This window comes from Stenella coeruleoalba (assembly GCF_951394435.1).
Source record: "Stenella coeruleoalba genome assembly, chromosome: 5".
Classification (NCBI taxonomy): Eukaryota; Metazoa; Chordata; class Mammalia; order Artiodactyla; family Delphinidae; genus Stenella; species Stenella coeruleoalba.
Genome location: NC_137150.1, coordinates 108,843,851 through 108,988,029, shown reverse-complemented (window position 1 = coordinate 108,988,029; position 144,179 = coordinate 108,843,851).

Genomic DNA, 144,179 nt, shown 5'->3' with positions numbered 1-144,179 from the left:
TTGTTTAGTACAGTTTTAAATTCACAGGAAAATAGAGAAAATAGTAGAGTTTCCATAAACAGAAAATCCAGTGTATCTTATTATTAACATCTTACTTTAGTAAATTTGTTACAATTAATGAACTGGTATTCATACATTATTTTTAAAGTTCACAGTTTAGATTTCCTTAGCTTTTTCCCAATTTTCTTTTTCTGTTTTAGAATCCTATTCAAGATACAATATTACATGTAGTTTAGTTTAGTCATGTTTCCTTAGGCTTCTCTTGAACAGTTTTTCAGAATTTCCTTGTTTTTATGACCTTGACAGTACTTATTGCTATTTTTCAGGATGATCCATTATTTGAATTTGTCTGGAAATTTTCTCATGATAAGACTAGGTTGTGGGTTATTGGAAGGAAGATCAGAGACGTAAAGTATCATCTCCTTATGTCGTATCAATGTACATAATGTCAACATGATTTATGACTATTGATGTTGACCTTGATTGCCTGGCTGAGGTAGCATTTGCCAAGGTTCTCCACTGTAAAGTTACCCTCACCTTTCCATATTGTGCTTTCTTTGAAGAAATTAATTGTCTTCAGCTCACACTTAAGAAGTGAGGAGTTATGCTACTTCCTTGAGGGCAGATTATCTATATAAATTATTTGGAATTCCTCCCTATGGAAAATTTGCCTCTTCTCCCTCATTTATTAATTTGTTTAATCATTACTTATATCTTTGTGGGCTCATAGGTATTTATGTTTGTATTGGTTATAATCCATTACTACTTTTTTTTCATTGTTCATATTGTTCCAGCTTTGACCACTGGGAGCTTTCAGTTAGATCCTGTGCTACTTAGATATACTCCCATTATTGTGTGTTATTGTATGAATGTATGTGTGTTGGGGTTTTTGTTTGTTTGTTTTTAGTTACTTCTTGATTTTCTGGCATTATAAGATGTCCAGGCTCATCTTGTATATTTCTTACATCAGTCCTAGAATCAACCATTTCTTCGAGGATCCTGGTTCCTTTCATTGCTGAATGTTATCAAAGACCAAGATTTGGTTGCTAGGTGTGATCATTGCTACTGATTATGTGTTCCCTTTAGGTCTCTCAGCTGATAGAGTGAGGAAATATGTGTGTATACTAACCTGTGTATGTTTATATATCTATAAATATTTTTATATGCAACCTTCTATATCTATATTAAGCTAAACATGAATTCTTATTGATGTATGCCTCCAACACTAATACACTACTACATGGATCATTCTAGCCTACTACCTTTATTTATCTATAAATTCCCACAGCAACACTGAGAACCTGGTTCCTCTAATCTACCATTCATTTACTTGAGTCTGAACTTCCAGTACACTTATGTATCTGTAACATGATTGTCAACCATTTCCTCTGTGGAAAACAATTTTATCTACTAGAGTACAGTGCTTGTGGGCTACTCCTATTACCTTTGTTCTTAGTGACATCACTTGTTTCCAGATGAATGAGGCTCTGATAAAATCTGTTCCTCTGAAAAATAGAGCTTTGTTGTGGATAACACTCTGGGTGTATTTTAAAATGGTTTCCCTACCCCTTCCAGAAATATGAGGATTGTTTTCGGGACTCATCACCATGAGAATCTGATGGGGTTCCTGGAGATAGGACTCATGAATAGGTGGAGGTCCTCCTAACACTGAGGCCCCCAGGATTTTCTCATTCTCACAGTAGTTCAGACTCAGCCTTCAGCAAATTGTTAAAATTAACATTTAAGTGTTCTTACATTTAAGCTACTTCAGCTACTTCCTCTCCAGGTAAGCAGATCTCAGTTGTGATTCTCCATATTCACCTGACACTCCAGATTTTGGCGTGGCTCTTTGACAGTTTGATGGATCCAAGTAAAGTAGTTGATTTATAGTTTGTTAGCTTTTCTTTTGTTGTTGTAAGGACAGGAGTGATGATTTTCCAGCTGACTTTACATGTTGCAGCTGAAACTAGAAGTTCTTATGCAATATTAAGGAAGCACCTGGACTAAACTTTCCTGACTAATGCAGATAAGCCATTTTCCATCCCTAAAAAAAGCCATCTGAGAATGTTATGAATTCAATTATTGTTCAGACTTACCAGCTATCTCCTCAGGCCAAAAATTAGAATCAGAGTTTATTCATTTTACATGTGTAATAGTGAGATAAAACATGTGATGGTAATAATTCCAGAGGTAGATGTACTAACAAAATGAGTAAAAGCTGAAAAAAATAGAGAAGACTGGGGAAAACTAAAAAGCTGTTGCAAATACCAAAAAGTCATGATAGTGTATCAACTTTTAGTGAAGGGACTCACAGTCTTACACATCTGTTATGTAGACCCTGCAGTGATTTATATATTTCCACAGAAGGTAATTGAGATCTACAATAATATGCTCAACTCATGAAAATACAAAAACACAAAACTATTTCTAATACATGAAATGTAATAAAACAGGGTTGTGTCCAATGTATTTTAGAGCAACCCCCATACTTAATACATTTAACAGATAAAAACCAATTGGGACTTAAATCAGTCAGCTTCTATTGTCTGGAAAATCAGTTAACTAGAATACCTGAGTCCACCAGTGTTCTCAGTAGGGGGACCATTTCTTCATATTTTATCTATGAACTCTCTGGTATAATGTATAATTGTAGCAAGAAACAGCCATATTAAAATAAATCTTTTTTCTTACCCAGGTAATACTATTATGGATAATTATCTACCAAATATATTGACTAAAATAATCAAATTAGAATTGGTTAATAGTTGCCTTACTTCTTTTCAGTGAGAGTGAAAAGGGGGCACTGGAATATTCCCTGATGATAGATTTTCTTTTAGTTACATGGAAAACTATTTGATTGTTAGTGACAGAACCATCCTTTACTCTATGAAAGTGACGGAACAACAAATGCTCACATTGTGACTGTATCTTGTAGGTATCTGTTGTCTGTCTGAATTAAGGACTGGGAATATTTTCTAAAATAATGAATGTTTCAAGATGGGGAGATATTGTATGTCCAGTGGGATATTGTGTATGTTGTCCAGTAATCACAACTAAAGCACAGTACTGAGGATAAATGTCTTGAAGGGCCCTTTTTCAAAAAAAGCCACCAACAATTGGAGTCAGTCACCCTCTTACAGGCCTTATTGAGAGTTGACAGAAATAGCCCTATTATTAGCCAGATCCCTAAGCTCTCCCCAGGAAATAAGAAGTGAAAACAAACCATGTGGTTGTTTTTTGTAGAATGTTGATATCACACAATATATATTATTCCCTTCTCTTGTGTGTGTTTTTCGTTGTTGTTGTTTTTGTTTTTCTATCCAAAGCCAAGTGATGGAGGATCCAAGAACATCATTTGAAGAAATTAGAAAGGCCTGGAGAAAAGATAGTAGGGTTGTCAGATAAAATACAGAAAACCTAGTTAAATATAGCTTTCAGATAAACAACAAAATTTTTGTAATGCAAAACTGTCCTATGCAATGTTTGGGACATGCTTACAATAAAAAATAGTTATTATTCATCTAAAATTCAGGTTTACCTGGGCATCCTCATTTTAATTGGCTGAACATGGCAAACTGAATATGGTAACCCGAATGATAGGCATCTTGTTTCCTGGCTGGCTACTTGCTTAGTGACAGAACATTCAGTTTTATTCTGACACTGCCACCTGGCTTAAGCATGATTAGAAAAAACTTTAAAAATACATTATGGGAGGATCAGACTGTGGTATGGTGTTGCGGTACCTCAATAAACCAGTCCCATGTTTTTGAGATTTTTGTGATAAGCTAAGTTGTCTTCCCACAAAAACTGGATGCCTGCCGAAAGATTTCAAAGAGTAGAACTATCTCAGAGCAGGACTTCTAAAACGCAGTGTGCCAAAGAATCCCCTGGAAATCTTGATAAAAAAAAACAGAATATGTTTCAGAAGGTCTAGGATAGCACCTGAAATGCTACATGTCATATGAATTCCAAGTTATTGCCCAGGCTGAAGTCCCACTTACCAAATTTTACGTAGCACTGCAGATGAGTGTTACCTAGAGTCCACAGGCTGACTCTCAAAATTTCACTTACAAAAACTTGGTCTTGTCAATGACCTTAGAGAGTTTGGTGATCTAGAAATACTAACTTAAGTTTAATTTAGCAAACAAGACTGGTATAAGAATCCAGAATGCTCTGCTATTGACCACCCTCTTTCTCAATAATAAACTGAAACCTCACAAAATATGTCAATTAAATCTCATTTATGGTGTCTTTTCTTAAATCGCTACCAACATGCTCTGCATTAAGCTTTTTGTTAATTTTTATTAATGATCAACTATCAAAATTGCTTTGGAAACAAAGTTTTAGCAGTAACATTAATCAATAGGATTAAAATACCTTCCTTTTAAGGGTAAGATGGGACAACGTGAGAGAGTGGCATGGAGTTATATATACTACCAAATGTAAAATAGATAGCTAGTGGGAAGCAGCCACGTAGCACAGGGAGATCAGTGCAGTGCTTTTTGACCACCTAGAGGGGTGGGATAAGGAGGGTAGGAGGGAGACGCAAGAGGGAGGAGATATGGGGATATATGTATATGTATAGCTGATTCACTTTGTTATAAAGCAGAAACTAACACATCATAGTAAAGAAATTATACTCCAATAAAGATGTTAAAAAAAAAAACTTCCTGTTATACCTTAAAAGCTAAAGGTAATCACTAGCATGTATTTTAATATTACTTTCAATTTAAGACATAATCTTGAGACCAAATTTGTGTTGTTGTTGGTATTACTATTTTGCCTTTAAAGATAAGCTCAAAAACTCTTTAAAAATATGTTAAGTAGTTTCTTAATGGTCTCTAGTACATGTATTTTATCTTATATTAAAAAATTTGAAATTGAGTCATGTATTAGAAATTCCATTTTTTCTTTCCTCTATCAAGTTTTAAAAAGGTAAAAGTTACTATTATGGTGGAAAATATCATTTCCATCATGCCAAAATGAATTACTATCTATGTAATGTCATAAAGAAATTTGAGGTTTCATATAATGTTCAAAGAACTGATGAATTTCCTTTTCATTATAGGTGTCAAAGCATTGCTACTTGCCCTGACCATATTCCAATTCCTGATCCACAAGTCTTGCTTCTGCAATAGAAAGGTTTTGTACCATAAAGTCATCAACTGCCACCTCTTCACTCCCAGCCACAGCTAATTGAACTAGAGGGAAGCCCTGACGTATCATCTAGACACCTCATTGCCACCTGACAAGTAAAGGTACGTTGAGACAATCAGATTCTCTAATTCAGAAATTTAAATTTAAAATCTAAGAAAGAATCGTCTATTTTAGAAGAGGAGAAAATAATATATATAAACGCATGATTGGGCAGACTACGATATGTCATTTAGAAGACAAACTAATGGGAGAGCAGAGCCTGTGAGAAAGCAGCATAAGTCAATTTATAGTGTGATGAATAAAGCAGACATATACATTGTCAGTAGAAACATATTATCTGCAAAGAACTAGAGCAAAGATTGGTGACCTTCTCCCTCTAGGGTGCCTTGAGCCAGTGTGAATCTAGAACTGCCCTGCTCCAGCTTCCCTTTGGCCTACCTTATTATGTATTCTATTTTCATAAATCTTCATGGAAAAACTGTCATAGCTTCACATGTATCATTACAATATCTTCCTACTTGATTTAGTTTGTCTGCTCTCTGTGCTTTGCAACCAAAAATGTTCTATCTAAACTTTATCTTTAAACATGCAATAGCTTAGATAATGGCCCCAAGAAAAATTTGTCCATGGAAACTGTGCATGTGAACTTATTTGGGAAAAGGGTCTTTGCAGATGAATGAAGTTAAAGATCTCAAGATGAGATCAACCTACATTGTCCTGGTGGACCCCAAATCCAATGACAGGTGTTTTTATGAGAGACAGAAATGAAGAGACAGACACAGGAGAAGGGCATGTGGAGACAGAGGCAGAGCTTAGAGTGATACACCTGCAAGAAATGTTTTGAGTCAACCAGAACCTGGAAGAGGCACGAAATATTCTTCCCTAGAGCCTTTGAAGGAGTGCAGCCCTGCTGACAACTTAAGTTTGAACTTCTGGTCCAGAACCATGAGACAAACCAAAATTGTGACAGTTTGTTACAGTAACTGTAGGAAATTCACACAAAAACTAAGAAATGTTTTCCTCCATACGAAGTGAGGGGCAGAGGTTTTCATCAAATATGATTTGAATATATAAACCTTGCCTCTATTTTCTTAAATAGAATATTGTGGTTGTAATTTAGACTATTTTCTTAACTCTGGATAAAACTTTACTTTTGTATTTTGCAAAGATAATGATTTGCCTGGGACTGTAGATGTTGATAGAGCTTTTGGTCCCTACACCAAGTGGCCCTAGGTTGCTAGATTTTCTTGAATTATTATTTCTCCTTTATGGCAAATGTTTTTAGTCTATTTATCTACTCTCTAACTGTTATAATTTTATTTTTCACTTGTTAAACAATATTCTAACAAAAATTATTCATTTAGGAATTTATTTATTATGCATAAATAGTGTTTATCTTTTATAGAATTGCAGTTCTTTCAAAAGCTACTACAGGTACTAGAACAAAAAATCTGTGATATTTTAAAAGTGATTTTTGGATTTGTTTTGTTTTGTTTGAAGCAAGGCATTAAACATTGTCTTGTCCATAAAGTTTTGACCAAGTTATTTAGCATCTCATTACCTCATTTTCCTTTTTGTAAAGTGGAGATAGGGTTAACTACTTCATAGATGTGTAAGAATTAAATTAATAATATATGTGAGCACTTTGATCCATGTAGTTTTATATTAAACACCAGAAGTATTGTCTAGTATTAACCATTCAAACCTGCTATTATTTATAACTATTAATAATTAGTTATTACTAATTTTTGTTGTGTATATTTAGCAGTACTTCCATCTCTTAAAACATTTACTTGTAGTAGAAACAACATAATTGTATTTTATATCTATCTCTCTATCTTTCTATCTATCTCCATATATTTTTTTAAAGTATGAGTACACAGACTCAGATTACTGACCAAATGGGAGCAGAGTTTCTTCTAGTTGCCTAAATTTTTGTGCTTGCTTTTATAGTACATATATTTATTTCTGAGTCATTTTTATATAGCCTATTCAAAACTAAGCTTGTTAATTCCCCCAACATCCTTCCTTTGATGCACATGGACAAAAGCGTAACTAGATTGCATCTTCCCCAAACTCAAATACAGAATTTATCTTCAATTCTTCTTCTTCCCTTAAAATGATATCCAATTTGTTAACAATTCTTTCAATTCCAACTCCAAACCCCACACTTTTAGACCCAATCCTACTTCTATTTCTATAGTTCACATCTTATTTCCTACGGCTTGAGATATGGAGAAAGCCATCTAATTTGCCTCCTCTAGAGTGTATGTGTATGAGACTAAAGAAAAATGGCATAAATGTATTTCTAACTTGGTGCATGATAAACTTTAAAAGATAGAAGCTCTTGCTGTCTGTCACCTCTAATGTCCCATAAAAGCTGCCATCCATTGATTCTGAAAAACCTAAGAGTGATTAACAATTATGACACAAGGAAGGCTATAAAAAAATCAACTCTACTCTCTGCAACTCTTATTTCAAGTATTATTCCAGCCACTAGCATCACTCAAGTTTCTGGTACAGGTCCCAGACCAAGCAGGCCCTTCCCTCTTTTCAGGTATTAGGATCTTAGAACTTTTTCTCACATTAAGATTATATTACATGTAAAGATAAAGTCCTAGAATTTCTAAGTTTCAGCGATAATTGGGGTAAAATAGGATTTTATGAGAAAAGAATGCATTTAAGAAGAATTTTAAATATTATTTCTAAGCTTCACTGATACAAAGATGGAAAATTCATAGTGATAAAGATAATATATTTCAACAGGCTGTCTCTATATCATTTATACATGTATTAATTACATACACACACACGTACACAATCATATTGCTTACGCAGAGCAGTATGAAATACTTGTTCCTGTTAGAGCTTTTGTGCCTTCCCAATATCCTTTGGCAGAGAATGGATTTTAGCAAGATAATCACCAACATTATATCATGAAAGACTACTAGGACTGGCAAGATAAATGTATTGTCTTTGGGTAGTCACTGTAAAGAATGTAATCCAGTTACCTATCCAAACTGCCTGTAACAGGATTAACAATGATACTCTAAAAGGTGAGAGTAAAGGAAGCACAAAAGGATGCCCAGGGAAAAGAAATTTCAGAGGCCTCATGTGAGACTCTTTCTGTGAAGTGAAAGGTGTTATTTCATCATTTTCAGAACTTCCTCACAAGCAGGCACTTATTTTCCTTGCTTCGACACTATTAGATAGAGTGAATATCCTTGGCAACCACACCCAAACATTTTAGCCAGAAGAGGCAAGAGGGATCTACTCTGTCTCTAGAGATTCCTCTGTAATGTTGAGAGAAAACTGAGAGAGCTGAAGCTATCAGGAAATAGGCTTGGGCTCCAGGATCAAGGCAGCTGGGCCAACAGACACAACAGTCTCAATTCATGCCTGTTACCAAAACTACTCCAACAAAACACCACCTGGCAACTCAAGGACTTTCTCTTGGTCTTGGATCACAACAAAGATAGACTAGGAACAAAGATGAGTGTTTTTGTTGGTATGAAAGACTGATCCAAAATGGAAAGGCTACCTTCGCATTTCAACCACACAGAATTAATAGTAGAAAAATGTCACTACCAGGAAAACACTACATACACACAAATATTTAGCCAATCTCCATAGCAAGAAATAAAAACCTCAGGTGAAAGAAACAAAAAGGTTAGCTCCAAGTCATACGGTAGGGGAGAATTGAAGTCAGCAGGCACACAGAACTGACAAACATTTAACTATGACCTCAGGGTTATAGGTCATTGGGAGTACAGAAAGCAGTCCCAGTTGCTCAGGGAGTTAGAACAGAGTCCCTTTATAAAGCAGGGAACTGTAAAAAGTTGTATAGTCAATCAGTGGACCTAGAAAACTCTATGACTGTGTCTGGGAATATATCACAGAAGTATGCCGCCTAGCTGGGCCATGAGAAGAAAACACCTCTTGCTAGAAATCTGACCCACATAACTATGCTGTTTGCAATGAATGGTTTGAATTTTAAATGCCTGTGGATGGTAAAGCCTAGTATGCAAGCTCACATGGTTTTGGTTCCCATTGTTACCACCAGAGTAGTTGTGCCAGTTGTGTTCAGGAAGGACTTGACTGCACTTGGCTTCAGCTTTGTTAGATGCCTCTTACTTTTGGCTCTGGGGTTTGTCTAGATAGAACACCTGTGAGAACCTAATTCAAGCATTCCGACTCATTCGTTAGCCTGGACATTCCAGGGAATTGACACTATAAGGGACAACCATTGACCAACTGAGAGGAAAAGCTGATGTATAAATACTCTTTTGTGTTTCTTGTAAGCAAGTTTGCCAGATTTAGCAAACAAAAATACCAGAAACCAATTAAATTTAATATAAAAAGGAAATTTTGCTATAAATAAATCCCATGTAATATTTGGGATTTATTTTAAATTGTTGTTTATCTGAAATTCAAACTTACCTGAGTGTTCTGTATTTTGTCTCCCAATCCTGCTTGAGAGAAAAATTCTAAGATGCATTCTTCTCAGAGTATCCCCTGTGGGAGAAGAGCCCTGGTTGCCTACAGCAGTGACCAGCTGATAGCCCATCTTTCAATTGGCTTCCCTTCTTTCTTGTTTTATGCTAGCCAGTTTCTCATTCCTCTACCTAGCTATCAGTTCTCAAAGTACAGCAACAACACACAGAGCTTGTTTACTTTGAGAGAAACCATAAAATGTAACTATAGAAAGGACACCCTCAGGATGGCATTCTAAGACCAGATAGTTCACTGGGAAACAACAACTGAGGGTTTATATGCCCCTAAAATTTGTATGCTGATAACCTAATGCCCAAGGTGATGCCTTTGGGAAGTGATTAGGTCATGAAGGCAGAAACCTCATGAATGGGATTAGTGCCATTATATCAATAAAAGAGGCCCCAGAGAGATCCCTCTCACCTCTGTCATGTTAGGATATAAGATGTCTGCAACCTGGAAGAGAGCACTCATCTGACAATACCTGCAGCTTGATCTCAGACTTCCAGCCTCCAGAACTATGAGAAATAAATTTCCATTCCTTATAAGCCACCCAACCTATGGCATTTTATTACAGCAACCTGAATGGACTAAAACAGTGATAATTCCTAGCATCCAATAGTAGTAGAGTTATCAATATTTTCACATATGATGGATTGGGATGAGGTACTGAGGAAAATGGGTACTGAGTTATGCAGTATCTCTCCAAGGACTGTTTATTTAGTTAACTACTGTCAATGGATTGAAAACCCAATGTTTGTTAATGGCCTTGAAATAGAAAAAACAAATGAACAAACAAAACCACAGCCAAATCTTACAGAATGCTGTGGGAGATATTTGTGTCTTTATCTTTAATTGTTTTTGTTATTGCTGTTTGTGGTGTAAGGCAGTATTGAAGTTAAATATTATCACATAAGGAGAACCAATTCATCATTTCATTTATTGAAAAATTTGTCATTACTTCACTGGTCTGTAGTGTCATCTCTGTCATATGTTGTTTTCATATCCCTGGGTGTCTGTAACTGGGCTTTTAAATCTGTTCTATTCTACTTATTTTTTCCTAAACCAACACCATGGTATTTTAATTATTATAGCTTAATACTAAATCTTTCAGCTGGTAAAGAAAGTGAGTGTTCCATGTTGTTCTTCAAGAGAGAATATTTGATATTCTCTCCTAAAAACCAAACAAACAAAGAAAACAAAAAAAAACTTTAGATTTTGTCTGTGATTGCATTGAATCTATAGATCAGTTTGGAAAGAATTTTATCTTCATGATATTATACTTTACAGTACATAAACATGTTGTGTTTGTCTATATAATTAGGTCTTTTTAAATGTTTCTTAATAAAGTTTTATGATTTTTCCCATAGAGAATTCCTGCATACATTGTGAGATTTCTTTCCAGATAATTCATATTTTCTATAATATTGTAAATAGTATCTTTCAAAATTTCATTTGTTAACTGCTTATTACTCATAGGTGTAGAAAATAAATAGATATCTATATTGATTTTGTATCCAGCATCCTTGACAAACTTTCTTATTATTTTAATAATTTACAGACCTTTGGATTTTTCTCTGAACACAATCATATCATCTGCAAATAATGACAGTTTTATTTATTTCCTGCTTTTCTTATACTTCCAATTTTATTTTCTTGCTTTACTTTACTGCTTTGAATTTCCAGTGAAGTTCTAAACAGAAGTAGTGGAAGTAGCCCTTCTTGTTGCACTACTGATTCTTTCAATGATCCATCACAAGTATGATGTTTGCTGTAAGTTTTCCATAAATACTCTTATCCAGATAATTTTCTCTTCTAAATTCTCTGTGGATTTTTATCTTAAATATATTGAATTTATCTAACTCTTTCCTGATGCTATCAATATGATAATTTGAATCTGCTAATTCATTGAATTACAGTAATTGATTGTTTTTCAAATTTAAGTCACCTTGTAGTCAATAGAGTTAAAATGCCAAATTTCTTTAAATAGGACTATAGGTTAAATGCAATTCTAATTAAAATTCCAGAGGCATGTTGAAGAAATTGGCAAGATGCTTAAAAGGTGCATATAGGAATATACTTCTTCCTGCCTCCCTCATCTCTAAGCAATAGATTAATTTGTTCTTCTAGAGCATTATATAAATGAAATCTTATGTGTGTACTCTTTTTTGTCTGAATTCTTCCACTCGGCATAGTTATTTTGAGATTCATCCTTGTTGTTTTGTATAAACTTAGTTCATTTATTTTTTTTTTAACTTAATAAACTTTATTTTTTAGAGTAGTTTTAGGTTCACAGTAAAACTGAGCAGCTGCATTGCACAGGGAGATCAGCTCGGTGCTTTTTGACCACCTAGATGGGTGGGATAGGGATGGTGGGAGGGAGATGCAAGAGGGAGGGTATATAGGTATAAAGGTATACATATAGCTGATTCACTTTGTGATACAGCAGAAACTAACACAACAATGTAAAGCAATTATACTGCAATAAAGATGTTAAAAAAACAATAACAGCAACAAGCTGTTATTCTTGAAAGTATACAAGAAAGTACACAGAGTTCCCATATCCCCTTCCATATATTCCTAGTCCAACAGATGCACAGTATCCCTCACTATTGATATCCCTCACTATTGATACATTTGTTATAACTGACGAACCTATATTGATACATCTTTATCACACAAAGTCCATAGTTTATATTAAGGTTCACTCTTTTTTTTTTTTTTTTTTTTTTTGCGGTACGCGGGTCTCTCACTGTTGTGGCCTCTCCCGTTGCAGAGCACAGGCTCAGGACGTGCAGGCTCAGTGGCCATGGCTCACGGGCCTAGCTGCTCCACGGCATGTGGGATCTTCCCGGACCAGGGCATGAACCTGTGCCCCCTGCATCGGCAGGTGGACTCTCAACCACTGCACCACCAGGGAAGCCCCACTCTTGGTTTTTTATATGCTCTGGGTTTGGACAAATGTATAATGACATGCGTTCACCACTGATACAGAATAGTTTCACTGTCTTAAAAATCCTATGTACTCTGACAGTTAATCTTTTTCTCCCCCTTAACCCCTAGCAACCACTGATTCTTTTATTGCTTCTATAGTTTTGCCTTTTCCAAAATGTCATATAGTTGGAATCATGAGGTACATACCATTTTCAAATTGGTTTCTCTGACTTAGTAACATGCACTTAAGGTTCCTCCATGTCTTTTTATGACTTGATAGCTCATTTCTTTTAGTGCTGAATAATATTCCACTGTCTTGATGTATCACAATTTATTTATCCATTCACCTACTGAAGGATATGTTGGTCACTTTCAAGTTTTGACAATAAAGCTGCTATAAACATCCATGGGGCAGGTTTTCATGTGTATATGTTTCCAATTCATTTGGATAGATACCAATGATCATGATTGTATGGTAAGAGTATGTTTAGTTTTGTCAGAAACTACCAATCTGTCTAACAAAGTGGCAGTACCTTTTGCATTAACACCATCGGAGAATGAGGGTTCCTGTTAGTTCAAATCCTTGACAGCACTTGATGTTGTCAGTGTTTTTGGATTTTAGCCTTTCTAATAGCTGTTCAGTGGTATCTAATTGTTTTAATTTGTGATTCCCTAATAACATAATTTACTTGTCTTCTATATATCTTCTTTGGAGAGAAGTCCACTCATATTCTTTTATTTCTTAATCAGGTTTGTTGTTTCCTTATTGTTGAGTTTTAAGAGTTCTTTATATGTTTTGGACACCAGTCTTTTTTTTTTTTTAATGTTTATTTATTTATTTATTATTAGTCATCCTTTTTTTTTTTTTTTACATCTTAATTGGAGTATAATTGCTTTACAATGGTGTGTTAGTTTCTGCTTTTTAACAAAGTGAATCAGTTATACATACGCATATGTTCCCATATCTCTTTCCTCTTGCATCTCCGTCCCTCCCACCCTCCCTATCCCACCCCTCTAGGTGGTCACAAAGTACGAAGCTGATCTCCCTGTGCTATGTGGCTGCTTCCCACTAGTTATCTATTTTACATTTGGTAGTGTATATATTGGACACCAGTCTTTTATCAGCCATGTCTTTTGCAAATATCTTCTCCCAATCTATGATTTGTCTTTATTCACTTGGCATTGTCTTTTGCAAAGCAGAAGTTTTTAATTTTTATCAAGTCTAGCTTATCAATTATTTCTTTCATGGTACATTTGGTATTGTACTTAAAAAGTCATTGCCATACTCAAGGTCATATAAATATTTTATCATTGCCATACTCAAGGTCATATAAATATTTTATCCAAAGTTATCTTCTAGGAGTTTTATAGTTTTGCATTTTATATTTAGGTCTATGATCCATCTTGAGTTACTTTTTGTGAGGGGTATAATATCTGTATCTAGATTTTTTTTTTCTTTTTGTATGTCTGGTAGTTCCAACATAATTTGTTGAAGAGACTATCTTTTCTCCATTATGTTTCCTTTCCTCTCACATCTAGGTCTCTGATTCATTTTGAGTCACTTTTTGTATGTTGTATAAGGTAGGGGTGCAAATTCATTATTTTGCATGTGGATTATTTCTTTTTGCCTCTTAATTTTTTTATCTGAAATATTGTCTAAAATTAGTCTATCAGAATTTCTTCTTATGGAGATTTCTTTGTGGAGAAATCTCAGGTTTTCTTGACAAATTTTCTATTTTGCTTTACCTCATGAAAGGTACTTTTCTGGAGGTTGACAGTTAATTCATTTTTGAGTACTTAAATTTTTTTACTCACTTTTTTGTTGATCTTGAGAATTAGTTGTCAGTCTGCTTGTGTCTCCTTTGAAGATAATCTATCTTTTTTTCTTGCCTGCTCTCAAGATTGGTGTTTTTATTAGCCATGGAAAAACTCAGCCATTATCATTTCAAGTATTAATTCTTTCCTCATAGTCTCTCTCATTTTTTGGAATGTCCATTAAAACTATTCTCTATTTTTTTGTTCTCCACTTTTTTCTGATGTAAACTCTAGTGTAAATATTCTTCTTCAACTCCATCTAACCCCTCATTAAATCCAACTTCTGAATGTTTAATTTTTAAAATTGTATTTTTCATTTATAGAAGGTCTATTTGATTCTTTGTCCTTCTACTATTGCCTTTTATCCTTTTAGATTCCTTATTGATATTATGAAGTTTTCATATTGTTTCTTTTGCCATATTCAATGTAATAGTTTAGAAGATGTGTCTGATAATCATAATATCTAAAGTCTTTCCCTATAATGTTTCTGCTTATTTTGATTCCTGGCACTTTGTTACCATGTATGATATGTTATTTTTTGTTGTACTGCACTTATTACCTTTGAACAATAATTTGAAACCTATGTCAGAAGTACTTTGCTTTAGAGTGGATTTTTACTTGCTTCTACCAAGAAACCCAATTCATTTGGGTCTTCAACCAAGCTCACAGCTTAAGGTCACCTGTACCCCCCTGGTGAGGAAAATCAAAACTGCTAATATAAGACAAAGCCAGTTATTTCTACAGCATCTCACAATCTTTTTTCCTTTCCTTTTATGGCCTTTGTTTTTCTCAGTGACAAGGCAAATTTATGTTTGGGTGTCAGAGATCAGGTTTCCTTCTCTTTTATCATTACCTTGAGAATATACATTAAGATCCCATTTTAATATGTTGTAGCCTTCTATTAAACTCACCTCTTTGGGAAGTTGCATAGTCTTTATTCCACCTCCTTTTCTTGTGTATGCATCATATCAAGCTCAAGACAGCCTGTTCAACAGGTGCTCTCAAGACAAAAGCATTTAACTAATTATTCAGGTCTTTTCATACAATCTCGATGCTTATACTTTTCTTATTTTTTGACAAATAGTTTCTTTATATCCTGCATTTCTTAAATATTCTTAAATAATTTAGAAAAACTTTATCCAGCATTTCTCATTGTTTTCAGTAGAAGAGGTGGCTCAAATACTCTAGCCTTTTGTTTCTGGTAATAGAGGCTCTTCCTCTATGATACTTAATGCTGGAGAAGATCCTCATTGCTTACTAATCTTACTTTTTGGTGTTAGTATTAAGGATGAAGACTTGAAGAACTTTACCTAATGATCTTCAGTGAAATGAGGGTCAATCTTTATTTGTTGATGGCTCTAACAGCTTGCTATAGGAGCACAAAGACAAACACTCTGTGATTTCAGCTAGATTGACACAGGAAGAATCTCTACAGTAGACTCATGCTCTAGGCAATAAGTAGATATATGTTAGTGGGTTATTGAAAGTAAGCACAATATCTATTTTCAGTATATAAAGTCCAGCTATACATAGCTGATAAGATATTGCATTGCACAACCTTTCCCTTAGAGAACTAAAGGGAAAAATAGAACCTACCTAACCACTAGATAACAAAAGGATTAGCAAACCATGTTTAGTGGAGAGAGCAAGTGGGCTGGGATGAACACAATGACAATGTTCTCAAGTTTATTGGAATTTGGTTCACTTGTGCTATTATACTGGATGGAGTATCAGTGTTTTTCCCGTAACGTTAATCAGAAGACTTCAGATTTTACAAGGTAATGAAATGAGGGTAAGAGTGTGGATAGAATATTGGTGTCCAGAGACCACAGAACACTACTTATGCAGAAACAACTGGAGATTCCATTAGATTCACTGTCACCAAAAACCAACTGTGTCCACAGAAGTCACACCTATATAGCTAAAAATGGTCTTGTGTGGAGAACACAGTAATATAATACTCCTGACTTCTGTATTCAAAAAGAAGGTAGGAAGCATCACTCTCCTTTGCTATGGTTTGAATTATTCCACCAAAGAGATAGTGTGGTGAAAAAAAAAAATTTATACTCTTTTCCTTAGCACCTTCAGTTCTGGTGGGAAGGAGACTGCTTCTTTAATAATGTAGGATTTGTGATCAATATTAGCAAGTGAAAAGTTGGTTATTCTTATAGACATTCCAGACTGAAACAATGAAATAGTCCACCACTGCCCTCCAAAACTGGAAAATAGAATAGGTTTGATCTCTCCATGGTCTGAATAGGTGAGAGAATAAAGAAGAAGTAATTTAGGCAGAGCATGGAAAAGTAGAAAAGGAATTGGGAGGGAGACCAAGGATTTCCATGGTTTCATGGTTGATTCTCAGTACATGTTGTTTTTTTTTCAGGTCATAAGTTATACCTGCATCAGCATACCCTGTCAGTGACTCTAGGGCCTCATGGCATGCCTATATTTATCTAACAACAATATATAAAATTATTGTTTTGAAATGTTTTTGTTTTTCCTAAGGCATGCTATAAAAATGAAATATATTTCAGGCTATTCTTCATATTTGATGATTATTTTAAAAGTGAGACACTCCTAGGATATTAAATATATTTTTAAAAGACAATCTAAACACAAATTAATTCATTTATTATAAACATATTCACTATAATATATATTTGATATAAATGTCAGAAAGGAAAAGAAATTAACTACTATCAAGTTCAGGAGAGTTGACATGAGGAAAACATTCTGATACTCAGAAAAGTAGTTTCTCAAACCTAAATTACCTCTAATTCCTAACAAAATTAGGTAACTCATTTCATCTTGTTTAGTCATTTAATTATCTGATGAAAATAAGTCAAGGAGCACGGCTCAATCAAAGAAAAGAAAGATTTCGTTTTCATCTTACAGTGAGGCATACAGCTTAGTTGTAAACAATAAAATGTTTTAAGCCATATGCTACTTATGGTTTTATTTTAAACTGGAAATTAGCATGTGCTAATTAGAGTGTGGGCTGCATATCAAACTATACTACTTGATTGCAAACATGCTTAGATAAGAACCTACATTGAATCCTAGTAGAAAAAAACTGTCCTGTAATTGTCAGAAAACCAAATAAGTAATTCACCTTAATAATATTTTAATATATCACATGCCTACTTCACAAATCACTTAATCATATTTTATGTAAACTTTTTGTGATAACACTTATATGTGACAAAAGTGACTTGTGTACCAATATCATATATTTTTTCCATATTCACCAGCCCTTAAATTTTTAGCACAAATTTATTTTGGGTTTCTCAATGCTATCTTCACATAATTTCATGAAAACAAAGCATAGGAGTCTAGTTCTAATCTTAAGGCAGGTATTGTGATGTTTTGGCTCACCTTCTAACCACTTACAAAATTAGGCTACACCATTCACTATTTATTTTGCTGAAGTTATATACTGACATGGGTTTGTCTTTGTATGAAAGAAAAACATTTTTGAGAACAGTATATTAATATGGTAAGTGTATCTCAAATGGGTGTCATGTAATAGTAACACTCTTGTTTACTTCTGGAAAATTAAAATTTTAATACACAACTTTAAGTGGTAGCAGAAAAACACAGATAATTTTGTTTACTTAATAATTTCACTTACAAATTGAAGTCTACTAATAGTACAGTGATATTACTACTATTTTCAACAGTTGTATATTTTTTCCTGCATTGTGGAAAAAAAAATCCTAAATATAAAAGGTAAAATTAAACATACATTGCAGAATTAAAGATAACAAATATGAGAGGAATACTTAGAGAAAAAATCCATTTTAATAAACAGCATTTTTTGTTAATGTTAAGGGAGAATATTTTAAATTACTATGAAAACTTTAGGCTTTCTAATAAGAAAGGCAAAGAGCAGAAAAAGAGTCCAGAGAGATAATTTAACCTGGCTTTAAAAATGGAATAAGCCTTTAAATGACTTAATTTCTTTACCCTTTTGCACTCCTTATTTCTATATGCATTTTCATACATCTCATTTCTTTTTACTGCTCCAATTCTTTGAACCTTAGAAGTAAGTTATAAAAGGAGTAAGGGTACAAGTATGGTACAGGAATATTGGATTGAATGAAGAAAGGGATTCCTAGTGAAATGGAGTTGGTTACCTGGCCTTATTTTCAGAAAGAAATCTTTCAGATTTCTTACTCCCAATATTTTCAGAAAGATTTCTTCCTTTTCTTCTCCCTTTCATAACTGTCTTCAGCCGCCACTCCTGTAAAATATCCTGCTCAGTAAAAATTTCTTTAATCTCAGTATGTTTTGATGTCATTGCTGCTTTCTCATAATTGTGTTTGTAAATATGGTGGATTAGTTCAATAAACTTATTTTTTTTAGCATACAATATTATGTTTCTTTATGAGTTCAAATTAGTTTAGGATATAGAAATAAGGTTAATCATCTAATTCAGGAAATACCACATTCTTTTTAACTATGTCTCTTGTCATTGGCTAACAATTAACTAAAAATGGACTTACACAACACATTATTAGTTTTGTACCCAAAAGAGCTTGCAAGGAAATACATGTTTTTTCAGTGATGAATGGGAAGCAGTGCTTGTTATTCTGCCAAGTGTTTACCATGTCATTTGCTGGAAAGCCAAGTGTTGACGTTGATCTTAATTGGTCCCCATAAAATGCTATATCTTCTTGACATACAATTGAGTTATGGCCATCACCAATCATCAGCACTCTAAATATTGATGTAACATTGCTTTGCATTGGAGTTTAAAATTAAAGTAAATATGCAAGACGTGAAGTAGAAGCAGTACAAGCCAGATTTAAGTTACTAAAGAATTCTGTGCCTGAGAACAAATTTGACATACAGAATTGAGTGACATCTTTCTTTAAAATTCTAAGAATAGTTATTATATTTCCAAGGCTAAAAAGCAGTTTCCTATGGTTCTAAGCTAGTAAATTTCTATGGTGAACACTAAGGAATTATGGAAGCAGATACTATTAAGTTAATGATGACAAATACATTCTAATTTTTAGCACTTATCTTTAAGTAAGTTAGTGACCCTATAGATTGTGTTTTATTATTTCTAATAGCATTTACCTGTAGGAAAAAGATGAGTTTTTACAGAACATCTTATAGGAAAAACAACAACAACAACAACAACAACAGGAGGAGAGAAAAAAATCTATGTAGCATCTCTCTCTCCTAAATAATAGGTGATTATCTGTTAAGTCACTTTTGCTCCCAAAGATACATTGAAATTGGGAGCCTATAAATATACTCTGAGGTGTCTTAGCAGACTTGTTTATTGTACCAAGAAAATATCCCAAGCAAAACCTTCAACCTGAGAAAGACGGGATAGAAACTTCTGGGAGAAAATGACCAGTTTATTCTCCAACTCTTTGTTCTTCTCTATAATCAATATAGTTTAAAATTTTAAAAAATCAATACTTTTTCTTTATAAAGCATATTTTATAGAGAGTATAGGATTTCATAACAATGAGACCTAATGACTTTTAACTGAACTGAACTCTCATGCTTACGCTTATTTAATCCTTATGATACCTGTTATTATGCCTGTAGTTCATAGAAAACATATTCTTCATTTAGGTTAATAAGCTTTTCCGAAATCACAGATTTAATAAATATTGAAGCTAAATTTCAAACCCAAGGCAACTGAACATAAAATTCTGTACTCATTACCATGTTGTCAGTCACCCAAGATCTTATATAATAGTGCAACTCCATCATTCTACAGAAATAAATACCATTTACACTAAAGCACTGCATTGCATTCCATCAAAAAAAAAAAAAAGGCTGCTCAAATACATTGGCAAATATATAGGTTTTTTTTCTTATTTAAGGAAAAATTATCTTGCCTAAGGTCACACAGCAAGCGACTGGCAAAACTTAAAAGAGAATATAAAAGTAATTTAAACATATCTAACAGTGAATATTATAATTTATAATACACACTATTTAAATATATCTCTCCTGCTGGGGGCATTTGATTAAAAAAAGACAAGGGGAAGTGTAATCAAATTATCTAGTTAAACTACCTTGCCCTACAGAGTGTATAGATTTAATAATCTAATAGCAGGTCCTGTGGTAAAATATGACCTATGATTTTTATAATGGAAAACCATTGCTGTTTTATTTTATGCTCTTCAGTTAAAAAGGCAAAAGTTGAAACAGAAATACAAAGTAAATAGGATCAATATAATTGCCTACTGATATTTCTGTAAAAGTCATTCATTAGTTTTTTTAAGATATCACTCATGAATCTTTCAGAATAGAACAATACCCTTATGTTCCTATCAGAGGAAATGGTTAACCCTTGACCTATAGGATTTTACTGTAGCCCAACAACAACTAGCAGAGAATCTGGCAGACAATAAGTAGTAATATATTTATAAATAGAGTTTTACTTTATTTAATGTGTTCAGTTTATTTATTTGTTGTCTCAGGTGATATATAAACAGTATTTGCTTGACAGCATCTGATTTTTGTGTATCATTAGATATGAAGAAACTGTCCTTTTAATAGTTTTCTTTTCTCTATTGCCCTGGAATATGGAGAAACAATGAACCCTATTTTTCCTCTAGAATTCTTCAGACTGCTTATTTTGCATTCATGAAACTCTTTTCTTGTGTTCTACAGGTAATTCTACCTCTCTATTACTTCCCATTCTCTAAACACTCTTATGTTTTGGTTTTAGTCTGATAACACTCAACAGTGTTATCAGACTAAATGTCTAATGCTATCACTTTTAAATGTTAAATATTTTGTATGTCATTTTCTTCATATTAAAAAAGGATATATCACACTGAAAAATTCTAAACATTTAATAAAATTTTGTCTACACTGGAGAAATATGACACATCAGGTTAGTTAAAAAGAAGTCAAGTTAAAAAAAAAAAAGAAGTCAAGTTAAATAACATCCTTACCACCTTGGTAAAATTGAAAATTATTTGCTGTATATGTACTAATAATATTCTTCAAATGAACTCACTTAAATGGTGGTAAATCGAAGATGTCACATAAATAAGTTCCTCATTTTTATCCTTAGCAAAATCAACACTGGAAGAGTAGTAAATTAAAGATGTCACAGAATTATTTTCCTTGTTTCTATCTTTACCAAGAGCAACACTGGAAACCACATTATAATCTGTTCCCAAGCAATCAGAGTTTAGGCAAAGTACATAGCTTGAGAAAAGGAGTCTTGGGACAAAAGAAATGATTCCTCACAGAGGCAGACATGACATGGAGTTAACAGAGCTCAAGCTTCAGTTGTGTTTACAGGATCATATGTTGCTAACAAATATCTGGCAAAAATACATTGGCAAAATTTGCAATGTATGATACTTTTGGATCGTTTTCTTAAAAAGTACTCTGAAATTGTACAAAATCTAGCCCCCCAAATTCTGGTTCCACACTTGATTCCTTAACATATAATCTGGAATATGAAAATAACATGTTCCAGTAATATAGCAACAACATCATACACTCTCAGCCATGTACAAGGCATTAAAGCTCATCCATTCAACCTCACAATAAAATGATTTGAAATCCTTAAATTATGTCACTATTTAAACTACTAATGCAGTGCACTTTGGTGCTTTTTCAATAATATCCTTGCCTTTCCTCTTAAATTGACAATTAAAAAAAGATTTTAAGTAAAATTTGTTAAAGTATAAATAAAATAAAATAAAATGCTTCCATATTTGAGTATATTCCCATGATTTTTGACTAATTTATATTGGGTTGGCCAAAAAGTTCGTTCTGGTTTTTCTGTAACACCTTAAGGAAAAAAATGAACAAATTTTTGGCCAGCACAATATACTGGTGTAACCACGTTTACATTCAAGATATGGAGGAGAACCACTAACACCATGAGAACATGAGAACTTAGCTAATATGCTCCCCAGAGAAACAGGTGAAAATTGTTTTTAAAGTCTCTGGAAATGGCCCTAAAGGCATGCAACAAATGAAGAAAAATTCATTCCAGAAAATCTACTAAAACTCAGGAGGAACTGTAAGAGTCTGTGTTATCTAAACCAAGAGTGCCCTCTCCCGCCCTCTAAAATTGACTATGATGATGATTGCTCATATCTGTGAATATACTAAAAAACATTGGATTATACACTTCAAATGTGTGAATTGTAAGAGATGTAAACTATAACTTAATAATGCTGTTATATAAATGATATGGAATATCTCCAGAAATAGTTCCATGGGTCACACACTCACTTTGCCCCAGGCAATCACTGATCTTTCTTACATTACAGACTGGATTTGTGCTTTCTTGAATGGCATATACATCACATCGTAGTGGATGCACTCTTTTGTTTCCAGCTTCTTTTGTTCAGTATAATGTGTTTGAGATTCATCCATATCATGTACATTGCCAGTCTGTTTCTTTTTTGTTGGTGAACAGTAGTAGTACATTGATGGGTATGCCACATTTGTTTATCCATTTTCTTGTTGAAGAACATTTGGATTGGTTTTAGTTTGGGATTTTATAAATAAACCCCTGAACAGATGTATGTAAGACTATGATAAGTTTACTTGTCAATACAATATAATACAATAACAGTAACTATTTGCTATTTACTTTACCTACTATGCAGGCATTGTTTTAATCTCTTTATATGTACTAATTCATATAAACCTCACACAACCTGGAGCACAAAATCCAAATAGGAATGATTTGAAATATGCATTTAACATACATCTATACAATAAAGTTATAAGATATTTTAATAATTTATCTATTGTTGTAATTTTTATCCCTATTTTGTACCTGGGGATTCTGGAACACAGTTCCTTCACAGAATTGCTTGGTATTATACATAGATTACTATAGTATAAACACATACTGAAATTTCAAGATGATATAGTATAACCTAATATTGGTTGTTATTGAGAACAGAAATCTAAATCTTTTCTTTACACGAAATGATCATTGGAGAAACAAGACGTTTTTAAAATGTGAGGACAAATTTTATTTATATTTGTGAAACTGGAAGATAAATTTTGATTCTTTCATTGTTATCTCTTCTGGAGCTTGATTAATTAATCATCCCTCTCTCTTTTGTATCTACAATCTGCCCTCCACTAATTCCTCCTTCTCCATTACTCATATACTCAAGAAACTTTCACTCTCAACAACAATAACGGTAACAACAATAGTAAAAATAACAAACCTTACATTTGTCTCTACATCAATATACAAAGAACTATCTTTTTTTTTAAACTTTTACTGTTAAATTTCAAAAAAGATCATATACTTTGCTTTCTTCATCTTTCAATTGCTGATGTACAATACCTACCACTATGATTCTAATGAGAGTACTCTAAAGGGCTCACCAATACTCTCCTTAATTACCATCCACTTCTTGGTTCTCTGCATATGCAAAAACTCTTAAGAGTTCTGTTTCTAACATTCATCTCTTCTCTCTAGATTCCCTAGATAATTATATCCATTCCCAAAATGCTATGTTATTATTATACACAAAATTTTGCCAAATATATTGTTAGATGCCTACTTTAGGAAACAGACTGTATTTTCATCTGCCTACTTGCATCTCCCCCTAAACGTATAGCTGGTCATTCAAACTCAGTGCATCAAAATACTAATTTCTTCCATCTAGCCCGCTCCTCAGTCAAGCATTATTAATGACGACGATGATGATGATGATGATGATGATGATGATGCAGTTGCTGATTGACAAAGATTCAAAACAGACCTGTGATTCCTTCTCTATCTCCTCTTTAATTAGAAGTGTTATCATATATCCATTTGCTAAGTCTTGAATATTTCTCTAGTCCTTGCCTTTTCCTTTTTTCCCTCAGTTGTTTGCTTATTAATGCCCTGTCTTTATTGTTCCTGAAATAATACCTTTTAATTGATTTTCACACAACTACCCTTTTCCCCTCTCTGCTCAATTCTCTAGACATCCACTAAATTATTATTAAAACCAAACCTGACTTTGTCACATTTATTGGTAAAATGGTTTACAATTGCCTTTGGAATAAAAAGGCAGAATATGAGGCACCCCATCATCTAGAGTTAACCTACATTTATAACTTCTTATCCCATGATTTATCCAGTCACACAAAGTTATAGACCACACAATATGGTACCAGGCCTTCAATAACACTGACGATGCATATATTTCCCATTCATGAGCACTTTTATACCTCTTGTAATACAGATGAAGGGCTACTTAGAAAAAAAATTCTATTATCTGACACAAGATAGACGTTCAACAAATAACTGCTGATGTGGGAAGATTAAATTTAGAACCATATTTTCTATAAATCTCTGGCAGCCATGAAGATGTATTGCACAGAATTCTCTTCTAGAGATAACTTGCCAGGATTTCCCTGGTGGTCCAGTGGTTAAGACTCTGCACTTCCACTACAGGGGGCATGGGTTTGATCCCTGGTCGGGGAACTAAGATGCCACATGCCGCATGGTGTGGCAAAAAAAAAAAAAAAAAGAGAGAGAGATAACCTGCTACATAGAGTGCAGTTAGCCAACAGTCTTCAGCTGTAGTACTTTGTGGATTCACCACAGCATTTGACGTGGAGCCACCCTTTCCCCAGTTTCCACTGAAAGATTGTACACAGCAGAGGTTCTAGTGCTGGGCCATTTTTTCCCATCACAAGACACTCACTCATGGACAATCTTTGCACTGGAGCAAACTATTATGGTGGTTAGGGTTTTTATCAGAGCTTCACTCAAGTCTGAAGCTCTTCCTATCCAATTTTCCTTTTCTCCCCCTCTACTTCACAGAGGTCAGATCTTCATCACAGTCTGAAGTTCTCTCTGACAACTCTTGCCCTTTCTACTCACTAACTCTTCACTGATGTTATCCTCAATAAATCTCTTGCACTTCTAACTTAACTCCTTCTTGGTAATTACTTCATTGAGGTCCCAGACTAACACAAAAGCCTTTTTTACAAATCAAACAGTCCTCATACTCATAGAATTTTGTGCATAATGCTATTCTTTTTCCAAATTATATTCTAAATATTTATGTTGTTCTTTTCACTAGAATGCAAACTATGTCATTGGCACAATAAATAAATATTCATTAAATGAATTTATTTATCCATTCATGGTTTGAAATTTTTCATGAAATTTGTTATCTATATATATATATATATATTGTGTGTGTATGTGTGTGTGTGAGTGTGAGTGCACACACACACACACACACCTCAACCTGATTAAAATCATATTTAAATTCTCATTCAGGGAAATTTTCTGAAACATCTGCCATTTACATATTCCAAATATAATAAATATTACATGGATTGCGTTTTGAGTATGCTGCAGTACTCATTGAAATTTAGTAATTTGGGCTGAATATAATTCTCCCATCTCTTCATTTTCAAGTCAGAGGATAATCATGACTATTCCTTTGAACCACACAGAGAACAAATATACTGACATTAACAAAGTTAAAAATGAACTCAAGAAGTGTTAAAAATTAGAAGATAGCTGTAGTGTAGCTTTATACTCTTGACCAATCTAATTGATTATACTAAATAACCATGAAGAGAACCTGGGCAATTTTATTAATGGAACATGAGTCATACTGGAAACAACTGAGAAGAAGCTAGACTAATAACATATAAGCTTGGAAAGTGATGTGATTTCAATAAAGTTGTATTTTTAATATGACTGCTCTTTACACAACAGACTACTTTCCAAAAGTCAAATTCTAAACTTAAAACACATATATATTAAATTAATGGGCTAACTTTTATAATTCCTAAAATAAATTCTTATTTAACTAAATTAATTCCAAATTATAATACAATCAATCAGCTAAGAATAACAATATTCACTTCAAAAGACCACCTACATTTGAAAATGTATAATTCATTTGCATTTTAATTTCTCAGCTTAAATCTTAAATAAATGTTATTCAAATTTACTCTCACTGTGTCTTATTTACATAATCACGACAGACAAAAAGATATCACATTGTTGCTGTGTGATTTGCTATTACTTCTGACAGTAGCTGTGAAATTTGTTACCACATTTTAGCTAAAAAAATCTGTGAATCTGCTAATATTTTTCAATATATCAATACAATTTTTACATGACCAATGTTTTTCAAGAAGCAGAAGTAATAAGGACAAAGTTATAGATACATCTTATATCCTTATTAAGCTTACAAACTAATTGAAATAATAAAGTTTTGTATCAAATAAAAAGAACATAACAAAAATGGAAGCAATCTATTCTCAAACTGAATATGATCTACATCTACAAATGCTTTATTCATAAAGAAAACGTGTGACCTCTGGAAACATACAATAACTAAGTGTTCTAGATGAAGACTTTACAGATAGAATTAATAGAAATTAAAAGGAAATGATAGAAACTAGGATGAAAATAAGAATTATTATAATACTATGTCTGGGAATAAGGGGAAAAATATACACAAGTAATCAAAAGTGTAATTAAAAGCATGGGGCATCAATATATAGAATTATATTTATAAGAATAAAAATGGGACAGAATTAAGAGGTAAATGAAAAACTTGGAGAAAAAGGTGTATAGCAAGGTTAACATATACTTTAAAAGATACATTTAGAAATCAAGAAGAATGGGACTTCCCTGGTGGTGCAGTGGGTAAGACTCCACGCTCCCAATGCAGGGAGCTGGGGTTCAATCCCTGGTCAGGGAAGTAGATCCCACATGCCTGCCGCAACTAAGAGTTTGCATGCCGCAAGTAAGACTTTGCATGCTGCAACTAAGAAGTCCTCATGCTGCAACTAAGAAGTCCACAGGCCACAACTAAGAAATCCTCAGCGAAGATCCCACATGCCACAACTAAGACCCAGAACAGCCAAAATATAAATAAATAAATAAATAAATAAATAAACAGACTTTATAAGATATATTATTTTAAAAAAAGAAATCAAGAAAAATATCAACTCTCTAATAGCAAAAACCATAAATAAAGCATTCACAGAAAAAGTACAAATTGAGAGTAAAATATGCTAAATATTCAGCTTTACTAGTGTTGGTAAAAAGAATAATTGCTCTAGCCAAAGATGCCCACATTGTCATCTCTGGGACCTGTGAACATGTTGTGTTACAGGGTGAAAAGTGATGGAATTTGCCACCCCAAAATATGCCACTTTGGCATAAAGATTATTTTGAGCTAAAGATACTTAGAGAGCAGCAGGTGCAAGAAGGTTCTCTGACCTCTCCTTTGTTTTCCTGAAAGCAGAAGATAAAATTCTTGTGAGAAAGATACTCTCTTTGTATCAGAAAGAAAGACAGATTCTTATCACCAGAGATGGGGAGTCGAGGCCCACAATATTCTGTACAAACACACGTTGTTAAAATAACTTTTATCTTGCTTTAATCTCCCCATATATTTAATTACTTTTCCGCAATTGCCTCTCTTTGTTCAATCTAATATGTTATATGAACACTTGGGTTTTGCCACTTTTTGAGTCTTCATTTCCTTATGAAGGCCCCCATGTCATGTAAAACTTATATTAAATAAATTTGCATGCTTTTCTCCTGTTAAATTATATTACGTCAAGTTAATTCTCAGGTCCAGCCAAAGATGCTAAGAGAGTAGGAGTACCTTTTTGCCTCCCTTGCAATGGCAAGGGGAAATTAAGGTTGCTGATGGAATTAAGGTTGCTAACTTCCCTTAAAATAAGGAGATAATCCTGGATTCTGTGGGTGGGCCCAATACAACCCTGAGGGTCCTTAAAATATAAAAGAGAAAGACAAAAGAATCAGAGCAATGTGTGGTGAGAAAAACTGCAAGGGCTTTAAAAATGGCAACAGACATGAGGCCAGCTAAGTGGGCCGCCTCTAGAAGCTGGAAAAGGCAAAGAAATGGATCTCCTCTACCTGGAGCCTCCAGAAAAAGCAACTCTGTAACACCTTTATTTAAGACCAATGAGGCCCATTTCAAACGTTTGACTTCCAGAATTATATGATAATACATTTCTAGTGTTTTATGTTACCAAGTTTGTGGTAATTTATTAGAGCAACAATAGAAAACACTAGTAATCAAATAACATCAAATTAAAACATTTATTAGATAAATTTTCTCTTCTCACTTTGACAAGGGTAAAATAAATAATATCCCACTGTGTGCATTGGAAGGGCTATCTCTCTCATGTCACAACTGGATGTATAGAGATTGGTACAAATGTTATGAAAGATAATTTTGCAGTATATATCAAATATTTAAGAATAGTTGTTTCTTTCAACTATTGATTCATTAATTCCAGTGTAAGACCTTTTTACATAAAAAACAAAACTGAACATTAACACTTTTGCAGATATTCTTGGTCTTTTTGGAAATGAAATAAGGAATAGGTTTAATATACTTAGGGTTTAATCAAATAATGAAATACTATGCATTCATTAAAACATTTTTTTAAAATAAGAATATCTAATAACATAGAGTAGCAGACTCTAGTGCATCACCCACTCCTTCAGGCTTTACTAATTTTCTATCATCAGTATCCACATCACTGTCTGAAGGGTCTCTCTGAAGCCAGACAGGGTCTCTATGCCTGCACAGGAGTTAGGCCAGAGAGGTGGGAAATTAACACCTTCTGTGAGCAATGCTTGATTAACTATTGATGGGAGGTGGAATATAAATATTCCTTTGGTGATGTAATAGAAGAGTGAGTTCTACACTGCTTCAGTCACCCCGAGTAGTAGTTGTTATTTTTTTTTTTGCCACCCCTGACCAGGGATTGAACCTGGTCCCTCAGCAGTGAAAGACATAGTCCCAACCACTGGACTGCCAGGGAATTCCCAATGTTGTCTTTATGAATCTTGCTTTATTTGCTGCCAGCCCTTTTCTGTTTCACTTCTCCATTCCCAGCCAGTATTCCTTTCTCCTTCAGAAAACAAAACAAAACCACTATATTTTGAATCCTTACAAACCACTATGCATGGAATTGTTTGTTTGTATTAAAAATGTAAATATATGAAGAGAAAAGTAAATCTGAGGCTATACCTAGATCAAGTATAATATGATTAGTGGATTACCTTGTAGCAAAGTTCCTGAAATAATTAGTAACAGAATTTCCAGTTGAAGGGGATTTAACTGCCTAATTTCTGCCTTCCAAATTTGGCCATGAGTAGAAGCCCACATGGCTGCTCCTATGGTGTTTTGTCCCACACCAGCATCTAGGGCAGAAACTCAGGAGTACCTGTTCTACCTACTCATCTCAGAGTACTTATTCTTAGGTCTGATAGGTCTTTATCTTCTTATATTTTCATATATTGATACATTTTCTTTGTTCATGTTTGACTATGAAAATTCTCTCCAATCCCTACCTTGGCAAAAAGAGGCCACTTTTAATAGATTCTATCATTTGAGTGCTTTCCGGATTATTAGAGAATTAATATGCCTGAGGACTGCAAAGCATTTGTTGTTTTCCACTTTGCAAAACTGGTGAGATAGGTGTCATACAAAAAAATCATCTTTTTACTGTTCAACAAGTCATAGTGGCACTTTATGGGCATAGTTTATTTATAGACCTTGTGTGGGTAAGAACTTCACTTAAAATGCCATTGCTTAAGACATTCAGGGAAACATTTTAAATAGAAGGTGCGAAAATATTCCTCTTTGTCCTTAGGTCTCCCAGATCTAGATAAAGACACCAGAGCTCTGTGTAAAGGGGGGAATCAAAATACTCCTTGAAGTCGATAGTTTCTAGAAAATTGGCATTCTTTTCAGATTATTGAAACTTTAATTCATACTGATAGATTTCAGGAATATTTTACTTTGTGGAAACAAAGGAATCCTTAGCGTCACAGGCTCATTAATCACATTTGCAATTTATTTAAAGTTTCCCTAAAATTGAAATTAATTTGTATGAGAATAAAATGTGATAAATAGAGTTATAAAAAAAGGGGTTTATTTATTCATTTGTTGACTTTTGTGAGGCTTAATTTTTCTCCTAGCTAAAAAGATTCTTCCTATGAAACATATAAAATATTAAATGTGACAAAAATAGTACTAATTCAATAATTCAACAAAAACTTATTGAATATTCACTATGTAACAGTTATTGTTCCACTCACCTTAGATATTATATACTACCATATGTAAAATAGATAGCTAGTGGGAAGCAGCCACATAGCACAGGGAGATCAGCTAGGTGCTTTGTGTCCACCTAGAGAGGTGGGATAGGGAGGGTGGGAGGGAGATGAAAGAGGGAGGAGATATGGGGATATATGTTTATGTATAGCTGATTCACTTTGTTATACAGCAGAAACTAACACACCATTGGAAAGCAATTATACTCCAATAAAGATGTTAAAAAAAGTACACAAAATAAATAAAAATCATTACTTTATTAGAGCTTGCTCTCTGGCATAATGTAATATGAATCATAAAATTCCATTACTCATTATATGGAACATATAAAAATCTATGGTTTATTATTTGTTAACTATAGAGATTTACGTTGGAGTGTTGCAATTATTAAATGCATGTTGCCATATCTACAGGTATTACTTAGAGTAACAATTTTTTGGTCTGGCTAATTATACCAAAGTTAGTGGGTCCACAGTAATACTTGTCCTTACTGCTCATCTCTCTTCTCTTTTATAAGTGACTAGCTCAGTGGATCAACCAGAATGAGAAATGTCTGATCTGTCTGTTGTTCTGCACTCTAACGGACTGCCTGTTTTTGTTTTTGTCTTTCTAACAAGTCAATTGAAAAGTAATTTCACTTGTGCTATTTGGGTGTGATTTTAGTTGCTTCAGTGAGAGGAAAGTGGAAATATATCTCTGACTGTGTGATATAGCTCTGTTAGAACAGATGTATTTCAAACTAACTCGTACTAGGTCACCTGACAAACATAGATACAGGTAACAAATGGTAGGGTCTCCAAGGTAGCCAGTGGTTCCCATGGTATGAGAAGACCATGCTGAAAGCTAAGTAGAAGACAAAGCCACAAAATAGAAAGGACAATTTTGCTGGGGAATGAAAATAATTTCCAAAATATCAAGTATAAAGTAGTAAAATCAGAAAAACACTAGATAACTATAACAAAGAAATATCCAAGAATGATTTATTGAATGTCGGTCAGCTGCTGTGCCTTATGCTAGGTCTTAGCATGGAGTGGGAGATAAAGTAGACCAGACTTCGTTTCTTTCCATGTTAAGTTTATAGTCTACTGGGGGATGTCTACTGGCGGATATTGACATTGACATAAAGAAACACACACATGTAAGCAATATTATAAATTATCTTAAACGCTGTGAAGGAAAAGAATAGAATGTTATGAGAAAAATCAATGGAGAGATTTAATGTATTTTGAGCAATAAAAGAAAGCACTTTTCCCTCACTGAAATTTAAGCTGAGACCTGAAGCACTAGAGGAAAGAAGGCTCTATGGAGTAAAAAGAGATTCGATCATTCTGGGAAGTAATAGATGGACAGTGTACCTTGACCATAGTGAGCAAGGAGTGAAATGTGAGGAGGCAGAATAAGCAGGTTTCAGAGTCAGAGGCTTGTAGGTCATCCTCATCAGTTTTCTTTTATCCTAAGAGCAACAAGAACCAGTCCAGAGTTTTAAGCAAAGAGAAAACATCAGCTTTAAGTTTTACAAAGCATGTATTGGCTTTCTACTGCAACAGTCAGGGGTTAGGAGCACAAAGTGGATGTGTAACAGTACAACTGAAAGACAATGTTGGTTTGAACCTGATTCTTAGTAGAGGAAATAGAGGGTAATGGAGAATTTATATCATCTATATCCATATCTATATTTATATCTTGTCAAAAGTTATTCTGTTTCACAATCAACCCTAGAGGATCAGGGCAGATCTTGAGAGTTGAAATGATGATATAGTACAGTGGTACAGATAGGAATAGAGAAAAATTTGCCACCTGCTTGATTGATAACTTGGACTTAGCATATTCAACTACATTAAACTGTTTTTACTATTTGGTGTTGTATAATACATTATACCTTGGCATCAAATATAAGACATATATATATATATATACACACACACTCATATATATGTGTGTATGCAACAAATATAGTTTAGGTGCCTTAAAAACATCACTGTCTACTCACTGATGAGATCCAATCCTTTTACAAAAGGGTCAGCAAAATTTTCTGTAAAGAAGAAGATAGAAAATATTTTCAGCTTTATAGGTAGAGGGTCTCTGTTGCAATTACTTAACTCTGTCTCTATAGTGTAAAAGCAGCCATGGTTGATATTTAAACAAGTGGTCATGGGCAGAATTGACCTAACTCTAGCCTGCCAAACTGTAAAACCTTTAAACAAACATAGGACAGACTGGAAGGAAGAAACATTGGTATCAGGGTCTAAAGTGCCCCTCTCCACTAATAATAGAGTAGTAGAAACTTGGTATGATAAATTAGGAGAAGTTTATCAAATACATGATTTTGAAATATTCCTGGGTCACTGTTATGTTAAAGTGACTTTATCTATGACATGAAGTTGGACAATTTTGATACTGAAGTTTTTCATATTTTTCTACAGTATTACCTATTGGTATGTGTTGTGGTATATGATTGTCAAAATAACAAACAAATGTAAAAGCGTGAGAAATTGAAATGGCAAGATTGTTGAAGTAGCTTTAACATAGTGTTGTGCTGAAATCTAGGGGCTGAGATATACTGCGAATTTTGATATAGTGAAATTTAATCAATATTAAAAAGTGACCAATGTGCTTGACTGCCCAATGTGCCTAGCAGGCAACACTAATACTCTCCCGGCACAAATAAGAATATTGTCAATGAGACTGTCAGGGGCAAGAAAAGGGAAAACAGAAAATCACTTACAGACTAGCTGATTCTAAGAAGAATGCAGAATGTTTTATATAGAACTCCCAAAAAAGATTATCTATGGCATTTTTATCTGCTAGTACTACATAATGCAACTGAATCAACTGAATATATCCAATGCTTTATTTGAACAATTTGATACATATACATAAACAGTTACACATATGCATGTGTGTGTGTATATTCAAATTTTATTTGCATGAGTGGTGGGTTGAATATACTCCTCCCAACGACAGCTACATTTCACTGCATGGAGCCTGTGACTATGTTACATCAATGGTAAAAGGGACTTTGCAGGTGTGATTAATGTAGGATTTGAGATAAGAAGATTTGCCTGGGTTATCCAGGTGGACCCAATGTAATCACTAACGTTCTTATAAGAAGGAGGCAGGTGGGTCAATTGGTAGTAGGAGCTAGGACTCAAAGCTGGAGTGGTTCTAGGAAGGAACAAGGAGCCAAGGAATACAGGCAGCCTGGAAGAGCTGAAAAAGACAAAGAAACAATTTTTCCCTGAAGCCTCAAGAGAGAATGCTGCCCTATTGACACCATGATTGGAAACTTCTGACCTTCAGAACTGTAAGAAAACAAACTTGGGTTGTTTTAAGTCATTAAATTTGAGGTAGTTTGTTACAGTAGCACTAGGAAACTAATGCAATATGTAAAGTAAGTCATGCCCTGCATTATCTAGGATTCTTTTTCCTAGGAGCTGTATAAATATTTTGGCTCCTGTTGTTGTCATAATTTTGTGGGTGATTAATTATGGAACTCATTTGTCCCATTGTGTTTGATGTGGCTGAGCTTTCAATCTGAAAATTTAAATTTTAACTTTTGTGGAATATATTTTTAACATGCCGCTTGCATAAGCTATTTTATTTTTTCTCATCCATGTGTAAAACTCAGTGATATAATGCAGTTACAAGGATGCAACATTATTTGAAATGTGAAACCAAATAAATTAGATAGAAATGATTCATATTTGTAATTTGAAAGCATAAGATCAGAATATAGTAATTCCAGCAAAACATTTGCTACTATTGACAGGCTAAGAATTTAATTTTCAGCAAAAGTGCATTCCCAAGTTTCGCTTTTGTTTTGTAATAAAATCAGTTTCAGGAGATATTGAAATGTAAACAGGAAATAGGTGGCAGCCTCAGATCAGATCTACATCACACAGTATACTTATTTACACCAAGTATTTCACGATTGTTATCTTTAAACTAAATAATCATCTCCCTGATTTCTTTTGTTTTATATATTTGGTAGTGTATATATGTCCATGCTGCTCTCTCACTTTGTCCCAGCTTACCCTTCCCCCTCCCCATGTCCTCAAGTCCATTTTCTAGTAGGTATGCATCTTTATTTCTGTCCTGCCCCTAGGTTCTTCATGACCTTTTTTTTTTTTTTTTTTTTTAGATTCCATATATGTGTTAGCATACAGTATTTGTTTTTCTCTTTCTGACTTACTTCACTCTGTATGACAGATTCTAGGTCCATCCACCCCACTACAAATAACTCAATCCCTGATTTCTTCTTAGGACTAGACACAACTTTTGTATGTGCAGCACTTTTGTATTTCCTTATAGGGATACTATATATGAATGAGGAGACATATGCCAAAAGTGATGAATGGTGGAAAGAATCTTGAGCTAGGAAACAGCATGAGGAAATTGAAATGTTTGAAAGATAGGTTATATGGGATGAAGAGAGAGAAAAGGGGTATATTGTATTTTAGTTAGCTATCTCTAGTCTCTCTATACTTTCTTTCCAATCAAATACTTGGTGTCTTTGGAAGAGAACAAAAGAAACAGGAAACAATAGCAACAACCAAAATAGCAAAAAAGAAAAGAAAAAAATAACTAGAAAAACTATTTTGATGTTAAACATTGTCACAAAATAAATTTTAGATAATTAAATGAATGAGAATTAAGATTATATTTTACAATTACAAATAATTTTAACCAGGGAGACAAGCCATACCAGGAACAGATTCTAAATTGGTACAGTGGAAAAAAGGAAAGATTAGGTAAAACCATGAAACAACTCTAAAAAATTTAGAAATAGGAGGGAAAAAAGCTACCTAATTAGACTACAAAAGTAAGGGCAGGCCAAACAATTGATAAACAAGGTGATCTATATTAATACCTATTCTTAAGAAATTATTTGGATAATTTATGTACTTAATAATATTTATTATCAAATATGTTCTATAAACTATTTGGGAATGCAGCTAAACATTGGGAATGCAGCTTATGTTTGCTGATGGAAGAGTCCAGACACATGTAAACATGTAAATAGTTTTGCTATGAAGGGAATGAAGTAGAAAAAAAAAAGAATACAGAATATGAACTTATAGGAAGGCAGTTATTATTTTAAAGAGAGTTGTCAGGAAAGCCCTCTCAGATAAGTTTGTATTAGAACAGAAATATGAAAGAAGGTTAAGGTGCACGGTATGGAAAACTGTGAGAAAGAGTTGAAAACAGATAAACCATATATGCAAAGGCCCTGAGGCAAAAGCATGCCAGATGTGTTAAAAGAATAGCTAGTGTTACTGAACCAAACCTTTACCCTCTCACAGTAAAGTCAATCTACTGACACAGAATTTTGGTTAAGGAAAATGCAGCATTTACTACAGGATGCCAAGCAAGTAGTCCAAGCAGCTAGTGCTTAAAAGACTGAAACTCCCTGATGGCTTTCAGGGAAATGTTTTTAAAGATGAGGTGAGGAGCGGGGTTGTCGTGTGTGTAATCAGCTTGTGGACATTCTTCTGATTAATTGGTGGTGAGGTAATTGGGAATCAACATCATCAACCTTCTGGTTCCAACCGTTATGGGGTCTACGTGCTTGTGGGCAGCATACAGTTAACTTCTTCCACCTGCTGGGGCTTTCAGTATCTGTAAAACAGCTCAAAGGATTTGGCTCAGAATATTACCTATAGCCCTTGAGGAGGAACTAAAGGCCTTTGACTTTGTTTAATGGCTAAACTATTCTATCTTGCTTGACTCTTTTCCTTTATTTTTACATTTTCTCCCTTCTCTGATTAAATTTATTCTTTGGAACTCAGGGAAGGCCTAGGAAACTAAAGTTTTTCTGCAAATGAGAGGCAGGTGGAGGACATGGAGGGTCTGTCCTGAGAAGGCCCCATAGGGTCCTGCTTGGTTTCGTTAGGGATCCACTGTGGTTAGTGTGAGGAGGGGAGGGGGTCCTGGAAGGAGCCTAGGCCAGAGAAGTAGCTCTGGGAAAGATAATACATCCCAGCAGTTCAAAGGAATATATTGTGTATTTTATTCTGAATGAGATGGGAAATACTTGGACTGCCTTGAGCCGAAAAGTCATGTATTAAAATTTGTTCTGAAAGAGTAATATTAGATATTGTGTGGTGAGTGATATAGAGAGTTCCAGTAAAAACAGAAGCATCAGGCACCATTGTAACAGTGTGGGTGGGAGATAACGGTGTCGGTATTAGTTTGCTAGGGCTGCTATAACAAAATACCACAGGTTGGTTGGTTTATATGACAAAAATTGATTTTCTCACAGTTCCAAAGGTTAGAAGTCTAAGATCAAGGTGTTGTCATGTTTGATTTCCTCTGAAGACTTTCTCCTTGGTGTTCAGACTGCCACCTTCTCGTTGTGTCTTCCCATGGTTTTTCCTTTGTGCTCATACATCCCTGGTGTCCCTCTGTGTGTTCTATCTTTTCTTCTTATAGGAACACCAGTCCAATTGAATCAGGGCCCATTCTAATGGTCTCAATTTAATTTCACCAAATCTTTAAAGGCCCTATTTCCAAATAGAGTCACATTCTGAAGTCCTTGGTGTTCGGGCTTCAACACAGGAATTTGGAGAGGACAGAGTTCAGCCCATAAAAATATTGTAGCCTCAGGAGGTGGTAGTGGAAATGATGAGTAGTCAGATCTAAGATAAATGTTAGAGCAAATAAAAGATTTGCTGATTGAATAGGTATTCAGTGTCAAAGACATATGTGATGTTTTTGATCCAATAACTGAAAAATGAAATTGCTAACAACTGGAATGTGGCAGAACAAGAAGGAGTACGCTTGCAATCGGAGTGAGGTACCAAGAATGTAATTATTAGAATATGAAATCTGAAATGCCCTCTAGATATCCAAGTGAAGATGTTAACTGGAAAACGAAGTATGCAAGATGCATTAGAAATATCCCTACTAGAGACTGCGTAATTTCAGGAGCCCAGCTGTGATGGGAGTTCAGCCTGGGAATGAGGTGTAGGTGTGAGCAGAATAAGGAGTAAATCCTATAGGGTAGGCCAAGGAATTCACAGTACACACCATGGGTTTCTCTCCCCAGAGACTAATTGAGTAACCTGTATCTTTATCACCTTCTCTTCCTATTTTCCTGAAAAGATGCTGAGTTGCCCAAATAAAAGAAGAAATGATATAGTATTTTCTGCAGCAACATCTTATTTATATTTCTGCCAAATATTGCCTCCTCTCTGCACAGTTTTTACTTTACTTTGAAATTTAGTTTTCATCATTCATTCATTCAGCTTCCTGCTCCTGCAATAAATAATGTATTAAGAACTTTCTGTGTGTTGGACACTCCATTTTTACAAACGCTAGCAAGACGAGGGTTGCAGACACCAACAAGAAGGCTGATGTTTCAGAAATTGTGAGAAAGAACCCCCTAACATTCCAGAAAGGAAGAAGAGGCTGGAGAGTATGAGGTATTATGCTTTCTAGAAAACCAATCAAAAACAGGAACAAACAAATACAAACATATGTTTTTAAGAGTCCCATAGTCTATTAAAAATATAAAAGATGTTTGGAATTGTAAAGATTAGAGAGGATTATTTTATTTAAACTAAAACTTCAGGAAGGCAGTATTTTAAAATGGAGCTTAAATAAAATATATTTTATTTTTTTCTTGGAAATTTGTAATATTAACATTTATTATTATCAGCAATAACTAGGTGGGGCCTTAACAATTTATGTTTTTTGTTGGCATTTACCTATGGCCATTTAAAAACCTCTGTCCATACATTTGAGGTACTGTGTAAAAAATACTTCAAAAGGTAGAAAGAACACATACTATAAAAAGCAAACAGGTTGTCGAAATTTCTGAGTTAGGAAGATCCTAGTCATAAACACTTTTCCTCCTTGCGGTCAGCATCTGTTGGACCAAAACAAAGTTAATTTTTTGAATTATAATTTCAGTTAAATTATTTTCAAGAAATTTATTCCAGTAATTCAGAAATATTTCTGGAAAGAAAACTATGTTATTTAGAAAGGCCAGTTGTCCACAATGGTACCCAAGCAGTTAATCTTACAATGTCTGTTTTTAAAAGTACATTGAATGCTTTAAAAAGTTATCTTTTCACTTACTGTATAAGTTTAAGTTTAATTAAGACAACTGCATGGAATAAAGCATGTTAAAACTCTGAAGATCATTCAACTGGCAAATTTAAGTGATTTTGAATTTGGGTCATAGAATAAAACTACTCTAAGTCTTTCATGTTATTTAAGTGAACAAGAAGTATAGCAAACCTCAACCACAATGAAATGATACCCTCTAAAGATTAGGTGAGTTTCAGAGTATCAAAAATATTTGAGCAAATAAATACAGATAATCATTTCAGTACTAAGATCTACTTATTTCTTTTAACAAAGATGAGATACAAAATATATTTTTAAAAGTTAATCTTAGAGTGATTATTAAAAATTTTCATAAGATATTTTCTAATAATATCAATTATTAAAATAGCACTTACTGTAACTGATTGCTCTCTTGTGGTCTAACAGAACTATGATATAAGGAACCCTGGCACTAGTAAATAAAGTTAGAGAAAAATAACTATCAGCTGTAGATAAAAATATTGATTTAATTTTTCTTTCTTCAGTCCCCATGCATGAAGACAAACCACAGAATTATAAATAAATATACACAAGCCCATCTATATTGGGATGGAGGGATATTTAACATAATGGTAAAGGGCAAAAAAAATGTAAATGCTAATTTTTCAGAACAAATAAGTAGTGTAAACATTTTTTGGAAATAAAAAGAAATTTGTTTTTGGATCTCTTGTTATGTAAGTGCCTACATAAGAACTTCGATTTCACCTCTTGGCCTGCAAAGTGTAAAGAGTTTACTATCTGGCCCTTTACAGAAAATGTTCACTGACCCTTGGTCTAGGGTTTTTCAGTATTTCTATATCACATATTAGAATATTTGTTATTCAGTTTTCTCCAGACAAAACAAATTCACCTTCCTACTATCCAAGAAAGTATTTAAAGTATCTAGATGTGATTACGTTTAATGATTTTGGATAAAACACCATCACTTTTTAGCATTCAGATTTTCAACACACAAAAAGAAATATTGGTTAATTTTATTTTGCAGGCAAAATAGAAGTTGACTTCATGAATAGATTTCTCAGATATAATCTAACATTTCCTGAATATTGATTTATGAGACAGTAGGATTAAATCCTTTAATTAGCTGAGTTACAGCTGTCATTCATTTCTGGATCTCTTCTTATTAAAGGTTGAAAGAAAATCAAGCATGTCCTAGAACTGTCAACATAAAAAGTTTCCGCCCCTACAGAGTTCCTTGATTTTTATTTTGCTCTATGTAGGAAAGTAGATACTTTGATTCTTTGCCAAAGAAGAAAAAGTCAATGAATTGAAAATTTTTCTGACCATTGATAGATTAGGTGATATCAGTGTGAGTCCTGGGGTATTTTAAGTCAGTCAATATTGGAAGATGCAGCTCAGTGAGGTTTGATAACTGTTTGTACAGGATATTCTTACACATACACACACAGATACTCGAGGTATTTCCTTTGTGCACTCCATTCTACTTAGAGTGTTTTGTCTATAATACAACTATTATAGCATTTAGCAGATGCTAACTGTATACTCTAGAGTTTTTCAGACATATCACTCTCTGCAGGAAACCAATTCACAAGCAATTTTCTTGTTTGTACTTAAAAAGTCTAAGTTTTTGTATGCTTTCAGGTCTTGGTTCAAACACTTGCTTTTTCTTGAAAATCAAGTCTCCTCTAACATTAATTTCAAATGCCCATCTCTTATGAATCTTAAAAGTGCATATCGAAGTTAACACACCCTGTGCTTTGAAACAATTGTATGTGGGCATAAATAATATGCCAGAGGGGCTTCCCTGGTGGTGCAGTGGTTGAGAGTCCGCCTGCCGATTCAGGGGACACGGGTTCATGCCCCGGTCTGGGAGGATCCCACATGCTGTGGAGCGGCTGGGCCCATGAGCCATGGCCGCTGAGCCTGCGCATCCAGAGCCTGTGCTCCGCAACGGGAGAGGCCACAACAGTGAGAGGCCTGCGTACCGCAAATAAATAAATAAATAAATAAATAAATAAAATAATATGCCAGAGGCCGCCATTGATCACATCCATTTCTACTTATATTCCACTTCACTGTAAGAGGCACTTGGGACAAATTACTGGATCTCAGTGGGGACTATTTTAAGGAAGAATAAACACTAAAGCTGTGATTCCTTTGTGGTACCATATATATTATGTCTTGGTTTCCCTTTTCCCACTTTTATCCATTTATATTTTCTGTGTTTAGTAAATTTAATGCCTGTTGTATACATTTTCATGCTGTTCTATATCATCCAGTACCCTTTATCTTTTACCTGGTTCACCCATTAGAAATACTTTTCTATTCATAAGAGATCATAGTAATTTAGGACGGTTGTGGATTGTGTACTACTAATAAAGAAATAGGAGAGAGAGCCAAAGTTTTCAGATTATTTTTATACATTTTATGAGATTGCCATTTTTTATATTACATCAATCAAACATACTAAAGCATCAGAAGACTCTTGTGTCAGATAAAAATGGTCAATCACTACATTAAAGGTAAGAGAACTACATACACATACATATACTACACACACAAAGAAAATTCTGAAATTTTATACAGTCTAAGGTTTGAAAACATTTTTGTTATTTGGAGTAGTATGAAAATTATGACCATAAACAAAACCATTCACGTGTCATCAAGCCTTATCTAGAGCTTTATTTCTTATCTCACTATAGTAAACCAAAGTCAAGTTAAGAGTACATAATGCGATGGAACCCATATCTGATTTTCTTTTCCACTTATCACTATATGATAGACTACTTATACACCCAGCTCCATTTAGATGATGTCGTAAGGTCTGTCAAATTAACTAAATGATTTTTCAAAATATTGATGTCAGATAAGTTGATTAGTATTCTGCACTTCCTAAACTTCTTTGGAGGGACATATAAAATTATGCATTTAAATGCTAGTATCAGATAGGCAACAGACTCTCATTATACATTTTTACTCATATCTTAACGTACATTTTTAACTCTATATGTATAGTTAACTATAAATCTGAGTAACTCTGAACTTTCACACAGCCCTTAAAGCAATTTGTATACATATTTACCCTTTCCCCTATTTGGATAGCATTATTATTTTTAAGTGCGTGAATTGCCCTAGGACAGAAATAATGAAGAAACACATTTACGTTTATAATTAGAAATTGTGTGAATAAGCAACACTGATATGAGAATTTTTGACAAAGCTGTGTGAATTAGTAAGATATTGTTGAGAAAGGGGACCAGAGACTTGAATCCTTGTACAAGGAGAATGTATGAGAAAAACACTAATAAGTAAAATCTGTAATGTGCCAATTTGGCTTTCAATGTGATTAATAAAAATGAATTATTTTTGCTTACTTGGCAAAAGGGATAATACCTATTCAAGAGGCTTTTTAGATCACCAGTATCTTGCTTTCCTCAAGCAATAATGTAAATAAATCAAATGTGGACAGACAAGTGAAGCATGGAAAAAATCCAATTCTTCATATAGGCATAAAGACTTTCCCTGGCAATTTAATAAGGTACATACCTCCACAAAGGACTTGGAAACCCAGAATCACTTGGGTAGTAGTAATTAATTGAAGTGGCTAAGGCCAGGTCTTCTATGTTGAATCAGTTATGTGACAAGCATAATTCTGCTGAAACTACAATGGGAATCATGGGGTTAAAACTTGGTGGCAGCAAGAAAGAATATAATCAAGGGTGAAACATTAGCAAGATTAAGAATCTGGGGAGGCTATTTGGGGATTGAGTATATTTTTAGAACCTACATTCTCTCTTCTTATATTCAAAATAGTTTGAGAGAAATAGAGATTCAGAGAGAGATAGACTGAGAGAGAGAGGGGGAGGATGGAGAGATTTAGAGACAAAAGTAATGCCAAGAGATTGTAAGGAGAAAAGTCTCTGGAAAGCACGGACATACACACATACACACATGCCACTGCCAGCATATATTCCACAGTTTATTAGACTTACTGACATTTTATATAATACCTTGAGTTCCCTGCAGGAAAGGTGTTTCAAAAATGCAAAAACAGAAATCTCAGGGGGAAAAAATGTGGGTTAGTTCTAACAGAAAGAAAATATTGCTCTATAATCATTGAGAGTTTTAGTTTTCTTAGAATTGGAAAGTTAGTGAAAGAAAGAAATTGCAACACAAAGCAGAAAGTGCTCAAAATCTTTCAAGTTTCTTATTACTTCCCTTCTCTCAGCCACTCATCCTTGACAAGTCAAGGTAAGTAGGTTCTCTTATATAGAAACGTATGTAAGAAAGTAGAGAAAAAGATTTTGTTGAGAGTATCTCTGTACTTAGGAGATCTGCAGTCTCTTTCAAATGCAGTATTTTCTAATATTTACTACAGAAATTTAACACATCCCACTATCTTCTTCCCATGCTTTTTACATTATAAGATTTTTTAAACTGGCTTACTCTGTCCCTCAACTACTTTATTTATATAAGGCATACTATGATTAATGAACTCTGTTAAGCAATTTAATCTGGTTAAAACATTTAAAATAGGCATATTTTTAAAAGGTCAGGATGCATAGATTAGGAGCTTTGTTCGTCAGATATGTTGGCCTCAGAGGTATTGTTGTTTTCATTTTGACTGTTGTCAAGAGTAGTGTATGTGGTGAGAGCAAACAATTGGCATAGGGCTCCTATATTTTTAGCAAAGTAGAAGACACTGAATTTGTCATTTTCAGAATCACTTTAATTCTAGTATATTTTATTACTTGCTGAATATGAAACAAAATCCCATGGGCTGGTGTATGAGTAAGATGAATCAAGTAGGATCCCTGGCCTCATATGCTGGCGTGATACAGTGCAGCAAAGAGGCATTCATAAAACTGAGACAGCCAGTTTGTTGAAAGAGAGTAAGGGAGAAATATGAGTGTGGATTGAATGTGAGAGTATTCAGATTCGTGATTATAAACTTGGTGTGGCACCTAAGAAAACATTTCATGGTCTGCAGTTCTTAAACTTGTTTATCCATAAGTCCTTATAGGGAAGGGTAATCTTCCACTATCAGTGTTTTTCAGAAATAATTTTGAAAATGATAACAAGATATATCCATATATATGCATACACACATATGTGTTATTTCTCCTTCTCCATCTCCTTCTCCTTTAATGATGACTCCTCTTCTCCTTTTTCTTCTCCTTCTCTTCCTCCTTCTTATTCTCTTTTTTTAATTTAATTTTTTTTTCCAAGCAGTGTGTTTCAAAGTAGGTGCTTCTCTTTTGTTGGAGGATAGAAAAGCATGTTGAATAAATGGGGTTATTTTAAATTCCATCCTAGAGGCATGACCAATGCAGAGGAGTCCTCAGTGGTTTGGAGAAATCTTATAAGAGATTTGAACATTTGGATGGCCAGAGACTCATTTAAAATAGTATATAAACAACTACCATATGTAGTGAAGACTTTAGATATTCAATTTAGGAAGTACTGATACATAGAAGCCTACCACAAAAAAGGATAACACATACAAGATGGAAAATAAAAACACTACTTTCCTGAATGTTCAGTTTCATGTAAAATTTCCTGACTATGCTGTTTGTTTTGCTTTTTTTTTTTTAATACATTTGTCCAGAATCTCTCTGAACTGCCAAGACTGTGTGTACCATTAGAACAATAGCTTCAGAACGGGCTAGTGCAGCTACCTAAAGGACCTTTTAGAGTTTTGTGAGCATATTTTTGATTATCATCATTTGGAGGACATATTGCTGGACACCTTGCAATGATCATAGTAGGCTATCTTAACAAATGATTGTCAATCATGTGTGTGAAATGTTGCTTAATAAGACTAGAAGATAATTTATACTTGAAAGTCAAATATTTTTGCACAATTTTAATAAATAAATGGAATTTTCCAAGAATAGAACTAAAATCAAGGTTAGCTTGCATTTGATTTTGTTCAGATTTTCCTTTGCATTTATCACTATTTTGTAGAGTCATGTCATTAACAGTAGCAATGTTCATGATATCTGAATCATGAGAACAGCACATCTTTCTGCATGGGTAGCTGTAGAATTAGGTGTAAACATTTCACTCTGTCATCATATTTTCTATTGTACAATAACATTGAACATTTGCTTATTGGAATTTATATTGTTTTACTTTTAATTACCTTTCTTCTTTATCTTTTTATTTTATTGGTAGAGTGTTATACTGATATGGATTTTTTTAAATGATTTGTGCAGGTTGGTTATGGTATCTATGACTTTCATTCCAAGATAGGAAAGGAATGTTACAAAATATTTTTTTATACAAAGAGAGTGAAAGGTTTTACAAGGTTGAAAAGTGCTACATGTGAAGAGGTCAAAATTTCCCTCTGTTGCGTTCCATAGGTATCAGAGACTGCTAGACAGAGTAAGAAGGGATCAGCTCTTCCTAAAACCCTCTTCATTTACAGAAGATTCTGAGTCCTAGAATGATTAAATTTCTTTCCAATGGTGACATAAAAATTAGGATAATGGAATAGAAAATGTCTCTTAAAAGTAAAGCATTTTCAATTTAAACACATGAAAGCCATATAGATCAGAAACTTGTTTCAATAATGAGGAACTGGGGTGGGAAAACTTGCCTAGATGGAGTTATGTATAATATACATCACTGCCCCAGATTCTACAGTCAGATGTTTCACTACAGTAGGTCTTTATGCATTTGTATATTTTTTTCTGCTTTATATTATGTGCTGGTAATACCAAAAATGCCAATGATTATTATGATAAGTCAAACACATAATAATTGTTATTAAAGTTATTAGCTTTAAAGCCTTTGATTCACATTCAGAAGTACATAATAAACTCCACCAGTCACAGGTAAAACAAGTTGGAAATGATTTTCAAACGTGTGATCAAGTTAAATACGCATTTCTGTGTTCTGATCAAAAGACTGAAGTATCAAGTAAATACCAAACAAAAGTGGAAATTATGTGTTCATACATAAAGGGTAAAAATGTTTTCCATATATTATCGTTTCATTTGGATTTGATTTCTAAAACTTCACTTTATCTTTCAATGTTGTTATACTTATTATAACTTAAATCAAATAAGATACACCTGTTGTTTAGATCATGTTGCTGAATTAAAGCAATAGTAACTTCTGTTTTTGTTAAAGTGGCAGTGTTTTACTTATTTCAAAAGGTGAAAGTCACTACACTTATAATTCAATAGTGGCAGCAGAAACTAGGGAGAAGATTTATGTAGTCTCAAGCAAAAGAGAAACTATGAATAAAAAAATCTGGCTCAGTTCCATAATAGATTTCCAATTTTTTACCTGATTAGTTGTGAGATAATTCTAAATGGAAGTAAGGAGTGCTTCACCTTCTAAAATAGACCAGAAAATGCTGATGAAATCCTTTGTTCTCATTACCAATACCAATGCAAATAGGGAAGCAAAATTATTTTCTTTTTTTTCTCTCATGTGAAGTACATAAAGCTAATAAAGAAATTTAAAATATTTTATGAAGTTATATAAATTTATATTTATAAATATATTTTATATATATATCATATCAGAAATAAAATACTTCTGAAAATTGTTAGTTTTCACTGTATTCATTTGGAATAACCCTAAAGACCTTGGAGTCTTTCAAACATGTATGAAATGATGATATTGAACTTTTCATCTAAAAGAGTAAATTATTATATTTAAATACAGTTGCATGTTATTAATAGTTTTGACTAAAATAATACCATGTGTTGGCTCTTTCTTCCAGGAAGATTGAGTACATACATTTCTCCCTATTCTGCCTGTTAGGAAATTAAAAACAAAACAAAAAAGAAACCCAACAATCCTGCCTGCTAGTATAAAAATCTTGGGTATTATGTGTAAAACAAATATAAGAAGACTCAGAAAATTGGAGAGAAGAAGGTAGAAAAATTAGTGATCTCTACATAACGACCTACATGGTTTTGAAATTCTCTAGCGTTTATTTTTGCCTCAATTAACCAAAATGGGTGCCAGAGAATCCAATAAGTTGGAAATACCAATGGACACAGACAATAAGAGACCCAACAAAAGCCTGCTCTTTATAGCCAAAGGACCAGGAAATGGGGAACTTAGCTAGGCTGAAAACCTTTAGAAAATGACTGTACCATTGCAGCCAAATACCCAAAAAACATATGAAAACAAAAACAAACAAATAAAAAGCAGCAACTGTGGGCCACCCAGGCCCAAATCACCAATGGCTAAGTGGGAACACAAACTTCTCTTCTTGTTGTCAATAAATAAGTACCCCCACCTTCTGCCAATCTCTCATCCCACCAGGGTAGGATCAGAGAAGACTAAATAAGGAACCTGGACTTTCAACCCATCCTGGCACACCTCTCCCTCACATTGGTGTCAGAAGCCCATGTTGGGGAGTAGTAACAAGGAACCCCTAGCACTCTCAGCCAAGGACGTATCAGTGGATGGCTACATGGGAACTCAAGGTTTCAACAGAAAAATCACTCATCAAACTGAACACAAAAGACGATCAATAGTTGCCAAACCCCCGAGATGATAAAGATGTTAAAATTATTTAACAAAGACTTTTTAAAAGATATTATAAAGTTGTTTTGACCAACAATTATGAATATGCCAGAAATGAATGAAAAAATGCCCAGTCTCAGAAAAAAACATAGAAAGTCTCAGCAAAGTGATAAAATACATAGCGAAGACCCAAGTGGAAATTTTAGAACTGAGTTGGAGAGCTGAGCTGTCAGATATAGGAACTGTCAATTATAACAAACTAAAATGAAAATAACCCTCCAGTTTTTAATCACTTACTCCCATGGTGTAAGCAAGAGGCCAAACCTAAGAAATTGTTGGCTCTCCCAACATCAATTTTTCACCATGGGAACGGCTCCAGGCCTGGTCAGCACAGACACAGGGATCTTTTCACTTCTAAGGGACATCTGATGGTCAGTGGGGAAGGACAGGGGTAAGGGTTAGGACTAGAAAAGTGCTGAATGCTGAGTCAGAATGGAGAAAAATGTCTTTAAGTTTCCCCCCAGTTCCCTCTATAAAACGTTCTCAACAGAAGTGCCTGGAGAAGGAATGCAGATATGTATAAAATCATGGCCAGCTGAGGACACCTGAATCCTTGACTGCAACTCCCTTGGGATACTACAAGGCAAAGGCTGTGTACGACTCTGGTGCCCCCTGAAGCCTGACAGGTACAGCCCTTGTAATTGCTTCTGGTCAGGCCTGAAAAATCAGACACAGGCTATTTAGCCAGGAACCAGACTCCTCACATACCAGCCCATGCAGCTTTTTTTTTATTTTCCTTTTTCTTTTCACATGTTATTGAATCATTACTGTTTCATTTATTTGATTAAATAGTTTGTGACTTCTCATTTAATATGGACTATTCCAGGTCATTCAGATTTGAAGAAAGACAGGAAAAGAGACAAAGCTTTCACATTTGCTTCTCACTTTTTCTGGGCTGGGAGGGGTTGAATAGCAGAGTGAAAATGCTAAACTAAGGGAAAACAAGCTCACTTCAAATGGAAAATTTTACTCAAAACATTTAGGTTTAGAAGTTTCACCTTAAAGTGTAAATTGTCCCATTTAAGCAGAAAACTTAAACAAAAAATTAAACTGTCTCAATTGATATGGATATATTTATTTCAAAAATCTAAAGAAACATTCAAAAACATGTCTTTTCTTCTTAAACATCTGACAGTGTGGATTTAGAAAAAATAAAAATCCTCTCTAATGGCTTAGTTTCCAACTCATATATAGGGTGTTAATAATCATCACCAGTAGAAATCCTCGTACTGGCTTTGGTTACAAATATATATAATGTGATTCAGATGATTATTTTTCCCCTAAGGGAATATGAACTCAACTGAAATGCATTTTCTTATAGCTGACAATCCTTTGCATAATCTTGATATTTTGATTAGTGTTTAGAAGACTTTAAAAGGACAAAAAGCAGAAAATGTCACACCTATGGTATCTCAATATGGGATTCAGATTGCATATCAGATAATGTGAAGCACATGTCAATAAAAGGATTTGATTTTCTTTCTGTTGCTTAATTTCTGGGTCATGGGGGATGATGCTTCAACAGGATCAGTTCAGTGCTTCCTACAGAACTCTTGAGAACAGTTTTGAGCTTTTTGCTTTTAATTCTTCAATAACAGTCAACCAAAGTAACGATACACAGATCCAAAAATAAAATGCAGAACAGACAAAAAGATACATGTACCAATCTATTTTCTCTTCTAAAATTATCCATTAAATCTATTTTAAATATAAATTTTATTTTCATGTCCATAAACTTTGCCTTGTATCAAGGAAGCTATTTGTTAAGTTTCATTATTTTCACTGTAAAACATCAAAGATTTTGTGAATTTTAATGATGACCTTAAACTAGGACTACAATAAAATATGTACAGAAATATCAAGCAGTTATTATTTTACTCAGATCTCTGAAGGAATTAGAAATTATGAAGGCACACACCCATAAACACATGTAATATTTAGTTGTTATTTCACTTTAGAATCTCTCTCCTCTTCCTTAAAATATATTTCTGATATCCTCCTAGTTTAGAACTTCTGATTGTAAACACTAAAGTTTCGGTGCTTCAAATAAAATATCATTCATTGGATATGTTATAAAGAAGTGAAAATATTTTGATGATAAGTGAGAACACTATAACATATCTGGAATTACAGAATTAAAAATGTTATATGAAAACAATAATAAGAAGTATTTGAAGAAATGTACATGATATGTAGAGAAAACAAAATCATTATATTTGTTTTTAAGCACAATTGAGCATGTCAATTTTCAACACAAAATGGTCCAGGCCTCCCAATCCTACTGAATATATAAACTTGGAAAATATATGAAATGAAAATAGTGATCCCTTTACATAGAGTGACAGAAACTGGCTATCCAGAAATGTGTTTATATTTGTGTATTATAATTATACTTGTATGTTAATTCCCATAAAAATATTCATATTTAACAGAAATGTATGTGCATGTGTTTGTGTGTCTCTGTGTGTATTTAACCTTAATTGTTCTTTTTTTCCTTTTGTGAAGTTTTTCTTTAGTTTTCAAATAGTACTTTTGACAGTGTTCCTATGATTCATACCAGTTTTTTTTTTAATTGTTTGATAACAAATAATGTTAGCATCCTTGTTATCTTTGTCTAGGATACCTTAGGGCTTTATCAAATTTAATTCCATTTGTCCATGGTATTATATTAAGTATTAAAATTTAAAATCATAAACTAGCAATGAATCAATGAATTATGAAGAAGATGTATATGTTTAATGACTCTTACTATTCTATTAATGGGTCAGTGAATTGAATATTTTCTCATGAAACTAGAAATCATTGTCTTGGTTTATGTGTTTTATAATAAATGTTACAACCAAATTTTCATGTACTTTCATTTATTATATTAAGATGCAGAAACACAAAAATAATCATTTATTCAAGATTTTATTTAAACAATAGAAATCATGCAGCTATTACAAAATGTGTTTATTATACATTGGCCTTTAAAAGAAAATACCTTCCAAAGTCGCTAAAATGAATATTCATTTTCCCTTTTAGACCATGCAAAGGGTCAATTATTAATTATACTATGGTTCAGCATGTATTATTTTGATATATTGATGAGACAAAAAAAATCTTAAACTGTAGAAGGATGACTGATATTAGCATATATATCTAACTTTATATATGATAAACAAATTGGATAAGTTTGTTGGGGAAAGTCAAACAGCAATTTAAATGATTTTTGCTACAAACAAGTGCTCAATTTATTAAATGATATTTTGTGAGGTATCATTAACATTGAATAAAATGCATTATTTTTAAATTGTACCAGTTGATGAGTTTTGACATATGTGATGAAACCATCATCACAATCAATAGAGGGAACTTATCTTCACCCCCAGAAGTTTGCTCTTGCCCTTTGTAATCACTCCCATCTCCCCTGTTCCTGTCTCCAAACAAGAATTGATCTGCAGGCTTCCCTGGTGATGCAGAGGTTGAGAATCTGCCTGCCATGCAGGGGGCACTGGTTCGAGCTCTGGTCCAGGAAGATCCCACATGCCACAGAGCAACTAAGCCCGTGCACCACAACTACTGAGCCTGCGCTCTAGAGCCCGCGAGCCACAACTACTGAAGCCCGTGCGCCTAGAGCTTGTGCTTTGAAACAAGAGAAGCCACCACAATGAGAAGTCCATGCACCACAGCAAAGAGTAGCCCCTGCTCACCACAGCTAGAGAAAGCCCGTGCACAGCAACGAAGACCCAACCCAGCCAAAAATAAAGTAAAAAAAAAAAAAAAATTGATCTGCTCTGTCATTATAGGTTAATTTGCATTTTTGTGTATTCATATTAATGAAATCAAACCAAATGAACTTTTTTTGGACTGGCTTCTATACTCAACATAATTCTTTTATGATCTTTCCATGTCGTTGCATGTAGCTGGTTAATTTACATTACAGAGTAGTACTCCATCACATGGATTTACCAAACATTATTTTTCAGTCACCCATTGATGGACATTTAAGTTGTTTCCAGCTCTGGCTATCACAATGAAGTTACTATAGACATTTGTGTACAACTCTGTGAGAACATATATACTCTTTTCCCTTGAGTAAATACTCAGGAGTAGAACGGATCTCTTGTATGGTAGGTATATGTATAATTTTTAAGAAACTGCCAAACTGTTTTTCAAGTTTGTGCCAGTAAACATTCCCACTAAGTGCATGACAGTTCCAATTCTTCCACATCCTTGCAAATTCTAGATATCTTCAATCTTCACTTTTAGTCGTTTTAATAGACGTCCAAATATATATCATTTGTGGGGTAATTTTTCATTTCCCTAATAACTAGTGATATGGAGCATCTTTTCATGATATTATGTCATCCATATATATTCTTAGTAAAGTATCTGTTTAAATAATTTCTAATATTTATATATTTTGTTTTCTTATTAACAAGTTTGGATAAAAAATACTGGATAAAATTTTTAATCAGACACATGTTTTGTGAATATTTTCACCCATTTCATGGCTTGTCTTTTATTAATAGGATCTTCTGAAGAACAAAATTTTTAAATTTTGATTAAATGGTATGTTCCTTATCCTTGTATGTAAGAAATAGGTCACACAGAACCTAATATCCAAAGGTTTTCACTTATTTTTTTTCCTAGATGTTTTATAGTTTTAGGTTTCATTTTTAGCTCTACCATCCATTTTAGTTAGTTTTTGTATATTTGTATTAGGATACCCAATTGTTCTTGCAATATTTGTTGAAAATAATTATTTTTTCTCCACTAAATTACCTTTGTACTTTTGTCAAAAATTGTCTAAAACTGGTAAAAACTGAAAAAGTCTGTGTTCTAATTAACAGTACTGAATCAATGTCAATTTTGTGGTTATGATTGTACTACAGTTGTATAAGATGTCACCATTGTGGGGAGCTAGATGAAGGATTCGAGGTACTCTATTTTTTACTTATTTATTTATTTAATTAATTTATTTTTGTCTGCGTTGGGTCTTCGTTGCTGCATGCGGGCTTTCTCTAGTTGTGGTGAGCGGGGGGCTGCTCTTCGTTGAAGTGTGCAGGCTTCTCATTGTGGTGGCTTCTATTGTTGTGGAGCAGAGGCTCTAGGTGTGTGGGCTTCAGTAGCTATTGCTCACAGGCTCTAGAGCACAGGCTCAGTAGTTGTGGCACATGGGCTTAGTTGCTCCATGGCATGTGGGATCTTCCTGGACCAGGGCTCAAACCCATGTCCCCTGCATCGGCAGGCAGACTCTCAACCACTGCTCCACCAGGGAAGCCCCGAGGTACTCTATTTTTGCAATTTATTATAAGTTCATAATAAAGTCTAAATGAAAGATTAAAAATTTTGTCCATATATTTTTGATATACATCTAGATTCTCTGTTCCACTGGTGAATTTATTTTCTCTTCATGCCAATACTACACAATCTCATGTGCAGTTTTATAAGAAAACAAAATTAAATACAATTAACTCTCCAACTTTGTTCTTTTTCAGTTTTTTTTGTTGTTGTTGTTGTTATTCTGTTTTTGAATTTTAGAATCAATCAGATTTTCTATTTCCACAAAGAGTGTACTGGAATTTTGATTGGGATATACATGAATCTATAGACCATTTTAAGGAGGAATTGAAATCCTAACAACTTTGATTATACCCAGTATATATCTCCTTTTATCTATGTCTTCTTCTCTCAGTAATATTTTATAGTTTTCATAGTACAGATCCTAAACACCTTTAGTCTTGATTTCTCACAAATTATTTTATATTTATATGCTATTATTAAAAGATTTTTATTCAGTTTTTGACGACTTATTGAAATATGCTAATAAACATTTGATTATTTTATGTTGGTCTAGTATACTGCATCCACGCTAAATTCAGTTCTAGAGCTTTTTTGTATATTCCATTGATGACATCTCCTGTGAATAAGGCAATTTTCTTCTTACTTTCAAATATGTGTGCTTTTACTTATTCTCTTGATTTATTGCACTGGTTAATATCGGCAATAAAGTTTGGATATGCGTGATGAGAGCAGTGATGTTTATTTTGTTATAGAACTTAGAAAGTCTTCATTAATTATAAAATATGACATTCTTTTATTATTTCATACATTTTTTTTTTTAGGTTAAAGAAGTTCCTTCCTTCTATACCTATGAATGACTGCATATGAGTAGTTTTTATTTAAGAGTTGATCTTTTTTGAGCAGTTTTAGGTTCAGAACAAAACTGAGGGCAAGGTGCAGATATTTCCCATATAGACCCTGCTCCCATGTATGCATAGCTTCCCCTATTATCAACATCCCCCACCAGAGAGGTACACTTGTTACAATTGATTAACCTACATTGACACATCATAATCAACTGAAGTCCATAGTCTACATTAGGGTTCACTCTAGGTGCTGTAAATTCTATAGGTTTGAACTACTGTATGATCACATGTATCCATCACTATAGTATAACAAAGACTACTTTCAATGTCCTGAAAATCTTGTGTTCCACCTGTTCATCCCACCTTTCTCCAACCTGTGACAACCACTGATCTTTGTTACTTTCTCCATTGTTTTACCTTTTCCAAAATGTCATATAGTTGGAATCATACAGTATGTAGCCTTTTCAGATTGGCTTCTTTCACATAACAATATGAATTTCAGGTTTCTCTATGTCTTCATGACTTGATAGTTCATCTCTTTTTAACTCTGAATAGTGTTCCATTATCTGGACATACCACAGTGTATTTAACCATTAACCTACAGAAAAAATCTTGGTTGCTTCTGAGTTTGGCCAATTATGAGTAAAGCTATTATAAACAATTTTGTGCTAGTTTTTGTATGGACATAAGCTTTCAGCTGCTGGGTAAATACCAAGGTGTGTGATAACTGGACTATATGGTAAGATTATGTTTAGTTTTGTAAGAAAGTGTCAAACTGTCTTCCAAGGAGGCTGTGCCATTTTGCATTATCACCAGCAATAAATGAGAGTTTCTGTTTTATCCACACCCTCGTCAACATTTGATGTTGTCAGAGTTTGGGATCTTGGCCATTCTAGCAGGTGTGTAGTGGTCCTCATCTTTGTTTAAATTTGCATTTCCCTGAAGGCATAAAATGTAGAAAAAAAAATTAATATGCTTATTTTCCATTTGTATATCTTCTTTGGTGAAGTGTCTATTCAAGTCTTTTGCCTACTTTTAATCCAGATATTTTCATATTTTTGAGTTTTAAGAGTTCTTTGTGTATTTTGGGTAATTAGTCCTTTATCATATATATCTTTCTCTCATTCTACTGTTTATCTTTTCATTCTCTTGACATTATCTTTCTCAAGCAGAAGTTTTTTATTTTTAATAAAGTCCAGATTATCAATTATTTCTTTCATGGAATATGCCTTTTTTTGTTGTATCTAAAAAGCCATTGTCATAACCAAGATCATCTAGGTTTTTTCCTATGTTATCTTGTAGGAGTTCTATAGTTAGTTTTACATTTAGTGTTTTCATTCATTTTGAGTTAATTTTTATGAAGGGTTTAAGATATGTGTCTAGATACACTTTTTTGCCTGTGGATATCCAGTTGTTATAGCAACACTTGTTGGAAACACATTTGCTCCATTGTATTGCCTTTGCTCCTATATCAAACATCAGTTGACTATGTTTATGCAGCTCTATTCCTGGACTCTATTTTGTTCCGTTGGTCTATTTGTCTATTACCTCTCCAATGCCACACTATCTTGATAACTGTAGCTTTACAGTCTTAAAGTCAGTTAGTGTCTCTCCTACAAAGTTGCTCATCTCCTTCAATATTATCTTTGCTATACTGAGTATTTTCCCATTCCATATAAACTTCAGAAAATAATTTATATAGATATCCATAAAATAACTTGCTGGGATTTTGATTAGCATTGCATTGAATCTATAGATCAACATGGGTAGAACTGACATCTTGACAATACTGAATCTTCCTATCCATGAATATGTAATGTCACTCCATTTATTTAGTTCTTTGATTTTGTTCATTGGAGTTTGTTGTCCTTATAGAGATCTGTACATAATTGATTTTGTTTGTTAACTTTGTGTCTTTCAACCTTGCTATAATTGTTTATTAGTTCCAAGGGTGTTTAGGTCAATTCTTTCTGATTTTCTACATAGACGTCTGCGAGCAAATATAGTTTTATTTATTCCTTTCCAATCTATATACCTTTTATTTCTTTCTTTTGCCTGATTACATTAGCTAGTACTTCCATAAAATGTTGAAAAGCAGTGTTGAGAGAATATATCCTTGCTTTGCTCTTGATCTTAGTGGGAAAGCTTCCAGTTTCTCACAATTAAGTATGAGGATAGCTGTGGGGTTTTTTTTTGTAATCTATGTTATCAAATTTATGGGCATAGAATTGTTCAAACTGTTCCTGTATTATCCTTTTAATGCCCAGGGATCTGTAATGATGACCTCCCATTTTTTGATATTAACAACTGATATCCTCTTTTTTTCTTAACTGAGCTAGAGGCTTATCAATTTTATTTATCTTTTCAAAAATATACTTAAGTTAAAAAGATATAAAATTGATATATACACTCTTTTAATATTCTTGATAGTTGATTTTAGTATCTGTGTCACTTCTGGGATGATTTAAATTGATTAATTTCTTTTTGCCTTATGACATCACATTTTCCTGCTTCTTTGCATTCTGAATATTATTTAATTGATTGCCTGATATGATGGTTACTTTTATGGTTCAAATTAGTTAGGCAACAGTGTCAAGGTATTTGGACATATATTATTTTGGATGCCTCTGTGAAGGTGTTTCTTTGGATGAGATTAACATTTAAATTAGTGGACTTTAAGTAAGGTGGATTACCCTATATAATATGGATGAGTCCCATCCAGTCAGTTGAAGACCTTAGTATAACAAAGACTGATCTCCCTCAAGCAAGAAGGAGTTCTGTCAGGAAAATGCCTCTGATTCCAGTTGAAACTCTTTCCTGGGATTCTAGGCTGGCAGATTTTGGACTTACCAAGCCCTTCTACAATGACTTTAGCCAATTCCTTAAAATCTCTCAATACATAGATACATAGATAAATAGACAGACAGATATATACACATTCTGTTCTGTTTCTCAGGAGAACCCTAACTAATACACCAGACATTGTGCATTTACTCTTTTTGTGCTGGATATTTTGTAGTCCTACACCTATTATTGAGTTTTGTTCTGGAATGTAGTTACACTTAATTATTTCTTGCTTTTAGCAGTTGTTAGATAGGACAAGAAGAGAACTTAATCTAGGGTTAATTACCCCCCCCCAACTGAGGCAAAACCATTCTGGGTAGTTTTCCCAGTATCCTGTGAATTTTGAAGGCTTCTTTTGTGAGTGTCAGGTACTGTTCCTTTTTATCCTTTTGGATAGTTCTTTCCATGTGTCTTAGTCAGTCTGGCTGCAATGACAAAGTACCAGAGAGTGGGTGGCTTATTAAAACAAACAAACAACAACAAAAAACCCAGAAATTTGTTTCTCATAGTTCTGGAGGCTAGAAGTGTGAAACCAGGTGTCAGCATGGTCAGGATCTAGTAAGAGCTCTCTTTGATTTTGCAGATTGCAGACTTATTCTTGTATCTTCACATGGCAGAAAGACAGTAAGCTAGTTGTCTGGTCTTTTCTTATAAGGGCATTCATCCCATCCATGAGGACGCTACCATCATGATCTAATTATATTTCAAAGGCTCCTCTTTATAATACCACCAAGTTGGGGATTAAATGTCAATATATTCATTTTAAAGGGACATAAATATTCAGCCCATAATATTCTGCCCCTAGCCACCAAAATTCATGTCCCTCTTATATAAAAATTACATTTATTCCAGCCCAACATCCCCCAAAATCTTGACTCATTCCAGCACTAACTCTAAAGTCTCATCAAAATATAATCTAAATTAGACATGGGCGAATCTCAAGATATGATTCATCTGGAGGCAGAATTTCTCCCCAGCTGTCAACTTGTAAAACCAAACAAGTTATATGTTTCCAAAATACATTGATGGAATAGGAACAGGTTAGACATTTCCATTCCAAAGGAAGAAAAAGGGAAGAAGAAAATGATGGTGGGTCCCAAATAAGTCCAAATCCTAGGAAGGCAAGAGATCTTAAGTATTGATAATAAACTCTTTGGCCCCCTGTTCTGCCCTTCAGGCCCACTAGGGTAGTGGTCCTACTGCTACAGAAGAGCAGGAGAGGTTCCTGTCCCCAGACCTCTGCTGGGTAGAGATCAAGCCCCCATGCCTTGGGGTAGATATTGACTGCCCTATTAAAAATGAAGCAATGGTCCCCACTTTTGAAATTGAGGAAGCAGCCCTGATAATCTTTGAATTATCTTAGGAGATCATTCTTCCGTTATATTAAAAACTAGAGTACATTCACAACCAAATAGCCCTATGGTCCCATCCTGTAAATCTATGAAGTCTGACAATGTTTCTTAATTCTGTCTTGTCTCTCATCTTCAGTTCAAACTGTAGTTCTCTTGTTGGGGTAGTTGATTAAATCCAGAGTTCATAAGCATACTAATATCCTTATCAAGTGGTTGCTTAGCCATACCCTTAGTATTCTCTTCTGAACATGCTTCCTCATTTTTTGCAATATGGATAGGCTGAGAATTTTCCAAATTTAAGTTCTAGTTCCTTTTTGCTTAATAATTCAGTCTTCCAGTCATTTCCCTCTTCTTGTGTTTTACTATAAGAAGTAAGGTGGACCAAAATGTTGATTCAGTAATTTTCTCCTCCCCTGAATGTCTAATTATGTTGCTTGCAAGTTTTACCTTCCACTCAATACTAGAACAGGAACACAGTTTAGCCAATTTCTTAGCTACTTTATAGCAAGGGTTGCCTTTTCTTTATTGTGCAATAGCAGTTCCTCATTTCTGCCTGAGACTTCATCAAAATAAACTTTACTGTCTGTATTTCTACCAACATTCTGTACATTATTTGTATATTCTCTAAGAAAACAAAGGTTTCTTTACATTTCTGAGACCTCATCAGATTTGCCTTTAAAAATCCCTTTATGACAATCTTGGCTTTTTCTAGAGTGTTTTTCAATACTTTTCCAACCTCTTCCCACTACCCAGTTCCAAAACTGCTTCCACATTTTTAGTGGAAGTGCTTTGCACTGACGTAGTGTTTTACATCAACACCCTATTTCTCAGTACCAATTTCTGTCTTAGTTTGGACTGTAATAGCAAATTACCATAGACTGGGTGGCTTAAACAATAAATATTTATTTCTCACAGTTCTGAAGGCTCGAAGTCCAAAATCAGTGTGCTGGAATGTTATGATTTTGGTGAGAGCCCTCTTCCAGTTTGTAGACTGCAGACTTCTTATAGTCTTACATGGAAAAAAGAGAGCAAGCTAGCTCTCTGGCCTCTTCTTATAAGTGCACTAATCCCTTTTGTGAGGGCTCTATCCTCATGACTCAATTACCTCCCAAAGGCACCTAATACTGTCACATTGGGGACTAAATTTCAACATCAATATTTTGGAGACAAATATTCATAATTACATGTTTTCAGGTAGTTTTATTATATGCAATATGATGATCAATAGTCTACTGAATACTCAAGAAATACATTCTGCTGAGTATCTGCAGATTTCTGGGTTTCTTTCTCTGTATCACTTTTAATAATTGGTACTATATCCTGCAACTCTATCTACTTTGGTTTGCTGAACTCTTAACTCTGTCTCTTCAAATATTGTGATTTCTGGGTTCTGCTTAGATTCTTTCTCCTGGTGTCATTTCTAAACCTCTCCCAAAACAGAAAGCAATATTAGGGCTCACCTCACCTCTTTCTAGTATCCAAGGGTTTAATGTCTTCTATTGTTTGATGTCCATTGTCTTGAAAACCATTTAATGTCTTCTATTGTTTGATGTCCATTGTCTTGAAAACCATTGTCTTGAAGCCCAATTTATTTTTTTATACAGCGGGTTCTTATTAGTTATCCATTTTATACATATTAGTGTATATATGTCAATCCCAATCTCCCAATTCACACCACACTCCCCACCACCACTTTCCCCCCTTGTTGTTCATATGTTTGTTCTCTACATTGGTGTCTCTATTTCTGCCCTGCAAACCGGTTCATCTATACCATTTTTCTAGGTTCCACATATATGCATTAATATACGATATTTGTTTTACTCTTTCTGACTTACTTCACTCTGTATGACAGTCTCTAGATCCATGCACATCTCTACAAATGACCCAATTTCATTCCTTTTTATGGCTGAGTAATATTCCATTGTATATATGTACCACATCTTTATCCATTTTTTGTTAATGGGCATTTAGTTTGCTTCCATGACCTGGCTATTGTAAATAGTGCTGCAATGAACATCAGGGTGTATGTGTCTTTTTGAATTATAGTTTTCTCTGGGTATATGCCCAGTAGTGGGATTGGTGAGTCATATGATAATTCTATTTTTCGTTTTTTAAGGAACCTACATACTGTTCTCCATAGTGGCTGTATCAATTTACATTCCCACCAGCATTGCAAGAGGGTTCCCTTTTTCTTCACACCCTCTCCAGCATTTGTTGTTTGTAGATTTTCTGATGATGCCCATTCTAACTGGTGTGAGTTGATACCTCATTGTAGCTTTGATTTGCATTTCTCTAATGATTAGTGATGTTGAGCAGATTTTCATGTACTTCTTGGCCATATTTCTGCCCATTTTATTGTTTATGTTTTTGTTATAGGAAGAAGTGTTAATATAACCCCTGTTACTCTATTTTCATTGGAATCAGAAATCTATTTAATAGTATTTTTTTTAATTTTAAGAATTAAAGTAAATAATAAGGGAAGAAAGACAAGGAAATATGTTATTTGCCACAGTCATATATCTTCTTATGAGCTAGTAGGTTGAGAATCATGCTTCTGAGATGTGAAATATTTTGGTTACCACTAAAGTTAAGAAAGGCAAAAGACATAACTAGAACTAATTTGAAGAAAGCCAAGACCGTTATAAGACTAAATTTCTGAACTTTAAAGATAGTGTAGTAAGTCAAAGGGTGAAATTCTAAACAGTGTGAAGCAGTGGCTTTAGTCATTTAAGCAGCATGGTATCCTGAAGACTGTCTTGTCATGCTGGAAGGTCAGGTTCAGAAGTCTCACTAGTGAGGTGTCTCCCCACAGAGAGGGGAAAAAAAGAGTGGCAGAAGTTTTCTGCATACTGTGAAGGTGACTTTATTCTCAGTGTGAGAGCAGGGTGGTCACAGCTCTCTAGGCTGAACTTGCTGTAGGCCCATCTATAATGCCTATGCAGGGAGCAGAAAGGTCAGTTTGGCTCTAACCTTTTATTCCCCCCTCATGAGCCAGCAGCATAAGTCTAGCTTCTTTTCCAAAAGAAAGGCTGAAGGACAGGGGACACCAAAAGCCTATCCAGGATTGGAACATAATTTTTACGTAAGGAAAATAAAACCATGACACAATTCTAAACAATGGCATGAAATGTGAGAGGAAAGGGGAAATGGAAATGAAGTAGAATGCAAGCACAAAAAACTTGTAGAAAAGGGGCCATATTTTTAAGAGTTTATAATATTGGAGCCAATTCCTCTTGGTTACTGCCTCTAAAACATGTTAAAGGTGAGGGTCATGATTATTTTTCTGTCAGTTTTACAGTTTACGTATTGTGAATATATTGCCAAATACTATTAGTATGACACCGATTAATGTTTATGCAATCCATATACATGTTAATGACATTGGATGGCTTTCTCGTTGAAGGAGTCTTAGGTATTTATCTGTGTTTAAAATAAGTTTTGATCATTTTTCCCTTTACTTCAGAGATTATATATAAATATATAGATACAGATTTATATAGATATTAATATGTAGATAGGTATATAAATATATATGTGTATTAAAATAAATTAGAAATATGTTGACATCTTTCACTTTTTTACACTCTGCTTATAAACTGTCGATACTTTGCAATTGATGATGACTTTTACTGTTCAAAAACCTTTGATAGTTTAACCTTGCCTACGTTCTTCCATTCCTTAAGCTTGTTTTACCTACTTAAATATTTGATCTTTTTCATAAATTAAATTTAACTTTTCTGCAGTTTAAATTACAAGAGTGCTTTCACTGGTGTATGGTGACATTTATGTGTCAGCCATCTTGGAACCATATTGGAACAGCTGTTTTGGGATCATTCTCTTATAAGCTTCTTAACATTGTTAACTATGGCATCCTGAATTTATACTAGTCTTGCTTTGTTTCCCTGTTATGTATTAAGATTTATTTTTATTCTAGTTGCCTGATAATTATACTCAAGTTTTTCACTTTAAATTTATTTTCCCATATATAGTGAGTATTTTTGGAACATGTTTTAACCAATGACTTTTATCTAGTCACTGAAATTATACACCAATATATCATTGGCACATGATCTTCAATTTATATAACAAGCATAAATCTTGGTCTAAAAGTATTTAACTAATAAACTAAAAATGAATATGAGTATGCTTCATTTGAAAAGCCTTAAAAATGAACCTTGAGAATTCACAGTCTGATGTGTAACTTGTTTTTTTTGGCCTGTGTTTGAAATAATTTTAATTATGTTTATATATATAGTGGTTGTCAGGTCAGTTGATTTTCCCCTTTTGATATAATAATAATAAGAAGAAGATGCTGTTATGACTTTATTAAATAAACATTTAAGTGGAGCACAGGGTGTCTGATGGTGAAACACAGTTCAGCAAACAGATCAAAAGAGAAATTGAAATAGAGAAGTTTGTTATTCTCAGTTCTTAAGTTCTGGAAGAATTAAAGATGCACCTTGAGGGGCCACATGGCAAGGTCAAGGCAGAATGCAGACAGAGAAAGGACTTGGGGCACAAGTCTTTATTAGTGACCATAGATGGGGAGGAGGCATTGGGGTTCTGTGGCTATGGCCTGATTGATCAATTTAAACCAAAAGAGTGGGGTTTTAGTAAATCCCGCAAGGGTCACATAGGGCATATGGGTGCTAGGAGGCAAGAGAGACTGTTGACAAAAGGGCTGTGGAATGAAGTATCTCAGGGACAGATCTTTGCTTGTATCTAGGGTATGAGCTTGCATGACGGGGCAAATGTCAATTTAAGATCCCTGCAAGCCCATTGGTTAAACAAAATGGACACAAGGATCCAATTCCAAGAAGCAGCTTAGCTAAACACTCAGCAAGCTCATGCAATGGGATTTCAAAACAGAGTGAGATAAAGGAGGGATCCAAGGCTTTGGGATCACTAGATTCTTCAGCTGTCAAGATTACCTGTGCGACCTCTGATAGGTTCTTTACCATTTCTAAAGCTTTACATAATTGTGTTCAAAGTGCCTAGCACAAAGTTATAAGGTAATGGAATTTTTATGGTTCCTTTACGTAAATTTATAACATTAGATCCTCTTTATCTTCCTTCACTTGATTTGTTTTCCTCCAGATCACAGTAGTCCTGGAGGGTTTAGGTTTTCCCTAAGGTGACCTAGCCAGTTTAGGTTAGCAATCCAAGCTAAATGTTGGTGGTACCCAAAACAGCATGAAAACCTAATCTAAAATAACTGAACACATGGCTAATTTCTACAGATTGGATTAATATTAAAATTACTCTTTGGTCACTTAGTATGTTTTCACAATTAGATAGAGAAGCCTTTCTTTTTTCCTGTTGTACTAGTTTAGTCCTTGTTAATTTAAATCACTTATGAATTAATTTTGATTCTTTGAGAAATGTAAAATAATTAGTTGGCAAATAGATTTAATTTTGTGAATTGTGAATTTAATTCACAATTTGAATTTAAAGTTTATCTATAAATGTGAAAAATGTGTTTCTATAAGATAACTTTTTATATATTATATTAAACCATATAAAAGTGCTGTTATTTGATTATTTTGGAAAAGATCAAAAATGGTAATTTAATGTTTAAATATAATCAAAGATAATTATTCTACAAACATATAGCTTATTGCAAAAGGAACACATGGTCATGGTAAATTTTAAAAGGGGATATTGCTTTCAGAATTATGGATAAAACATTTTATTCTAGTTGTATTAGAAAAAAATAATATTCTGGCATATCAGACATAATTTAAAATATTTGGCTTTGTTACCTTGCTGCATAAATTGGCATTATTTAAATACATGTTCATTTTTTAAAAAACACTTTTTTCTTGGAAAGCTCTTGACACTCAATGGCATAACATCTCCAAGTTTCAGGCTGTCAGACAGTCACATTGGCACTGTCAGGCAAAAGGCTAATGAGTCTGAGATGGTCTAAAATAAGGACTAAAACATTTGGGAGGCCTGGGAGATAGCATTAAATAAATGGGAAATAATCAGCTCTAGAGCAGTTGATTAGGAAAGAGGGCACATTTTACTTGCAAATAGGACACAGTTGGCAGGTTAACCTGAGCAGGTCTCAGTGCTATTGAAATCTCATAATGGTGCTTTGTGAACACTAGCTCTTAAGCTTTGACATTTTATAATTGAGTTATGTGGTTTATTGTTTCCCTTTCAGGCGATGGGCTATTTAAGCAGAGGAAAACTTTAAAAATGACTAAAGTGTTTTCAGTGCATTAATATAAACAAGTTATCCTAAAATAAAATCAGCAAATAACATTTAGTTTTCTCTTTTCCAGTCTGTACCATGTCTACAAAATTGCAGTTGTTTTTTTTTCTTTTCTTTCATTTAACAGTCTGGGAAATAGTAGTTTGAAAAATTATTACCATTGGAAATCCCTCTTCAATTCCTCCTAAATATCAGAGCTTGAACAGAATTGCAGTAGGTTACACTAAACCATTTCTGTTATGACCTTATATTTTGAAATTTAAAAAATGCTGTATATGTTTGTGGAAAAAAAATAAATGCATCTGGATGAGTAGAAGAAAAGTTCTTATTCTTATGTCATATAAAACTGACTCCATAAATTTGAGGAAAATTATTTAACATTTATTTTCTTATATGTAAAATGAGTGTTCCAATTTCCTGCCAATGAGAAAAATTATATAATCAAAGAATCACAATTTAAAAATTCAAATATTCTTATATAGCCAAATTGAGATATGACATTATTTTAGGATTTCCTTTGATATGTTATGAGTAAAGTAACTTGGAAATAACTTGTGTCAGTTCCACACCTGTAATTATGTGGAATTATGTTAATTAGACTAACTAAAACGTGTTGAACGCTAATGATTAATGATAAGAAAGAAAAGATCATAAAAAGTCTAATAGGATTCAAATCTGATCTAGATTGAATATTTTTACACAAAATGAATATTTTTACACAAAATGAAAGGAGTTATGCCAATAAATGGAACAATTAAATGCTAATAAAAACAGCAATAAGGTTAAGTGTAATGATCAAGGTTTAGATTCCACTGGAAATTTCAAGTCATTGATATCTCTCCATTAGAGAAGAGGAAGTAATACTATAATATATTGTCCTTCAACTATTCACTTTATAGTTTTCATATATATGTTAGCCTCATTTGTTCTTAATGAGAACCCTGTGGTAATGCTGATTAAACCAGAAACCATACCTCAAAAATGAGACACCAAATCCCCATGGTGCACAGTGATGGAATTGGAATTATGGGTTAGATGTTCTAAATTAGTAATGGAGATTCAACTGAAGTAAATGATAACTATCATTTCTATACAATAATGATCTAAACAAAATGATAGTCTAGATATGATTATAAGATCTAATCCAGATATTGATCCTCTACCTTTTCAGAGATCAAATTTCTATTGTCTCTTTGGAAAAGAGGGGAGTTATCTCAATTCTAGGCTGCAGCTTTTTCTCTCTGGGACTCTGTTTCTTCTGAATACCGACTCACTTTGTAGTTCCTCTGCCCAGTCACTTTACTTGGCCTAAATGCCACCAGCTGATTTTTTTTCTTTGTGTATATGTCTAGGATGAAGACAATTATGCTTTTCACTGGAGAGTAAATTACTTAAAAATTGAAGCACAGCCTTATTGTTCTTAAAAACTTAGGGTAGTTTTCTGGTGGAAAAATAATGCTTTCTTTCCTTGTCCAGATGAAAATATTTGCTATTTACATATTATTTTTTTCCTGTATCTCGACCTCTGTTACCATTTATTAATAAGTGACCATTAAGAATTTATTGTGTGGTTTTTATGCCCAAACAAGAGAACTAAATGATTAAAAACATGTAGTCATATGAAACATAAACTACTCGATGAAATTGCTTAGGTATGAAATCTCTGCATTCTTGAGCAAAAAGGGAAAATATACTAAATATATATCTGTATCCTATTCTTTATTAGATACTCTAATGGCAAGTTCGTTTATCATCTTTCATCCAAATTTTTGAAACAGTACATACAAAATTGTTGTCCTTTTTTCTTAATTTTAGAATCTAGACAAGACTCAACTTGATCACTTTTATTGATAGTTGACCTCAAAAATTATTTAATAATTTTTTGTTAAGGAAAATATAAAATAAGAAAAATCCTTGACCAAACATAGTCATAGTCCTATTCATAACTGTACATTTGTATGTAACTCAACAATGGAAAGTAAAGATGTTTTAAAATTTATTAATATTAGAATTGTCATTCCTAGAGTAAGGTATATAACAGTAAATTATATAATGTTTTCCCTTCATATAAAATTAATTAAATTAGATGTATATGTAAATCTATAGATTTTCCTTGAAGATGAGAAGGTATTTTTTAAAAGTACATAAAGTATCACAAATGAGAAAAATGCATATTAGGGGAGTTACCAAATTAAACACAGGTTAATCAACTAATCAATACTGATTTATCCTCAGTTATGTACAAGTTATTATTGTAAATGCTACATTAAATAGTTAATGTATAAAATTAGAGGAGGCCTGATTATTTTTCTTACAAAGCTAATAAACCAGTTGTGCTTTACCTGACATGACTTCAAAATACTTGGAGAGATGATCCCACACAAATTGCTTTCTGAGTAATAATAATGCAGTGGCAAAAAAAGCACAGCTACAGAATGATGTAGACTAAATTCACAATCAGTACAGGAGTGAAGAATACACTGTATAATTAATAATGAAGAACTCTCTGGAAGCCCTGAGCTTGGATTTGATTTTGAAGGAAGGATCTGCCAATAGATCATCTAACTTTGCAGCATAGTTTCACATGAGGAAAATTCTAAGATACAAATGAGAAAATAGTTGAAGAAAGAATGTACTTCTTTCCATATGCTGATTTACCAAAATGAAAATTAGAATACGTCTATAAATGTATATTATATCTGTGATATTTTAATCTGACATATAAGTTATTTCTAGGCACTTAAATGGTTCCTACTCTCTACTATATATTTTCAAACTCAATTATGGGAGAAGATGAATTAAAACAAGACCTCCCAAATATTCATCTAATAATATCACACAGCAATTCTTGCCAGACCTCAGTGTTTCTACATAGAAACAAGCCAAAGCTATTGAGGCACATAGTATTCAAGTATGTGCTTTCTATTAAAATGCCAACATAAACCGAACATGAACAAAGTGAATATAAGAAATATTCCAAGTGATGCTGTGAAATATCCAGTGACTTCTAGGCAGAAAAATTTAGTCAGCAAGCATTGCCAGTGAAGTGACATAGAAAAATGGGCAGTGTACATTGAGAGACTGCCTACATCTATAGCCATAAATAGTAGAACAATACCACTACTCATAACCAGGAAGGGTAAGTTGGCAGATTACACACTTATAATTTCATTCACCTTAATGGGCTGAAGTTAAATAAATGGTAATTTTAACCATGTATGACTATTAAAAGCACATATATTCCTTAATTTATTTCCCTTATAAGATTGGATAACATTTAAAATTGATCATTCATGAAACTGTAAAAATCTTTTTGAAAAAAAAACGCTTCCAGAATGAGTTTAATTTTTCAAAATATCAGATTAAAAAATGTCTCATTTCTCTGAAAAACTAAACAGTGATATACATAATCGTAATATTGCTAAATTAATTTCAGTACTTAAATACTATGAATCATTCTCATTGAAATTTCAAGAAAAAATTTCATCTTTTTTATATCAAATAGAAAAGTAAAATATAGCATCATGAATTTTCTCAGGCTTTTGCTTCGACACATGCTTTTTGTAACTTCTTTCAAATTCTAATAAATCATGACAATTTTGTGTGATACGAGGTAAACATGAATCTCTTTGTCTCAATATTATATGGATTTTAATAGGTATAGATTAAAGTCACATAAGCTAGATATTCTATAAACATCTTCCTATTATAAATATGGATTTCATTTCAGAGGGCCCCCTAATGTATTTCAGAACAATTAAGGAAAACATTATATAGTGACTTGCAAGCCTCTTCAATTAAGATAACTACAATACATATCTCTAGAAGATATGTTCTAACAAATTAAAACATCAATAGAATCTGACATTCATTAATTAAAATCTTTCAGTATTTAAGCACCATAACTTCACTCAGTGGAATATAACACCTTAGATTCTGATTTTCTATCACCATAAATTTGAACAATATTATTTGAAAGTCGACTATTTTGTATATAATTTGTTAGTCAAAAGAAACATTAGATGATAAAACTCCACAAATGACAAATGATTGTAATCTTAATTGGAGTACTTTCTAAAGTTATTTTTAAGTTTGTCAAACATATTGAAACCCAGAAAAGTAAAGTGATTTGTCAAAGATACAAAAACACACATGCTACTTATATTTTTCCATATGAGTTACCAAAAAAAAAAAAACAATTTATTTAGAGGCTATAGGGTAAAGTGATTTGTCCAAAATTCCAGAGACACATGCATTTGTTTTATCTTTGCTAAATTTTTAACTCATTCATTCATCACATTTTTTTTTGCACACTAAAATTTCCAAAGGCTAATGGCTTAACTCAAGATATAAAGAGAATAATAAATTATACTTACTCTGCATAAATAGAATGACAATTAAAATGCAAGGTAGTTTGCATTGAGATAGAAGTGTTTTGAAAGCTCCAAAGAGAATTCGCTGAACCAGACTAAAAGATGAGATGAAGAAACAGGCTTTATGTTATAAAGTATGTGTGTGTGTATTTTTTCCCTAAGATTTTTTTTTTTTTATAATTCACTCTACAATCCTCAAATTTTGTAGCTCTGTCTGTTAGAATATATATATCATGAGACGAGGACTACTCATCTTCTGACCGTTGCAGTCACTACCTTGCTGGTTCACACCTCCCTAGTCTGCATTTCCTGCTAGCACAACAAAAACAGTTTTCTGGTTCCTTCTGGGAGCACACACTCCACCTGAGCTCTGTATTTCACAAGGACTGGGCTGCAGACATTGTGTATAACCTGCTTCACCTTCTATTGCTAACAAAAATTCTCATCTACGTGGAAACGTACATTAATCCTACTTACTTTGAAAAAAATAAACTTTTCTTGATCCCATGATTCCCTGTGTTCCACTCTGACCTTATTCCCTTCCTCCCCAATTATGGCCCAATTTCACAACACGGTTAATATTCCTCCTATTCACTCCCCTTCCTTCCACCCTAAACCCACTTCAGTTAGGGGTCATTCCTTATCACTCCACTTAAGCATCAAAGTCCTCCTTTTGTGAAGTACAGTAGTCTGCTTTCTGTTCTTATCCTACTACATTTTCCCTCCCCGTTTAGCTGTTGACCACTTTCCCTAGATTTCTGTGAAACCACACCCTCAAGTTTTCTTCTACCTCCTGGTTCTTTTGCAACTTTCTCCAGCATTTTTCAGGTATTTCCAAAACTTTAAATAGCAACCGTATACAGATGACTAATGTATCTCCAGCCCTCTTTTCTCTTTCGAGCTTTTCTCAAGCATCTCCATTTGTATGTCTAATCAACTTCTCAAACTGACCGTCTTTAACATAGAATTAAGTCCAAACCACAGACCAAAGCCTAGGATGCCTCACTTGATCTGATCCCTGACTATATCTCCAATGTCAATTGCTATCACTCTTTTCCCTTGTTCATGAAATTCCAGCCAAACCCTTCTTGTGTCTGTGCCTTAAATACACTGCACATAAATCTACCTCAGGGTCTTTGATTGCAATTCTTTCTGCTAGAACAATTTTCACCTCTTGTCTTTTACCATTTGTTTCAGTTCTATTCAGGCAAGAGTTTTGTTACCAGGCTCTGTAAATTAGTTCTCATCCTACAACTCCTAAATTATCTAAAATTTATTTCTTTAATATCACTCTTATTATCTAAAATTGCCACATTTTTGCTTATGTTTCTCTTATTCTCTATATGATCCTGGTAAAAAAACTAACTCTATGTGTTTCCTGCTTTGTTTATCCCATTTATTCGTATATCTCCAGAGCCTTAGATGGTCACTGGTAAATATTAGGTTTTCAATTAATATTTGATAAAGAAGTGAGTGGTTTCTAAAAAGTAGTAGTTTAGGTAGGTTCATCTGGTATCTGGATATCATCAAATCAGAAAAATATATTTAAACATTAATAACAGAATCTTGAATAATAAACACCAAAATCATATTATAATCTTTTATTGCAGTTTATCAAATAAAATAATAATTAGGTTAATCTCATTAATTATTTACTGATAAGCAACATATATGTTTTCCTATTTAGTCACAACAGTGCACAACAGTAGCTTTATGATATCTACTTCAAAGCTAACATTCTTGCACAGTAAATGTATTTCAATAGCAGTGATTTTAGAAATATTACATATGTTCTCCTTAATATTAAGGTGAGAGTTCTCTCTTTTCAAACTTTTGTTTTATGGTAACAGATAAGAAAATATTAGAAGTGTATCCTCATAATTTTAAACAAAATGCTAAAATGGAGGAAACAAACACTACATCTCACATTAATGAGCTAGCTTGATATATTTATAAAGTTTTATTTTAATCAAGTATTTTACCAGATACTAAATCAATATAATTCAATATTTTCTATAAAATTAATTGATATTTCCATGTGAAAGATTTTTTTTAAGACTAAAATGTAAGTATATGGATTTTAACTGACAGCTGTTGTCCAAAGACTTGAACTATTGGGTGGAAAGGTTGAATGATTTTTCATAATCATTTCTTTCTCTGTCTTTCATATCACCCCATAACAAGAAGCCATATAGAAAACTTTGAAAGAAAAAAAAACTTAGAAAACTTTTTTTTTCCACATTGTTATATTCCTTAATTAGAAAGCCGACTGACAGTATCAATTCTTTTGTCAAATCTTTACACAGACACACACTCTGGCTGTGGGATTATAGAACTCTTCTTATTTTCTTCAAGTTTTGGTTTGGTCAAAGGCTAATTTTATTTCATACTGAGGGATCAAATCAATGTAAAGGTTGAATCTGATCAGAAAATATCACTCAGTAAATTACACAGGAGACATTTGGAGAAGACATATAATTGGGAAGGCTTTATACATATATATACCAGGAATGGGTAGCTCATTTTTATTTTTATATGTTGCCCTTCAAGAAAATTCATTAGCATACCTGAAACAATAACATTTCATCATGGGAAAGGCTTTTCAGTGTGGAAATTGTTGGCTTAATATGCAGCCCTGAGGCAGAACTACTAGACAGACAGGAGCACAATATCTGCAACATATTCCTTAAAAAATCATGCTTTCTGAAAAAGATACTTGTAAATATAGAGATTTGAGACCTATGGAGAAGAATATGAATGCATATATGGAAGCTAACTATGGAATCCAGATTCAAAATTTCTGAAAAGAATCTAAAAATAAAATTTTCAGAAGTCTCTATAGCCTGAGGCACTGGTTGAAGACAGTTTATGATTTACTTGGTGGTATCTATTGTTCATCTCTTTTTGTGAAAATATAATTTCTGACTGCTGTTATTAAGTTTATGGAACATTTAATATTTTTGAGAATACCCTATATTAAAATTCCCAGAGAGCGTGTCTAAACATATATTTAATTAAACTAATTTAAAAATGATATGAGTTGGTAAAAATGCATAGAGCCACATATAGAACAGCTGGATAATGATTGGCAAAGTCAAACCTAATGTTTTTATTCCCTCTAGATGGATGGAAAAGCTAGTTTTAACTGAATTCCTGCTCACAAAGTTTTTTTTTTATAATGTTGTAAAGTCACAAACTAAAATCATGTTTGTTTACACAAATATCTGTTTTGAAGTTCTTCAAAGGATTTGATTGTTTGAATAAGTTCTTAAAGAGACTTTAAAAATATAAAGAATATTTGTTTCCTCTGACCCTTTATATTATTTGTCCCAATATACAGAAATGTAAAATAACTTACCTACAAATTACCTAGCATTGTTCCTTCATGTGTGGGATCAGATCTAACATTCATTATTTAAATAAAAAATTTTTTTTCTCATAAACTGAACAATTCACTTTCTAATAAATTCTCAAAGAAAATTGTGAAACATAGATATTTAATATTAACTTTTATCATTTAATATTAATTATGGTATTAGTAGAAAATAAAATGTAAGTATACTTTTAAATATTCTAAATTTTTCCAGGTAGGAAATAGTTAATTACATTATAATACACATAAAATTTTGAACAATATGTACCTATAAAAACAATATTAAATTGTTAAATTACATGTTATTAAATCAAAAGAACAGGTTACAAAATTGCATGTACAATAATATATACATGTGTGTCTGTGTGTCTGCATATAATAACATGTAATATATAATATATATAATTTTATAGTATATAATATATGACATATAAAACTTATAGAATTATATTTAACATTAGTATTTAATACTGTTAAGCACATTTGACAAAATAGACCTGTCTATACATATTACACACACACATTCACACAAGTATGTGTGTATATGTACATTTAGAAAAAAAAAATTTTAATCTTAAAAATTAAAAATAGAATCCAGTAATTTAGCGATCAATATTTTCTTCTTTAAATTCTTTTCAAAATCAAATTCAAATTATTACAGTGTATGAAGTATGATGTTAACTTTGAAAGATTAACATTATTATATTTTTCTCTAAATTTTTTCTTAAAAAATATTTCAGAGTCCTCTGTGTTTAAGCACCAGATGCCATATCTGGCTAAAAGTGACATAAACCTTAACAAAAGAGAAAAAAAATAAAGGAAAAAGAAAAATAAATTATTGGAAAGTAAAAAATGGCTCAGAGGATTCAAAAACACGTTATGAACAATGACGCTCAGGAAAGGGACTATAGTTAGCAGGAAATGTTTCTAGGAACTTCCCAAATTAATTAAACAAACCCGTCATTTTCCAGCCTTATGTAGCTGGAAGGTCCCGATTCTCAGGGTGAAGAGACACTGATTGTTCTTGCCTGTGTCCTGTGCCCATAATTTTGCCAGAGTGGGATGTGTACATTTACTGGCATTCTCAACAGACCTGTATGTGATGGAGCATGTTTATAATAGCTCCTGAAGGAATATTGTGGTGCAGATAGCAAGAAAAGGGTAAAGGCATACTGACTGGGCTGGCGAAATGATGCTTGTCCTCTACGTGGAACTTTATGAATAAATGCTCTCATTTCTGTTTCATTTTACAAGCTTATTTACAAAAATGGGTGCCTTTGCTCATTAAATTACACTACAATTCTCGATTTTGAGAGGTGGGATACTCACATTTCAGGCACAGAGAAGCACTTCAACTTCCCAGTGGAATTATTCACAAAATAAGCAGGCACAGAACATAGGAATAATATTAAGTGTGGACTTATGCAGTAAAAGCTAAAGGTTGTCTTTTGAATGCTGATAAATACTGTATAAAAATTGAAGAATTTTAATATTATTTGTACATTATGTGACTTTATGTCCAAAAAATCCATAATAATCAAGTGAAATATGAATCTAATAAGATAAATTCAAAGATAATAAACAAAGCAAATAATTTTTACATACATTATGTTACCAGTAAGAATATACTATGTTAAACATTATTTTCCAAAGAGTAATAGCCATATACTCCAGTGTAAGGAAAAACAAAAATGCATGTTACATATATTGACTCACATAGAATTTTTATTGACACCATATAGCTGAATACATATCACATACATTTACTAATTAAATATTTTAAATTATCACAAAAATAAGAGAAATATAATTGAGAGTGGAATTGCTAGGAATAAATGTACAAAACATAAGAGAAATATCATAGTTTTCATTACAAAAGAAATGGACAAGTTGCTGGACATTGAGTAAGGCCAGAAAAATGTTTGCAGCTTGCATAGCAAAAATACTATAAAACTTTTAAAACAGGCACTAATGGAAATATGTAATAACATGGGAATATGATAATACATTTCATGTCAGATGTACCCACTTATACATTTACACAGGTATATTTTTTAAAAATCTATACATAGAAGGAAAATAGAACAAATATGTTGAATGCACAGATTTTTTCCTTACTACTTTTCTTCATTATTTTCATATTCTATAATGAACAAATATTCGGTAATAAAAGTTTAAAAAGTCACATTAACCCACATAAATCATTCAACTCCTTTATAAAACAATGTTTTCTTTTTCTCTAAGGGCATTATTTTTTTTTAAAATATTTCTTAGATTATTCAGAGAATAACTTCCTGAGGAAGAACTCTTGTAGAAACATTAAACAGAAATGTCAATACTAAAGTCACAGTGGACAAATAGTATTAAACAATGTTGATGAAAGGAAATTAGGCTCTCTCTAGGGCTCTTGTCTATGAAAATAGCCACAAATGAAATGGATTTATCCCAGGCATTTGTAACAGAAAGGCTGTAAATACCAAGGAACTGGGGATGTATAAGTGTCCTGAGGTACATTTATTTTGTTAGAAGTCAGCTTTTCTGAGAAATTATGATTCAGCAGTCATCTTGGTTTATCATGAAGCAGTGAAGTTTTGGACTCATAATTTTTCATCGCAAAGAAGTGACCGCCTCAGTATTTTGTAGGTAAAAACTCATATCCAAGTACATCATGAAGCATTTACAGCCATGCCCAGGGAATCAGTTGTCCAGCAAGCACATCTGGTGAGTGGCTACAAATACAACAGAAGAATGAGCTGAAAGTGTCAAGCAAACTTCTTACAACAGGTGTTGGCTCATAATGGTGTCCTCCAGGTAATAGAAAAAAATGAGTCAATTAAAAACTGAGATGAAAATTCTTTTATGACCTCAGAGCTAGAAAAACTAACTTTGTGTATCATTAACAACATGTTTTCCTTGCCTCATGTTAGTGTATATTTGGACCCACTGAAGACAAATTTCAATAACTCAGCATATATTCAAAGAATAATATCCAAGTAATTATGTTTGTTGTTTGCTCGGTACTTTGTTTTCAAGAATTCTTAAAAATAGGTAAACTAGGTATACGAAATGTGGATAAGTAGTTATTGGAGCAATGATTTTAACTTTAAGTTAAGAGTACCAGAGATAACAGAACTCTGAAAAGAGTATACATTTTCTTGTTTCTGAAACACCCAGTTGAAATTAATAAACTAATGATTTTTTTAAACTTAGGTTTAAAAGCAATTCACAGTTACAAATTGAAAAGATGAAAGTATTAAGAATTTAGCCTAAGTAGTGGCTCATATGGATCTTTTCAAAATGTAGCTCTTGGGTATTCGTTCATTTATTTGTTCATTCAGTCAGCAATCGTTACTTAAGTACTCACTATGTGCTAGCAACATCTGCACTAGACACTCAAGATCAAATGCTAAGCAAAACATTGAATTTTAACCTTCATACAGTTTATAAGAAAACACTCCATTAGTCTATTTTTATTCAATTTCAAGCTCTTATATTTATCCTATTAATTGTTCTCACATATTTTTCTTTTTGACTCCTCTCTCCAAAATCCACATTGTGATATAAAGTATTTCTTTGAAATTTTGAACTACTCTTGATTCTAGTGTATAGATTCTAGACTTACAATAAATATGCTGCAAGAGTAAATATCTCTAAGAAAGGTTTCTATTGTGAAATAGAAACTATTGTGAAATACCTAACAAATACTAATAGCCTACTGCAGGAAGGGAGAGTTCCCATTTATTCACCCCAGTTATTATATTGACATGAGTATCCCCTAAGTTATTTGGAAATGATCAAGTGATCTTACAAATGGAGAACGTCTAGCTTTTGAGGACTACTTGAGCAGTAATAGTCACAGAAAGAACTAGCTTAATGGGATAAAGTGTCATGTAGAGCATCTGATAGACATTCATGTTATCTACTCCAATTATGTCCAAGACTACTAGGCTGTCGATGAGTGCTGTGTGTGGGTTGATTTTGACTTGACATGTGCTCAGTGAGCATAACTAATGGTTCATTTCTAACATCTGGGATGACTGGTTCTATGGGTATGTTGGTCTGTGTTATTTTTTTTCCTCAAAAAATTATACTTGATATACATACTTTTTAATATAAAGAAAATGTATATATTTGGACACCATTTTACAAAAGAACTATTAGATTTCAATACCTAAACTGTTAAAGGGAATAAAAACATTAATTTTAAGAAAGCTTTTTCTCATTTCACTGACATGCAAAGGAGAATTTGTCATTTTTATATAGGGTCTTTCTTAAATAAAATATGACAGATTTTCTTCTTGATTCCTGTTCCTAGGTTATTGAATTTGACTATTTTATTTCCTATTGCCCATAAATTATAATCTCTTCAAGCAGTTCAGAAAAGGACAAGCAGAGTATATGTCAATCCACTTGTCTCCATGATATAGAAAGATGATACATTTTTCCCTGTGTACATTGAATAAACCAGAAATAATTATAAAAAAAAAGAGAGGAAGGGTGGCTATTCACCATTACTTGGATTACCATCTCTGCATGTGAGAAATGTTATTTTCAGTAAGCCTTCTAAGGCCATGGAAATAAAAGAAGTGGGAAGACAATATTGATATGGCAAATTGCTCTTTATTTAAAGATGCTTTTTAATATGAATATGGCTTTATAATCTGTAAAGTAAAAATGGCACACAGATAAAAATAAAACGTTAGAACAAAAACGTTCTTTTCTGTGAATAAATTTACATGTCAGTCAAGTATCTGTCAGTGCATCTGCTGAATGAGTGACATGTCTTAAGTAAGTAAAAGCAGAAGGAGAGTAACTAACGAGAATAACTAAAAGGAGAAGTGGTGAAATTGACAGTCTTGATGAGCGGGGATTCTTCTCTACATGCAGAATGTATTCAGTTAGAATAATGCCTCCAAGCAAGTAAAGAAATAGTGACAAACTAGCAATTATGATGGAGGGAAATGTAAACAGAAATGGAAATTCTGATGTTTGGACTGTTCTGATGAAGGATTTAAGAGTATGTGGTAGCATTACCTTTCCACCCATGGGCTAGTGATTTATTAACATTTTATTAACATTCATTGATATTACCATTTTCATGACATTTCTTTTGCTAGGATTAGAGAGTGCCTTAATTTCACTTGCTTAAGCAAGATTTTGGAAAAACATTTTGAAGAAGGCTAATATACTGTTTATTCAAAGCAGGGCTCCCTGGGAGTAACCACAGATGCATGGGTTCTTTTCTAAAGGCACAGAGTTCTATAATCTTCAAATTCCCAGAACTTCATGTAGTAGCATGAGACCGCCCTAATTTAAGAAGTTGTACATTTCTTTTACAGTGCTTAAGTTTTAAATACCTTAAGTTTAAATAGTTAATACCCATTTTTAAGTGAAATTTCAGGTGACTCTTTTTTCTTTCTAAAGCAGCATTTGATTTGAAATAAAGTTTAAACAATTTTTTACCATTTTACATAACTTTACATTAAAAAAGCTTTCTTATCACAATTCAGAATACATCATTATATTACAAAGCTTTGTTCTAGTAATATTTATATTTAAATATTATTACTATTAGTTAAGTCATTAGGGCTTACCATGTGCCAGGATTTGTCTGGAATTTTGCAGGATTATCTCACTTGATTCCTCTTAGAACTAGTTAATACAATGTGCAGTTAATGTTATACTTGTTCATTGAAGTATATGCATTTTAATTTTTAAGGCATACTCATTTTTTCTTTAAATATATTTTTTTTAACATCTTTATTGGGGTATAATTGCTTTACAATGGTGTGATAGTTTCTGCTTTATAACAAAGTGAATCAGTCATACATAAACATATGTTCCCATATGTCTTCCCTCCTGCATCTCCCTCCCTCCCACCCTCCCTATCCCAACCCTCCAGGCTGTCACAAAGCACCGAGCCAATATCCCTGTGCCATGCGGCTGCTTCCAACTAGCTATCTACCTTACTACATTTGTTAGTGTGTATATGCCCATGACTCTCTCTCGCCCTGTCACAGCTCACCCTTCCCCCTCCCCATAACCTCAAGCCCGTTCTCTAGGAGGTCTGCGTCTTTATTCCTGCTTTACCCCTAGGTTCTTCATGACATTTTTTTTCTTAAATTCCATATATATGTGTTAGCATACGGTATTTGTCTTTTTCTTTCTGACTTACTTCACTCTGTATGACAGACTCTAGGTCTATCCACTTCATTACAAATAGCTCAATTTCGTTTCTTTTTATGGCTGAGTAATATTCCATTGTATATATGTGCCACATCTTCTTTTTCCATTCATCCGATGATGGGCACTTAGGTTGTTTCCATCTCCGGGCTATTGTAAATAGAGCTGCAATGAACATTTTGGTACATGACTCTTTTTGAATTTTGGTTTTCTCAGGGTATATGCCCAGTAGTGGGATTGCTGGGTCATATGGTAGTTCTATTTATAGTTTTTTAAGGAACCTCCATACTGTTCTCCATAGTGGCTGAACCAATTCACATTCCCACCAGCAGTGCAAGAGTGTTCCCTTTTCTCCACACCCTCTCCAGCATTTATTGTTTCTAGATTTTTTGATGATGGCCATTCTGACTGGTGTGAGATGATATCTCATTGTAGTTTTGATTTGCATTTCTCTAATGATTAATGATGTTGAGCATTCTTTCATGTGTTTGTTGGCAGTCTGTATATCTTCTTTGGAGAAATGTCTATTTAGGTCTTCTGCCCATTTTTGGATTGGGTTGTTTGTTTTCTTGTTATTGAGCTGCATGAGCTGCTTGTAAATTTTGGAGATTAATCCTTTGTCGGTTGCTTCATTTGCAAATATTTTCTCCCATTCTGAGGGTTGTCTTTTGGTCTTGTTTATGGATTCCTTTGCTGTGCAAAAGCTTTGAAGTTTCATTAGGTCCCATTTGTTTATTTTTTTTTTATTTCCATTACTCTAGGAGGTGGGTCAGAAAGGATCTTGTGTGATTTATGTCATAGAGTGTTCTGCCTATGTTTTCCTCTAAGAGTTTGATAGTTTCTGGCCTTACATTTAGTTCTTTAATCCATTTTGAGCTTATTTTTGTGTATGGTGTTAGGGAGTGATCTAATCTCATACTTTTACATGTACCTGTCCAGTTTTCCCAGCACCACTTATTGAAGAGGCTGTCCTTTCTCCACTGTACATTCCTGCCACCTTTATCAAAGATAAGGTGTCCATATGTGCATGGGTTTATCTCTGGGCTTTCTATCCTGTTCCATTGATCTATCTTTCTGTTTTTGTGCCAGTACCATACTGTCTTGATAACTGTAGCTTTGTAGTATAGTCTGAAGTCAGGGAGCCTGATTCCTCCAGTTCCTTCTTTCATTCTCAAGATTGCTTTGGCTATTCGGTGTCTTTTGTGTTTCCATACAAATTGCAAAATTTTTTGTTCTAGTTCTGTGAAAAATGCCAGTGGTAGTTTGATAGGGATTGCATTGAATCTATAGATTGCTTTGGGTAGTGGAGTCATTTTCACAATGTTGATTCTTCCAATCCAAGAACATGGTATATCTCTCCATCTATTTGTATCATCTTTAATTTCTTTCATCAGTGTCTTATAATTTTCTGCATACAGGTCTTTTGTCTCCTTAGGTAGGTTTATTCTTAGATATTTTATTCTTTTTGTTGCAATGGTAAATGGGAGTGTTTTCTTGATTTCACTTTCAGATTTTTCATCATTAGTATATAGGAATGCCAGAGATTTCTGTGCATTAATTTTGTATCCTGTCACTTTACCAAATTCATTGATTAGCTCTAGTAGTTTTCTGGTAGCATCTTTAGGGTTCTCTATGTATAGGATCTTGTCATCTGCAAACAGTGACAGCTTTACTTCTTCTTTTCCAATTTGGATTCCTTTTATTTCCTTTTCTTCTCTGATTGCTGTGGCTAAAACTTCCAAAACTATGTTGAATAAGAGTGGTGAGAGTGGGCAACCTTGTCTTGTTCCTGATCTTAGTGGAAATGCTTTCAGTTTTTCACCATTGAGGATGATGTTGGCTGTGGGCTTGTCATATATGGCCTTTATTATGTTGAGGAAATTTCCCTCTATGCCTACTTTCTGCAGGGTTTTTATCATAAATGGGTGTTGAATTTTGTCAAAAGCTTTCTCTGCATCTATTGAGATGATCATATGTTTTTTCTCCTTCAATTTGTTAATATGGTTTATCACATTGATAGATTTGCGTATATTGAAGAATCCTTGCATTCCTGGAATAAACCCCACTTGATCATGGTGTATGATCCTTTTAATGTGTTGTTGGATTCTGTTTGCTAGTATTTTGTTGAGGATTTTTGCATCTATGTTCATCAGTGATACTGGCCTGTAGTTTTCTTTCTTTGTGACATCCTTGTCTGGTTTTGGTATCAAGGTGATGGTGGCCTCGTAGAAAGAGTTTGGGAGTGTTCCTCTGCTATATTTTGGAAGAGTTTGAGAAGGATAGGTGTTAGCTCTTCTCTAAATGTTTGATAGAATTCGCCTGTGAAGCCATCTGGTCCTGGGCTTTTCTTTGTTGGAAGATTTTTCATCACAGTTTCAATTTCAGTGCTTGTGATTGGTCTGTTCATATTTTCTATTTCTTCCTGATTCAGTCTTGGCAGGTTGTGCATTTCTAAGAATTTGTCCATTTCTTCCAGATTGTCCATTTTATTGGCATAGAGTTGCTTGTAGTAATCTCTCATGATCTCTTTTATTTCTGCAGTGTCAGTTGTTACCTCTCCTTTTTCATTTCTAATTCTATTGATTTGAGTCTTCTCCCTTTTTTTCTTGATGAGTCTGGCTAGTGGTTTATCTATTTTGTTTATCTTCTCAAAGAACCAACTTTTAGTTTTATTGATCTTTGTTATTGTTTCCTTCATTTCTTTTTCATTTATTTCTGATCTGATTTTTATGATTTCTTTCCTTCTGCTAGCTTTGGGGTTTTTTTGTTCTTCTTTCTCTAATTGCTTGAGGTGCAAGGTTAGGTTGTTTATTCGAGATGTTTCCTGCTTCTTAAGGTGGGCTTGTATTACTATAAACTTCCCCCTTAGAACTGCTTTTGCTGCATCCCACAGGTTTTGGGTCGTTGTGTCTCCATTGTCATTTGTTTCTAGGTATTTTTTTATTTCCTCTTTGATTTCTTCAGTGATCACTTCATTATTAAGTAGTGTATTGTTTAGCCTCCATGTGTTTGTATTTTTTACAGATCTTTTCCTGTAGTTGATATCTAGTCTCATGGCGTTGTGGTCAGAAAAGATACTTGATACAATTTCAATTTTCTTAAATTTACCAAGGCTTGATTTGTGACCTAAGATATGATCTATCCTGGAGAATGTTCCATGAGCACTTGAGAAAAATGTGTATTCTGTTGTTTTTGGATGGAGTGTCCTATAAATATCAATTAAGTCCATCTTGTTTAATGTATCATTTAAAGCTTGTGTTTCCTTATTTCTTTTCATTTTGGATGATCTGTCCATGGGTGAAAGTGGGGTGTTTAAGTCCCCTACTATGAATGTGTTACTGTTGATTTCCCCTTTTATGGCTGTTAGTATTTGCCTTATGTATTGAGGTGCTCCTATGTTGGGTACATAAATATTTACAATTGTTATATCTTCTTCTTGGATCGATCCCTTGATCATTATGTAGTGTCCTTCTTTGTCTCTTTTAATAGTCCTTATTTTAAAGTCTATTTTGTCTGATATGAGAATTGCTACTCCAGCTTTCTTTTGGTTTCCATTTGCATGGAATATCTTTTTCCATCCCCTTACTTTCAGTCTGTATGTGCCTCTAGGTCTGAAGTGGGTCTCTTGTAGACAGCATATATAAGGGTCTTGTTTTTGTATCCATTCAGCTAATCTGTGTCTTTTGGTGGGAGCATTTAGTCCATTTACATTTAAGGTAATTATCGATATGTATGTTCCTATTCCCGTTTTCTAAATTGTTTTGGGTTCGTTATTATAGGTCTTTTCCTTCTCGTGTGTTTCTTGCCTAGAGAAGATCCTTTAGCATTTGTTGTAAAGCTGGTTTGGTGGTGCTGAACTCTCTCAGCTTTTGCTTGTCTGTAAAGGTTTTAATTTCTCCATCAAATCTGAATGAGATCCTTGCTGGGTAGAGTAGTCTTGGCTGCAGGTTTTTCTCCTTCATCACTTTCAGTATGTCCTGCCACTCCCTTCTGGCTTGTAGGGTTTCTGCTGAGAGATCAGCTGTTAACCTTATGGGGATTCCCTTATGTGTTATTTGTTTTTTTTTTCCCTTGCTGCTTTTAATATGCTTTCTTTGTATTTAATTTTTGACAGTTTGATTAATATGTGTCTTGGCGTATTTCTCCTTGGATTTATCCTGGATGGGACTCTCTGTGCTTCCTGGACTTGATTAACTATTTCCTTTCCCATATTAGGGAAGTTTTCAACTATAATCTCTTCAAATATTTTCTCAGTCCCTTTCTTTTTCTCTTCTTCTTCTGGGACCCCTATAATTCGAATGTTGGTGCATTTAGTGTTGTCCCAGAGGTCTCTGAGACTGTCCTCAGTTCTTTTCATTCTTTTTTCTTTATTCTGCTCTGCAGTAGTTATTTCCACTATTTTATCTTCCAGGTCACTTATCCGCTCTTCTGCCTCAGTTATTCTGCTATTGATCCCATCTAGAGTACTTTTAATTTCATTTATTGTGTTGTTCATTGTTGTTTGTTTCATCTTTAGTTCTTCTAGGTCCTTGTTAACTGATTCTTGCATTTTGTCCATTCTATTGTCCATTCTATCTCCAAGATTTCGGATCAACTTTACTATCATTATTCTGAATTCTTTTTCAGGTAGACTGCCTATTTCCTCTTCATTTGTTAGGTCTGGTGCATTTTTATCTTGCTCCTTTATCTGCTGTGTGTTTTTCTGTCTTCTCATTTTGCTTATCTTACTGTGTTTGGGGTCTCCTTTTTGCAGGCTGCAGGTTCGTAGTTCCTCCTGTTTTTGATGTCTGTCTCCAGTGGCTAAGGTTGGTTCAGTGCGTTGTGTAGGCTTCCTGGTGGAGGGGACTAGTGCCTATGTTGTGGTGGATGAGGCTGGATCTTGTCTCTCTAGTGGGCAGGTTCACGTCTGGTGGTGTGTTTTGGGGTGTCTGTGGCCTTATTATGATTTTAGGCAGCCTCTCTGCTAATGGGTGGGGTTGTGTTCCTGTTTTGCTAGTTGTTTGGCATAGGTTGTCCAGCACTGTGGCTTGCTGGTCATTGAGTGAAGCTGGGTGCTGGTGTTAAGATGGAGGTCTCTGGGAGATTTTCGCCATTTGATATTATGTGGAGCTGGGAGGTCTCTTGTTGACCAGTGTCCTGAAGTTGGCTCTCCTACCTCAGAGGCAGAGCCCTGCCTCCTAGCTGGAGCACCAAGAGCTTTTCATCCACATGGCTCAGAATAAAAGGGAGAAAAAGTAGAGGGAATTAGTAGAAGTATGAGGAAAGAAAGAAGGAAAGGAGGGTAGGAAGGAAGGAAGAAAGAAAGAAAGAAGTAAAGAAGGAAAGAAGGCAAGAAGGAAAGAAAGGAGGGAGGGAGGGAGGGAGGAAGGAAGGAGGGAAAGAAGGAAAAAAGACAGAAAGAAAGAAGATACAGTAAAAATAAAATAAAGTATAATAAAGTTATTGAATTAAAAAATTCTTATTTAGAAAAAAAAAAAAGGGACGGATAGAACCTTAGGACAAATGTTGGAAGCAAAGCTATACAGACAAAATCTTACACAGAAGCATACACATACACCCTCACTAAAAGAGGTAAACGGGGAAAAATCATAAATCTTGCTGTCAGAGACCACCTCCTCAATTTGGGATGATTCGTTGTCTAAAGGAGGGAAGGAAGGAAGGAAAGAAAGAAAGAAAGAAAGAAAGAACGAAGGTAAAGTATAATAACGTTATTAAAATTAATTATTAAGAAAAAAAATTAAAAAAAAAAAACATGGACGGATAGAATCCTAGGACAAATGGTGGAAGCAAGACTATACAGACAAGATCTCACACAGAAGCATACACATACACATTCACAAAAAGAGGAAAAGGGAAAAAATCATAGATCTTGCTCCTAAAGTCCACTTCCTTAATTTGGGATGATTGGTTGTCTATTCAGGTATTCCACAGATGCAGGGTATATCAAGTTGATTGTGGAGCTTTAATCCGCTGCTTCTGAGGCTGCTGGGAGAGATTTCCCTTTCTCTTCTTTGTTCTCACAGCTCCCAGGGCTCAGCTTTGATTTGGCCCTGCCACTGCGTGTAGGTCGCTGGAGGGCGTCTGTTTTTTGCTCAGACAGGATGGGGTTAAAAGAGCCGCTGATTCGGGGGCTCTGGCGCACTCAGGACGGCGGGGAGGGAGGGGCACGGAGTGCGGGGCGGCCTGCGGCGGCAAAAGCCGGCGTGACTTTGTACCAGCCTGAGGCGCGCTGTGCGTTCTCCCGGGGAAGTTGTCCCTGGATCCCGGGAACCTGGCAGCGGCGGGCTGCACAGGCTCCGCGGAAGAGGGGTGTGGAGAGTGACCTGTGCTCGCACACAGGCCCCTTGGTGGCGGCAGCAGCAGCCTTAACGTCTCCCGCCCGCCTCTGGGGTCCGCGCTTTTAGCCGCGGCTTGCGCCCGTCTCTGGGGTCCGCGCTTTCAGGCGCGACTCGCGCCCGTCTCTGGATTCCGCGCTTTCAGCCGCGGCTCGCGCCCGTCTCTGGAGTTCCTTTAAGCAGCGTTCTTAAACCCCTCTCCTCACGCCCCAGGAAACAAAGAGGGAAGGAAAAGTCTCCTGCCTCTTCGGCAGGTGCAGACTTTTCCCCGGACTCCCTCCCGGCTAGCCGTGGTGCACTAACCCTTTCAGGCTATGTTCAAGCCGCCAACCCCAGTCCTCTCCCTGCGCTCCGTCCAAAACCGAAACCCGAGCCTCAGAGCCTCAGCTCGCAGCCCCGCCCGCCCCAGCGGGTGAGCAGACAAGCCTCTCGGGCTGGTGAGTGCCGGTCGGCACCGATCCTCTGTGCGGGAATCTCCCCGCTTTGCCCTCCGCACCCGTTGCTGTGCACTCCTCCGTGGCTTCGAAGCTCCCCCCTCCGCCTCCCGCAGTCTCCGCCCGCGAAGGGGCTTCCTAGTGTGTGGAAACTTTTCCTCCTTCACAGCTCCCTCCCACTGGTACAGGTGCCCTCCCTATTCTTTTGTGTCTGTTTTTTCTTTTTTTCTTTTGCCCTACCCAGGTACGTGGGGAGTTTCTTGCCTTTTGGGAGGTCTGAGGTCTTCTGCCAGCCTTCAGTAGGTGTTCTGTAGGAGTTGTTCCACGTGTAGATGTATTTCTGGTGTATCTGTGGGGAGGAAGGTGATCTCCGCGTCTTACTCTTCCGCCATCTTCCGCCTTCCCTAAATATTTTTAATTATTATGAAAATCAACTGATGACTAGAAGCATGTCTTGATCTAAATGCATCCTTAGCATCCAGCACAATGATTTGCAGTTAGAGTAAATGCTCAAAATAATTATTTAATGAATAATGTTATTTATCTCTTTACTTTCCTGTCAGAGCACCTGAAATAGGATTGTTTGGGCTGCAGTTAACATAAACACAAACCATAAATGACTTCCAATATTGGTTAATTGAACAGTTTTACAATGTTATCAAGTATTCAGATTTCTTTTCTTTTTTTTTTTTTTTTTCCTAATCTTTCTGTTCTGTCATCCTTAGCATGTAGATTTTATGATCTAGCTTGCTCTCCTCATCACAAAAATTTCAGCACTGGAGGTAGGGTCATAATCAAATATCATTCCTTCTATCTGTTTTCTAGAAGGCCTTAGCAGATGTCTTCTCCTGACCCACTGTTGAGAAATGCACAATATCCTCATTCTTGTAGCATACTCCTATTCCTAATTTATCGGGTTTTGTTTAGATTGATAAAATTTACTTCCTGGGGCCAGAAAGTTGTCTTGAAAGATATGGCCACCTGGCATATAAAATAAATTTTTGCTAACGAGGAAGAAAGAGGATGGAGGGTGCTCAGAAAGCTACAATGTGTGCTACAGAATATCCTCAAGTAAACACTGAAAAATTTATGTAAAATTCTATCATTTTGATAAATTTTACAATAACGTTTTCTACTGCATGTAATTCAACAGAGAGTTGTCATTTTGCTTCAGAGAAATTCTAGAGTAAACATTACAATAATAATCATATGTTCTTTTTTTTTAAATAAGGCATTTAATCTGAAACAAAATGGATTCTTCTGTATAAATTAAATGCAATAAAATAAAAATATTGGATTATTTAAACCATAATGAAGAGGTATAATGAATTTGTTGATTTTAGTTGAGATAATAAAAATGATTTCTTGAGAACAGATTGCATTTCTCTTACTTATCACCAAATAATGTATATGTTCTATATATTTTTTCTTTGAAATTTAAAATAGACCTCACCTGCATGATTTTCAACTTTATTATTTTGATCTGCTATTGTATTAATTTTGAAATAATATTTATAGTTAGTATTTTTATAATAGACAATGAGAATACTTTCAGAATTGTGTGCCATCTCTTTTTCTCTGAAGTGCCAAGGTGAAAATTAAGGTGAGGGAAGGTACTGAGTGTTACCATCTTTCATGGCTGGAAGATATTTATCATGAGAATTTGACAATGTAATAACATGAAATATGGAACGAGTTGCATATTTTGGTGTATTTCAACAAGTCAGATCCAGAAGAAGACTTTTTCTGAAGTAATGGTCAGTAGACTCTGCTCAAGACACATACATTTTCCTGTCTGAATGATCACGGCCAAGGACGCCACAACTAATATGAGCTTTACCAGATAATAAATTTGCAGTTCACTTTGCCTTTTCTGGATTCCAATAGAAATTCACACTAACTTCTCCTAATTATTTTTGGTAACTGATCGGAGCTCACAATATATATGATAGCTAACGTATAAAGATGCACACTTGCTCTTCCCATGCCCATATATATTTTATTTTTTATCTGAAACAACGAAGGAAGGTAAATTATATTATCCTCATATTTCAGAAGACAAAACAAAACTCAGAATAAATAGCAAGACAAAATTCTAAGCACAGATCTGCCTGAGGCCAAAGCTGTTTTTGCTTTTCTTTCTCCTTTCCTCTCTCTCTTCCTTCCTTCCTTCTCTCATTTTTTTTTTCTTTTGCACTTCACACTAGTACCCTTAAAAATATATTTGTTGTACCTTACCTTTACATACACTTTGGGAAAAAAACAGGTAAGACTTTAGAGGGAGTTATAAAGGAAAAGTGGCAAAACTTACAAACAGTCTACGTGCAAAGATGTTTACATTTAACTTTACATCTGGAGAAACGGGGCACCATCTTACCCCAGCGATCAGTGGTAATATCACTGATATTCCAGAAATGAGGCAAAACAATTTCATAGGCCTCCTGAGAGAAAATCACAATAATGTTTCTAAGTATTCCTGACAAAACTGTATGCCCTGACTCTATACATGATAAAATATAAGATAAACCCAGATTGAGGGACACTGTACAAAAATGTATGGACTATGAACTTTAAAAATATCAATGTATGAAACAGAATTAAGAACTGAGGAACTATTCCAGATTAAAAGACTAAAGAGAGATGACAGTTGATGGCAATACATGATCCCGCATTGTATTTTGCTCTAAAGGACATTAGTGGGACAATTGGTGAAATGTGAATAATGTCTGTATATTAGATAATAGCACCATATTGAGGTTAATTTCCCGAAATTTTTGCTTTTGCTGTGATAATGGAAAAGAGCTTTGTGTTAGTAGTCCAGGTTCTTAGGAAATATACTGAAACATTTAGGGGTGAAGGAACACTATACCTGCAACTTATTCTCAATTATATTAAAATGTTAACATTTGGGGAAGGAAATTAATGGAATGCTTTGTACTATTCTTGCAACTTTTCTATGAATTTGAAATTATGTCAAAATATACTTAAGAGAAAAAAAAATTATAGCAATTGCTTTTTTCCTTCCTGAAAGGATAAACATTTCTTTCTGACATCAAATTATTGAATGCCAAATGAAAGGGAAATCAATTACAAACTGCAAGCCTTTATGTTAATTTTCAATATTGATCGTTATTTTATTTCCTCTGAAATTTATGAAACTTGTAGCACTCAAAACAATTGCTAATGTTAAATTCCAGTGATAACCATATGAAGCTCTTTGCACATTTTTTTTTCACTCTCTTCCTTCCCTAATTTGTGTACATGCTTGTGACATCTGTAAGCATATTTTAACCTCATTGGAAAGTCTCAGGAGGCTGAAGAGATTACTGTCCTTATTCAAGCAACATGGCAAATGATTTTACATGAAACCATATCACTTTGTTCCAAGTAATCAGGACCCATTGCTCTGAAAGGAAACCAGGGGAATAACAAAACGTCATGTACTATCTCTGGAAAATGTAGGTCAAAATGTAACCTAAAAATATGCACATCCATAAACTTTCTTCCCTCAGATGTATTTTTAAACTTGCATTTTACACTTAGAAAGACTGACATTAAGACCACTTCAAGACAAAACATTTATTGTAAATGACTGAAAAGAGACAATAAAATTTTGCCATGCATGATTTAAGAATGCACCATCCACTCTACTAAGGCAAGTAATTCATGTGAAAGATTAGATTTTAAGTGAACATGTTTTATCTTTCCAACACATTCAGTATCTCCATGTAGTTATACATATGCCGACTAAGTCATATTCCCATGAAAATAAAATATACTTACTAAAGGTGTAGACCTTTATTTAAATTTAGGAGGATGAGGCCAAAAGGCTTAACTAATTCTTTCCTTACAGGGGGTGTTTCAAGCATACATACTGTGTTTAGTAGCCTTTAATCTCCTATGAAATTTATATTCATGGAAGTCTAACACTGGGAAGAGTGAATAAAGTGAACACATAAAGGACAATGGCCCAGGGGAAGCGTAAAGATACAGTTGTATTTTAATATCATTTTCTACATAACAACAGTAATAATGTCCTGGATTTCAATTTCTTTTTTGCATTAAGGTGCCTCAATGACCTTTGTAAAGTCAAAGAAGCCTGCTGGCCATGCAAGTTAGTCAAGTATTATTATCTATTTTAAAGGAAGGTAAAACAATATACAGGAAAATTTGAAGATTATCCCAAAGCAAACTATCTTACCGTTGCAAATTTTAGCCACATTAGATTATGTCCAAAGGGCAAATGACTAGAAAAATAGTACAATAAGAAACTGAAATAGGGAGAAACTAAATGCTTTGAGGTTGGAAAATAACACGACTTGATATCATTTCTTTCTAGATGAAGTAATATCAGAGAAAAAATATTAGGGACAAACTACAAATTTTGTTTGTAGAATATTTTAATCATTGGAGCATCCTGGTTATAGGGCTTATGCCATTGTTCAGAGTTGGCCATAGAAAAATTATTTTTTTAACATAAAATAGGGAGATGGCAGCTAAGATGGTGTGAAGGGAAACATGTTGACATTACTTTGTGCCCATCTAAGAAAAAAAAGAATGTGTTTAAAATGCAAAGAGGAAAGTGTAAAATGTAGACATAAAGGTTAATAAAAAAAAATAGAATGCTGGAAAAAGACTTAAATATTAAGAAGAAGTATGATATTACAAGCCAGGTCTTACTTAGAATTGACAGGTTTAGGACTGAAAGAAAATGACAATAATTAAAGTGGGACTTAATGGCTAAACAAAACTGATTAAAGTCAAGTAATTCCACATATGATTTTCACTCCATATAAAGTTTAGTTGCATGGAAATTTCCTCAATCCATTGAAAAGATTAGTCATGCATACAAAAAAAAATACTGTGGTAGGAAGGACGAAAACAGTAACAAGTTTATAGAGGATAATGAGGTATGAGATGTATAAGCTTTCATATGTAAAATACTTAAAGAATAATGTGATATTATAAATTAACAGGAAAAATGTAGATATCATGCCAGGCCTAGTTGAAACATATTTATTAGCAATGTAATTTCCAACTATAAGCTTTTAAATTGCAAACACATTAATGTTGATAACATCAAAAAATTTAGGCTTGGAAGACCTGAATAAATTCTAATAAATACTACATGAATCTTCTATTTAGAATATAACTTATCTATAACATATTCTCCTTGATAGCATTTATAATTATGATTTTCTGAGGACTGATACTGATAAACTTTTATTTATGCTTGTTGCTTATTTTATCAGAAACCTGCTCTCTTTACAAGATACAGTTTCTTTAATATCTGGTGTCTTTTTTTGTTTGTTTACTTTTATGTTTTTCATAAAATAATTAAAACTAGGAAAAATTTAAGCACAATAGTTTTTCTCAAAACTTCAATATTTTATCATAAGCACAAAAGTAATATTTGCTTGATAAATGTACATTAAGAATCCAAAGAGGACAACTGTCAGTAATACATAATCTCAGTTACTTCCCAAGATGCCTTTAAAAGAATTCAAAACTTCCACTAAAATTGTAATAGTCCTTATCACCCTTCATTTCCAATGCTGTCACCTCTAATCTCAGATTAGGCATCCCTTTTATGTGTCATTTCTGTGACCACTCTCTTACAACATACTGATCAGGGACCTCTTTTTTCAGTACCTGAGGGTCACCAGATTCCCCCACTGATATTTGACATGATGTTTGGTTTCTAGTAGTTATTTCATAAAAGTTTAGTGAGTGAACTAACAAATGAATACCTGGACACCTTGGCCAGTGGCCAAATGAACAGTAATGTCCACTTAGATCTGTGCATTTTTCATGTAAACTTTTCCTTCTTTCTGCTTTAGTCATTGTGCCTTACAGTAATAAAATGAGCACCTTGCTGTGATATTGCTGTGGCACTTGGATTTAACTCCATACCCCCATATGTATCTTCCAGATAGATAATTTTTTTTTTTACATTCTATCTTATAGGTTTGGAAATAGATATTCAAAGAGGGAATGTGAATTCCCCAGGCTTATACAGTGAATATGCAGTGAAGCAGAAACTCAAAGTCAGATTTTCTTGTTTCTCAAATTGTATTCTTTCTATACCACCCATCTCTGTTCTGTTACTTTGACTTATTCTATTTTCTGTCTTCTATTTTTATAATCATAGTTCATTAACCCCCTTACATTTATTTAATGTCCATTCACCACAATTTCTACCAAAAAATGATAGCAATTCCATATATTTCTTATCTCTCAATTATTTTATAGTTTAATGCATTTCACTATACTTCTTGCATATTTTTACCTTCTGCAGGCATTTCACTATATTATATTTTGTTAGATGGGCAATATTTAAGAAGTATTGATGTGGAATTTATTCCACAAATTTTCATTTAATTCCTCAGTTTGTGTGTGTGTGTGTGTGTTTGATGGTTGTAAATTGTTTTTATTTTGTTTTGTTTTGCTCATTGAGGTTTTATTCTTTGAACATGTTCTCTCTTTGGTAATTGACTGGCTTTTCTCCCTGCTTCACCACTATCTGCCATCCAAAGAAGCAACTAGATTTAGATTAATCAGTATGTACTGCAAGATTGCAGTTGATAATAGCAAGGGAAACTTATCTATGTGTTTGGGTTCCTTAGCCATAATTTTTTAGTCAATGGCCACATCTTTCTTATTGTTACTTTCTACAGGAAGAAAGGGCTAAATATTTCCTCCAGTAATATTATTATTATTATTAACCATTATTATTATAATTATTATTCTCAAGGGGAATAAATACACCAGAGAATAAGTCTTTCCTTTTTTGATGCTTCTTTGTTCCTCCCTTTACAACACACATGTTATAATGAAGAATTAATTATTTAAGCATTGTGAATTTTTTGAAATGTTGTTCTTGGAACAGAATGAAGAATATGTTGGATAAGGGACACTTTAGAGAGATGAAGAAAAGCTTAAAAGTACTTGTAATTATCCATTAGTCTAAAATACCTAGATTTGGTGGTAGGATTCATAACGGAAACTAAGGGACAGATTCAAGATATATCTTAAAGAAAATATTCTCCAAAAACTGGTGCTGGGAAATAAATTAAGATCACAGAAAATAATTTAGAAGACTTACATTTGCTGTTTAAATAAAAGATAGCAGTGTAACCAAGCCAGATCCTATGGGGCCTTCCCTGGACAGACCCTCCCCCATGTACTCTGCCTGCCTCTTGTTTGTAGAAAAGCTGTAGTCTCCCAGGCCTCACCGGAGTCAAAAAATCCTGGTTCAAGAATTAACTATTAAAAGGATGTAAACATGCACTTACAAAAATAATAGTTTGGCCAGGAGAACTGGTAACCATTTAAGCAGTAAATCAGCCATATGGCAGTCACAGAATCTTTAATTTCTCCTTGAAGTACATAGATAACAGTATATGATGCATATTCCTGAGTTGTTTTACTAAAATCCCACTAAATGAAGGAAGTTACTGCATGATGACCATGAGCATGTAGCCCCAAGATGGGCTGGAACCTGAGAATTGATGTTAACTGCTGTGACACCAGCCTGTTAACTCACCATCAACCAATCATAGAATTGTGCATGAGCTGATCACAAAACCTGTCACTTCCCTCTCTCACCTTGCCCTTAAAAATGTCTTCCCTGAAACCCATCAAGGAGCTCAGGTTTTTTGAGCATTAGCAGCCCTGCAGTACTTGTCTGGCACCTACGATAAAGACTGCACTTTCCTTCACCACTACCCAGTGTCAGTAGGTTGGCTTTACTGCTTGTGGGTAAGTGGACCCAGGTTTGGTTCAGTAACAGCAACACTGTATCCAAAAGGATAAAAGAAGATTCAGGAACTAATACTGTAGGAACATCACTGATATATTCAGAATATTGTGTTGGAGGAGAATATTATTTTTCCTATAATCTTGATAACTCTAGATATTATTTATTGAAGACAATAATTTTTAAGTTTTGCATATGTAAATATATCATATTGCTTTGCATTTTTTGTTTCTAGGAAAGTCAAAGGTTTTTTAGCTGTGTATTGTTTACACTTGTATTTCATCTTTGTAATTTACATTGTCATCTTCTCCCAAATTTTGTAGGGTTATTTACATATTTCCATTTGACTAAACACATGATAATTTACAGAGTAATCTTTGGTATTATACATGTATATTTTTAAAACACTTTTTAAGTATGCATATTACTTTTATTTATGTGTGTTGTAATGCAAGGATTATGAACATGGGCAATGAAGAATTAGAATGATGGTTGTGCATCTCCATATATTGCAGTTGTAAACTTAAATTTTGTTCTTATACATTTTAAAGGAAACTTTATACTAAAGTTCCTTGTCGTATTTACAACTACCTTCTGGATAGTTATATATCCAATGAACACATGGAGCTTTAACATTTATATTTAAACTTATCCCTTAACCATGTCATTATGATTAATGATGTCCCTTTTATGATCAAGAAACTACCTTCATACTCCCAGTCATCCAGGCTTGAAGTCTGGAAATAATTATTTTCCTCACAATTCTCTCACAACTCAAATACAATCTACTTCCTACTCTTGCTTATTTCAACTTCACACTTTATATATTTAATGCATAATTTTATTTTGATTCCTGCTGATTAAGACCCTTATTCAGGCTCATCAGTAATTCCATCTTGAACAATTGCATTTATTTTCAATTTTTTTCTTATATATTTTTTTCTCTCTGTTCATTCATCTTAATAACGATAACAGTGAGTACTTATCATTGTATTTAAGCATAGTGCCATGTGCTTATTTGTATTCTCTCATTTAATTTTTACAACTGCACAAGAGATATTGTATTTATCATCTTTTATCTGCATTTCCATGTTAAACCAGAGAGATGAAAGACATTCCCAAATTCACAAAGCAAGGGAATATTGCTGTTGGGATTGAAACCCAGGAATCTGACCTGAGTCCATGCTCTCAAACAAAATACAATAACTCCAATTTACAGTTTTTCCAGATTAATCTTCTACAAATAGCCTTCTGACATTGACAACGTTCTGCTTAAAAACAGTCAGTGATATCCTATTGCCTAGTGATGAAATTGTGGCCCTAGGCCTGATTTTTTTTTTTTAACATCTTTATTGGAGTATACTTGCTTTACAATGGTGTGCTAGTTTTTGCTTTATAGCAAAGTGAATCAAGACAGTAATAAGGACACAGACGTAATGAATGGACTTGAGGACACGGGGAGGGAGAAGGGTAAGCTGGGACGAAGTGAGAGAGTGGCATGGACATACATATACACTACCTAGGCCTGATTTTTATCCTGATTCTTCCTTTCCTGTAGTGTGTCCCTAGATCATTCAAAAACATGATTGCATCCCCTTCTATGGCTTTGGTGAAGCTATTGTCTCCAAATTCACTTGTTTTGTGGACAATAGTTGAAATCCTCTACTCCCAACTTCCAGCCCTGCCTTCTTCTTCTGAGACCATTTCTGTATGCCACTTATATAATGTTATGTGCTATTTTCTTTTCCACCATGATAGAGTGTTAACTCCTCCAGGAAGATATATAGTATCATTTATTTTTGAACCCTCAGCACCTGGTACAGTATCTTGTGAAGAGAAAGTAATTGATAATTATCTATTGGTTCAAATAACTAAATGCTTTTTAAGGTTATAAATAATAAGATTCATTTATATAAAGTGAATATCAACAAAATCCAAAGCATGATTTTTGTAGAATGTTCCTAATATTGATAGCTAACAAGTGGTTGAACCTACACATCCTTAAAGGCAAAAATGTTATGTACTTTGATATTTTTATAATTTCTATGAAATCAAAATGTTTATTTAAATTAATAGCATTTGCTAATTAAAAACTAAAGGAATCTAACCTAAATTTACTTTACAATATTCCTCTAAATACATGGCTTTTCTATATCACCCTTAACATACTGTGATTTAACTTTAAAACTACCATACAAATTTAATTATGCATTTCCTCCTAAGGGATGCACTCATGTATCAGTTTTCATCTCTCATGGACAGATCATTTGCACTTAAGTTACAAACCACTGAAAATCAATTTTTAATGGAAATACTCATACAACCTTAGCTGTAAAAGAGCAAAAATTCAGGCATAATACCAAGTGACAGGTTATTAACTATAACTTCAATTTTATGTTCTTTTGCCACAAGACTATATAAACCATGAATAAGTGTGCTTTTGCCACACAAGTCACACTTACCAGAAGGTTATTTGTCAAAGAAAGCTTTAGTGGGTCCAGCATTGAGCCCACAGGGATCCTGGCGGAAATTCTGAGCTGTTTAGCAAGAAGGTACTGAACCAAAACAATAGTGCTGAAATGATGTTAAAGGTCTAAATGGAAACCAGAGAAGCAAGGAAATGTTGAGTAAAGTCTAAACTCCATGATTAACCATATCAGTCAACTTAGAAAAGCTTTTATGTAGTGTATAAATTATCTCAAAATCAGTATCTACACTGGAACAATATTTCTGCAGTCAGACATGCTCATTCATTATTTGCCTATATTTCTATAGTTTAAAATTATTTTTTAAAATATTCACTTGATTATTTATTTTAATAAACTTAGATTCAAATGAACATGACCTATTATTAATCAGGAGCTAGTAATGACGGTTGCAAATAGTATGGTTTTTCTTCTCATGAATTGGATGGATCAGATTCCTTAGCCAAATAAAGTCCCATGAAAGTCAGTTTACAAACTCAAATACTGCAGAGTTACCTAGAATGGAATATTATCCTAAGGTTTATAAATAACATTTATTATAATTCTGAGGTTTAATTTTTTTTTGAAAAAATATCTGTACAACCAGCAATGAAATAATTTAATCAATAATTTTACTACTACTCATAGACAATTTGCTATGTGAATAAAATCTTTTAAAGTTGCTAATTTTTAGTACAAATTTATATGATTTGCATGGAACATAGCAGTTGATTGTTCATAAAATTAAGTTTATAGCACTTTACAATAAAAAATAATATATCGGGGACATAAAAATGAACAGATTACCTCAAAATATTCATTAGGTGATACAGGAATTTTGAATTATATATTGCTGGTACTGAATTCCTTTTTAGTTCTACATTTTATAGTAATTTTTTAAAACACTAAGTTGTAATTTAGTCAATTGCACAGAAACACACACACAAAAATGATAAAACATTTCCGAGGGAATTTTATTTTTTGTTTGAGTGGTACTTAATTATGTTTAGACATGAGGGATTATTTTAGTTTTATAATAAAAAATACAAGAGTTATATTTTCACCACAGCCTAGGGAATATGTTTTAAAGTTACCCAAATTTAAGTATAAATATTTGAAAAACAGTATATAAAGTTCCTTACACTGGAAATTTTTATATCTTGACTTAGAAGTTGACTTACTAAAATATAAGCTTCATAATGTACAGGTTTTGTTTGTTTTGTTTACTGCTGTAAGCTTAGAACCTAGAACTGTTCCTGGCACATAATAAAGCCTTATTAATATTTACCGAACAAAAGCTACTTTCCAATATCAACTACCATTCTTTAACAATAAAGTATGTTTGAAAATTCAGTCTTGTCCATGTTACCAGGAGGAAAGACTGAACTATTTAATCTTACTGACACATTTCTAACTAGAACTTCTAGTTGCTTGAGGCTCAAGTTGAAATCCCTTGCCTTTCTAGTATAATGTGAGTTTAATCTTTACTGCCAATTTTGTTTTAGACTGAGCATGAATTATTTTTGCAGCATTTATCATCAGGGAGCCTAACTCTTTTATACAAAAAGCAATATATTATGTACGACTATAAAATGAATACCGATATTTATTAGCTATTTTAGAATATTTTTTGTACTTAATTTAAGAAGTAGAGACTTGTATTCTAGTAGCTTTTTTTTTAGTGATTATGAAGGCATGTTTTTCAACCAAAAAAAGATGCTTAAATGGAAACAAACTAAGTTGATTCTTATAAAACAAAAACAATCTTCAAAACATTTTTTAGAAATCACAAATTTTCTTTTGACAAAGTACAAAAAGGGCCAGTACTAAGCAGACTAGTGATACTTCCCTTGTTTCTGTTAATAGTGGTTCATTGTTGTCTTGCTTCTAAACTCCTTTGTCTACCTTATTTAAGTTCCTTCCTGTTCAGCAAATAGTGCTTTTTTGCCTTCTCTAGGACTCTACTCTGTTCTAAGGTGTAAATATTTAGAATGATTTATGTTGCTTTGACTTCCAGTTTACTTCTTATACAAAGAAAAATTAATCTTAAACAAAAATAATAAAACTCAAGTGTCAATATGGACTGGCAAGAAAAACTCTTGAATAAATTGCTCTCCAGAATTATTAAATATTTATACCAAATCAACTGCTTATCTAACATCTACATATACAACCAGCTTTGGACATGGGTTCCCAGTGATTACCTCTTTAGGGATTCATTGTCCATTACAGTAGTAACCAACAATAGAGGAGAAAAAGCATGACAAAATAGTCTACCTTTTAAAGGCCAAGTGAGAAGAAAACGAAACAAAAATATAGTTTACCCATTTTACGTTAATTGTCATAAAATTCTTTCAGGCATTATTGTTACACTAAAAGTGGCATTTATTTAGTTAGTCACTACTTTCATCGGAGGAAATGTCTTAACAGAATAATTCTTAACAGTCAAATGCACGGCGGGAAGAGTACTCCCTCCAAGTTTGTTGGGGAGCAGTATATGGGTCGATCAGAATCTGAGATGTTGACATTATGGGGTATGCATAATTTTAGAGAAGCATATTCAATAATATAAATTTTACATCTGTATAAAAATCTAAACTATAGAAAGCAAATCTAAACATGGTCTTCTGGCCTGATATACGAGCCAGTTTCAAAACCTCATTTTACAAATGGTTTCTTGGACCACTTTCCTTAGCATCTGTGTCAGTTTGAGTCCTCTGAGCGTCACACAGCAAGTGGGATTCAGTGTGCAGGAGATTTACTGGGGAAATGCCTGTGAAGACTAAGGGGAGGCAGAAGTTTTGGGCAGGTGGGTAGGAAGAGTCACAGATGACTACAGCTCTGTTTTCATTTGTGGCCAGGCTAGTGTGGATAATGTAGGGGGAGTCCCACAGCCTTGAGGAAGGGTGCAGCATTAGTACTTCTGCAGTGCTAAATCCTTTGCTGGGAGAAGCCTGCTGGAAGCATAGTCTTGTCATGAATGCATTATGGTTTTAGAAGAGGCAGGCATGAATGCATTTGTGGATCCAGAGAGGAAACAACCACTCTCCCTATAACGTGTTCTCTTGAAGGAGCTGAGCGGTGAATTTCTATGTCACTACACAAGAATTGACTGGGAAGGGACACAAAGGAACCTTTGGGTTGATGGCAATACTTTGTGTCTTGACTGTTCTGGAGATTACAAAACCATCATACATTTTTCAAACTGCATTAAATATACACTTAAAGTAGATACACTTTAGATTGTAAACTGTATTTAAATGTTATTTTTTTAAAAGCAGAGGTGGGTTACTGCTTTAAATTTTTTGATTTTTAATTTTTGCAATGAATATTTATTTACCACATTATGTTATCCATTTTCATTTATCATCATTTTTAAAAGATCATCATCCTTTCTGTATTAATTTTCTTCTTTCTGAAGTTTGTATTGTGGTATTTTTCTTAGTAAAGGCCTATAAGGAGTAACATAATTTTGGTCTAAAAAAAGCTTTAATTTCTCTCATTCTTGAATGGTTGGTAAAACAAGAATCAAATTCTAGATTGACAGTTATTTTGAATATATTATTTTGAATGTATTATTCTACTGTCTCTGGAATCTATTGTTACAAATGAGAAATCTGTCAGTCTTTCAGTCTCTTTAAAGAAGGCTTTACTTTTTTTTTTTTCTCTCTTTGATATTCTGCAATTTCAGTCTGATGAGTCTCTGGTGAAATTGTTTTTTGTATTTCTTGCTTGAAACTTGATGTGATCTTTTAATTTGAGGACTCATGTCTTTCTCCTATTCTAGACAACGTTCAGACTTTATTTGTACGAAGGTTTTCTCATCCCCCATTCTGTTTATTATACCTCTGAGACTCCTTGCAGTCAATGTTCTTGATTGCAAGCAAAACAAATAAACTGCCTGGTTTAAGGAGAAAACAAATCCTGATTTACAGGGCCAAAAGAATGGAAATCAGTAAATGAGCATAAGTACCTGAAAGCAAAGCAATCGGCACAAACAAGAGCATACCACAAAAGGAGGCCAGAGAGAACACTGCCACCGCTGCTGACCATAACATTTTGTTAGCTTCTTAGCCAACACCATTAATGCAGGACACTGGATACTGGCTTTACAACCATTTCCACTGAATTCTAGAGACAGAATATTGCAATGTCCATCTGAAAAGGTGCTACATTGTTCCTTCTTAATGGAAACATAGTATCCCATATTGTCCAATGTTCAAGAAAAGATAAAAGGTGTATGTCCTTTTCCATGTGTATGGGGGGATATAACTGCTGCCTTCCACAAATTCCAATATTATGAAACATTTCTTAATAAAAAGTAGTGTCAGACCTTCAGGTTCCTAAGTAATAGAGTCACTATAATTCAACACTTTAGACATTTTTCTTCAAGAAATATTTCTAAATATAATATACCATTACCTAGTACAAACAAAAATGCACTATCTCTTCAACTCTAAAGTTTGTCAGATATTTTCTCTACAATTCTCCATTTTCCCTCATGTCACTTTATGATCACATATAAATATATTGTAATCTATGAACTAAAATGCAAATTTAACCATCACCTAAATTGTCTAAAAATTAGTGAAGAGTAAATTTTAATATAAATGTAAAATTTGTTAAAATATAGTTATAGTCGTAACACACCATAGATAAAAAATATGGGTGGTTATCACTGTTGTGCTTACTACTTTTTTTCTCAAGGCAACAGTGAATATTTATGAGCTCAACTCACTTCACTTCATGTCTCAGTAATTTCAACTCATGGTTTATGTTACTGTCCCCAGTTCTACTCCAATACTAATTTTTAGCATGTCAATATACACCTAGATGATAAGTCTGATGCCTTAGCTTCTCAGTTGTTTGAAATACTGTTGACTAATGACCTTGTCCTCCAGTCGCTCTAATGTCCCCTCAAGCCCATGGTCATACTCTAGACCTTGTCATTACCAATATTCATAAGGCTTCCATAATCTCAGTTACAAGCACTCTACTCCCCAAACACAATCTATTATTTCTTGGTCACTTCTTGCAGCAAATCTATTTCTACTACTTGCCTGTACAAGGAGCTACCAACATAGTTCCAGATAGCAGTTGGTCTGATCACTTGAATCTCAGAATAAGGACAAGTAGTTAAGTCCCTGCCAACTTGTTGATGTACGTACATATGCCCTCCTTGTCGTTTTGACATCTGCCAGGCAAATTACTAGTCTAAGGCCATTGCACTAATTGCAAAAGTTAGTAAGATATCAATTATTTTAAACATCACAAAATTATATTTGGAGAGTTTTTGTTACATTGTGTAACCTAGGCTATTCTGACTGAAAATTAATTGTCTCCTAGAAGTGCAATGTGATGTAAAAAAATCTTAACACGTGTGGCTGTGGCTTAAAGGCCTCGTGATAAGCAGTGAAGATACTAGAGCCTTGCAGAATGTTAGTCAGTAGTTAAATATTTGACTTAATCTAATGTATTAGCTTTAGGTGAAGATTTTAAAAAATAGAATGTTAATAGTATGCATTGGGTTCTATTGACACTGACAAGACAAAAATGATCAACTCATTCACTAAGTATAAAGGGGACAAGCACACTAAGAAGTGGCCATTTTTTCCTCTCTACCCTTCCACCTCCACACCAGTAGAAAAAGATAAAACTGTAAAAGCCTGTTTGTAAAGATCAGATGAAAGTATGGACTTCACATTTATTTCTAAGAAACACGACAACCTGCATATTTTCAAAGTGTATATGAAGATCAGATTTAACATATGTACACAATCCAAGAAACCACTGCCACAAACAAGAATAGGAAAAATGTCACCACCCCATAAGGTTTTCTTGTGCTTTTTGTAATCCAGCCCTCCTCTACAGCCTCGCCAGGCAACTGCTGAACTGCTTTCTGTCACTTTTAAAACCAATGAATGGATTAAAGTGTTTCAGAGCAAAGATCAGTTAAGAATGTAGCCCTACTTGAATTTATATCCTTTCAAATGTACAAAATGCCTTGGGGAAAAAAAGAATAGGTATGTAACTTTCTCACTAAAGCATAAGAGTTTCAACATAACTGGAAAGAAAGAAAAAGACACATGAGTTAGCAATCAAAGAAATAGGTGTGAGATTTGTATCTCAAAAATAATATTGTGTTTTGTTTGTGGCACATGGAATATATTGGAATTAAAGAAGTACAATGCCTTTGGATTTTTGAAAGCATTGTGCTTTCAAAAGTACCAGTAGTCTGGACAGTTTAAGGCCAGAAATTATCCCTTATTCCCCTGAATGTCCAGAAAGCAGGCTGAGTAATCTGCTGTCAAGGAGAGCCTGGTCTTCTCTAATTTCCAGAAGCAGAATCAAAGATCAACAAATGATCATTCCCAGCCCCCAGGGTAATGAACCTCCCCACCATCTGTCCTGTTAAAGTTAAATAATGACTGTTATACGTTAGACTGTTATACGTCTCAGTTTTTATTGATAAATATTTGACAACCAGCTATCTGGGGAAAAATAATCCTGATTTGTAGCATTTGCTGATTTCCCTGGTAGACATATCCCCACCATGGCTAATTTCAAACTACCAATATAATGTTAACTGACTTACAAATTTCCTGAAAATTTAGTAGTTGGGCCTTGCAAGCCATTATATTCTGACACTAGCACATCATTGGCTATGTCTTACCCTCCTCTTTATTATGGGGACTGCATATTATGGCTACTTTGTCCTTGTTCCACCATTGTGTTTGGAATATATGGGGGCATAACTTGTCCTTTCAATTCATGGTCACAGGATCAAACAGAACTGCACCTAGACTGGGTAGTGAGACTACTACACAATACACATAGGTCGTGGACTTTGAGACTAATGCCATAGCTAGCTATAACTTCTAGGATTTTTCCTTTGTGAGGGGGTAAGAGTATGTAACATGGAGAAGAATGAGTCAAGTATTGCAAGAACAGAAGACCACATAGTGGTAGTCACCAGTACTGCTTGCTGAATATTTCTGGCATACAATGTTTCAGAACTATAGTAGGAATACAGGTCCCTGCCATATGCTTATTTTACTTCTCTGACTTATCTTATTACTGTCCCCCTTGTTTCCTCACCCTTACCCCATCACGATGGCCTCCTTGTCATTCTTATTCATTACACTGACTATGTGTAAAGTTTTCTCTGCTCAAAACAATGTTTTCCCAGTTATCCACCTGACTCAGTACCAGTCTCCAAATCTTTATTCAAATATGATCTTAGAGTGGGCTATATTTACTACGTTACCTCGGCAACCAGACATGCTGGATCCTCTAACTCAGTTTCACTTTTGTCCTCCATCATATTTATCAGCATGCAATATATTATATAACTTACTTTCTTATGATATTCACTGGTTATTTTTGCCTTGCTCCCGATGAGAATGTAAGATCTACAAAGGAAAGACTTTTGGTTATTTTTATTGTATTTTTTTTTCTGTAATGTACCCCAAACCAGAGCTATCTTTTATACATAATAGGGACCTAATAAATATTTATGGAATAAATAAATGAATTTCATGTGTGATTTGAAAAAATGGGTCAAATATGTTCATCTGTAACCAAATCCTGGGTTATGTTCCATTGGAGAGACTTGAAGATGAGGTATGTTGTGCCTTCAGTGGTGGATGTGATCAGTCTTGGTGAGGTGAAGTCTCTTTTGATCAGTTCCTGAATAGCCTCCATTGTACCATCAGATTCACTTTGTTTTATTTGTCTCAAAACCTCAGCAAGCCCAAGGCTGTAGGGGAAGTTGGATGGCTGACATCATTATACAAGTCATTATATTCTAAGGATTATTTCGAATCTGCTCCATATGGCAGGACTTTTATTTCAAAAAGGACAAAATTATTCCCCTTGTGTTTTGCCATGCAAACTGCTAAATTGCTGCAGGTCTCTTTGCAGATGTGAAATAGGTTGAAAATGCATTATACATACCAGTGATATCATTTCAGATTTCTTTTTCAGTACTTCTTTCCCCTTTCATTTGAATGACCCTGAAGCTGTGAAATGACTCAGAACTGGAATTTGGGTAAAATCATTTCAAAAACCTTGGTAACTCCAGTCTGACCTCTTTAATCATCAGACTCTGGAATATTCTTTTGGCTATAGAAAATAAAATACAAATTTAAAGGGGGTATCCATATATTTTGGTCTTAGGGGCACCCTTGTCAATTTCCTCATAGGAAGTATCCTTATAGGTTAGACTCTTTGATCGTTATTTTGACCTTTCTGTCCAATATTTTAACTCTGTCAGATAAATGTTCTATTATGTCTCTGACACTCTGGGATTGAGCCATTTCCATTGAAATATCTTCTATTTCTACCGCCACATCTACCGATGTCGTTAAGAAATTGCCATACTTTTAATTTCTCAATGCCTCGATGGTAAGACAAACTTCTCAGTCTCTAAGGTGAACAATATAATAGTGGAATAGTTATGCCATATATTATAATCTATTCCAATAGTCGTTTATTGATATTTACCACATAATTCTAAGGATTTTATGATAACTCAATTTTGTTTCATCTTCTCACATTGACCCAACCAAATAAACAATGAGAACTAGCTGCGCAGGTTAACATATTAAATCTAGACTGTGGTAAATGCATCTACATCATGGTTCCTTAATCTGGTCACACTTGACACTTGGGGCTAGAAAATTCTTTATTGTAGGGTATTATCCTTGTTCATTGTAAGATATTCAGCAACATGCTTGGCTTCCAACCATTGGATACTAATTGTACCTCTTCCAGTGCTGACAAGCAAAAATGTTTGCAGAATTTATGAAATGTCCCCGTGAGAGCAAAATCACCTCTGAATGAGAACTACTGAATGAAATCAATACATTCAGCCAAGACTTTTTTTTTTTTTTTACCTTGTGGTCAAGCATTGTCAGAATACATGTCCACATATATTTTCCACAAATGAGCTTGTATAAATTAGTCATGTCTTGAAATATTTTTGGTGGTCTATATCTCCTCAGGCTTTATTGGTCTCCTGAAGCATGCTAGAATGAAACTCCAATCTAAGGGATAATAAGAGTGGGGATTGAGGTTTGGCTTTCTCTTGATATGCAAATTCCTGAGGTAAGGCCAGCCAGAACCATTAAATCCAGGTAAAGAATGTCATAATCTATGGATGGCATGTAAGGAAGTTTTGGTTAGCAAGGGAAGCATAAGTATGTATTCACTTGTATATGTTTTAAATTTTCCAGTGACTTTTTAATATCAATGAATATTTACATATATGTATTTTTTACCTATGGTAAATTACACAAGCATAAAATTTACCATTTTAAACGTTTTTAAGCATGTACTTCAGTAGTATTAAATACATTCAAAATGTTGTATAACCATTACCACTACTCATCTCCATAATTCTTTTCATATTGTAAAATATTCATATTGTAAAACTGAAACTAGTAAATGGTAAGTCTCCTTTGCTCCCTCACTCCAGACCCTAGCAGCCACCATTCTGCTTTCTGTCTCTATGATTTTTGACCACTCTAAATACTTCATAGAGATAGAATCATACAGTATTTATTTTTTTTGTGACTGTCTTACCTCAGAATGTCCTCAGGGTCCATCCATGTAATAGCATATGTTAGAATTTCCTTTCTTGCTAAGAATGACTAATATTCCATTGTATGTATATACCACATTTTGCCTGTCCATTCATCCATCAATGAACACTGGGTTACTGCCACATTGTAGCTATTGTGAATACTGCTGCTATGAACGTGGGTGTAAAAATATCTCTTTGAGACCCCACTTCCAATTCTTTTGGTTTTATACCCAGAAGTGAAATTGTTGGATCATTTGTTAGTTCTGTTTCAATTTAAAATGTTTTTCTTGAGGACCAGCAATACTGTTTTCCACAGTTGTACCATTTTGCATTTCCACTAACAGTGCACAAGTGTTCCAATTTCTCTATGTACTCACCAACTCTTGTTATTTCCTTTTTTTTTTTTTTTGATAGTAGCCATCCTAATAGGAGTGAAATGGTATGTCACTATAGTTTTAATATTCATTTCCCTAATGATTAGCAATGTTAAGCATCTCTTCACTTGCTTACTGGTCATTTGTATTTCTTCTCTGGAGAAATGTTTATTCATGTCCTTTGTTCATATTTGAATTAGGTTTTTGTTGTTGAGTTTTAGTTTTCAATATATGCTTAATGTTTACAAATTATCTGGTAAAATTCACCAGTAAATTAATTATGTCTAGGGCTTTTGGGGGGAGATTTTTGATTACTCAATCAATATCTTTGTTATGTCAATTCACATTTTCTATTTTTTTGTGATTTACTCTTGTTAGGTTTTGTGTTTCTAGATATTTGTTCATTTCACCTAGGTTATCCAGTTGGTTGTCATAATTGTTAACAGTATATTCTTCTAATCCTTTTTATTTCTGTAGTATCAGTAGTAATGTTTCCACTTTAATTTCTGACTTTAGTAACTTGACTCTTCTGTCTTTTTTCTTAGTCTATCAGCTAAAGGTTTGTTGATTTTTGATTTAAAGAATTAATTTTTTAAAATTTTTATTGGAGTGGAGTTGATTTACAATGTTGTGTTAGTTTCAGGTGTACAGCAAAGTGAATCAGTTATACATATAAAGAATGAATTTTAGATTGCTTTGATTTTCTCATTTGTGTTTCCATTCTCTATTTCATTTACTTCTGCTCTAATCTTTATTATTTTCTTCCTTTTGCTAGCTTTGGGTTTAATTTGTTCATATGTTTCTAGTTCCTTTATTTGTAAAGTCAGGTTGTTAATTTGAGATATTTCTTCCCTTTCAAAATGAGTCTTTACAGCTATAAATTTTTCCCTTAGTATTGCTCTCATTGTGTCTCATATGTTTTGGTACACTGTATTTCATTTTCATTTGTCTCTAAGTGACTTTAATTTTCCTTGTAATTCCTTCCTTGATCTATTTTTTGTTTACAAATGTGTGGCTTAATTTCCACATTTTTTTGAATTTTCTAGTTTTATTTGTGTTATTAATTTCTAACTTTATCCCATTGTGGTTAGATAAGATATGATATCTGAGTATTTTTAATCTATTTAGATTTAATTTGTGACCTAACATATAATCTATCCTGGAAAATGTCCCATGTGTACTTGAGAAGAATGTGCATGTTGTTGTATTTGGGTATTGTGTTTTCTATATGTCTATTAGATCTAGTTTGTTTCTTATGTTGTTTAAGTCTTCTATTTCCTTATTTATCTTCTGTCTATATGTTCTAACCATTATTGACAGTGGAGTATTAAAATATCCAACTATTATAAGCTGTCTTTTCACTGTCTTTTTCACTCTTCAATTCTGTCAATTTTTGCTTCATATATTTTGATGGTTTCTTTTAGGTGCAAAGATATTTATAATTACTGTATCATTTCATCCATTTGAATCTTTTATTAATATATGATGTCTTTCTTTGTCTCAACTAGTCTTTTTTTTAACACACATTTCTTATTAAATGACCAAGTAGTCATTTTTTCATTTAAAGTTTATTTTGTCTAAAATTAGTATAGCTACCCCTGCTCTCTTTTAGTTACCCTTTGCATGGAACAACTTTTTTTCATCCTTTAGCTTTCAGTATATTTGTGTCTTGGGATCTAAAATGAGCCTCTTGTAGATAGCATATAACTGGTTCTTCTTTTCTTATCCATTCTGCCAATATCTGTCTTTTGATGGGAGAGTTTAATCCATTTACAGTTAAACATAATTACAGAAAAAGAGGAACTCACTTATGTCATTTTGCTATTTGTTTTCTATACATGTTATAATTATTTGTTCCTCATTTCCTGCATTGCTCTCTTTTTGGTGTGAGTTTAGTTGATTTCTTTTTGTAGCAAGATGTTTAAATTATTTTCTCATTTCTTTTTGCATATATTCTATAGCTATTTTCTTTGTGGTTATTATGAGGTACATTTAACATCCTAAAGTTATAACACTCTAATTTAAATTATAGTAGCTTAACTTTAATAACATATGAAAGTCTACTCTTTAATAGTTCTATCCATACTCCTTTTGGTTGTTGTTGTCACAAAATTACATCTTTCTACATTGTGTGCTGGAAAACATAAACTAATAATTATTTTAAATTCATTAGGCTTTTAAATTATGTAGAAAACAAAATATGGAATTACCAGACAAATTTACAGTAATACTAGCTTTTAGAGTAATTATTGTTTTTTTAAGATGTATTCATCTCTTAAATCATGTAGAAAATGAATAATGGAGTTACAAACTGTTCTTACAATAATACTAACTTGTATAAACACCCATTTATTTACCTTTATTGAGATATTAATTTATTGAGATATTCATGTTTTCATACTCTTTCACATTACTGACTACTGTCCTTTCATTTCATGCTGCAGTACTCCCTTGAGCAGTTTTTGCTGGGCAGGTTTAGTAGTAACAAACTCCCTCAAATTTTGTTTATTTGGGAATATCTTAATTTCTCCCTCACTTTTGAAGGATTGTTTTGCTGGATATAGGATATGTGGTTGACAGTTTAATTCATTTTTTTAAAATTTATTTATTTATTTATTTATTTTAGCACTTTGTATCAGCCCACTGTCTTCTGGCCTTCAAAATTGCAGGAGAAATCTTCTGATGATCTTATTAGGAGACTTTGTATGTGATATGAGTTGTTTCCCTCTGCTTTCAAGATTCTCTATTTCTCTTTGGATTTCAAAAGTTTGATTATGTGTTTCAGTGTGGGCCTCTTTGAGTTCATCTTACTTGGAGATTATTGAAGTTTTGAATGCTTATATTCATGTCTTTCATCAAATTTGGGAAGTTTTCAGCCACTATTTTTTCTGATATTTTATCTGCCCCTTTCTTTCTCTTGTTTCCTTCTGTACTCCCATAATGAACATGCTTATCTTTTTGCTGGTGTCCCACTGATACCTTAGGTTCTGTTCACTTTTCTTATTTTTTTTTTCCTGTCCCTCGGACTCAGTAATTTCCATTGTCCTATCTTCAAGTTTGTGAATTCTTCCTTCTTCCTGCTCAACTCAGTCTTTGAATTCTTCTAGTAATTTTTATTTCATTTATTGTAATTTTCAGCTCCAGAATTTCTTTTTCCTTTTTTCATTTTCTATTTCTTTATTGTTATTTTAATTTTGTTCACACATTGTTTTTATAACTTTCTCTTCATCTTCCTTTTGTTCTTTCAGCATCTTTAAGACAGTCATTTTAAAATTTTTGTCTAGTAAGTTTGTTATCAGGTCTTTCCCAGGGACAGTTTCTGTTGATTTAATTTTTTTTGAGTGGACCATGCTTTCTCATTTCTTTGTATTTCTTATGATTTTTGTTGATGTTATTGTTAAAAACTGGACATTTAAGTCTACTAATGTGATAAATCTGGAAATCAGACTCTCTCCTCAGGTTTTTCTGGGTTTTTTTATTATTATTATATTTTATTGTTATAGGCTGTCTCTAGTCTGAGAATCAACCTGAGGTGTAAACTTAAGGTCTTTTCTGGTCTTTGCTGAGTCTTCACCTTTTCCTGGGCATGTATGGTCACTTTTTATTTTCCCAGTATATGCAGTTTCTTTTGAATCTCTGGCTCCCTGAAAGAAGAAAAGAGAAAAATGAAGGGAGGGAAAGAGCACTGACCATTTAAATCCCCTGAAAATCATTTCAGCTAGAGGAGGAGGAACCTGCCACAATGTGGGGAAACAAAATAATGACTGCTAGGCTTTTTGTCTGTACCTCTGTGATCAGAAGCAATAATCAGTTATTAGAGCATTGATTCTTGATATTTGGAAGACAAGGCCCTTTTTTGCATACCTTAACTCCTGTAAGCTGTATGCTGATCTCTCCAGGAACCAGTGAACAGCTGCTTGTCACAGGTCTGGGGGTGGGGCATGGGTAAGTTCTACTATGCTAAGAGCTAAAATTGACCAAAATTAACTGCAGTTTACCATCCAAGGTTTTCCTGGAAGTTGTAAACCTTCAATAGACTCCAGGGTTCCAAAATAGTTACAGCAGAGAGACTTTGTCATTGCAATTTTTGTCTAGTGGAGAGACAGTTTCCTCACGCTTCCTACTTTTCCTTCTTCTCAGAATTCTCCATTCAGTGAATACATTGTTAACTTCTGTAATTTTGGTCTTATTCAAATATATTTATTCAAAAATTATAGATTGATTTTCATAATAAATTTTTGACTTATAAGTGATACTATATCTGTGAATAATTTGAAAATATTTATTTCAATGACTCAAAAATTTCCATTACTGCTCATTCATTTGATGAAATACATTTTTTTTGTTTGTTTCTGGAATAACCTGATTCTATGCTGTAATTTTTATTTTATTTCTTTGAGTTCAAGTTTATTGTGATGTACTTTTTATTTATCCAGTTATCTGAGTTCACATTTGAACTTACTATAGATTAGTATACAAGGTCACAACATGTTGTCATGCAGATTTATCTGGACTTTCTCCACCCTTTTGGTAATATAAATTTAGAATCCATTTCCAAGAATGATGCATATTTAGGGCTCTGATTTCTCAGTGTCTCTTTACTTATGATCCTGAATAGTCAGCAGGGTTCCAGAATAAAAGAATAAGTTCTAAATTTCATTTTGGTGATGTGCCAGTTTTAACTACTGTCTTTATGTGATAACACAGATCCAGATTTTATAGCAAAAGGCAAAGTACTTGTTTCTTGTCCCTATGTAGATGTTAACATCCAAATTTCTAGCTGTTCAAGTATTTATATAATTTTGATTTACCTGTGATTTATCTGCATTTAAGTCTGACTCACAAATATCAACTATGATGCTATGATTTCTGTTTTTATCTTTCTGATTTTGTAATGTTTTCCTTTCTGTTTTGAACTAAGTTTTTTTCTAAAATGATTCTATATTAATTGCTATATCTTTTGAGAGACAAAATGAGAAGTGAGCCTCTCTCACACAAACTTAAATCTGCCATGTTGAATAGAAGTCAGCATTAACAATTATAATATGTTAATGCTCCAATTATAATATGTATTATATTATATTTAATTTTTTCTGAAATGCCAAAAGTGTAGAATACTAGTTATATCCCAGAGATGAATTGAGATAAATTTAAACAACAATTCAAAATATTAATATCCCAATTCTAATACTTCAAGAAGCTTGTCATATTTTATCTTTGAATTTTTTTTCTCAAAGGGTCTAAAATGGATAGTGTAGATTAACAGATGGCAGTCTGTAATTACAAAGTATTCTTTAAAGGTATTTTTCTTTATTCAGTAAATGTTTATGGAGTACCTACAATGTACCAAGCACTGTTTCAGTTACTGACAATAAGCTGATAAATAATATGGAACTATATTTCAGCTTCAATGAGTTTATATTCTAATTTGGGACTCAGAAAAATTTATATATACACACATATAGATGCTGTTCTATATAAAAATACAATGTAATGATTGATAGATACCAGTAGATACAGGCTATATTTATAAGTAATAAAGATGGTTAATTGGAAAAAGATTTAATGAGTCAAAGCAAATTATGAGTTGAATGATGAAGGAAAACTTCTTGAGGTGTGAATTTGGACAGAATCTGAATAAAAGAAGAAAAATGTCATTTGAAAACATATGAGAAGACTATTCAAAGTAGAAAGAAGCAGACATTTATATTCCTTTACATGGGAACAAATTTGATTTATGTAGGAAGAAAATCAAGGTCACTAGTATTAACACGGGGAATGAAGCAGGAAATTTTATAATACGTTGTTAAAGATGTAGCCAAGGGCCATGGGCTAGTCAGAATAATGGTCCCACAAAATCCTAATTCTGGGATTCTGTGAATATGTTATGTTAAATGGTGAAGGAGAGTTAAGATTACAGATGAAATTATGTTTACCTTTCAGCTAATTTTGAGATGAGATAATTCTGCCAGATTATCTGGGTTGGCCCACTGTAATCACTAAGGTCCTTATAAGTAAGTGTAAGGCAGGAACGTCAGTGTCAGACTGACACAAATAAAAAATACTCAACCAGCCATTGTTGGCTTTAAAGATGGAAGGAGGCTATAAGCCAAGGAACGTGGGCAGGTGAGAGAAAGTAGAAAAAGTGAAAATATGAATTCTCACCTAGAGCCTCCAGAAGGAACAAAATCCTCCAGACACCTTGATTTTAGCCCAGTGCCACCCATTTTGGACTTCTAATCTCCAGGACTACAAAATAATACATTTGTATTGTTTTAAGCCACTGAATTTGTGGTATTTTGTTATAGCAGTAATAGGAAACTGTGAAGCCATATCATCTAGGGCCTGATAGTACTTTGAATTTTGTTCTAACTTTGTAGGAACACACTGGCACACATTAAGCACAAAAATAATACAATATGCTTTGCTGATTTATATTATTCTAGCTGATTAATGGAGAATTGACTACATGGAGTTATTAGTTTAAGCAAGGAGATAGTTAGGAGGATATTGAATAGGCAAGAGGAGAGAAGGACTCGAGACGAAAGAAGAGGAGTGATTGGACAAGGATTATACCCATGCATGGTGATGTATAGTTACATTCAAGTTATATTTTAAGGGTAGACCCATCTGTATTATTAATATAAGCTGTGTTTCATAGGTAATTACACAAACACACCTAAAACTGGTAATCAAGCGTTGAGAAAAAGATTTGGGAATTAGTGAATATGTGCTAATTAAAGTCAAGGGACTTGAAGTGAATACTTCAGTAGACATAGATGAAAAGGAAAAGGGCTAGAAAGATAAGCTATGAAATATTCTAACATTCAGGGTTTGAGACATGGAGGAAGACTCAGAAAATTGGAAATATAAGGAATGACAAGTGAAGTAAAAGGAAATCTAATGGAGTATGTGTACTGGAAGCCAAGTGAAAAGACATTTAAAGAAAGTAGGAGTGATCAATATTTCAACTACACTGAAAAGCCAGTGAGATGGTAAAATGAAAATCTAGAATTGATCATTGTCACTTAGGGATATTTTGTCACCTTACCATATATAGACTAGATAGACTCATGGGAAAAATTTCTTCTTTGGCTAGATGTAAGAAAGAAGGAAAAACAAAGAAGTAAAGCTGGTGAGTTTTAATCTTTTGCTGTTTACTTACATATCAAGTATGTTCATTTGCTGATAATTTCATAAAAATATTTGGAGGAAGTAAAAGAAACACGTCACTTAAGGATATAGTTTTTTGGTGGGGAAAAAAATCTTTACAAGAAGATTCACATTCTGGACTCCAAACCAGTATTTGATGACATCTTGAGAAGTTTAGGAGAGTCACTTAAAATTATGAGCCCAGAGAAAACTGGACCATAGTTTTAAAGGTCAATTCCAACTCTTAACAACTACTGTCCAGTCTTCCACTTCCCTATAATTAACAATATCTCTTCTCTGCCATCTAACAAAAAGAAAAGCCATTATGACTTATTTCATAATTAATTTATATCTGAATTAATTTTAATAGCATTCGTAAAGTTCAGCCAACATAAAAATGGTGCTCTCTGTTTACCTGAACAATTTTATGCAACCATTTATTTAACAAACGTTTCAGACACAAATAAATAGAGGTATTATTTGTGTTAATTAGAACTTGATTATGTGAATTACTTTAGTTTTAAATGACAAATGTGTAGTATTGCCTATAAAACTAGATTTTAAAAGATCTGTGTTTGTATATTTGATTCAAATATTTATATGTCCAGAATATAGAAAACATTTAATTTTAGAACTTCAAAGTATGCCAAAATAGATGAGAGTAGTAGCACTCAGTATAGTTTGCTCATTTACCTGAAGTCTTTGCATGTCAAGAGAGTATTAATTAAATATGTTTGTATTTATCTGTTTTACCTTTTTAAAAGAATTTGTAGCATTTTAAATACACAGAGAGCTGGAAAAGACATGGTGTATATTCATATAAAATTCATATATTCAACATATTTTCTCTTCTGTCTGACAGAATTATAGTTTGTTTACAGGAAGAAATGTGGCTTAGAAAAATTTAAAATGACAATGTTGATCATAATATTTCTTCTCATTGCTAGGAAGTTCTCAGAGGATATACCTATAGAAGTCATAATATTCTAAATAAATTATTACCTTTCTTCTTTCCAGCTTCTCCCCCATTTAAAAAAAGTGCTTTTGTAATATCTTTCATTATAAATTCTTGTTAAAGTTATACAAGAAGAAATTAAAAATTGAGGTCTATGTTTATCAGTGTTTGTTTGGCATCAGCATGACTGCTAGATCATTACTACATTAATATTGTTTTACCATCATAGAGAAAAAATATTAGGTGTTCTAACATTATATTAAATACTGGCCCAAAATATAGTGTAGTAAAATCTCATATTTTGGAGCCAATCAACTTTAAAGTAAGTATCGTTTTGTTCAATGGAGAAATGAAAAGTTTTACTGACAAGCAAAGGGTAAGAGAATTCAGCACCACCAAACCAGCTCTACAACAAATGCTAAAGGAATTTCTCTAAGTGGGAAACACAGAGAAGAAAAGAACCTACAAAAACAAACCAAAAACAATTAATTAAATGGTAATAGGAACATACGTATCGATAATCACCTTAAATGTGAATGGATTAAATGCTCCAAGCAAGAGACACAGGCTTGCTGAATGGATACAAAAACAAGACATATATATATATATATATATATATATATATATATATATATATATATATATATATATATATATATATATGCTGTCTACAAGAGAACAACTTCAGACCTAGGGAAACATACAGACTGAAATTGAGGGGGTAGAAAAATATATTCCATGCAAATGGAAATCAAAAGAAAGCTGGAGTAGCAATTTTCATATCAGACAAAGTAGACTTTAAAATAAAGAATGTAACAAGAGACAGGGAAAGACACTACATAATGATCAAGAGATCAATCTAAGAAGAAGATATAAAAATTATAAATACATATGCACCCAACATAAGCACATGCCAATACATAAGGAAAATGCTAACAGCTATAAAAGAGGAAATCGACAGTAACACAATAATAGTGGGGGACTTTAACACCTCACTTACACAATGGATACATCACTCAGAGAGAAAATTAATAAGGAAACATAAGCTTTACATGACACAATAGACCAGATAGATTTAATTGATATTTATAAGACATTACATCTGAAAACAGCAGATTACACTTTCTTCTCAAGAGCACATGGAACATTTTCCAGGATAGATCACATCTTGGGTCACAGGTCAAGCCTTGGTAAATTTAAGAAAATTGAAATCATATCAAACATCTTTTCTGACCACAACACTATGAGATTAGAAATAAATTACAGGCAAAGCAACATAAAAAAAAAACACAAATACATGGAGACTAAACAATATGTTAGTAAATAACCAAGAGGTCACTGAGGAAATCAAAGAGGAAATTAAAAAATACCTAGAGACAAATGACAATGAAAACACGATGATCCAAAACCTATGGGATGCAGCAAAATCATTTCTAAGAGGGAAGTTTATAGCAAAAGGGAAGTTTATAGCAAGACAATCCAACCTCAAGAAACAAGAAAAATCTCAAATAAACAACCTAACCTTACACCTAAAGCAATTAGAGAAAGAACAACAACAACAACAACAAAAACCCAAAGTTAGCAAAAGGAAAGAAATCATAAAAATCAGATCAGAAATAAATGAAAAAGAAATTAAGGAAACAACAGCAAAGCTCAATAAAACTAAAAGCACGGTTTTTAGGAAGATAAACAAAATTGATAAACCTTTAACCAGACTCATCAGGAGGGAGAGGACATGAATCAATAAAATTAGAAATGAAAAAGGAGAAGTTACAATGAACACCACAGAAATACAAAGCATCATAAGAAACTACTAGAAGCAACTCTATGCCAATAAAATGGACAACCTGGAAGAAATGGACAAATTCTTAGAAAGGTGTAACCTTCCAGGAAGAAACAGAAAATATGAACAGAAAAATCACAAGTAATGGAATTGAAACTGTGATTAAAAATCTACCCAAAACAAAAGTCCAGGTTCAGATGGCTTCACAGGTAAATTCTATCAAACACTAAGAGAAGAGCTAACACCCATCATTCTCAGACTATTCCAAAAACCTGCAGAGGAAAGAACACTCCCAAACTCATTCTATGAGGTGACCATCACCCTGATACAAAAACCACACAAAGATACTACAAAAAAAGAAAATTACAGACCAATATCCTGGTGAACATAGATGAAAAAATCCTGAACAAAATATTAACAAACAGAGTCCAACAACACATTAAAAGGGTCATTCACCAAGATCAAGTGGAATTTATCCTAGGGATGCAAGGCTTCTTCAATATATACAAATCAATTGTGATACACTATATTAATAAACTGAAGAATAAAAACCATACGATCATTTCAATAGATGCAGAAGAAGCTTTTGACAAAATTCAGCACCGATTTATGACAGAAACTCTCCAGAAAGTGAGCATAGAGGGAAGCTACCTCACCATAATAAAGCCCATATATGACAAACCCACAACAAACATCATTCTCAATGGTGAAAAACTGAAAGCATTTCCTCTAAGATCAGGAACAAGACAAGGATGCTCACACTCTCCACTATTATTCAACATAGTGTTGGAAGTCTTAGCCATGGCAATCAGAGAAGAAAAAGAAACAAAATGAATTGAAATCAGAAAAGAAGAAGTTAAGCTGTCACTGTTTGCAGATGACATGATACTATACATAGAGAATCTGAAAGATGTCACCAGAAAGCTACTAGAGCTAATCAATAAATTTAGTAAAGTAGCAGGATACAAAATTAATGCACAGAATCTCTTGCATTCCTATACACTAACAACAAAAGATCAGAAAGAGAAATTAAGGAAACAATCCCATTCACCATTGCAACAAGAAAAATAAAATACCTAGGAATAAATCTACCTAAGGAGGTAAAAGACCTGTACTCAGAAAACTATAAGATGCTGATGAAAGAAATCAAAGATGACACAAACAGATGGAGAGATACACCATATTCTTGGGTTGGAAGAATCAACATTGTGAAAATGACTGTACTACCCAAAGCAATCTACAGATTCAATTCAATCCCTATCAAACTACCAATGGAATTTTTTACAGAACTAGAACAAAAAATCTTAAAATTTGTATGGAGACACAAAAGACCCTGAATAGCCAAAGCAATCTTGAGGGGAAAAAAATGGAGCTGGAGGAATCAGACTTCCAGAATTCAGACTATACTACAAAGCTACAGTAATCAAGACAATATGGTACGGGCACAAAAACAGAAATATAGATCAATGGAACAGGATAGAAAGCTCAGAGATAAACCCATGTACCTATGGCCAACTAATCTATAAAAAAGGAGACAAGGATATACAATGGAGAAAAGACAGTTTCTTCAATAAGTGGTGCTGGGTAAACTGGACAGCTACATGTAAAAGAATGAAATTAGAACACTCCCTAACACCATACACAAAAATAAACTCAAAATGGATTAAAGACCTAAATGTAAGACTGAACTCTGTAAAACTCTTAGAGGAAAACATAGGAAGAACTCTCTTTGACATAAATCACAGCAAGACCTTTTCTGACACATCTCCTAGAATAATGTAAACAAAAATAAACAAACAGGACCTAATGAAACTTAAAATCTTTTGCAAAGCAAAGGAAACTACAAACAAGATGAAAAGACAACCCTCAGAATGGGAGAAAATATTTGCAAATGAATCAATAGACAAAGGATTAATCTCTGAAATATATAAACAGCTCATGCAGCTCAATATTAAAAAAAAACAAACAAACAACCCAATCAAAAAATGGGCAGAAGACCTAAATAGACATTTCTCCAAAGAAGATAAACAGATGGCCAAGAGACACATGAAAAGCTGCTCAATGTCACCAATTATTAGAGAAATGCAAATCAAAACTACAATGAAATATCACCTCACACTGGTTAGAATGGGCATCATCAGAAAATCTACAAACAACAAATGCTGGAGAGGATGTGGAGAAAAGGGAACCCTCTTGCACTGTTGGTGGGATTGTAAATTAATACAGCCACTATGGAGAACAGTATAGAGGTTCCTTAAAAAAAGAATTACCATATGATCCAGCAATCTCACCACTGGGCACATATCCAGAGAAAACTATAATTCAAAAAGACACATGCACCCCAATGTTCATTGCAGCACTATTTACAATATCTAGGTCATGGAAGCAACCTAAACTCCTGTCAACAGATGAATGGATAAAGAAGATGTGGTATATATATACAATGGAATATTACTCAGCCATAAAAAGAACAAAATTGGGTCATTTGTAGAGACATGGATGGACCTAGAGACTGTCATGCAGAGTGAAGTAAGTCGGAAAGAGAAAAACAAATATCATATATTAATGCATATATGAGGAATCTAGAAAAATGGTACAGATGAACTGGTTTACAAGGCAGAAATGGAGACACAGATATAGAGGACAAATGTATGGACACCAAGAGGGGAAGCAGGGGTGGAGGGTGGTGCGGTGGTGGTGGTGGGATGAATTGGGAGATTGGGATTGACATATATTCACTAATATGTGTAAAATAGATAACTAATAAGAACCTGCTATATAAAAAATAAATAAATAAAATACTTTAAAAAGTCATAGAGTGGCAGACTGGATAAAAACAAGAGCCTACGATATGCTGCCTACAAGAGACTCTCCTTAGGGCAAAGGACGCACATAGATTGAAAGTGAGGGAATGGAAAAGATATTTCAGGCAAATAGAAATGAGAAGAGAGTGGGAGTTGAAATGCTCACATCAGACAAAATAGACCTTAAAGAATATGAAGGAAGAGAAAAAAGGACACTGTACAATGATAAAAGGATCAGTACAAGAAGAGGATACTACAATCATAAACTTATAGGCACCTTATATAGGAGCACCCATGTTCATAAAATAAATACTAACAGTCCTAAAGGGAGAAATCATTGGGAACACAATAATAGTAGGAGAATTTAACACCCCACTCACATCAATGGACAGAGCTTCCTGTTAGAGAATCAAAAAGGCAATAGAGATCCTGAATGATACAATAGAACAGTTACACGTAATTGACATTTTCAGGACATTACATCCAGAAAATCCCAAAACAAAACAGAATACACATTCTTTTCAAGCACACACAGAACATTCTCTAGGATTGACCACATACTAGGGCACAAAACTGATGTCAACAAATTTGAGTATAGAAATTATATCAAGCATCTTCTCTGACCACAATGGCATGAAACTAGAAATCAACCACAGGAAAAGAAATGAGAAAAAACTGACTCCATGTTGACTAAACAACATGCTAGTTAAAACAAACAAACAAAAACTCCCCACAAACAAATGTTCAGGACCAGATGGCTTCACAGGCGAATTCTGCCAAATATACAAAGAAGATTTTATATTGATTCTTCTTAAACTCTTCCAAAAGATTGAAGAGGACAGAACACTCCCAAAGACATTGTATGAAACCACCATCACATTGATACCAAAACCAAACAGACACCACCAAAAAAAAGACATTACAGGCCAATAAATTCAATGAATAAAAATTCTAAACAAAATATTACCAAACTAAATCCAACAACACATAAAAATGATCATATGCCATGGTCAAGTGGGATTCATCCGAAGTTCACAAGGTGGTTCAACATTTGCAAATCAATCAATGTAAACACCACATTAACAAAAGAAAAGTGAAAAACCACATGATCACCTCAATAGATGTAGGAAAAGCATTTGAAAAAATTCAACATCCATTCATGATAAAAACTCTTACCAAAGTGAGAATAGAGGGAACATATCTAAACGTAATAAAATCTATTTATGACAAACCCACAGCCAATATAATACTCAATGGGGAAACGCTAAAAGCCTTCCCACTAAAATCTGGAACAAGACAAGGATGCCCACTCTCATCACTTTTCTTCAACGTAGTATTGGAAATTCTAGCCACAGCAATTAGACAACAAAAAGAAAGAAAATGTATCCAACTTGGAAGGGAAGAGGTAAAATTGTTACTATATGCAGATGACATGAGACTATATATAGAAAACCCTAAGGACTCCACACAAAAACTACTAGATCTAAAAAATGAATTAAACAAAGTAGAAGGATACAAGATTAACACTCAAAAATCAGTTGCATTTCTTTACACAAACAATGAAATATCAGAAAGGGAATGTTTAAAAAAAATACCTTTTAAAAAAGCACCAAAAAAAAAAAAAACAAAAAACCTAGGAATAAACCTGACCAAGGAGGTGAAAGACTTATATACTGAGAACTATGAAACATTAATAAAGGAAATTGAAGGGGATGCAAAGAAATGGAAAGATATTCCATGCTCTTGGATTAGAAGAATGAATATTGTTAAAAAGGCAATACTACCCAAAACAATCATTTTTCACAGAACTAGAACAAATAATCCAAAAATTTATATGGAACCATAGGCGATCCAGAATTACCAAAGCAATCCTGAAGATAAAAACAAAGCAGAGGACATTACTCTCCCAGACTTCAGACAATACAACAAGCTACAGTAATCAAAATGGTGCGGTATTGGTATAAAAACAGATGTACAGATCAGTGGAACAGAATAGAGAGCCAAGAAATAAACCCACACAGCTACGGTCAATTAGACTTTGATAAAGGAGAGAAGAATCTAAAATGGGAAAAAGACAGTATCTCCAGCAATTGGTGCTGGAAAAGTTGGACAGTTGCATGTAAATCAATGAAGTTAGAACACACCCTCATGTCATGTTCAAAAATAATCTCAGAAAGAGAGCATAGGCAAAATATTCTATGACATAAAACATATACCAATGTTTTCTTTGATAACTCTCCCAAGGCAATAGAAATAAAAACAAAAATAAGTAAGTGGGACCTAATCAAACTTACAAGATTTTGCACAACAAAGAAGCCATAAGAAAAGAAAAGATAACCTACAGAATGAGAGACAATTTTGCAAATGATGCAACAGACAAGGCCTTAATCTCCAAAATTTCAAAATATATAAATGGCTCATACAACTCAACAACAAAAAAGGAAACAATCCAATCAAAAAATGGACAGAAGACCTCAATAGACATTTCTCAAAAGAAGATGGCCAGTAGGCACATGAGAAGATGCTCAACATCACTAATTATTAGAGAAATTCAAATCAAAACTACAAAGAGGTATTGCCTCCTCACACCAGTCAGAATGGCCATTATTAAAAGTCTACAAATAACAAATGTTGGAGAGGGTATGGAGAAAAGGGAACCCTCCTACACTGTTGGTGGGAATGTAATTTGGTGCAACCACACTGGAAAAGTGTAGAGATTCCTCAGAAAACTAAAAATAGAATTACCATATTATCCAGCAATCCCACTCCTGAGCACATACCTGGACAAAACTATAATTCAAATAGATACATCACACATATTTTCATAGCAACATTATTCACAATAGCCAAAACATGAAAACAACCTAAATGTCCATTGACAGATCAATAGATAAGGAAGATGTAGTACATATATACAATGGAATACTACTCAGTCATAAAAAAGGAATGAGGTAATGTCATTTGTAGCAACACTGATAAAACTAGAGATTATCATACCAAGCTAAGCAAGTCAGAAAGAGAAAGACAAATACCATATGATATCATTTATGTGTGGAATCTAAAATGTGGCACAAGTGAACCTATCTACAAAACAGAAACAGACTCACAGAAATGAGAACAGACTTGCCGTTGCCAAGGGGAAGAGGGGCAGGAGCGGAAAAGACTAGGAGATTGGGATTAGCAGATGAAAACTACTGTATATAGGATGGATAAACAAGTCCTACTGTATAGTACAGGGAACTATATTCAGTATCCATGATAAACCATAATGGAAAATAATATAAAATAAGAATGTCTATATGTGTATAACTGAATCACTTTACTGTATAGCAGAGAGTGGCACAATATTGCAAATCAACTACACTTCAATAAAAAATTAAATTAAAAAAATAAATAAAATATGGATCTTTTAGTATATAGCCACATAAAGATAACAATAGCAATTTCAAATTATTGAATAATTGCAATACCTTATGCACTGAACTTAAAATTCATTTCAAAAATCATGGCATTAATATAACAATCCTATGAGAATAATCCCAGTATTGCAGAGTTAGTAACAGAAGGTTAATGTTAGAAAAAAATTGCTTTAATTATTTGTACCTCTACCTTTTCTTAATCTGAGAATTGAAAGATTAAAAATAAAACTGGTGATGTTGGTACAGCTCCTGAAATACATTAAATAAATGATTATTAGTATTAATTTGTTGAAATAATTTTCAACATTTGCTGAGAAACAAACAATATCAAGAAGTTCTAAGTTTCCAGAGTTACATTAGCAAAATGGTGGATTAGGAAGCTCTAAGCCCTCATCATCCACAGAAATATTAAAATCCAAACAAATAAACAAAAGCTACTAAACTAGAGACTAGCTAAAGTAACATTATAAGAGCTCTGGAAAACAGTCAAAGGTCTACAGCAACCAAGTGAACACCCACTTAAGAAAAAGCCACATTCGAAATAGTGGGAAATTTCTTGTCACTTTTACTCACACTTGCCCCAACCCCCCGTCCCAGCCTGGTGCAGTCTTGTTCTAGAGGAAGCAAGAGCTCAGTTCAAAACATACTCGTTTGAATGGGAGGGGCCAGAAAGTACCTGATTGAATCTTCATGCATTTTTTTCATTACACTGACTACACACTCCAGTAAAATTTTGAATAGAAATGATAAAACTTAACATACTCTCTGTTTCCAGATATAATGGCAAGTGTTCAATAATTCATCATTAGGCATGTTGTTAGTTGTAGTTTATATGTATGCCCTTTATTACATCTAGAGACTTCCATTGTTATAAGAAAAGTCATCAAAATGAGGTAATAATTTGTAACTCTAAATAATGAAATATTTTAAAAATTCTAACATTTGGTTTCCTTGTATGCTTATGGTAGATATAAAAATATATACAATTTTTTGTGTCAAATAATTTGACAACAAAATTTTATACAATTTTACCCAATCTCAATAAAGTGGAGAAAGATAATGCAGAGAAAATATTTCTATGGAATGGTTAAAAGTCAGATTAAATTATTTTAAGAATAGGTAAGAGATGATATAATGAAGGGAGCAGGTAATGAATACCCCTATGAGATTTCTAAAAGATAGATAATAATGCAGTCTCAGTGTTTTAAACTACTCATTAAGACTTCAGTTCATGACACTGCTAGTGTCTTGAATCCTCTGCGCTCGCAAATTTTGTAACTGGTGAAATTCTACCTTCAATTCATATGTCACCTCTCAAATCTAAATAAATAATTTACATTTGCATGTAAGCCTTCAAGCATTTTGTTCCACATTGTAGTTTTGTCAGAGGTAGTCCTACCGCTGCAGGAGTCTCTAGAGCAAAGTGGCTAAAAGTATGCTTTCTGCAGCTTTACTGCCTGAATTATAATCTTACTCCCACAGTGACTAAAAAGCTGTGTAATCTGAGCCAGGTTACTGGAGCTCTTTGGGCTTCATTTTTTCATCTGGGAAATGAGACTTAAAAAACAAAAGTACCGGGGCTTTCCTGGTGGCGCAGTGGTTGAGAATCTGCCTGCTAATGCAGGGGACACAGGTTCGAGCCCTGGTCTGGGAGGATCCCATATGCCGCGGAGCAACTAGGCCCGTGAGCCACAATTACTGAGCCTGCGCGTCTGGAGCCTGTGCTCCGCAACAAGAGAGGCTGTGATAGTGAGAGGCCCGCACACCACGATGAAGAGTGGCCCCCGCTTGCCACAACTAGAGAAAGCCCTCGCACAGAAACGAAGACCCAACACAGCAAAAATAAATTAATTAATTAAAAACAAAAGTACCAATGCCACCGTGGATGTGAGGATTAAATTAGTCAATGCTTTTGAACCTTTCAACCAAGATCACTCACCGTGTTCTTACTATTATTGTCATTATTCATTATTATTTCTGCCTCTCACATTGGATTGTTGAGGTCTTTGAGGACAATAATTGTCTTTTAATTTTTCAGGAGATTAGAATAATATTTCACAATTTAAACAGGTCAGTTATATATTTGTTATATGCGACTTCCATCCAGATTCAAATATAATAAGGATGCAAATATTTTCATATAGTCAATATATTTAATTAATTTTTTTCATGTAATGGCCACTGATAGTGGTGCTTTTAGTTTTTTCCTTAGAAATTTGTCATTTTGAAATAAATGTATTATTTATGAATGATCAAGCTTAATTCAAATTTAGGGAATAATTTGGAATTATTTAGTTATTACAGTAGTAAGCTCTGACTTGATGTAAACATAATTCCAGAAAAATTTACACTAGAAAGGCTTTCAGTTTTACAAAGGCTTGTATATGCCTTTCCAAAATATCAAATAATATTCCTAATGCTTACATACTCCATAGGTATATTTAATGGGTCCACTGTTTCACTCAGAAATCTGATATTCCTATTGCATAAACCACCTTTGAAAATATTTAATGCTTCAGCAGGTTTTAAATGTTTTTAAGTCATTCTCCAAATTTGGCAAGGCCTATTTGTCATCCGTCTGTAGATTGATTCCTATGTGCACGTGTGCACTGTTCACATGTGGACCATAATGTGCACACAAATATTCAACTTAATTAGAACACTCAGAATCTTTGAAATTAGAAAGAGACACTGGGAAATCCTCAGAGTCAAATGAGATTGAGAAAATCTAGTGTTAATTCAAACTGTTTCTGTTGTTGCTACCACATATATAGCCCTAAGTGAGTTAACCTGTAACTGCAGAGACAGCAGATGGTACACATTAAGGTGATTGTAAAGCTTTGTACTGATCCCTAGTCTCCACCTTCAGAAATTCTAATTTGATTGTTCTGGGGAAGACCCCAAACCTGAGTAGCGATTGATTCTAATGTGTGCTCCAGGTTAAGATGTTGGTGTAGATGAGTGATAATAGTTCAGCCTCCAAGCCCAATTCCTACCTTCCTCAAAGACCTTATGGTAGGCAGAATTTGTAAAATGTCTCCCGAAGATATTAAACCCTAATCCCTAGAAATTGATAATATGAGGAGATATTACTTTGCTGATTATGTTATATGGCACAGTTGACCTTAAGAAAATCAGAGCATCTGGTAGGCTTGATCTGATCACATGAGCTCTTAAAAGCAGAGAGGAAAGGTTAAATAGATTCAAGCCAGGAGAGTGATTTAATGTGCTGTTGTTTGGCTTTAAAGATGGAGGAGACTTCCTGAAAAAGAACTGAGACTGATAGCTTCTAGAAGCTAGGAGCACCAGTACCCGGCCCGCCCCCCCCAACTAAGAGCCACTAAGAAAAAGGGGCCCTCAGTCAACCTTAAAGAACTGGATCCTACAAACAACTTGAGTGAGTTTGGAAGCAAATTCTCCGATACTCCAGATAAGAACCCAGCCTGGTTGAGACCCTGATTTTGGTCTTATGAAATTCTAAGCAGAAAATTCTCAAGCCTGTCCGGACTTCTGACCTACAAAAATGTGAGTTAAACGGGTATTGTTTTAAGCCACTAAATTAGTGGTAATCTGTCACTCAACAATAGAAAACTAATATAGACCTCAAAAATTCTTTAAACAAGATCCCTAGGCCTCTCATGTTTGTTTTCATAAATACACAAAACTTAAGTTCCCAGGCCAAATCTCTCCAACTGTTCTAAATCTCAATTATGACCTTGGTTCATCCACCATCTCTTAAATTCTATCTGCTTACAGGAATTTACACAACATTTTCAGTGACTTTATCACCGCCTCATGAAAGAATTTTCTGTTCCTTCTCTCTTTTTTTTTTTTTTTTTTCCCGGTACGCGGGCCTCTCACTGCCGTGGCCTCTCCCGCTGCGGAGCACAGGCTCCGGATGCACAGGCCCAGCGGCCATGGCTCACGGGCCCAGCCGCTCCGCGGCATGTGGGATCCTCCCAGACTGGGGCACAAACCCACGTCCCCTGCATCGGCAGGTGGACCCTCAACCACTGCGCCACCAGGGAAGCCACCTGTTCCTTCTCTTGATAATGAAATCTTTTTCTTCCTTAAAGGCACAATTTCCTCTTCAGCACCTCCCCCCCAGCCATGCAGTTGATACCCTTATTATTGTTTCTAGCCCAATTCTTTACCACTTTCTAGGAAAACCAGTCAACAAACAACACCACAAAAGTAAAATACATATGAAGCTTTGTGATACCTGCCATTGTTTAAACCCTCTTCCCACCAATCTTTCCCTCACTCCTAGTAATTGACATCTGTTAAATTCTTGGAAGCTGTTACTCTTTCACAAAAGAAATTGGTCAGTTCTTTGAATGGCTTCATACACTATATAGATAACTTTTTTTTCTGATGACTTTGTCCCAGTTTCTTACCCTCCTGATTTACAGACTCTTTTGTTTTTTTTTTTTGAGACTTTTAATAAAATGCCTTCTCAACAACAGAAACTTTTGGTTCCCCTGATTCTAATCTCTAAAATTACCAATTCAAACATATGTCTCTTCTCTCTAGAAAAAAAAAAAAAAAAAAAGACTTCCTTAGTCAAAGAAAAAAACTATAAATAACTTTTTTCTTCTCATTAGGACACCCAGTTCCCAGATCCTTCTTCATTCTGACAATCCTTTCTTCATTTCCTTTCTGATCCAGCAAAATGTTCACAGTACATTCATCCTAAATTACCTTACCTTGCATGGCAAAGATACTAACAGGGAAATAATCTATGAGTTATTTTTGTGCTTTGTTAGATAGTCATAATAAACGGCATGTTGCAGACATGATAAATGCAGGACCAAGAACCTCAAATATGACTGCAATGAAGTTTGACACTTTACTTCTATAGATGCACACCACTAAATTTCTATGTTCAAATTCAATGCCCTAATTGCTAAAACAATGATTTGTAAAACGTTCCCATTATTTATAAATACCTGACCTTCTTCCCCTGAATCTTCTCCATGCAGAAGTTTTAAGACAGGGATGCCTTCTACCAGTCTTTCTATGTCTACAGTTTATCTTCTTGTACAATGAAGGAGGTGTTCCTCCAAATATTTTAGGTGACTACTTTAAACTGTGCAGTAGATTACAGTTCTTATTTTCACCTCAAGAATTGAAAATTCAACTACTTTCCCTTATATGTTCAATATCTCCATGTCCCCCACGTTACAGTGTCTCCTATCTTAAAGGAAAATACTAAACACACAATACTGATCACACATCACCTCCTGTTGCCTAGCCTATCAGTCTCCTTCCCATTATAGATGACTTTCTTCTTTCATTAACTTTCCTGACACCCCCTCATTCAATTTCAACCTTGCACTCCCAGTCTTAACAAAGATTCCCAATGACTAAGAATCCAGATTTCCAGTACCTCTGTGTCTTTACATTTAGTGGATATTTTATGTTTTATCTTGCTTAACTTCTTAGGATTATTTGCGCTAAAAAAATCTCTTGTATTAGATTCCCCGGCAAAACTTTACTGTTTTTTCTCCTACCACTTTGGTCACTCTTTTTTTTTTTTTTTTTTTTTTTTTTTGCCATCACATCTTCATTTACTCAAGTATTAGTGTTGGGGTTCTTTGACACTTTGTCTTGAAATTTCTTCTTCTCTATACAAGTTTTCCTAGGTGGGCTGGGTAAACACCTATATCTAAATGACTCCCAAATTTATATCCCTATGTCTGATATCTTCTCTGAATCCTAAACATGTATTAACCCAAAAGTCAATACTGGGAAAATAAACCCAGGCACCTCTACCCCTTAAAATTGCCTTCCTTTAGAGTTCCTTATCCCAGTAAATGACAACATTTCCCAATAGTCCCAAGGGACCAGACACCTAGGAATCACAGTTTAACCTTCCTACCCCATAAACTTTATATCCAATCCATCACATAGACTATTGACTTTTTTCCTAATGATCTCTCAGATTTATTGACCTCTCTAATTCCACACTTTTTCTGCCCTAGTATTCTTAAATACTACATTCTGCCCTGGAATCTAGTATTCTTAAAGCATTTAAATTCAGCTTATAATTAATGCTATTATATTTATAAATCTAATAAAGAAAATTACATTTTGTTTTATTCATTTGTTTACCTCAAGTGAAGCAGATTAAATTCCTTTATATAATCATTTTCAGTTTACAACTTAAATTTCCTCATATTCAGACTTTAAAATATCCATTTTCTTTCCATTTAATTTCATATGACATAGTAAGAAAAATTTTGTAGTGATTAAATATCTTTTAAATTTAATATATTGAATTTATAAATACAATGAACTTTCTTTTGAGTTTGCTCAAATAGTCCAATGATGTTAATGGACTAAATCAAAAAAAATATCATATACATTCCTAATTCAAATTTTTAAAAAATTACAGAATTCCACATATTACATTAAAATCTGAAACCTAATGTATCAAGTCCTCCAAATTTACTGTTATGAAAATGTTACATAACAAATTTAAACAGATTTCTCTTAATTTAATACAAAATTGCTAACACCATGTGCATGATTTATCATATTTAGTCAGAAAGCTTCTTGAGATTAAACTTACTTAAAAAAGAGCTTAATAATTTCAAGGGAGTAGAGATTGTCATCCTAAACAAAGGAGTTTGTTAATTAACTAACTGGCCAGAAACCTGGGATGCACATATTGGACGTCAAAAATACATATTTTTTCAGTTATTCTAACTTTCCCTAGATGTGCATGGATATTTCAAGCAGATATTTTCAAAAAGGTTTGGCTTCAAAATCTCCTTTCTGAATTCAGTTTATATAATTACCTGTTTCTTCTGACTGCTATATCTAAAACTTCACTCCCAAATCATGACCAATTCCATCACTTAACTCTTAATTACCACTTTAATTATTAAAAAAAAACTAATGTGAATATTACTTTTAAAAATCATGTATGCATCACTCAGTTTCAACTATAGATACACTTCTATTCTTGTTTTACCTTTATTTCATTACCATTTCCCCATTGTTTGTCCTGTATTATTTCACAGATTTCTTTTAAAAATATATTTTAAAACAAATACTTTCTGATTGAATTGGATTATTTTCTTCTCTCTCTCTCTCCCTCTTTTTGGTTTGGGACTCTTAAAGATGTTTAAATGATGTCTTAAATATATTCTGAATTTCCCTTATTTTGGTGGTGGGGTTAAATCAGCAAAGACATGCTAATGATACACCACTCCAACTCACTAAGCTTAGTTTAGGCTTCTATTTTCCAGTTACCATGTCCCCTTAAGTACTCAACTTTGTTTTGTTTTATTGCTTATTTGTATTACAACTTGCCAAAATCTTTGTGGCTAGGTAAGTTTTGGCAGTCATGGAAGCAGTGGCATTTCAAACAGTAGTAAAAGCTATTTCTATTCTTTTTTGGTGGTGATGGAAAAGAAAGCAAAAATCTAATCCTAAACTGACTCATGAGAAGCTTTTCAGATAGTAGCAGTTCTCTCCCAGCTGCTTCTACTCCTTTCTAGTTACTGGGAACACCTGAAGCTATGGTGCAGTGCTCCTCCAGGCAAGCACTGATAGGATTTTTATCAGTATATGTTAGAAGTTTATATAAATAGAATAAAAATGTGTAATCTTTTGTCTCTCTTTCATTAACAAAATGATTTTGAAATTCTTCCACATTGCAGTATGTATCAGTGGTTCATGACTTTTTATTTATGAGTTAGCAATATATTTTATGGGTTGACCACATTTTGTTTACTCATTTACTTGATGAAAGACATCTGAATTTTTTCCAGATTTTATAAACGAGCTGCAGTGCACATTTGTGTTCAAGATTTTGTACGGATACATGCCTTCATTTTCAATGGATGATACCTAGGAGTGGATTGCTTGGATCATATGATAGGTAAGTGTATAACTTTTAAGACACTATCAAACAATTTTTCAAATCAGTTGTGCTATTTTACATTTCTACCGCTATGCACAAGAATTCTAATTCCTCCATGTTATGCTGACTGCAGGTATAGTCTTCTTAAATTCTAGCCGTTGTAATAGGTCTGTAGCAGTATCACATTATAAATTATTTTTTTCCTTTCCCTAATGATATTGAGATTTTTTCCACATTTTTCCATCTGTCCATCTTCCTTAGTAAAATGACTAGTCAGATATTTTGGCCATATTTTATTAGATTATCTGTTTTTTATTATTAAGTTTGAAGTATACTTTAATATTTTTAATAGAAGACCTTTTTCAGATATATGCTTTGCAAATACTTTCTCTCAATGTGTGGTTTATCTTTAGTCTTATCAGTGTCTTTCAAAGAGCAGAAGTTGTTAATTTGATGAGGTCCAATGTAATAACTTGTCCGTTTATTAATAATGCCTTTGGTATCAGAATTAAAAAAAAATTCTGTGTAAATCATGGTCACAAAGATGTTCTCTCATGTTTACTTCTAGATATTATATAATTTTAGTTTTGTATTTAGGCCTATGATATTTTGAGTTAATTTTTGTGTATGTTGTGAAATATAGATACAAGTTTACTTTTCTGCATATGGTTATCCAAATGTATCAGACAATTTGTTTTGTCTGTTTTGTTTGTTTTGAAGATTGACATTTCTTCTCTGCATTGCCTTTTCACCTCTATCAGAAATCAGTTTCCCATATGTGTGGGACTATTTCTGGACACTGAATTCTGTTTCATTGTTCTATTTGCTTACCTTTATACCACACTCTACTGACTACTGTAGCTTTATAATAAAACTCGAAATCAGGTAGTTAGTACTCCAAATTTGTTCTTCTCTTTCAAAGTTGTTTTAGCTATGCTAGATCACTTGAATTTTCTAATTAATTTTAGAATAACTGTCAATTTCTTTTAAAAATGCCTATTTGGACTTTAAATAGAATGGCATTAAATCTAATTGTTAGTTGGGGGAGATTTAAATATTGTACAAATATTGAGTGTTCTAACTGGTGAGCATATATCTCTCTCCTTTCATTTAGCTCTGCTTTAATTTCTGTAAGCAATATTTTATAGTTTACACTGTAGAGGTTTTCACATCTTTTGTAATATTTTTTCTTTATTTTCTATTTTTAATGCTATTAAAATGGTGCTTTTTAAAATTTTAATTTCCAATTGATTGTCACTAGCATATAGAAATACAGTTGATTTTTGCATATTGATCTTGTACCCAGCAACTGTTTTAAATGACTTTCTCTATTACCTTTTTTTGTAGATTTCAGTGGATTTTCTACTGAGATAATTATGTAATTTGTGAATAAGGGCAGTTTTATTTTTCCCTTTTCAATCTGGATGCATTTAACTTATTTCTTCCTCTCAATGCCCTTTCTAGAGCTTCTAGTACAATGTTAAATAGAATTAAGGGGAGTAAACATGTTAGTCATGTTCCTGATCTAAGGGAGAAAATAATCAGTTTTTCATGGTTAAACATGGTATTAGCTGTAGGTTTCCATATGTTAGGGAACTTCCTTCCATTTTAGTTTGCTGAGAGGTTTTATGAGAACTGGAACTTAAATTCTGACATTTTTTCTGTCTGTTGAGATGATGTGGTACTTTTTTATTGTAAACATGGAGTTATGGACTGAAAGTTTTTTCCCTTCAAAACTCATAAGTAGGGGTTCTAACTCTCAGTACCTTCAAATGTGGCTTTATTCAGTGATAGAACCTTTTAAAGAGGTAATTAAGTTAAAATGAAGCTATTAGGATAGGCCCTCACCCAATCTGATTAGTGTCCTTATAAGAAGGGGAAAATAGAACCCAGAGAAAACACTAGAGTACATATGCAGAGAAGAAAGACCTTGTGAACACACAGCGAGAAGGCAGCTATCTGCAAGGTAAGGAGAAAGACCTCGGAGGGAGCCAAATCAGCTGACACTTTGATCTTGAACATCCATTCATCAGAACTGGGGGAGGAAACAAATTTCTGTACTTAAACCACCCAGTCTGTGGTATTTTGGTACAGCACCCCTAGAAAACTAATACAGATACTGAATTACATGATTAATTTTTTAAGGCTTTAATTTTTAGAGAAGTTTTATGTTTACAACAATATTGAGAGGGAGGTACAGAAATTTCTCATATACCCTTTGCCACCAACAGGCATAGCCTCACCCATTATCAATATCACTCACCAAAATGGGGCTTTTTTAAAAACCAAAGATGAGCCTCTATTGACACATCATAATTACCCAAAGTCCATAGTTTCCCTTGGACTTTGATGTTGTGTGTTCTATAGTTTTGGACAAATGTAAATGACATATACTCATCATCATAACATAAAGAGTATTTTCACTGCCCTAAAAAGACTCTGTACTTTGTATATTCATCTTTCCCATGCTCTAACCCCTGGCAACCACTGATATTTTTTACTGTCTTCGTAGTTTTGTGTTTTACAGAATGTCATATATTTAGACTCACACATGTAGAGCTTTTAAAACTGGCTTCTTTCACTTAGTAATATGCATTTAAGTTTTCTCCATGTCTTTTCACGGTTTGAAAGCTCATTTTGTTTTACTGCTTAATAATATTCCATTTTCTGGATGTACCACAGTTTATTTATCCATTCACCTATGAAAGGACATCTTGTTTGCTTCCAAGTTTGGGCAATTATTAATAGAGCCACTATAAACATCCATGTGGAGATATTTTGTGTGGACATGTTTTCAGCTCCTTTGGGTAAATGTCAAGGAGTGTGATTGCTGGATTGTATGATAAGAGTATATTTTGGTTTTTTTTTAGAAACTGTCAAACTGTCTTTCAAAGTGCCTGTACCACTTAGCATTCCCACCATCAATGAATAAGAGTTTGTATTGTACCATATCTTTGTCAGCATTTGCTTTTGTCAGTCTTCTGGGTTTTTGCAATTCTAATAGATGTGTAGTGGCATCTCATTTTTGCTTGCATTTCTCTGACTGCATATAATGTGGAACACCTTTTCATATGTTTACTTGTCATCCATACATCTTTTCTGGTTAGGTGTCTGTTAAGGTCTTTGGCCCATTTTTTAATGAAATTATCATTTTTTTAATTAAGAGTTTGTTTTGGTTTTGTGTGTGTGTATATATTTCATTCCTTTATCAGATATGACTTTTGCAAATATTTTCTCCCAGTTCTTGGCTTGTTTTATTTTCTTGACATTCAGAGAGCAGACATTTTTAATTTTAATAAATTCTAGTTTATCAATTATTTCTTTCATTGATTATGTCCTTGGTATTTTATCTGAAAATGTATCACCATATCCAAAGGCATCTATAGTATATTCCAAAAGTTTTACAGTTTTGCATTTTACATCTAGGTCTCTAAACTATTTTGTGTTAATTTTTGTGAAGGGTATAAGGTTTGTGTCCAGATTCATTTGTTTTGCATGTGGATGTCCAATTGTTCCAGTACCAATTGTTGAAGGGAATATATGTACTCCATTGCACTGTTTTTGCTTCTTTGTCAAAGACCAGATGACTATATTTATGGGGTCTTTTTCTGCAGTCTCTATTTTCCATTGCTCAGCTTGTTTAATACTACACTGTCCTGATTACTATAGCATTATAGGAAGACTTGGTGTCTTGTTCTTGTCCTTCAATATTGTATTGTCAATTATGGTCTTTTGCCTCTCTATGTAAACTTTAAAATCACCATATCCATGAAATAGTTTGTTGGGATTTTGATTGAGATTGCATTGAATCTGTAGATCAAGTTGTGAAGAACTAACATTTTTGACAATATTGAATGTTTTATCAATGAACATGAAATATCTCTCTATTTATACTATTATTTCATTCATCAGAGTTATGTAGTTTTTCTCATACAGATTTTTCCATATTTTATTAGATTTACACCTAAATGTTTTATTTTGAGGGGTGCTCATGTAAATGATAATGTTTTAATTCAAAATTCAACTTATTCATTGCTATTATATAGGAATGCAATTGACTTAACTGTATTAACTTTGTATTCTGCAACCTTGCTATAATCACTTACTAATTCCAGGAGGTTTTTTGGGTCACTTCTTTCAAATTTTGTACACAGATGATCATGTCATCTGCAAAATATATATATATATTTTGTCTTCCTTTCCAACCTCTCTACCTTTTATTTCCCTTTATTGCCTTATTACAATAGGAAGGAGTTCCACTATGATGTTGAAAAGGAGTGATGAGAGTTGACATCCTTGCCTTGTCCTGATCTTAGTGGATATGCCTCAAGTTTCTCACCATTAACTATAATCTTAGCTACAGGTTTTTCTTAGACAATCTTTAGCAAGTTGAGAAAGTTCCTCTCTAGTTCTAGTTTTCTAAAAGTTTTTATCATAAATGAGTGTTGGATTTTTTCAAATGCTTTTTTTGCATCTATTGATATAATAGTATGAATTTTCATTTTGAGTCTGTTGATATGAAACATTACATTAATTTTTGAATGTTGAACCATCCTTACATAAATGGGATAAATCCAACTTGGTCATGGTATATAAACACGCTTGTACTTCTTGGGTTTAATTTGCTAATATTTTGTTGAATATTTTTTGCATCTGTGTTCATGAGAGATATTGATTTGTGGTTTTCTTGTAATGTCTTTCTGGTATTGGTATTAGAATAATGTTTGCCTCATTAAATGAGTCAGGAAATATTCCCTCTGCTTTTATCCTCTGAAAATGATTGTAGTAAATTGGCATATTTCTTCCTTAAATGTTTGGTGGAATTCTTTGGTGAACACATCTGGGCCTGGTGCTCTCTGTTTTGGGAGGTTATTAATTATTGATTCAATTTCTTTAATAGATAGAGGCCTGTTCAGCTCATCTATTTCTTCTTGTGAAAATCTTGGTAGAATGTGTTTTTCAAGGAACTGGTTTATTTCACCCAGTAGAATTGTTCATAATATTTCCTTATTATTATTTTAAAATCCTTGAGATCTGTAGTTATGTCTCTCTTCATTTCTGACATTAGTAATTCACATCCTCTTTGTCATGATCCACTTGGTCATGTTCATTAACCATCTTTTTATATTTTTGTACTTGACTTGTTATTATTGTAAGTTATTGTATCTATATTTATAAAAATCACTTGTCTATGATTTCCTTTTCTTGTACTGTCTCTATATGGTTTTGGTAACATGGTAATGGTAAATTAGTTGGAAATTATCTTTTACATTCTGCATAAGTTTTTGTGGAATTGTTATCATTACTGTATTTTCTTTAAACATTTGGTAGATTTTGAGAATAAAACTATGTAAACATGGTATTTTCTATGTGAGAATGGTTTTATCTACATACTCAAATGGTTGTGTAGATATGGGACTATTCAGGATAATCGTTCATTCTTGAATGAGCTTTGGCAATTTGTTTTTTAAGGAATTTTTACATTTAGTCTAAGTTGTTAAATTTATTGGCATAAATATGCCTTTACTATCCTTTTAATATCAGTGAGTTTCAGTGATGTAACCTGTTTTATTCCTTATAGTTTGATTTGTCTTCTTTTTTTCTCTCTAATAGTCTGTGGAGATGTATAGAATTTTATTGATATTTTCAGCAAACTAGGTCTTGATTTTATTTTTTAATTGTTACTCTGCGCTCTATTTCATTTTTGACTCTGATCTTTATTATTTTCTTTCTTCTACTTTCTTTAAATTGAATTTGCTCTTCTTATTCAAATTATTAAAATATAATTCATTGATTAGAAACCTTTATTCTTTTCATAATTATTTTGTGTTACACATATTTGCTATATAATTTCTGAAGACATCTCCTAAATTGTGGTATCTTTAATTTCATGTTTAAAAAATTTTTCTTCTTTGATTAATATGTGATTTTGAATTGTATTACTTAGTTTCTAAATATATGGTCAATTCAAGGTATAGTATGTCTATTATTGATGTCTAGCTTAATATCATTTTGGCCGAAGAACATTCTTTATATGAGTTGAATCCATTTAAATTTAATGTAACTTCCTTTTAGTACAAAATATGATGTCTTTTAAAAAGAATGTGCATTGTGCTGTTGTTGAGTGTAGTGTTCTTTTTTTTTTTTTAACATCTTTATTGGGGTATAATTGCTTTACAATGGTGTGTTAGTTTCTGCTTTATAACAAAGTGAATCAGTCATACATAAACATATGTTCCCATATGTCTTCCCTGTTGCGTCTCCCTCCCTCCCACCCTCCCTATCCCACGCCTCCAGGCTGTCACAAAGCACCGAGCCAATATCCCTGTGCCATGCGGCTGCTTCCCACTAGCTATCTACCTTACTACGTTTGTTAGTGTGTATATGCCCATGACTCTCTCTCGCCCTGTCACAGCTCACCCTTCCCCCTCCCTATAACCTCAAGTCCGTTCTCTAGGAGGTCTGCGTCTTTATTCCTGCTTTACCCCTAGGTTCTTCATGACATTTTTTTCTTAAATTCCATATATATGTGTTAGCATACGGTATTTGTCTTTTTCTTTCTGACTTACTGAGTGTAGTGTTCTATTAATGTCATTTAGCTCAGTTTGATAGTGTTGTTCAACATTCTATATCTTCTATAATCTCATAGATTTATGCTCTACTTCTTTAGTTTACTAAGAGAAGACTACTGAAATGTCCAGCTATAGTATTTGTCTATTTCTCCTTGCTATTTTATCAGTTTTGCTTCATGTATTTTGAAGATGTTACTAGGTGGATAAATATTTAGGATTATTATTTGCACTAAATAAATTGATCCCTTTATCCTTATGAAGTGACCTTCATTAACTGTGGTAATATTCTTTTCTCAGAAATTGACTCTGTCATTCTAGCTTTCTTTTGATTAGTATGATATTTGTTTTCCCATCCTTTCATTTTCAGCATATTTGTATCTTCCCTTGGGTAGCATATAGTTGGGTCTTGCTTTCTAAAAGAATAAAATCTGGCATTCTCTGCCATTTAATTGGGGGTTTAGACTATTATATTAAATGTGATTATTCAGATGCCTAGATTTTATTATATCATTTTTTCTTTGTTTTCCATCAGCCCTCTATGTTTTTTTATAATTCCTATTTTCTTCCTAGTTTAGTATTAATTATGTAAAATTAATAGCATATTATTTATTCTGTTGGATTATTACCTATTTACTTTTTTATTTTAATGATTGTTTTATGGTTTGCAGTATATAGCATTAGCTTACCTTAGTCTACATTCACATTATAGTATCTCATTCCATGTGTTGTGTAAAAACAATAGTGTATTTGCAATAGTATAGTTCTATTTCTATCACTAAACTTTTGAGTTATTGCTGTCATCTATTTAATGTTTATTTTATAGGCTTACAGTACATTATTATTATTTACATTTAAACTATCAATTATATTTAATGAGATTTAAATTATTTTAAAAACTCATAGATTTATCTGTTTACTTGCTATTGCCTATGCTCTTCTTTTGATGGTATTGATCCAGATTCTTTTCTGTTATGATTTTCCTTCTCTCTAAAAGACTTCCTTTAATATTATAGTGTGAGTCTTCTTTTACTATATATATATATATGTGTGTGTGTGTGTGTGTATATATATATATATATATATATATATATATATTAGCTTTTGTGTGCCTAAAACGTCTATTTTTTTTAACCTTCAAGTTGGAAAAATATTTTTGCTGCATTTAGAATTCTAGCTGGCTTTTGTTTTCTTTAAGTGTTTAAATTTTTGAGTCTGCTTTTCTCTTACCTTTCATTTTTTTCAATGAGAAATTGTCATTCCTATATTTCTTCCTAGACACATAACATCTTTTCATTTATACTCTTCATCTCTATCATTATTTTTAAGCAATTTGATTAAGATGTGCCATGTAGTTTTCTTCTTGATTATAGTTATTTGAGTACATTAAGATTTAGAATGTACTCAAATCACACTAATCTATTTTTTTCAAAGTTTTTATCTTTTCACTTCCACCTCTTTTTCTATTCATTCATGGATTCCAGTTAGACATATATTTGACCACTTTAATAGTCTCACAGTTCACTGGTGCTTTGTTCATGAATTTTGAGTCTCTTTTATCTCTGTGTTTCAATTGGAAAAATATTCTTATGTCTTCAAGTTTACTAGCTTTTTCAATAATTTATTATAATTAGTTATTTCCTTCAGAGTATTCTTTGTTGTTTGCAGTATAGTTTTCATCTCAAGAAGTTTAATTTGGGCCCTTTTGGGCCTACCAGATATATTTTATGTCTCTCAACTGTTTAAACACATAGAATAAAGTTGTGATAACTTTTAATATGTTTCTCTGAAAATTCTATTATATTTATCAGTTTTGAACAGGTTCATCTAAGTGATATATCTCTTCATTATGTTTTGTATTTCTATGCTCCATTATATACCTGCTAAAGTATTATTGGACTACAAAGAGTGTGAATTTTGCCTTGTTAGATGCTGGGTGTTTTTATATTTTTATAATATATTTGGCTTTACTTCTAGGCAATTTAATTTTCCTGGAATGTTTGATCCTGTGAGTACTTGCTGTTAAGAAAACGTAGGAAGGACTAGAACAATTCTCTTTATAGTTTACATATTCCCTAATACTAAGACACTCTGTTGTGTACTCTACCCCATGCCTGATGAATCATTAGTTTTTCCAGTCTGGCTGATGAAGCAGGATCTACTCCCAGCCCTGTGTGAGTGTTGACCCTTTATCTGAATTATTCATGTGAATCTTGGTAGTTTATTCACATATTTATTGAGTAGTACTCAGATGATCATGTGAAGGTGATTCTTTGCCAATCTCCAGAATTCTGTATCTATGCAGCTCTCTCTTTTTTTTCTTATACTTTGTTATTTCAATACTATCCACTGTCTTGGTCTACCAGGATCAAAAAAAAAAAATTTGTTTGTTTGTTCTGGTGGTTTCAAGCCAAAGGATTAAGCATTTTTTTAAAGAAATTTTATAGATCTATTATAAGAAATGATTCAGTGAAGAAGAGTATCTAAACTAGTGAAACATAAGTGAAACAATAGCATGGTATTTATTTCCTATAACATTTTCTTATTAAATATAAACTTCACAGTTCACATACCTTACTTATTTTAAAATTTTTTTAATCATGGGTAAGCTTTTAAGTGATATAGCAATGACATTTTCCATGAAATTATTGACTCTTAGAGTGGAAGTGAAGGTTATTTAGTTCAGCTTCTCAGTGTATTAATACTCACTACTTTATCCCTTACATGTGGCCAGCCAGTTTTTCTTTAAATACTTTCAATGTCTACAAACTTATTTTTTCACTAGGCAGGTCATTGTAGTTATAGAAAACTCCTTAAAATAAGCAGATATATGTCTGTCTGTAACTTCTGCCCACTAGTCTTAGATCTTACACGTGGAATTCCAATGAAGTCTAATCCATTTCTACTAAACAAATGTTCTAATAGTTAAAAGATCACCACTGAAGTTAATGGTTAAAAAGATATTTGAAGGGGGCTTCCCTGGTGGTGCAGTGGTTGGGAGTCTGCCTGCCGATGCAGGGGACACGGGTTCGTGCCCCAGTCCGGGAGGATTCCACATGCTGCAGTGCAGCTGGGCCCGTGAGCCATGGTCACTGAGCCTGCGCTTCCGGAGCCTGTGCTCCGCAATGGGAGAGGCCACAAGAGTGAAAGGCCCGCGTACCGCAAAAAAAAAAAAAAAAAAAAAAAGATATTTGAAGGGTAAATGGGGGAAAACAAAATAAACTGCATATTAGATAACAGTATATTTTTCAAATTCTAAGGATATAATTGTATTTTGTTTATATTAGAAAATGTCTCTCCTTTTTTAGAGACGCATGGTAAATTCCTTAGTGGCGAAGTTTCATATGTGCTATTAGCATTAAAATAATCAACAAAATAAAGACAAAACTTGCTTCTTCATCAAACAGCCTTTTTCTTATACTGTTGGACAGAAATTTCTTTTATTTTCCCTTTTTAGGAATTTTATATATATATATATATATATATATATATTTTTTTACCAAAAACATTAAACTAAAGGAGTCACATTTCAACAGTTCAGCTTTTGAAAGACACACATTCCAATTTACTCAACATAGCAGTTTCTCGTATATCACATAGAAAAAATTTGTATTGTGCACCATATTAGCATGAAGACAAAATGTTCTGCTTTTCATACATACACCAATTAAAAGAAATGAACAGATGGCATTTTTATTATGAATTTCTAGTCCATTTTCCACATGTACCATTTCCATGCATTCCAGAGTATTCTTGCTGTTTAGCCTTATTTTTGCCCTGAAAGTAGATTTTCTGTGCTAAACTTTATTCTTGAGTTTATTTTAAGTGCAAATAAGTCTGCATTTGGCTAAAAAAATCAATGTAGAAAATGGTGCATAATAAAATAATTCATCATTTAAATAATGATTCCTCATAACTTTCGTCTACTTACTATCACCCATTTTCTAGTCTTTGTTTCCTCTGTTAAGTAAACCTTTCCTACATTATATTTTATCTACAAAGTCTTTAAATTTGCTCTCCAATTGTTGCTTACTACTTATGTAAAGTATATTGTTTAATTCTTTTCAATGTGTGATATTGTTTGGCTATCATAGTTAAGATAGTACTCATCATAATTCTTCCAATTAAAGTTATTTTTTCTTTTTTGTTTTGTGCATTTGGTATCTTTCAAGTTAACAACAGGGATCTTCTGAACAAATTTAAGTCCTTTAGTGAGGTACAGGTGCAATTGTTAAATCTAGACATTGAGTAATAAGGGGGTCTGTTATTCTTTCTCATGTTTAAATTTTCTCAAAATATTAAAAAACAATTGTCACTATTTTTCCAATTTCTATAATATGAGTCTGGTAATTTCTGCTCATTTGTTAGCACATATATTTATTTTATTTTATTTTTGTTGTTACTGCTATTTTGAAGGGAATAATTTTCCATAATGACTTCTAACAGTTTATTTCTAAAACAAAGAAAACTAATCATACTCATTTTTAAAAAGTCATTTTCTTTGTTCTCATGTCTGGTTAAATTTTGTTTAATTCCCTTCGAAATTATATCTGAAAGTCATATTAAAAACATTCTCTAATTTTTCAGCAATTATAACAAAAGTTTAGACATTCTTAAAATCCAGTGATAAATAAATAATTAAAATAGTACAGTCAAGAACACTAATGAACACAGGATAATTCATAGAAGAAATTTAAATAAAATTCTCATTTGTTCTCATGTATTCAATGCTCAAAGAAGGGCACATGTTAACTTTCATACACATTGATGTTCTATGTCCCTGTGGTATAACAAAATATTAACTTTTACATTTGGACATGTAGATTGGTACAGCCTTTCTGAAAAGCAATTTGGCAATACAGATTAGGCATATAAAAGTTTATATTCTATGACACAGTATTTCTCCCATTTATAGAATCATTCCTATGAGGAGAAAATGAGAAATGAATAATTATTTTATTTATATCATTTACAATGGTATTATTTATTTTACCTTTGATGAAACCAATCATATATGATGGATTCTGGCACATCAAAATATTATTAGTAATATTTAATGCTCTAATTATATGTTCATGATTTACATGTTGTGATATAATATAAAACAACATAGACACATGCAAGTTTGCGTATCAAACTACTACACAAAAGAATTGTGAAGATGCTTTGCATACTCTTTAGTTAACATCTTATTAAAGATGTTTCAACACGAATATCTTACTAGCACTTGTTTTCAATGGAGTAAATTATGAGAATCTTTAGATAGACCTAATATGTACAACTAAATCGTACTATATACTCATATTACAATTACATTTTATTGAGATCTGCTTGCTTAAGTTTTGTACGGATAAAAATCCTTCCATCTAGGAGTATACCAATTTCAGATTTTATAAATAAAAGCATTGGTATTTCTCTATTGGTTAGGTGGGCATCTAAAAGGTGGTTTGCAATATTTGAAGATGACAATTTTTATATTGTAAAATTTAGTCTATCTGGGCAGATTTTGGTTTTGGTTCCTGTGTGCTTCCCTATTCTTTCTTCCAGAAAATTACCAAATTTGTATTCAAGACCATGTTTCCAATGGAATTAAAATCTTTGCCATGGAAAATTACCTTCTTTCACAAATTAATTTATTACAGTAGCCTTTTATTGCTAAGAAGAACAAATTTTCCATTTTAGTCCAATAATAACAATCTTAAAACTTATTTTTTAGGGTTAAGGTGTTCTTAAAGCCTGAGTACTTTCCTAGTTTTAACAGAAATATGTACATGATTTGAGAAACTTTATATATATATATATATGTGTGTGTGTGTGTGTGTGTGTGTGTGTATACATATATATGTATGTAGTCAATATTGTAGTAATGTAGAGTCATATTAATGATGCAAGCCAATATATATTTTTTAAAAAGCACAAAACTACTAGCTCTACAGAACCAATATAGATAACATCTGTATGTTCATCACTCTAAGAAATAGAACTGATTCATTTTCTGTTTCCTAGGGCTCTATGTAACTCAACATCATAGGAAAACAACCATGTGTTCCTTAAGGGTGAAATGTCTATTTCAATTCAATAAAATCTATTTACCATAACACTGAAGTGGCAAAATAAAATCATTGTCCTTTCCATGGAACTCTTTTTCTGAATGTGGTTCCCTTAGACATCTTTAGTACAAAATTATAATAGATATTATTTTAATTATATGGGCAAAAACAATGATTAATTTCTAAATATTATGTGCTAGACACCCAACTCAGAACTTTAAAGTTTCACCTGAGGCACCAAGACAGAGAGGGTAATTATTAGTGTAATAGCATTTTAATATTAGCATATTAAAGTGAAGTGAGATATTTGCCAAACTAAAAGTGTAAAAAGGTAAAGAGTCTCACCACACTCTAAATATTGTCTTTTCTCATATCACACTACTTAAACTTTTAGGATTTTAACTTTGATAAGAGGCTAAATTTTACCAAAACCATATATAGGCACTTCTTAGCCAAAAAAAAAAAAAAAAAAAAAAAGTGGTGGGAATCCTTCACCCTTGTCTCAAGCCTAGGGAAGGTCTTCAATAAAACCACTCAGTGGGTGTGACATTGCTTCCTGGATCTTGGGCTAACAGGCTGATGTCAGACATGCTTAAAAATCTGTGTACATGTGGCAGCATACCTTCTTTGAGACAAAGAATTTAGGGTGGTATTTTCTCTAAGAGCTCTTTTGGATTAAAACATATTAGTACTTTTGATATACCGTATGTGGGCCATGTGTGTGAAAGAGAACTGGCCTGGGATTGTCTTATATTCCCTCCAAGAGGACTACTTGCAGGGAAGGGACTACTATCCCAAAAAGGATGTAGTCTTTTTGACTTCCAAGTGTGAAAGAGATCTATTTGGTCGGTATCCTGAATTAGTGGAACAGCTTGTGAGAGACCACTAGTGGTGATAGGGAAGGATTCATGATGGTATCTCACAAGGAAAAGAATCTTTAACCATCTGCCAAGCACAAGGAATGTCAATACTATCACACGATATTTCTAATTAAGTATAGGCTTTGTTGCCCCTTAAGTTTTGTTTCTCCACTTCAATATTAAAGGCACCTGAATCATCCCCAAATTAGGAAAAATGCAAGGTAGGAATGTAGAGAAAAAACTTTCATGTGTCCCTTCACCACAGTAGGCAACTTACTAGGAACAGTCTAAGTAGGGGAAAGAGAGAAACTTTACTTGAAAATTGAAGTTCTTAAATATTTACTAGGTAGATATATTAACTATTGAACTAAGGTGTTTTTTAAGACTCAAGGAACTAAATAACTACCTGAGTTATAAGAAGCCATGTCACCTGTCCTAGTTTTCACACAAAGGAACATATTAGAGCGAAAATCGAATGAAAAGTGGGAAGAATACTTTGTTTTCTATAGCTATCCAGTAAGCTTCATTTTTTTTCATGAGAAAATATATTTTTTTAACATCTTTATTGGGGTATAATTGTTTTACGTAAGCTTCATTTTTTATGAAATATTTTTTATCTTCTAACCGCACATCCAGCCTAAATGGATAAATATAACAATCTCATAAATGAAGAAATTGAGGTTCAGAATAATTAATTAAACCAAGGATATGCAACTGACAAAGATCAAGTCAAAGATTCTATCCACTATCCAATACCAACATACACAGCTTCAGACATTTTATCTGATAGACTTACATATGTACTTTGCATTTGAAATTTCTTCTTTATTACTGTGAGGAAAATTGTAGACTGCAAGTGAAGGGGAATGCTATAAATACACACTGATATGTCCTACCAAGCGTTATGAAACAGAGAGGTAGTTAAGAAGTAGATATCTACTATACATATAGCTATTATCTATTACTTTCCTTACTGTAAAAGTGATTTAGATAGACAATATTCCATCAAAAAATGTAATTCTACAAACTAAAACTTCTACTAGAGTCATTAATTTTTGTAATCAGAAAAAAATAATTTTAAATGTGATATTTCTTATAAAAATTGGGGATAAAGTAAAATAAATTATTAAAATCAGTTCTATTTTAGATTGAAACATTTAATCCAGTTTCTCAGAATAGCATCTTTGTTTTTTACTTTTTGGGGAGTGGAGCACTAATCCTTCAATAGAGACTTTGTTTTCACTTTACTCATCCTTGTCAATATTCAGTGTAGTGTGCATTATCCTAATTTTGCCAAATTGTGTATATCTTTGTGAACTTTTTAATTAAAAATAGGGAGATACTCTAAAGAGTAAATTTTTACTACATTATGAATCTAATTTGACATTAAGACAGATCACCTGAGAGAACAGGGATTTTAACACTAATACTCATAAGTATTAGTGGACATAGTTTTTAAGAGTCATCAAGGGATTATTTCATTCTGACTGTTCTTTCAAGAAATGTCTATTTAGGTCTTTGGCCCATTTTTTTTGATTGGGCTATTTGTTTTTGTTATTGAGTTGTATGAGCTTTTTGTATATTCTGGAAATTAAGCCCTTGTCATTTTCATTGTTTGCAAATATTTTCTCCCAGTCCATAGGTTGTGTTTTCATTTTGTTTATGGTTTCCTTATGCTAACACACATATATGGAATCTAAAAACATGGTACTGATGAACCTAGTGTCAGGGCAGGAAAAAAGACGCAGATGTAGAGAATGGATTTGAGGACACAGAGGGGAAGGGGAAGCTGGGACGAAGTGAGAGAGCACTGACACATATACACTACGAAATGTAAAATGGATGGCTAGTGGGAAGCTGCTGCATAGCACAGGGAGATCAGCTTGATGCTTTGTGATGATCTAGAGGGGTGGGATAGGGAGGGTGGGAGGGAGGCTCAAGAGGTAGGGGGGATATGGGGATATATGTATACATATAGCTGATTTACTTTGTTGTACAGCAGAAACTAACTTAATATTGTAAAGCAATTATACTCCAATAAAGATATTTAAAAAATAAAATACACAACACTCTCCTTCTAAAATCTCAAAAAAGAAAAAAGCTTATAAGTTTGATTAGGTCCCATTTGGTTATTTTGCTTTTATTTCTATTTTCTTGGG